Consider the following 106842-nt stretch of genomic DNA (forward strand, 5'->3'; position numbering starts at 1 on the left):
TGCAGATATATATGATATGATATATCCTTAATCCGTGTACCTCAAGTACATGCCTTCTCATCTTTCTTCTTGTCCCAAGAAATGGAAAAATGAAACAAAATAAAAAACCATAAATATTTTCTATTGTATATACATGTACATAACACCTGATTGGATAAGGTGAAAGTGACTATTCTACTACAATATGAGAAAGTATTTGTACTTTCATCATGAGAGACACTACATTTAACATCTAATGACCTCTCGAATAAGACTGACTCTAATACGGAAGAGATTTGAAGTTAACCATAAAAAAAATATATATACATATATACTAAAAAGATATGTAAATTAAATGAATAATAAAAAAGAAATTAATATCTTTGATGATTGATCAAGAAACTGCAACACGGTTCATGACAAAAAATCGAGTAGGTTTTGGTTGAAAAGTCTTCCGCCTATGAAGATCATGGCTAGAGGGATGCTTAATTATTTTGAGGAGAATTGCCTTCAATGAATTATTAGCATTTGCAGCCATGACCATCGATGAGCGATCAAAATAATGATTCAAGTTAGAGGAGGAGGAAGATGAGGGTCGAGCTACCACAATGCGTGGTGGTTTCTTGTGCTTGCTGCACCGGAATGAGCCTGGATGGTTGGTCGGTGAGCACATGCACGTACGATGTGGTTGATTTGTGTGGGAATGAGGGTTTGTCATGGAAGAAGCATTTCTTGAGGCCATATAGATCGATCGGGGGAATATGTATGTAAATTGTAAAGAACGAGTTAATAAACCTATCTATATGAGAGTTTATATTTTGAGGCCATGAAAAAGCGGCTTAATAGAGTAGACTCATTATGGTATGGTATATTATTAGGTAAAAACATTATTGACCTTTTGTTTCAGTACGAATTTTTAGTATATTTGATGGTTGCTCAAGCAATTTTATAGGAATTTATTCGCTCTCAAGCTCTAACCTTCTTTTATCTATCTTAATCACACCACGGGACATTTTCTATTCTTTTCATTATTTACTAGACTTTCCACCCGTGCTGCCGCACGAGTCATATACATTGTAGATGTAGACAAAAATAAATCTCAATGCATATCAAAGAGAATGAAATATGTGGTCCCAAATATATGCAGATGTTGGAATTCGAACCTCAAACACCACACGTATTCACCTTAAAAATATTAATTTTTACCAATCGTGTGTTACTTCATTCTTTTGTTAAAATTATATGTCAATGTTATATTATTGGTATGTTACTTCATCTTTTTTTTTTTTTTTTTTGACAAAATGTTACTTCATTCTTTTGTAAAAATTATATGTTAATGTTATATTATGTACCTAAAAATAGCTCATTCTTAACCTCAACATGTAAAATGTTTTATTTAAATAATTTTCCTTTTATCGAATATTTGGCATTTACCGTAAATGATACTCTTTAAATGTTTGTTGAAATGTTTCTTCCACCTATTTATATAGATTACAAAATTCTGGTGCATTTTGTGGTAGATATTTAACAAAGAGCGTTCAGTTCTAATTTGGATGAAAAGTGTAATATTAACAAAAAAAATGGTGCTATAATCTTTCAAAACCCTTTTATTCCAATAGAGCGATTTGTTTTGTTGAATAAATAGGGCGATTTGTTTTGAAGAAATAAGGGAAATAAAGCGATGCCGATTTGCTTTGTTCATGAAAATAGGAGAATAGGTGTGAGCATTAGGGTTGTTCATGAAAATAGGAGATTAGGTGTGAGCATTAGGGTTAAAACAGTAAAATTATGCAATAGGGTTTAGGTTAAAATTAGGGCTTACGAGTTAACTTTAATATATAAAAAGATTAGGTGTGAGCATTAGGGTTGTTCTTAAAAATGGGAGATTAAGTGTGAGCATTAGGGTTAAAACAGTAAAATTATGCAATAGGGTTTAAATTAAAATTAGGACTTATAGGTTAATTTTAATATATAAGAAGATTTATATACATTAGTATTTTAATACCTATTATTTATAACAATACATGCATTATACTCTTTCTATTGAAGTAGCGATCTTCTTGAAACATCTCCCAACCTTGTTTCAAATTGAATTGATCCTGACTGGCTCGGGGGGAATATGAAGATTGCGCTACATGCACTAAGAAATTGCTCACATACATCATTATTGTTTGTTGAACGACAATTGACTATCGTTTTCTTTAAAATAATAGTTAATTATCGTTCAACACTTTTAAATTGGTTATATCATATTTTAAATCGGTGTAATCGATTTAAACTATCCCCCAATCGATGGTTAATTGTCGTTAGATGTATTTTTGGTAATTTGAGTTACATATGAACAAATGATAGGTGCCTAAAGAGCAATTTTTGGAAAATATTTTAGTTCCAACTTCCTAGTCGAAGCCCAATTCGTAATTTCTTAGAATAGGCCCAATGTCTCTATTTAACAATTACTCTAAATTTTTAGACTATTATTTTTTCCACCCTATGACATTCTCACACGCCCTTTTTTTTTTTTTACTTTCCAAAAATACAATTGGTTTGGATTATATAATCTAAACTAGGTTTGAATTATAAAATCCAAAACATTCAGAAACTGTTGGAACCTAAAGCACCTTGATCCTGAAGTACATTCGAACAGTTCAGATTATAAAATCCGAACACTTTTAGTCAGTTAGTTTTGGAATATAAAATCCGAAGAGTGTCAAACACCTCATAAAATGTCAAACTTTGGAGTAAAAAAGACACATTTGAATTATATAACCCGGAATGTATCATCACAAAGACAGAAGTGCTTTGTTTTGGTTGAGACATGCATTTGACACTTATATAACCAAAAAATAAATAAAGCTAATGCAATTATTTTGGGATTTTAAAATTTGAAAGTCCATCAAAAAACATAAAAATACCACAAAAAATTGTAAAAATCAAATAAAGCAAGTGAATTTTTTTCTCGTTTTTTTTAGAATTTGAAGAAATAAAAAAAATGAAAAACGAGTTCAAATGATGGAATTTTGAGTAGCGAAGTCTTTTTAAGAAGTCTCGTCTAGGGGACTCCTGTTCTTTGATATTTTTTCTCATGATCTTGTGACTAAATTTCAGAGTAGTCCAATCAAGTAGCTTGAAAATCAGATTTTTCGATCAGAACACGGTTGGAACAACTAACATTGACCTGAACTACAAGACATACTATTGCAGTGGATTATAATGGTTAGAAATGTTAGTATGATTCTTAAATGGACTGTCTCTATTTCAAAATATGTTCAATCTTTATGTTGATACAATTCATATTATATAATTCAAACATGTTTTTCTATTGATATTTTGGCAAAAGAAGGTGTATGTATTCAAAGTTTATAATAAACAAACAAACACTTTAGATTTTATAATCAGAACGCGCCCTTTACATGCTTGAAGTAGGGTCTATAGGGGGTGCCCTATAAACAACAAAAAGTTGTACCAAAAAACAAACCACAAAAAGCTCTTTAATGATCTTAAACATGTAAGCCAACATTTTTTTTAACATCAAAGGATTTTTATTCAACAGAAGTGAACTATATTTCATTTAATGTTATCCTTCCTAAATTACACTTCAATCAGTTTATATTTTATCTTCCAATAAAGTATATTACAAGTGTGCTATGTATTTCTCAAATGTGCATGAGCACCATATAAATTTTATTCAATTTCAATATATATATTTATAGTCCACCAAGTTAAGACTGTTTGATGTAATTACGATGATGGAGTTGTCTTTCATAGACAATCCAAAATACCAAGGACAACACTGCAGCTACAGATACCACATTTGATCCCCAATAAATATATTTAGTACATCTCTCTAGGCCAGGACAATAGTTGTTGTTAATATCTACGAACATTTTTCGAACAAAAGTACAATCCATTAAATCAACCAAAAATGGTCCATAGTGATACAAACCATATGCCACTTCCACAGCAGTAGCAAGTTGTGTGTACAAGTATGGAGCCATGCAACCAGTCGTACCATAATTATCCAATGGAGAAACTTGGCATGTATAATTCTTCCACGCCTGCTTGGATATTGAGATCAAATAAAGGTTAGACTTAAGGGTTAGTATTCATCATATTTTAGAGTTTAGGGTTAGAATTCATATTTTGTAGCTCTTACCTCAGTGGCATTTTCAAATGCAACTTCCCCAGCAGCACAATCTCGAACTGTAAAGTCACTATTGAATGGATTACAAAGAAGAGGCATAGAGGGGGCTGATTGATTATGAGACATAGAATTTCCATTCAAGATAATGGAAATGAAGCCATTAATTGAGTTAGCAAGACTATATATTACAGACTTGCTTTGCAAAAAGGTTTCATGGGTTGATTCAATTTCAATGCATGGAAGAATTTCATCCAAGGATGTGTGAGCTGTTGGGTTCAGAACCCACTCGTCCATGGCAACACAAGTATCACCAATTGCACTGTAGTCAAAATATATATGCAAGGAAATATTAGCATTATAAGCATGAACGTAAAAGATAAGAGTAGAGTAAAACTTTCCTGTTATAATTTTCTTCTATCTTTTTTTTTTAAAACTATTTATGCCATAAAGGATATTTAATTTCTAATCAACTAGTAAATCTCAAAACCCCAAAGTTCATAATTGCATGAACGCAACACAACCATTACCACATTTTAAACCGTGAGTTCTATAATCTTCTTAAGATTATTTCCTCCAAATTTCTACTATTACAATGAAGCATATAATAGATTCATAATTGCATAACTAATTTTATTCAAGTATCTTTTATAAGTTGAGAAACCAATTCAATATTTTAGTTTTTTTTTTTTTTTTTTTTTTTTTTTATGTTTGCGGCAAAGGTTTTTTTTTTATTAATTCACAATTTTAGTGATGATGATAGAAATTTCTACCCGTTATTTATGCTATTGAATTTTCTCATGCTAGATGTTGAAATAATTTATGGCTTCAATATGACTCACTCCTCACGGTTCAAGATTTTATTAATGTAAATTTGATTCCTTAGAAGCTTAAAGTTAACTGAAAAGGAATTTTCGCTTGAGAGTTTCTCCTATTTATAGAGAATGAAATACTTGTGCAGATAGAATAGTCAATGCTGGCTTCTTTGTTGATGGTTTAGTCCGAAGCGATCATTTACCTAATTTTAGATAAGCTTATGTGATATTATGTTACACAATTGTAATTTTTGTTTCAGAGAAGATAATTTATTTAGAGAAAAGGGTACATCCAAAATTACACTAAGACAAAAAGTTATAATAAATTGGATCTCAAAATTAACAAGTGAAATAAGAACTTACTTATGAAGAAAAACAAATGCACCACAAAGTATAAATGTTCCTGCAACAAGAATCCATCCAGCAAATACTAAGCTGCAACCATGAAAACACACAATTTCCACAACAATCTTAATGAGATACAAAAAAATCAATAACTTTCATATCTAGAAAGAAAAAAAAAATGAAACTTACGAGTATAAAGTATACTTCAACCCAAGTATTGAAGTAACTGCAAAAAAAAAAAAAAAAAAAAAAAATCACAAAAACCACATAAGGAAATGTGGTTATACTTTGGTAAACCTTCAGAATAGGATAAGAAAAATAAAAAAAAAATAAGTTACTACAATACTCACAAAATCCAAGAACTAAGACAATAAGCATAGAAGTAACAATAATTATAAGAGCCAATCTCCTACATAAGATAAAAAATTATTGTTAGAAAATACAATTTCAATAAGCAAATAAAAATAATAAAATTAAACTCACATTCCATGGATGGCGTTGTGTAACATTTGTGAATTATTGTGAGTCTTGATAGAAATATCAGCAGCTACATCAATAATTTTCTTTTTAACACTATCAATTTCTTCATCAACATCATCAGGTAAACCAAATTCAATAGCCATCATTTTAGCTGAATCCAAATAGTTTGTCACATTCTTTAGGTTTTCAATTGTGAATTCAGCTTGGCTCACGATATACTTCATTGTGTTTGATGTGGTTCCATGAAACTGTTGCTCACTAGTGTACAAAACAACACATCCACCTCTGACGTAAACAAACAAATATGATTAGGAGACAAAACTATTAAGTGAAACAAACACACTATTTAATGTGTTTTGAAGATTAAGGAAGATTGTTACGTACATTGCCACAATTGTACATAGGATAAGGAAGATGAAGGTTGCATAACAAACTAGTTGAGAAAAGCCATGAGGATCTCTAGGGCAACAACAGTAACACACACAAATGATGTGTAAAACAAGCCCAAAAACCACCAACCATGTTGCAGCAACAACGAAGAAAGGAACTGCTGTAGAAAGAACAGACTGCACCAAGACAACAGCAATTTAAAGTTAACAATACAAACTCAAACATGAAATAACCAATTAAAATGCAGGTGTATTTTCCATATATTATTGAGAAGCACACAAAATATTGCAATGGATTCAAAATAATGTTAGGTATATATGATCCAACCGGGTGTAAAATTTAACTACATACATACACGTGAAGGCCTACATTACCCCTTCATGAATTGGAGGAAGATTTTTGGAACACAAAAGTATATGTTGTTAATCACTTTTGAAATCTATAGGTCTATATATATTTATGTATTTTCTGAAACTATGCAAAATACTCTCTACGATCAAATTTATAAGATTTTTTTTTTTTTTTTAGGTTCATTGGATAATTAATAGACTAAATACATAGTTATTTAATGAACCTAAAAAATTATATTTCACTTATAAATGTGTCCAGAGAGAGAGTAAGTGGTTAATGTCTTGCATTTTTGTAATTAATAAAGTAGTCAAATGATTAATGAAATTTATGTTCCAAAAGTGATTAATAATGTACACTTTTTGGTTAATTTAGTAGTGAAGTTGCTTCTAAATGACACAACTCAAATTTTGTGTTGTAAAATCCACCTCTATATTAAAAAATGTTTTTTTGACAAATTAAACACGGTAAACAATAAATGGTGTCGTATTTGTGTCTAATTTTATTTTATGTGTCCAAATAACATAATAATGAATATACGTAGAACTATAACAAGGGAATAGAAGGAGGGTAACCGAAATATATTCAGGATTGCTAATATTCCAGCCACCAGTGTAGCGTTTGAAATGGTTAAAAACATCTTTTCGAAGAGTTCTTTCTTGAGCAAGCACGAAAGTTTTATTCTCCTGAACACCTTCTACAACTAATGATCTCCATGCCATCCATGATAACTCTTCATCAACTTGTTTATCAACAATGAATTTGACACCATCTGAAAATAAGATTCTCATTTGAAGAATATTAAGCAATTAGATTAAATTAATTTAAGAGAGGTAACAAAGAAAGTAAAAGAGATAAAGAATGAACCTGGTTGAAGGGAGGAGTTGAAAGGAAAGGAAATTCCATGAGTTGAGTAAAGAATGAGAAAAAGGGAGAAGAAGAAAATAAGAAAAGAAGGGATTGATATGAAACGTAACATGATGATCATGGTTAATGGTGTGTGCCTTGTGTAATTTTATAGAGCAAAAAAGTATAATTAGATTTTGAACATTATATTACATGTGAGATTTTATGCATTGCATTGTATTAATGTGGTATTTTTGAATAAGGAAAGTTTCGGTTATCCTTATAAATGACAGATGTTTTAAATACAAAAAAGGAAAAGAGTACGAGTATTTAATGGTGAATATGTTCATTGCACCCACTTAAATGAAAAATCAATTTGTATAATAAAAAATGTCGTTCTTTCAAGTAAACATTTGTTATTCATTCATTAAATAATATTAATTGAATGAATCTAATTTTTGTTTATAATAATGACCAGAATCGATATGATCTTGTATTGCACTTTGGCGTATATGTTTCATTTGATAATTTTTATTTTAATTCACCTTTTTGTTTTTCAATTTCAAAGTATTTTATGTTAGCTAAAATTAATTTTAAAATGCAAAATAGAAACTTACTTTTAAAATTCCTCCTTAATTTTTTTTTCTTCATAAAATTACTTTTAAATGGTATATTAGGAATGTTGAAAGAAATTTACTTTTAAAATGCAAAATAGAAACGGAAAGATTGATTTATGATTTGGGTTGAAATTTCATATAAAGAAGTTTGAAATTTTTTAATTTATCTCTTTATTACTTAAAATATTAATTAATTTTTTCTTTCAAAATAAATGATATGTTGTTACTAGGAAAATTTATCTTATTTGTTTTTTGTTACCATGTTACATATAAATATGAAGTTTCTATCTATCATTATTTAACGATGAATAATCTTTTTTTTTTTTTGTTGAACAAGCAAAAATGATATATATTAACACATCGAAAAAATTATGCTCCCTAGCACAAGTAGTGCGTAAAGAAGCAGAACAAAGTTATAACAAGCAATCGTGGTGATACAAAAGAAAGTGAAAAAGCAATCAGCCAAAATGAATCATCTAATCTCCAAACAAACAAGAAGTTGCTGCCACCACAAATGGTAGTCAAAGGGAAATCACACATTTTTAGCTTTCAACCATCGAAGGGATGTAATTTTAACCATTTTCAGGGCATAATGGATTTAACATTATTAGAGAAGAGCATATGCTTCCGTTCATTCCAAAGAACCCAAATACAACATAGCCAAATCAAATGTAAAAAGGAACGCCAGGGAGTGTATCCTTTTGAAGAATAAACAAATTGAAAAAAGTGATCCATAACATGTTAAGGATCCACAGAATACACATCGAGCCAAGTCTTAACGATGATTAATCTTAATTGGGGAACTTGTGAGTCGCACATGGTGAGTTCTCTCATCCCAATAGAATTTTCTTATACACAAGGTGAAGAGATCAAATCAATAAGATGAAGAGATAAATTAATCTCTTAAAAATTTCCCTATTTATATACTTCTTATATATTTTATTTCATTATTATTATTATTATTATTATTATTATTATTTAAAGAAGGTTTATTTAGCTAATTACATCACATGTGTCATCCTCTGAGTTATTTGACAATTAATGTCAATAAATTTTATTTAATAATTTCTATATCAATTAATTTAAATTAATTAATCACATTTAAGGAGTGATTTTTTTTATATTAAAGTGACACTAATAATTGTTTTGCAACCAGTTTCAAGGGGTGTTTAAACTTAACACTTTGAAGTTACAATGTTAAGCTCTTACCATTAATCATATTCCATATTTTATTCTCTTAATTATTCAATTTTTTTTTGTTACTTTAGATTTTAAAAAATAAAATAAATTCATTTAAGATTAATTAACTATAGCTAACTGATTGGTATTGGAAATATAAAAAGTATAAAAAAAATTCATAATTATATTTACTACACCCACAATAAAACTCACGTTTTAGTCCCTCACTCTTTTCTCTGTTTGCCAAATAAATCTTTGGCTGTTAAATTTAACTTCAAATGTCTATGGTAGATCAAAACATTATAGATAGTCCACCATAGACCTTATTAATTTTTCCAATTTTAACCCTTTGACATTTTTTTTTAAAAAAGAGGGTTACTTTAGTAATTTTCATTAAAACATATTTGTTAACTTGCATCAATTTGCTAACTTAGAGCTACTTTTATTTTATAACAAATAGTTTGAGGGATGTTTACTAAACTTTACTATAAATTGGTTTACACGAGTGGATATTGGTTTTTTTTTTGTCCAAATGAAAAGGTGCACTTTTGCTAACTTGGACCTTCATGTTTTTTGTTGGTCTAAGTTAGTGTGTGCGTGTGTGTGTGTCTATATATATATATGAGTCAAGATCCGTTGACACCAGGTGTCAATGAATTTGTTGATATCAAATTTTAACTGTTGATTTCTTTTGATCTAAATGCTTATATTTATTCATTAAGAATATAATGTGAACCACATAAGAGTATATGTAGAATATCTTTTTGCGATTTTCATTTCCTAATTTATTTCGTTGATTTTCTCTTTCTATATTTGTGATTTACATTCCATTAATAACTTTGTTCTATGTGTGTAGCAAACATAAGTAAAGTTTTTCTATAAAAAAAAAAAGGGTAAATTTCTCAGAAAAAATAGTTACTTATTCTTCATTTTGTTCCAATGCCAAGATTCAACCTTTTCTATTTGCATATGATAACTCGTTTTCTATAAGCTCCATTATTTCTTCTTCTTAATCTTATGCCAACTTTTTCTTTAAGCCATGTTTCTTCTTCTTCTTCTTAATCTTATGCTATTTTTTATTGTTACAATCTTATATTACTAAAATGGCCTTCATGTTTTTCTACTAATTAAAATTTTAAAGGAAAAAAATTGAACGAAAGCAATTTAAAAAATAATTTGGCACAAATCATGGCAAGTCAACCGTATTGAGGACATGTAATTCATAACAACAATGTATTTCCACCGATGAATTGAAGTGTTGTTCTACTTGTTCAACAAGTTCAATGCATAATTTTTTTTTTTTACATAATAATGCTTGTTAATTAAATCTTGATTAATATTTTGAATTCAAAATGATTGAGGCTGCTGTATCGTGCAAGCCCCATTTTTCTACCCATTGTTTCTTGCTAATTTCTGGTAGAATGCAATTATACAGGTTACAATCTCACTATGAAAAGAGAGAGAATTTGGTGCAACAAATTAGGAAATGAAAATCACAATAAATATGGTATATGATATTTTTAAGTGGTTAAATATTAGCCTTTGGATCAAATGAAATCAACGATTAAAATTTGTTGTCAACGAATCCGTTGACACCTGTATCAACGGATCCTGACTATATATATATATATATATATATATATATATATATAGAAACACACACACACAACCACATCGTCGGTTTTGGTCGATGAAAGTCCTACAAAGAAGTTTCGATTGGGCAATGGCCTTAGGCATGAGACCAACTTTCATATTTTTTTATTCATGATAGTTCCGGGAGGGTTGAACGTCGGTGGTTCATCTATATTTTTATATTTATCATCTTTAGTTTGCTTATGATACTTTGATCATGGGAGAAAATAGTTGGAGAAATATCAGAAGTTTGAAGACTAATCTAATCCTTTTTGAAATCATTTCGGACTTGAAAGTGAACTTTGATAAAAGTTTTACTTGTTTGTATCAATGTGGTAGATTCTCGATTGGTGGAAGCGGATATTCTATTGTAGGAGATCATCGTCGCTTATCTTTCTGATAGTCGTTGTATGATAACGTTCGTAAAAAATTAGGGTTGAAAAAGTAAATATTTATCAACGTATTGTTGGTTTGTTCATATAAAATTTGTTATGTCGTCAATTCTAGTTTATTTCCTTTCTTCAAGTCTCCCATAAGTTTTCTCAATTGATATATGAATCAAGTTTGTATCCTTGAAGGTGTCATTATTTGCGTGGAAACTTGTGAACAAAAGGATCCCTACTAAGAATCATCGCTTGCGCCATGGAGTGGTAGCTTTTATTTCTTTCCTTTATCTAGGAGAGCGTGGGAAGGAAGAAACAGTTAACCATCTTTTCTACGATGTGTTTTCTTCGATTGTATATGAGGACCAATATGTATTACAAATTTGATTATTAATTATTTTTTTAATTTTGTTTAAAAAAATAGGAGGGTGACGCCGAAATTCTAGCTGACATGATAGGGATCTTACTATCTAATATCTATCTATCTATCTATCTATATATATATTGTATGAACATCAAATTAAAATTCGAAATTTCTAAAAAACTTGTTTGTCTATTTATACGAACGAAAAGGTAGCCTTTTAAGTCTTTTCTTCTTCAAGTATACATATGCTTTTTGATTACAGAATCTAATAATAGTGATATATTATAAAGTTGACTGCAAATTATGCCATCAAATAAAACAGAACATAATTAGAATGAAGATTGGGCCGTGCTCACTGGATAACGATCCTTTGGATGATTTGGTGTAGAGGAAATCAGAAATGTTGGAACAATGTATTACAAGTAGTGTTTGAAGTTAGTAGAAGAGCAAGAGAGGCTTTGGAAGATTGGCCATGCTCATGAGTAAGGTTTAAATATGAAGCAGGTAGCAAATCCAAACGACAGCATATCCAACATAATTGGGCAAAACCACACAATGAGTGCAACGTAGACTACATTGAAGAGAAGTGATCAAAGTTGGTATTGACACATCTTACTAACCCAATAAATAGTAAATTCATGATTTTATTTTCTTATGGCATTTTAATCTTTAAATTTTTGGTCTTCATCTTTAAATTAACGAGGAGTGTTATAACACTCTTTCTAAGACTCTTGCTAACACATTCACTTGTTTATTGGATGAAATTCATGTGAGTATCACACTTTAAAAATGGATCTCATGTAAAATGGTGACACTTACATATGTTTTACCCAATAGAAGAGTGGGTCAAGAGAGTGGCTCCTAACATTTCTCTAAAATAATACTAATAATATAAAATAAGATATTGGCATGGGCGGTTTAACCGCCCGGCGACCTCGGTCGACCGGGCTCGATCGATAATTTTTGCATATTAGACCCAACCCAAAAGCTCATTAACACACTTACAAAAAGAAAAATTTGGGTGAAAACTCTCACACGCAAATAGGCTCGGAAAAAACATTTACCTCCTAATTTTATTTAGCACACTATTGACGGGTTCATCTCTCTTATTTTAACGGGTTAATTGTTCAAATTGACCATATAATATACATTATGTCTGAAAAATGACCCTGTAAAATACAAAACATATATTCTAACATTGTAACATGGATTTCTTCTTATTTTTGACCACCCTATAATATACGCGTAGTCTTAAAATGTGACCTACAAGTTGAATTTTTTTTCACTATTTTTTCATACATGTTTAATACGTTAAAATATAGCTTTACACAAAAAATTAAATTTCTTCGACAGGGATAAAATAATTATGAATTTTTATTCCTTCATAATTATGAATTTCTTAAACAATTTATAATTAATTTGTATGTCGTTTAAAAACTACAATATTTTATTGTGAAGGTTCTTATCATGTTCTAGTATTGCCTACAAAATTAGGGAACTAATTTTGACTTGTGAGTATACGCTTACGCGGAACAAAATTTCAATTTTGCACGTTTTGGTTGAAAAATCAAAATAATTTAAACGACTTTGAAATGTTATGAAACTTTACAGATCCTTTTTATGTATTTTTATAGATGTCTTTGCAAATAATGAGCTTAAAATTCAATTTATAGGTCGAGATTTCCGTTGTTTTGTTTTTTTAGTTTTTGACATTTTAAAAATTCATAATCAATTTGTCGTTTGTCGAAAATTTATAATTTTTTCTATGTAAAGCCATATTTTAACGTTCTTAACTCGCCTCTAAGAAATCATGAAAAAATTTCAATCTCTTGGTTTCTTTTTTGGACTTCGCGTATATTACAGGGTTATAAATAATAAAATTTGTGAATTACATGTTCAGAATACATGTTATTTAATTACATGGTCAATTTTTCAGACTTCGCGTATATTACATGGTCAATTTTTCAGACTTAACGTATATTACATGGTCAATTTCAATTAATAACCCTATTTAAAATGTACTTTTGTTGACAAAAGGAGGAACCTTTTTTATTTCGATTTATGAATGTTTATATATTATGTCACATGTTAATTTGCGATAATTTTTTTGCCCAGACTCCATAAATTTCCTGGCTCCGCCACTAGATATTGGGATGCTCTGCACAACTATATAGAAAAGTGAGTGTCAGATAGAGTGCTTATAACGAGGGCTTTAGTGGTCTTACCCTCGGGCTGACCCTGCAACTTGCCTGAAAAAAGCCTACGTAAGGGAAAAAAATGACAAATTTCACCTCTGTAATTTTGAATTCTTTATAGTTTACCTTCACATGGTTAAAAAATATTTGGACGAAGTTTGAAAATGAAATGACCCCTCTAAAAGGTAAAAATGTTTGAAAAATAGTAAAAAAAAAAACAATTAATTTATGAATAATATAAAATTACAGTTAAAATATGTGTTTTTGTTTAACAGAGCTTAGCCTATTTTTCGACATCTATAATTTACGTAGGTTATTTTATGTCCTAATTTACATGGTTTTCACTTTTCATATTATTTTCCCCTCTACTCGGTTCCATACCAACGCTTTATCGAGTTCCCCTACAAAAAACACTTTATCGAGTTATATTTTGTACCGTATCCAATGGGTTAAGTATTTTTTTTTGGTCAAAATAATAATAACTTTAAATCCAAGAACGGACCCAATATATTCTCACAACCTGTATATATTGGTATGGCTAATCCCTCAAAATGGTAGAATACCAATTTAGGGTTAACTCCTTTCTCAACGGGATAGAACTCTATTTTTATCACTAGATCGAAATCTTAGATTACACCTTGTTGGTAAAAAAATAAATATATTTAGAGGTTCTTAACCTTAAGTATGTGATATTTTAAGTATAAAATGACCGTTTTAAAATGCACACGTACATTAGTATTTTATTAGTACCAATATTTTTGTTAATTTTCAAGATTTATTCTGGCTAGTCAAAAGCAGGATTCTTGACTAGGATAGTAGTACTAACACAATTATTATAATCACCATACTAATATGAAATTACTTAAATAAATGTACATACCATAACTTGGAATTGGGAATCACGTGATACCATTAAGACAAAACCCCCGACCAAGTGATTAATTAAACAAAAAAAAAACTTCAATTTCGAGAGAGAAAGAACTTTGAACAATTCACTTCAGTCAAAACATCATGTCATAGAAGTAATTAAAAAAAATTAAATATTGAAGTAGTAGTAAAATGTTTTTTTAGCTCTTTGTGCTACTGCTTAGCTTAGCTTAATTTTATTGATTAAGGTAGCTAACACTAATTAACAAAGAGGAGATCTATGAGGAACTCCTTTTCTTCTACTAATCATACTAGTAGCCATATCTTCATCAGAAACTTTATTGCTATTAGAATTGGCCATGAATTTTGCACACATACTTGTCCATCCACTCCTTCTCTTCCTAACAATTTCTGTGCATGGCATTGGCATACTCATATTCTCTGACCCTGATGATGATACTGAATATGAACTCATTGGATCATCACAATCCACAATTGTTGACCTTGTCATCTCTAATTCATCTCCCATCTCTTGTGGAATTAGATAGTCAGGACTTAATTGTAGGGTGTTGCATATCCTTAAGTAGGGTGAAAGGTCTTTGTAGTGTTTCAGCACAAAATCCACCTACAAATTTATACTCCATATGATCAAATTAAGCATATTTAACTAATTAACTAATTTTCTCTTATAGTCCTTTTTGATATAATTAAATTCAAGTACATATTTTTTTTATTAGAAGGAAACTGAACTCGGTATCCCATGATTTATAACACTGCGCATCAATTACAATTTCTATATAATTCAAGTATATCCGATCAATATGGGTTCAATTTCGATTTTATTTTAGTCAATGAGCATAAGATAATTCAAGTATATCCAATCATTTGTTCAATTCGAGTCAATTTCAATTTACTTGTAATCAATGAGCAAAAATGAATTTAATTCAATGAAGTTTTGATTGATACTACTACTAGTATATAGTATATGTTCCATTAAAGAACAATCAGTTTCATTAATCCATAATTTTACGTATAAACCATTTTTTAGCACATAAATAAAAGAGTCAATTAAAAACAATCAGTTTCATTAATACTCCATAATTCTATGTATAATTAATATATGTACCTTGCATCCAAGAGAGCAATGGATAAAAGGTTCTTGGAGGATTCTATCACATGAAGTGCAGTAGTTTCCTGATCCTTTGAATTGGCGGTTTTGAGGTCTCTTCTTGATGAACACAACTTTGGCACTATTGATAGTATAGGCCTAGTAAACAACATAATTCAAACCTTTTTCAATCAGAAATTAAAAAACTACATCCATGTTGAATTACATAAGATTAAATTGGAATTCAATTAAGTTTTCTTGTATGCAACATATAACTAGTGAACATGTATATGTACCTGGACATTGGTGCAGTCTATAAGTTTCTCAAGTTCTTCCAATCTAAGAACATCATGATAAACATAACGACGAACTTGAAGAAGGCGGTGGTAGCGATGAGATGGAAAGCAATGAGGACAAATACTAGTGCAACAATCTAAGCAACAAACATTCTTCTCATTCTTTTTTGCATTCTCATGGTAAGAGCAACCAGCAAAGAATTTTTCTGTATAAAGAGCTTCCAACCATGAAGGCTTTTGGCATCCCTAATCATTTTAACCAAAATTGAAGTCATCAATATACAAGAATTTTGATAGAAAAATAATCAAGAAAACAAAGAGAATTCAACAAACCATGATCATATATATGAAGACTTGTTGAGCTTTATTGTAATCAAGGTATAGTAGCTAAAAAAGAGAACACAAGAGAGTATTTATGGAGGTTCACAAGAAGGGTAGGGACATAAGATATAGATATAAATATTTATTTCTTGGATATGTAATAAAGAAAATATATATATTTTTTGTATATATATGTTATGAGAGGAATAAATATGATATGAGAGGATGAAAAAGACAGAGAAAGAGAGAATCATAAAGAAACTAAGTTAAGATATGAGGGGAACGTGGGCGCTGTTTCCGTGTCTCCCATTCTCTTAATCTAAACTATTCTGCTCTTCTTCTTGGCTTAAGAGCTCTATTGAAAAAATAAACCTATCTCTTCTTGAACTAGCTGCATTTTATTTACATTTTTTTTTTTTAAATTTGCCACCTCTCTTCTTATTCAAAACATCTTGGAAACAACCAGTTGCTAATAGCAACTTTGATTTTGAACTTTCAAATTTAGGGGTTAAATTCAATAGTTTTGTGCAACTAATGTATAGGTTATAATTTCTTTTTTAGAAATATTTGCAATGACATCACAATTACAGTCAAACTTACTTGCATTTTACAAAAAAAAAAAAAAAAATTAAAGGTTGGTATAGCATAACTACGCTCACAACAATTTAAAATCATGGTATATAGTGTTGTAAGTCATTGCTAGTTTAATATTTTAAAAGATATTCGGCCATTTTCATGCATGGTTTTTTTCTTTTTTTTTTTTTAGGAAATTTTCATGCATGGTTTTATTTAAGGGACTTCTAATTTTTTAGAGTATATATATTTTGATTCACAACCCTCAAATTTATCAAGATGAAAGGGTTTCAATTTTTATTTTTTTTAGAATCTTGTAAGCGTAACTCAAATAATAGATATTCACTATGTTTGAATACGATGCAAGTTCAAATTCAAAATACCTCCCCCCTCTTGTTTAGCGTGCAAGTAATATATACAAATAAATATGCAAGAAATTGAAATGTCAAAATAGAGGTATACATGACATGTAAAATATGTCTCCAAAATATTATTTGAAAACTAATTTCATTAAAAAATGTAAATGAAATTAGTTCCGACTAGTTAGTTTTCTTATTAATTATAGTACTTTAGAAAGTCGGCAAAGTAGCACATCATAAATTATGAACCGAATGAAAAGGGAAAGAAAAAGGACAGACATATTAGTTGAGAAAGCAGAACCGAACTTGGAATCACCTTTTAACTCCAAACGCTATTTTCTTTAATGTCCTTCGTGCTACATATGTTGGACTTCTGCAAATATCTGCTCACCTCAGTTTGTACAATTATTAATATACGAATTACTGTATGACTTCAAAGCTAAGCAATTAGAGCATAGAGACACCAATCACCTACCTACTTAGCAAGACATAGCATAAAACATAGCACCGGAAATTAAGAGCATACTTGTTTGATAAGTGGTAATTTAGAGTAATCATTAACATCACATATATCATGGTGAAGAAAAAAAAATTGTATCTATACATCTTTCTACGATTAAAAATGAGAACTAAAGGTGTACCTAGAAAACTACATGACATAAGGCCAATGTAAGTTGGGGATGATAGACAAAATGAGAGCTAAAGGTGTACATAGAAAACTACATGACATAACGGCAACGTAAGCTGGGGATGATAGACAAAATGAGAGCTATATGTGTACGTAGAAAACTACATGACATAACGCCAATGTAAGCTGGGGACGATAGAATCTTGCATAGGCCCAAATCTAGAGGATCAATGCTTCCGACAAGTTTTGTTCACTCCCAACCAAATTTTCGAAAATACTTCTAGCATGAGTTAAGTCACGCTGCGTGAGATAAGTCACGCTGAAAGCCAACGTGAATTAACTCACGTTGCATGTCCTTTTAAAGGTCAGACAACAGCCCAATTACTCATGCTCCCATGTCAATTGAAACTTGTCAATTAGCAGTAGAATAAGATTAAGTTCAAAAGAATGTATTGGAATAGGGAAAAGGGAAGGGGAAGGAGAAATAGATGGTGGGGGAGAAGGGGACTGGGGTAAGGTATGTTTCTTGTCTAATGCGAAAGAGACCTTGATGGCCAACCTTGCACCCAAACAAATTAACCAACATTACACTCAGACAAACCACACTTCTTTGTAGTGCGTTGCCATCTCCATTGACCAATCATACAATTCTTGGAATTTTTAAAGAGACCTCTTTCTATGAAAGGTCAACGAGGGAAAAACAATGTTGTTGTAGAAGGATGAGGAGGAGAGAGTGAGAAGGTGAGAGTGTGAGAAATGATGAAGGTTTGAAACATATTTAATTTATTGGGGGAATGATTTACATATGTTATAACCACATTAAATGCAGTCAAAAAACGTGTAAAACCAAGTTTGAATAACTGACCACCATCCCAAGAAACATGTTTTATGTGTTCAGACCACTGGCCAAAGCAGCGTGAGTTAAGTCACGTTGGTTTATAACATTCGTGAGTTAACTCACGTTGAAAGTACCCAACGTGACTTAACTCACGCAAGGGTACTTTCATCCATTTAGTTGACTGGGAGTATTTTTTGTTGGGAGAAGAGCCTTTTTCATGTAAGTTGGGGATGACAGAATCTTGCATAGGCCCAAAATCTAGAGGATCAATGCTCCAATAAATTTACCTTGTCTCTAACACGATTTCAGACGTACACATTTAAAAATGAGTGTTTGTTGGATGTTTTGGGAGGGAATAGATTTGAACATGTGTCTTTTTGCAAATTTTAGTTGTTTTGGTATGCATAGTAATATGTTCATTGCACAAACATCGCATCTCGTGGATTTTTTTTAATAAGTTAAATTAGCCCACCTAAACTGACTTTAAATTAATCGAACCTGACACCTTGAGAGGTAACACTCTCCCAGGTCTTAAGTCAATACCAATCGACCAACCCAAGTGGGTTGCATCTCGTGGATGTTGAGTGTTAATAACGACGCAAGTATTTATGGATAAACACATCATGATCCATCCTTAGGCTGGTTTTTTCTCGGTGTCTCCAAGGTGGTGGGAAATGTCATGTTTACTTCCTTTTGGGAAGATCCGTGGCTTGAGGGGCGTTATCTCAGTGTTTTGGCGTTTGGTTGTAGAGGTTGTTCGATGTTTCTAGATAGCGTGAGTTAAAGGTGGAGAAGATGGGTTATTTGGTGGGGGACTAGGATATTTGGGCTCTCACGTGGAGGCGGGTTCTTTATGTTTGGGAATTACAGAGATGCAAGACCTCTAGAATAGGGTTTATATTACTTTAGTGGATGATACTTGGGGTTGGGATTTTGACCAGAGTAGGGTCTACTCAAATTTGAAACGATTGGGACCCATCTAAGGTTATCATATTTCCCTGGAATTTGCTCCTCAATGGGGTCCCAATCCATCATAATATTTTTGTAAGAGAGTCTATTAAACTAATAACCCAGGTGGGATCAAATGATCCTTCCAGTTGTCATAATAACCCAACAGGTCTAAAGGATCAACTGACTCTTTTATGAATGATTTGTGAATACATATTGTATCCTTATATAAGGATTTCTCTCTACTTTTTTTTTTCTCTTGTATATGAGTTTTGAGTATCCTTGTATAAATTTTTAATATATGACCTCTTTTTATTGTTCAAAAAAAAATATCTGAATTTTTTTGTTAGCATTGCATTTTTGTTAACACTCGATTTTTTTGTGGTGAAACTCGTGTGGGTGTCACAATTTAAAAATGGATCCATATAAAGTGATAAGAAGCACATGAGTTTTATCCAATTAAAAATAAATGTTAGAGAAAAAAAAAGCGTTCCTAACATTTTTCTTATAACATTTAAAAGTTTATTTGAAATGCATCTCATGACATACACGCTTATATTGATCTTTTTTACACTTCTGCAACAAAAAAAAAAAAAAACTTACGACTTGAACATATAATTTGTATTTTTAACTTACTCTAATAATCTTTTTAGAATAAATTGATAATAATCGCCAGCTCTATTAAACTATTGATGATGCTAGGTTATTGAAACAAATTAGGGTTGTCTAGCTCAACTATTTAAGGGTTGAAGATATGGCCAAATTTGAAAGTATAATTTAATAAATAAAAATAATTGTCTTACAAAAAAAGAAAAAAAATAGTTTTTCAAATGAACAACATAAACAAGAAATTATAAGATATATCTAAAATTTATATTATCAAACAAATATAAAATGAACTAACATTTACCTCTGAAGTTGTGCTTGTCATCGTTTCATAGAGTTAAAATCATCAATTATATATAATATGAGGTAAATCTTTTAGTAATTTTACCTTAAATATAAACAATTATGTAATTTATGATAAAATCATCTTCCATCTTATTGTTATTGTAGCATTGTTTTCATAATTTTCATTCTTGAAAATGTACATTATATGGTTTTTGTTGACAAAAAAGAGTCAACACAAGTCGTAACACTCTAATTTGATTTACCCGTCTCAACTAATTTTTTATATAATTCACAAATAGCAGACAACATCTAAAAATTGACATCCGTAAGTACATCAAATTTAAAGTCTTACAATTTATATTTCAATCGAGTCTTTTTTTTAGTAGAAAATTTTGAAGTGTAAATTTTTTCAGCAAGGTGCGTACCTTTTTTATATTTTATTAAATGATTTTTAATAGTGAAAACTTAAGTATTAAGGCTGAATATATTGAGTAAAAAAAAGAGCCTATTATACAATATCATATGAAGTTTACAATAAGATATAAAGACAAAAAAAAATAACAAACCAATGTAAATAGAAAATAAAATTAATTTGGGATGACCATGACCTATGCTGGTCATTCTTCTAACTTCGCCTATAGCCAAAGGAGTTGGAGAACTTTTATTGATAAAAAAGATAATATTAGTAACAACTAATTATTAACATTGTTTTATTCTTACCTTGGTTTTCCTCCATATTTTCAAAATTCTGGTATTGCAACTTAATGCAACTTAAAAAAGAAAACTAGCACTCCCTATCAAAGCTTTTTTAAATTTCTTCACAAAAGGAATTGATACACATGCATAAACAGTCTAGCAGTTTCAAAGAGTCAAAAATAATTGAGCACAGTGAAATTCAATTATCACTTTAAATTGAAGAAAACTGATTAATTTGGCATTAATCTGTTTCGAGCAAGCTCTTAGCTAGGTAACTGTCCTTGATCATGACATATAATATAAAAAAAAAAACACATGGTTAATGAACATTTACAAACAATTCGGAATGTTGCTGCTGGTTGCAACAATTAAATCAAAGGTTTTTCATTTCAATGACAGGGAAATCTATGGGACTAATGTATAATTTTGATAGTTTCGTTTTTGTGAGTATGAAACTATGAAGCACGGATACAGACATAGATACAGATACTATTGACACGTCGACACTGTTAATAATTTGAGATAATCTCATAATTTAATGTAATTATATGTGTTGATGTCAGACACGACACATGTTCGACACCAAAATACGTTTAATCTAAGAAGTGTCCTTGCTTTATAGATATTGGAATCATAGCAAGTGGGGTTAGTAGGAATTGGTGTTTTGTCTTAGCTAGGCCGTTTTCTTATGCGGCTCTCCCAATGCCTAATTTTACTGGTCGTGACTTAGAAAATGTGGCAACTAGCTACAAAAATCACTACTAATTTGTTTCTATGTTTTCAATAATAAGACAAAATCAAAACCATAAAATATTAGTAGCTGTCCAAACGTTCCCATCTTCCAATTTTTGAATGACTATATTGTAAAACAATAGGAATTGGGGATGCCTAGCCTAGTAATCTCCTGTTTTTCTCATATCTTCCTTTTAACTGAAATTCAAAGTTTGATTTACTACATTGCAAAAGACTGGTTCCTTTTGTTAGATTCAATTTTTTGTGCATTTTTCAGTTTTTTTAGTAGATAGACGAGATGACAAAGTCATTGTAAATTCACACACTCATAAGTGAAGGTGTTAGAGTTCGAAGTTCGAACTCTAATCATCACGTTCGGCCTAATAATTTTAACATTTTTACTGGTTGAGTTAAAAGACAAATATTTGGTCAAATTCTACTTAGATTCAATCTTTGTTGGCATCTTCAATTTTTTCTTGTTGGTAGATAGACGATATGTCAAAATCATTATAAATTCACACACTCATTAGTGAAGGTGTTAGAGTTCGAAGTTCAAACCCTGATCATCGCGTTCGGTCTAATAATTTTGACATTTTTACCGGTTAAGCTAAAAGGAAAATGTTTTAGTCAAATTTCACTTAAAGACAAATCATTTAAGAGAAACCAAATTTAAATCATAACTGAAACAATCTTTAGTCAAGTTCCAGTTACTTATGGGTTAAACTTCATATGATCGGAGCACCATTTTCTTAGAAACCTGAGGGTAAAAACCAATCAACATTAATGACAAGAAAATTTTAAGAGTCTTATCATAAGAATATGATGAGATGTACATAAACAAATGGAGTGCTGCTGCTTTAGAAATGAAATTATGCAGCCACTATAAGAGCACAAATGTTGTTAGTGCTACATGTAGTGCTTATATGGCAGCATTGCCTAAACATAGTCAGCTAAATTCCGAAACAAATATTTGCGATAAAATCCCATGTTTTTTGGGGAATCAAACATGGGTAACATTAACCAATCATCAACTACTCCACTATACCAATCAATGTGTACTTTAATAATTATGTGTATTTCTAACAAACATTTCACAGACAGACAGGCACAACTCATTAAGCACTAACAAGCAAAATTAATGACGAATTAGGAGCTTAATTTAGTGCTAATTTTTAGGAACTTGCTTATTGTACCGTTATGTTCTAACCAAGAGTTATTCTTGGGGTTTGAAATAATGCCAATGGAAGAGATTATTAATTTTTGTTTGTTTTTCCTTTTACCCTTACCTTCGGTATATGGTTTTGGCAAAACCCTATTCACGTGATCTTTAGCCTTGGCATAGAATATGACAGTGTGTGTATGGCTGTCACTTTTGGCAAAATAATTTCACCAAGAAAAAATGAGTAAAAGAAGTTCATATCATTGTTGAGATAATTTAGTGTATAATTAGATTGACATTGAATTTGACGTAATTTCAACATGTGATAGGATCGTAATTTTGTGAAATTCGCCGTGATTCTAAGACACACGGTAAATTGATCTTGAAAACTAAGCTCTAAATAGGTGAGGCTTAGGGGTGAGTAAAAAAAAAACTGAACTGAACTGCTGTATTAAACCAAAAAAAAAAAAATATATATCGAACCATTACTAACAATTCTGAAACTGAACTGAAACAATTCGGTAATTAAAATTCAATTTCGTTTGTTTTTTTTGTTTTATTTTTAATTTTTTTTCAACGATATCCATAATAACATTTTGGTTCTGTTCAGAACAATTCAGTTCGGTTTGAAACAATATAGTTTAGATCAAAATGCAAACAATTCAGTTCAGTTATTTTAAATTTAGCAAACAGTTCACCTTACTTCGGTTCTTCATCTCGAACCGAACCATGCCCACCCTATTGAGGCTAATATTTAGATATTATTATTCAAATACAATTTGCCAATTTGGAACCGCATAGCTTAGCTTAGCAATGTATTAGGTATGATAAGAATCATAATGACCAGCAAAAATCTAAAATACTTTGGTGCTAGACTGCGATCTATTATTATAATGATTTGATATTTTTGTTCATAATCAATTGTACAAATTTTTTATGGAAGAAATAACACAGTTCTCTCTTTGTCAAGCATATGTGTATTTACCTTTTAATTTTCAAATTTTTACAACTTAAACTGTAAAACCATTCAATTAATTAGTATGTTGAATTTTCTTATCACTAAATTTGACATTTCTTTTGGCACACGGAGAAAAAATATTAAGTATTTTACCCCAAAAGGTAAATCTATAGCCATCATTTGTGTTGTACCCATTGACATAATTCAAAAGTTTGGACCATCAATTGTTTATCTATTCAAGTCATCTCCATAGGAATGATCTTATGACAAGAACATAATGCTAATTTGTCATGACATTGGAAAGAAAGACACACACTTTTATAGTCTCCGACCAAAAGTCCATGTGGGTATTGTTTGGGATTTAAACTCTCCCCATTACATGTAAAATTTGTCCCTCCATGGTCACAATTCACTTCCACCACGAATCTATTTCCAAACATTAGTCATGCTATGAATACACTCTTTATCCCACATATTTTTATGGAATGTTTTTCAACATACCATCTTTTATTAATAGAAACGAAATTCATGAGATCGACAAATTTTAGCGTGACATTTTTGAATTTCAACCAATGTATTGTGAATTAGGATAAATAAATCACACCAATAAAACTTAGATGTGTGGAGCAAAGGAAAGTAATAACCAATATTAAAGTAACATCAAACAACAGCAACAATAACAACAACAATAATCTAGGAATCAAGTGAAAAACATTAAACCACAATCAAAAGATAAAGAGAGAAGAGAAACAAACACACCAAAAAATGTTTACCTAGCTCTCTCCAAATTGACCTACTGTAGGGAGAGATTGATCTTTCAAATCTACTATATCAATGAGTTCTTTACAAAGAGATATACAAGGGTTACAAGAAACTAGCTTCAACAAGCTCACAAAGAACAAACCCTAATTTCTATCATGTTCCCAATCTCATCAATGGGCAAGACACTCAATGATTTTCACTCACCCGAAGTGTTTAAAAATGTTTCCCAACTCAAGAGAACCCTAATCAAAGACCATCAACCCTAAAGTTACCTCCTTTTGTTGTGTATGTCTTCAAATTGCAAAGTTGGGAAGCAGAGAAATCGTGACACGATTTGGAAAGCGTGTCACGATTTTGGTAATGTCGAGAGCTGTTTTCAGGGCGTCCAATCGTGACACAATTTTTGGCTTGTTGGGCAAGATTTTCAGGATAAGGTTGGTCGTACGCATCAATCGTGACACGATTTGGGAAAAACGTGACACGATTTCGACGCTGAAGTCTGCTATATAAGTGTTCTTTGCAGTTTTTGAAGAGAGAGCTAGAAGAGAGAGAAACTTGGGAAATCAAAGGAGGTAACTTTAGGGTTGAGGGTCTTTGATTAGAGTTCTCTTGGGTTGGGAAACATTGTAAACACCTTGGGTGAGTGAAAATCATTGAGTGTCTTGTTCATTGGTGAGATTGGGAAAAAAAGGTAGAAATTAGGGTTGTTCTTTGTGAACTTGTTGAAGCTAATTTCTTGTAACCCTTTTGTATCTCTTCATAAGAACTCATTGATAGTGGATTGGAGAGATCAATCTCTCCTCCAGAGTAGGTCAAGTTTGGACCAAACTGGGTGAACAATCTTTGGTGTGTTTGTTTCTCTCTTCTCTCCTTTTATCTTTTGCTTGTGATTTTGTGCTTTTTTTTCACTTTGATTCCTAGATTAGATCTAGGTGTTGTTATTGTTGATTATTGCTTGTGTTCACTTTGATATTGGTTACTACTTTCCTTTGCTCCACACATCATAGTTTGTATTGGTGTGATTTTGAGTCCGGAATTCACAACACCTTTGATTTCCCAAGTTTCTCACTCTTGAAGTCTCCTTTGATTTCCCAATATTCTCTCTCTTAAGCCTCATTCAAAACATGAAGAATGAAGCCTTTTACAGAGTTCATATCCCGAGAAATCGTGCCCCAATTTCAACTCGTACACTATACTATTCGAACCTTATCTGTCAAAGTCGGACCCTAATTTCGCCAAATTGTGTCGCGATTTTTGATGGACTAAAATTTCCAAAACTGACCCAAAATCGTGCCCCCGTGACTCCAAATCGTACCAGAATTTTTGCCCAACCTTCATTCATCAATTTTGAGACAATTCTCAACACAATGAAATAGAAAATAAAAAATAAATGTGTGTAAGAAAGTGTGTTGGTAACATTTTCCAACTAAACATTATTCGTTGAAGGTTCATATAGTATTGTGCTTATTACATCGTTATACCCAAAATGCATTTTAATTAGTGCCCTCCCCATATCCCCAATTCATTGTCTAAAAAAAACATCATATCGTTTTTCTTTCACATTGTTTCCCTTCGTTTTAAAAAATTATAAAAACCAATGTTTACACTTATTACATGCTGTTACTGAGGATAAATAGTAACTCACTAATAAAGCAAAAGAAGCACAAAAAGGCTAACATAGTACACCAAACTTGTGATAGAGAACATAAACCTCGTAACAAGAAATCCACAACTGGAACAACAATATTTTAATCCATAATGGCCTCAATGAAATCAGCACCGACCAACTGAAGTAGGACACTGCATGCATATGTATAATTAAGCCTAATAGTAATTACTACTGCATAATAACATAGAAGAGAAGAAATGCCAAAATAAAAAAACGAATGAAAGAAAAGAAATGTCTCACTCTCACGTGCCATGAAAAGAATAGTAGTTGTATGATATTAGCAAAAGGACCTCACGTGGAAGGGGATCCAAGAACCTAAATCATAAATTTAACTCTCACCAATGACCATTTTCCTCATATATATATATATATACATACATACACACACGTAGCATATAAAGTTAATTTAGTGTGATTGGTGTGTGACGGTCAAAGGTCAAAAGAAAGATTAATATGATGAGATTAAAAGGACAAAGTGTGAGTCAGCGGGTGAGCCGCACGAGGGGATCTATCTGCAGAAGCCTCTGCAATTCTACTACAACCTCACTTTGCCTCCTCCTAATTTAATCTTTTTCCCACTTTCACATCTTATTTTATTTGTCTACTCATTACTGTTTTTAAATGTTGTGTCACATGCACAACCGTTTCCAAATACCAGAGTATTTATACACTATATTTGATATCTAAATATACATTATTTTAAAATGTATTTGTATATCTAAATAGTCTCATCAAATAGTTGTAAACATGTAACCTTTCTTATTAAAAAGGATCAATAGCTGGCTTAAAGATCAAGCGGGTCAGGTTAGGACTTTATACCTCAAAATTTTAGATACGAAAACTTCATTTCCTCGTAAGTATATTATATATATATATATATATATATATATATATATATATATATATATAAATATATGATATGATCAATTAACATTAGATTTTTTTGTTCAAGAAATCAAAATCCATTCCTTCAACAATGCTAGCAAAAATTACTTATAAATATAATCATTTACCAAATTGACTATCAATGCTAGTTGAGAAAGAAACAATCTGATTTGGTGATGAGAAACGGAGAACAAGTCGTGGTTGAACCATCCAGCAGACTAGTTGATACTCAGTTCAACCGATTGGTCTAACTCTAACAACACTACTAGTATCAACAATTTTGTTCCGTTAAATGTAATTTTTATAAGAAATTTCAGACAGAGTTATATTATATGCGACTGAAAGAGTGGCAGCTCATCTTTATTAATGAAACCAAGAGACTTACAAAGCATATTATAAGAAAAATATAGAGCAACCACTCTAGAACATGTTCCAAATTTTGCAATTTTTGGGGAAATTAAAACCACTATCAGTTGATATTACAACCACGTTTAGCAGATGTGAAGTAATATTGAGCCATGTTGAACTGCATTACAAAGAACCGGATTTCAAAAATGTGGGATTCCAGGCAAAGGTTTAGACCGAAAGGAAAAAAAAACATTTTCAAATGACTAAGCAATGCATAATTACATAAGATTACATCTCCGTGTTGCATGTGTTAAAAAACAAATATAACTCAAAAAAAATGTTCCATAAAATAAAGAAATACATGGAAAAAGGGATCTAAAAGGATCTTGTGAAAAAATTGAGTTGTGAATTACGTGATAAATCTATGCACAAAATATACATCTGACATGAATATATTTATGCTTATGATCTGATCTGGTTGTATACATGGCAATAATTTCATCACCAACATGTTATGTTAGACACCAAGGCCCCTAAAATCCAAAGCTCGATTCTTCTTGGTACCAAATTCCAGATTACTATACTATAACAGAATAAGCCTCAAAATGGTAAATCAGGAATCAACTGTGACCATACTATCAATAGTTAATACACCAATTTCTCATGTCTAGTACGTTAGAATCAAGAAACAGAGTAGAATTAAAAAAATTCATCAATTCCCATTATAAAACAAAAAGCTACTGATCATATAAACATTTGTTCGATATTATGATCATCCATCAGTGATAGGAACCATAAATACAAATCAACTTCTAAGAAGAAATATCAATTATAATCACAATCTTGAACACTTGAGGCCATCAAAACAGGATGACCAATGCTATCATGCTTTGCAATAAGAGAGACATTCAATAGGAAAAACAGGTGGAGTTGACAAGTCTCATCTGAGCATGAATGATGAGCACATGAATAATTCCAGTTCCAGCACTTTTGAAAAGGTTCTGAAATTAGACATAGCAGGTGATTGAAAATTGAATAGAGCAAATTTTTCTTCTTGAATTGAATCATCGGCCTTGGACCAAAAAATGTGGATGTTAGTAAACTCTCTCAAATGAGCAGGTTAAAGATACGTAGCATGAAGGATGCTAAAACAAACAATTAAAGGAACAAGGGGTAGCATGAATAACTTAAATCAGCACATTAAAGATAGATACAAGGAAGGAAGGATATTAAGACAAACAAGATTGATGGAAGGCTTCAACAAGCAACTAAATTTTTGAAAAGCTGGTGGGAGGTTAACTGCCACTGAATACTGGTTACAGTCAAATGAGTTTGGCATTTGGAATTATAGGTAGGGGAAGCAGTTCATTAGGCAATGTTCAGCCTCGGTTGTGATAACAATCCCCTTGTGTATGGAGTAGTAATTTGGAGGAGTAGCATGTGGGGAGTTACTATAATGAACCCCAATCTCTCATCAAACTACTATTTTGCCTTGGACTCATTATGCAACTCACAATTTACAAAGCTTTAACAAAAAAATTATTCTTGTTTTAAAAAGAATTCTCCCTCTTACTATTTTTTCTTACTGAAATACAACTCAACAAACCAAAGTAGAATAAAGGACATGCAGGTATGATCAACATGTAGAAACTCATAAAATAAATTACAATATAGAACAATTTCAGGCAGTGACCACAACATACATTAGAACTCAATCCAGTTACACATGCATAAATAACACTGAATCACGCAAACAAAGTTGTCAACATTTCCAAGAAACATACTACAAATAGTTCATAATAGAAGATAAATAGTGAAGGATAATCTTTAAATACCTCATTCTTGTTTGTGTCATCTTCTTAGGGTAGCACATTGTCACTAGGGAGTGAAAGCAGAGACTCAGTATACATGGTCACCAGGGATCCAATTGGACACGGACCGTCCCAGAATGAGTTATGCTCTAGAAGCTGTCCTTTGTCGTTATACTTCAACAATTCAGTTTCACCATTTGTTCCAATAATGTCACCACTTTTTGTGGAGCATATAGGGGAAAAGTAGGGAATGCCATCAATAGACAAATTAAGAGTCTTAGTCCAAGACGAATGCACTTTGTATTCTTTCATCACCCATATTTCAACTCTGCTATTGTCATGATCCATACCCGTTAGACTGAGAAATTGTCCAAATACCCACAAATGACTATATTCAGATTCAAGGCCAAAACCATCTGGAAAAGGCATCTCTAAAAGTCTCCTTTCCATTAAATCAAATGCAATAATAACATCCCTTGCTAAATCATTGTGAAAAGCCAACCAATGAATAGCCCCACTAAAAAGTGACCCTACTCTATGCTCATCAGGGTAAAGCATATAAGGGAACGGAGTACCCTCAAGTTCTTTCCACATACTATCTCTCAACGAGAAAAACTCCAATCGCGAATTAACGTGATCATCATCAAAGTTTAGTACATAGGAGAATGAAACCACCAAGTAATCATCTGTTAACTGGTCATACCCAAAACCATAGTAATATGCTGCATCTAAATTGGAACCAAAAGGAGACAAAGGTATTTTCTTGTTAGCTCCGGTGGATGGATTCCACAGGTATATGATGTTTGGATAATCGTAAAAAAATATAAATCCTCTACACGAACTTGTATTTTTAATACGATAAACAGATTGGGGTTTGTGATGCTTCAAAATCTAAAGATAGTGTTTTCGGTATATAGTTTGTGATGAAAATAAGTCTATGAGTGTGTTTTGAAGCGGTGAGTTCAAAATGTGAATTTGCGAAGTGAGGATCATGAGAGATAAGAGAAAACCAAGACTTACAGACACATTTGAAACGAATAAGAGACTTCACTGGTAACCTTGAAAGGATTTGAACTATCAATTCATCAGGCAGACACGGCAGTGCCATCGTCTCCATTCTGCGACTATTTCTTCTTCAAAGCCGCACCAATAGTGTGTGTATCAGGTCTCTAAAAGGATATGGTTTGATTGTGCCCCGTTAATGTGAGATGTCTCTTTTCCCAAGATGCATTTTATTATTGGACAAATAGTCATTTTTGTATCAACTTAAAATCATGACAAATGATGTATGCACAACCATTTTTTTTGAAAATTTTTAAACAATTTTATCTCTCATACTCACATTATATTTTTACTCACTCTCTTTTTCTTTTTCTCTCTCCATTATTTTTTATCAATGAAAAGAGAGAAAAATGAGGTTATCATAAAAGTTGTTAGCAAATGGTTGTTCAAATACCATTGCTCTAAAATCATATATTTGGTTTGGTAAGAGATAAATAATGCATAAACTTACTTTTAGTCTTGGAGAGTTTACAGATTGGATTTCGACATCTATTTAATATCATTCATTCAATTTACTACCTCCGTCCTTAATTATAGTGCCCTTTTGAAAAAATAATATAAATTAATATAGTGGATATTTGTATTAAATATGTTTGTAATTACTATTATTTTTAGGGTTAATTAAGTAAATTGTCCCTATAAATATTCATAATTTTGTTTTTAGTCCCTACAAAATAAAATCACAGTTTTTAGTCCCTATAAAATTTTCCATCAACAGTTTTAGTCCCTATAAAAAATTTCCATCAACATTTTTTGTCCCTAAAATGCTTAAGAAAAATGTCACAAGGACTAAAAAGTATGATTTTATTTTGTAGGGACTAAAAACAAAACTGTAAATATTTATAGGACTAAAAACTTAATTAACCCTTGTTTTTATAATTTTATCCTCTAAAATAGAGAGTTGATTTATGCTCTCAACATGTTATTTATTGCTGATTGAAGAAAAAGATGTATAATATATAGAGGCATGTATGTAAAGAAATAATTAATGTAGTTGAAAATAGCAAAAGGGTCTTATAAAAAGAGACAAAAAAATTTCTCAAAAGAGTCTTATAATTAGGGATAGAGGTAATACTTACTTTTATATAAATATTTAGTTACTATCATATCACTCTCTCAAAAAGAGTTATTGTTCACATTAAGAAACTATTTTAACGTTAAATATTATGTCAAATACATCTAAAGGTCCTTTAAGTTTTTCATTTTTTCTAAAGTAGTCATTTAAGTTTCAAAAGTCCCAAACAAGTCCTTTAAGTTTCAAAAGTCCCAAACAAGTTCTTTTAATTTTTGAATCGTTTCAAACAAGTCTTTTTAGAGGATGATGACGATGATTCAAATGAAAGCAACAAAGTGCATTATCCACCATTTGTCATGCCTAAAAAGATGAGTAATTTTAAGTGGGTGTCAGGAGTCAGATTTGGTACCAAAGATGAGTTCAAGGAAGCAATTACCAACTATGTTATCTACATTAGGACTTGTTTGAAACGATTCAAAAACTAAAAGGACTTGTTTGGGACTTTTGAAACTTAAAGAACCACTTTGGAAAAAACGAAAAACTTAAAGGACCTTTAGATGCATTTCACCTAAATATTATTTTGACTAACAAAGTTAACAATAAAAAACTATTTTGAAATTAAAAATATAAGTTATTTGACTACTTGTTAAATGTTTAGGAAAAAAAATGACTATTTGTGCTTTTATTATTCAATAAAACCTAACAAAAAAAATAGCTTATCAAAATAAATTATGTAATTTTTTAAGAAGAATAAATTAAGTTATCTAATTATTTTGAGAGGGATAAAAGTAAATGTTACTAAAAACAAGTTTTTTTTTTTTGTCGTATTAACTTATAAGTTATAAACTCCAAATCTGAAAATGTCTAGCAGAGCCTAAATGTTCAAATAACGACTATTACATCTTTTTTGTTCATATCAAGTAGTATAGTGGTTAGATAAGTAGAGTGATTGATGTTCAAACTTCAAACTTTACATATATATAATGTCTCTACAATTGAGTTATGCTCACGGGAACGGTTATTGCATCTCTTTTATTTCATCATCAAAAAAATTTATTTTTTTATTTAATTTTTTGGTATAACATTGCTAATTATTTTCTGCTACCATAAATGTTAGTTTTAATGAAAATTTTGCCAATATACAAATCAAAACGTATAAAAATCAAGGATTTTTTTTTAAAAGCAAAATCAAGATTACTTATTTTAGTTGTAGCAATAAGTTATTTGTATTCTATAGAAGAAAAAAATTATTTGTATTCCTCTCTCTGAACTAAAGGTTGAGAGAGTTGGAGTCAAAGTGAATTTTAATCAATAAAATAGAGCGTTCGGTGGTGGAAAATATTGACCAAAACATTATAAAATGATATCGAATAATACTCATAACTAAAAGAAATGATTTGTGAACATCTCATTTGTACAACCGACAACTTATTTGCTATTTTTAAATATTTTTTTGATTGGTTTTAATTTCTGTGTTCGTCACAAACAATATTATATAGTGTTGCATTAGTTATTCAATTTTAATCGTACAAATAGCACAACTTCATAACGAAGTCTTGAGTATCTTAACTAATGGGGTGATATTATAACCTAGGTAATCTTATTTCACTACCTTAACTCTGTTTACTCATTTGAGTACCTTAACTAATGAGGGGATTCCTTAACCCAAAGTAGCTAACATTGTCTACTCATTTTAGTAGCTTAACTACCATACTTACTTAAGATCAATACAACAAGACCCCACCTAGGTTGGTCTCATAGTGTTGGCTTGGATCTGAAAGTGTTCTCATATGCAAAGTCTCGGGTTCAATTCTCTCCGATGTCAATTTAGATGGGTTAATTTATCTTTTTTTTTTTTTAAAAAAAAAAACAATACAACAAGTACAAATATGGTCTTAAAGTATACAAAGGTGTAACACATAAGTTAGATTGTAAATTTTACTCCAGGGTAGCCCTGAAAGTAGGGCTTGCAATGATTCGAACCAACTCGACAATAGTTCGAAACTCGATTCGACAATTATCTTGTTGAACTTGGTTCACAAACCAAATGAGCTGAACTTGAGCTGAAAATTAAGTTCGTTAAATAAATAAGTCGAACTTGAGTTGTATATAGTTTAATTCGGTTGGTTCATGAACCGACTCGATAATATATATATATATATATATATTACTAATTTAATTAACAATAATTATAATAAAAGAGAGAGAAAAAAAAAAGAAGCTAATAACATACTTGTACAAAGAAGAAGCCCTGATTGACAACGTATACTAAAATTAATCCCACATCGGGGAGTTTGAAAACATCTAACAGGAGAAGGAGATATAAAATGAGAAGTGTGCTGCGCAATATATGCAGTACGCTGCTACATGGACTGTGCTACACCACCGTTGATATAGTTTTCATATAATTTATAAAGTTCAACTTTATTTTCTATGACCAGCATGGTCTGTTGTAGTTTTATTTTATTTAGTTCAATTTTTGTTTTTTTTTTTAAATTAATTAAAAGGTCAAGCTATACATTTTGACAACAAAAAAAATTTGTTTTGAACCTAACAAGCTGAACCGAGTAGTTCGTGAACTTTAAACGAGTCGAACTCGAGTTAGGAAAAAGGTTCGTATTGAATTCGAGTCAAATTTTGAGCCGAGCCAATTCTTATCGAGTCGAGCTCAGATGAATTCGGTTTGACTCGACTCATTTTCAACCTTACCTGAAAGTGAGTTTTCTCCGGGATCTCCATTCACCGTGTGGAATCAAACCATATTCGATGTAATTTTCATCGGGTGGCTGATTGATATCAATTTCACTTGAACATTATGTAACACATGACAAAGCAGTACCCTATCATTAGATAGTTTCCTTTATCATCATTATTTATTTTCAATCAAAATATAACTCATAGTGATCTATTAACAACAACACAAGTTACTAATCAAGATATCATTATAAGTTAACATGTTCTCTCGTCTTACTCCAAGTTCTCGAACTTCATCTAATCTTTACCTTCCCATTAAGAAACATACATTCTACTTGAAAAAATATATATAAATATAGAAGAATCTTGATAAACTAAAATAGGAAAATCAATGTTGCAAATGGATGAAAACTAGTTCTAAGCATTCTGCGCAGGACTGTTGAAGTTCATTTCAGTAAATATGTAACACCACAAGATGTCTGAAGGTCTTCAATCTCGTTCTCTGAAGTTGCTTTATGGCTGTGCAATTCACTGCAACTTAAAAGACTATTATTAAGGTGTGAAAAAAAATGCAACTCAAAGAATTAAGCTAACAATAGAATATATGTAAAAGTAAATCCATAAAACAAAAAAACCAAGTGCCAAAAATAAAGAAGGAACATTTTGAACTGAACTGTCAATGTGAAATAGACACAACCAACCAAATCTGCATAACTAGCAAGTAAACCTTATGCAGATAATCAACTAAACTAGAAAGAGAAAAAAATGGGTAAACATCAACATACGTATGACTTCAGAAAATGGCTAAACAACAACATCTATGTAGAGCTGTCAAAACGGGCCGGCCCGGATGGGCCGACCCGTTTAGCCCGAATAAATATAGGGCTTGGGCCTAAAATATTGAGCCCGAATTTTAATAGGGTTTTTTAGCCCGGTACCCGTTAGGGCTAGCCCGAATGGGCCGCGGGTAGCCCGTTAGCCCGCATAACAAAAAAAAATTCTATAAATTATATATATTTTTCAAATAATTATTTACTTAGTTGATTATCAAAGTAAAAAAAACAAAAGTGAAAATTCAATGAATTAACACAAATATAAATGTAATATAAAATTATATTTATTCATTTCGTTATTTATAGTTTTAAAGATCGAATATATAAATATCTATAACCATAACATATCTAATTTATTTAAAATCATTTTTTTCGTCGTTTTAGTTTACGACGTTTGTACGAAAATGTTTACAATTTACTTTTGTGCTAGACATTATTTAAACATATTAAAATATTATTTATAAAAAAATTATAGTAGTGTTTTATAGTATTTTTTTAAAATAAAAAATATATATAATTTTTAATACGGGCCGCCCCGTTTAGCCCGCGGCCCGTGTAGGGCCGGGCTCGGGTAGTATATTTCAAGCCCGTTTTGTCAACCGGGCTTTTTGGTCCAGCCCGCTAGGGCCGGCCCGTTTAGGGTCGGACCGCCCGTTTTGACAGCTCTACATCTATGACTTCAAAATAAATATCAACACAGCAAATATGAAGACCAAACACTTCAGCAAAAGAAATAAAACATATCAACTTCTGTGCTTCAAACAAATTAATGGATTGATGCATCAATCTTAGAAATTATAACTGTGGACCCTCCTTCATTGCTGCAAATCAACTCAAAGAGTGCACTTAACATCTCGCGCATATCAAATAAACCATCATTGAAGACAATATTGTTTCTTTTCAACCACAAAAATCAATTTATTGATGCTAAAATATATGTATCCTTGAGTATAAGGATATACACATATATCATGCATGTTTTCACACACATGTATAAACTAATTAATTAGAGTGGAAATATGTTTAATTTTGTGCAACTGCCAGTACTACGAGACGATTATTACATTCAAAAATTCTTTGGAAACTCTTCACATATCTGTGGAATGGAAGTCAAATGTTGCTTGTCTAGATGCAGTATTACAGTGAAAGGAAAATCAAAACAGATCATACCTAGCTTGCTTCACAATAATGATGCTTTTTATATAAGTAAGGCTAAGAACACTTCAAAAATGATCAATCTCGAGGCAAGTGTGTTGATTTTTAAAAGAATAGACCTGTCATAATTAGTGTGTTGAAAGAGTATATTCAAAAGAGTGTATTTCTAGCATTTCTCTTTTTGACATTATTTCATGGAATTCTATCTTTTCAGGCTCCTTACAAATCTATTATTTTTCCTCATACTAATAAAATGGAAATGGTCCTCTATTTCTCACCCTCTACATTACCATAGTTTTTGGAGTATGAATATAATAATGTGACTTTGGTGGATTCAAATACTCTCTAGACAGACTCTAAAACTATGGTAATGGAGAGAAGAAACGGAGAGGGGAAATGGAAAGGATCCTAACCATAATAAAACAATATTAATGTATTGATTATTGCTATATGAAGCTCCCCATTTCTTTTTAGAAATGGAGAGGATTCTAACCCCTGTGAAAGATGTTGGAAAGCATATATAGGAATCTTGTAACAGCAGTAATTGCAGTAGATATGATCAGTATATTTATTGTTCTTGGTTTACATAATTCAGTTCCACTGAGTAGTTTAGAGTTTAGATACATGGAATGCATCAAGTCTCTAGTTTTCTCTTCATTTAACAGAATAAAAAAGAAGAAAGTCTCAAGAAAGCTAAAGTGTTTTTTCATAATTGATATTGTTGAAATCTCAGGTGGAGATAATGGGAATATAATAAGCTTTGGCTATTTTCACATATCTTCCATTGCCAATGAAACAACTACAAACAGTTGAACATATTTTTCGCCATGATATCACACATTGAGACAGTAAACGCTCTGATTAGCAATAATACTAATAGTAATCAATATAGTTTGAAAAAACTGCCTTGTTAACACCAAAGTCTTAGTAATAGAAATTATACCGAAGCTTGCATTACTAAATGTGGGCAGGAAAATATATATTACATATCTCCACAACAACAACAACGACCAAACATTATCCTACAAAGCGGAGTCGGCTACATACATCAAACAATGCCATAATGTTCTGTCATATATCATGTTTCTATCCAACTCATTAATCTCTAGATTTTCTATATAGTAATGTAAACTACACATTGTACTTATGTCAGGTGAAAAGAGACATGGTTCGCGACATGAATATCTGCCACATATTAACAGGGAAAACAAATGAATTTCTGATATTTTTCTGCATTAACTTCAGAATCAAGCAGAGAAAAAGGAAAATTTTATGTGGTTGAAAACATGGAATCTCATCTTTATGAAACCATTTACGGAGCATATTTTCAAAAACAATCTAGCGCAATGACTCTAGAACAGGTACCAGATTTGGCAATTTGTAGGGGAAATTAAAACAGCTAGCAAAGTTAACATTAACAATATACATGATTGAGGACATCAATATCTCCACATATCAACAAAAAAAAATGAATTTCTTATCTTTTGCTGCATTAATTTCAAAATCAAGCAGAGGAAGAGGAAAGTTTTATGTGGGTGTAAGCGTGTAATCTCATCTTTATGAAATCATAACACTTACGAAGGATATTTTCAGAAAAATCTAGAGCAATGACTCTAGAACAGGTCTAGATTTGACAATTTGTTGGGGTAATTAAAACAACTAGCACAGTTAACATTAATAAGACAACCACCTTTAGCAGATTTGGTAATCCTGACCAACATGCATAAACTCAAAATAAATTAAAAAATAAAACAATTTCAAGCAATGACCACAACATACATTAGAACTCAATCCAGTGACACATGTATAAATATCAGTGAATCACACAAACAAAGCTGTCAACATGCCCAACAAACATACTACAAATAGTTGACCAATAAACATAAAACAACACTATACTCATTGCAGCTGGCCAATAGTTCGTAATACAAGGTAAATATCAAGAAAATTGTGAAGGATAGTATTTTAATACCTCATTCTTCTTGTTTGTGATGTCTTCTTAGGCTTGCACATTGTCACCAGGGAGTGAAAGCAAAGACTCTGTATACACGGTCACTTGGGATCCAAATGGAAGTGGACCGTCCCAGAATGATCCATGCTCTAGAAGCTGTCCTCTGTCATTATACTTTAGTAATTTGATATCACCGTCTGTTCCAACAATGTCACCATTTTTTGTAGAGCATATTGGGTAAAAGGAAAGAGTATAAATGCCATCAATAGGAAGGACAAGAGTTTTAGTCCAAGAAGAATGCACTTTGTATTCGTTCATCACCCATATTTCAACTCTTTCATTAGCCCAATCAACAGCCCATAAACTGAGAAATTCTCCAAATACCCACAAATTACAATTATCAGTTGTATGGTGAAAACCATCAGGAAAAGGCATCTCTAAAAGTTTCCGATCCATTAAATCAAATGCAATTATAACTTGCCTCTTTATATCACCACGAACAACCAGCCAATGAATAGCTCCATTAAAGAGTGACCCTACTATGTTATCAGAAGCATAAAGAACATACGGGGAGTGAGCAGCCTCAAGTTCTTTCCAAGTATTATCTCTCAATGAAAAAAACCTCAAACACGGATAGTCCATTAATTCTTGGCATGTTACAGAAACTACCAAGTAATCATCTCTTAATTGATCATACCCAAATCCATATAGACAATGGAAACTATTTGAATCATTAGGAGACAAAGGTATTTGTTTGTAAACTCTAGTTGATGGATTCCATATGAATAGGTCTGGATCATTGTGCAGAAATATAAATCCTCTACACGAACTTGAATTCGTATCAAGTGAATCACATGGGGGTTCCACAAAATTAGGGATCGGGTTGGGAATTTCAGAAACAGCATTATCACAATGCAATGCTTCAAAATCTAAAGATAGTGTAGTCGGAACATGATTTAACATGAACAAAACTCTACGAGAGTGTTTTGCGGTAATTTGAAAATGAGAATTTGCAAAATGAGTATCGGAGATAAGAGAAAACCAAGACTTACAAACGCACTTGAAACGTAGAAGAGACTTCACCGGTAACCATAAAAGGATTTGAATTATCAATTCAAGTGGCAGATATGGCGCTGTCTTCTCCTCCTTCTTCTTCACTGTGCGTCTTTTTTCTCTGCAACTGTTTCTCATCGTGAGAGTTTGGGGCTATGCGTGGAGCGTGCTTGTTCTTTGAGTTTGACAACAAAATAAAGAATACGGTAACCGTTAAAGTTTTAAAATATTCTTTCATTGGTCCTAATTTTCCTTGTCTTAAATTATTAGGCTAAACTGCAGTTTTGACCCCCTAACTTTCATAAAGGTATGATTTTGACCCCCTAATAAAAAAAATTACAATTTAAAACCCTATGTTTTAGCCCCTTTGCAAAAGAGACCTTTTGATCAATTTTGATCGGATCAACGCGCAGATGTTATGCCACATGTGTATTATCCCATTTATTTTTATTGAAAAAGCCAATTGTGTAATACTTGAATTAAAAAAAAGCCAATTGTGTAATAGCACACTTTGTGCTGTTATAACACTTTCTGATAGCTAGCTAAGGTTCTGATATATAACACACTTTGTGATATTGTAGGATAATCCAACTCTTCAACACCCTGAAGCTTCAAATGCACAAACTTCAAATGCACCAGCTTCAAATGCACAACCTTTCCATTTTATTTTTTTTTAATTCAAGTATTACACAATTGGCTTTTTCAATAAAAATAAATGGGAAAATACACATGTGGCATGACACCTGTGCGTTGACCCGGTCAAAATTGACCAAAAGGTCTTTTTTGCAAAGGGGCTAAAACATAGGGGTTTAAATTGTAATTTTTTTATTAGGGGGCCAAAATCGCACCTTTATGAAAGTTAGGGGGTCAAAACTGCAGTTTAGCCAAATTATTATCAATTTTACGATATCCATAATTTTTGCATTTCAATACTTCACTAACTAATATTAATAATCAGAGTATTTTAATAAATGACAAATATCTTAACATTTAAATCAACACTATTAATATTTTTTTTAATATCCCGTGTAAAATTTAAATGGAACACCTAATATAAGACTGAGGAAGTACTTAATCAAAGTAATCTCTCATGTTAAAATGTTCTTTAACGTTGACTTTAACTATTTTTATATAAATACCGATATGACAATATATAAGTATATTAAGGGACTAATATGACAACATTTTTTTTCAAGAAGTTAAATCAACCCCCGAAATGATTGGCACCGGATAGAATCAAACTTTAGACATTGAGAGGAGCACATTAGAAGTCAACATTATCAATCTAACTCAAGAGGGTTTTAATACGACAATTTTGACTAACATAGGGTACAATTAGGACTATTTTAAAATTTTGATATATTGTGAAACTATTGTGATTACTTGTCATATATTCAAGGACAAAAATGATCATTACCCCCAATAAAGATTTGTTAGGGTGAGGAATTAAACAAGGGTGGTTAACCGATAGAGTTGCAAATGATTTTGGTGGAATATTCGTTAAATCACCTCGCTAAATATAAATATTGGTTCAACTTAAAACTTAATTCAAGCTCCGTAGAACATTTTTTTTAAAAAAGTTCCTTAGAACATTTTTGTTAACCCTAATTTGACTCATTTAAAGTAAATGAATAGCTACCGTTCTATTCGTTTGCTTGAATCACATTATTGTATAAAAATGTCAAATTTTCTAAACGTTTGACCTTTTTTTTAAGAGACGAAGCAAGGATTGATTTTAAAATTAAAATTATTAGAATTATAATGTTTTTAAGTAATAAATATAAATACAAAGTTCAGACTTGCATAAATATAGAAAGTTAAAAGGGACCCATGTTTAGGGAAATATGATCTTTTGACCCTCTAACATAAGGGAAATATGCTCTTATGGGATACATGATGTCTTCTCAGCAATTTTGAGACAAAATGGGTCAGAATTGCTATTTTTTTTGTTAGGGGGCCAAAATCGTAACTTTTTAAAAGTTAATGTGTCTAAAATGCACTTAAAGATAAAATTTATCTAAGAGGTGTCAATTCAATGATAAGAACTTGATTTTTTTTTTTGAAGGAAAATGCTTGATCATTAGCTAAAAAAAAAGCGATTCGAGTACAAATATTCTCTATTTTACTTATGAGTATCACACATACTTATAAACAGAAATTCTGCAGCTTTCCATTTTGAATACTCTTCACAAAAAAATGTCTCTTTTTTTATAGAACAAACCTTATGATATTTCATTCAAAACATACGACGTAATAAAAATCAATCACTCAGAAACATACCAAAAAAAAAAAAAAAACACGATCCTTAAAAACCGCTGGAATAACATTAAACTGAAATAGGAAAATCAATGTAACAATGTTTTTTCTTTTTTTTTTACATAGAACAAACCTTATGACATTTCATTCAAAACAAACGAAATAATAAAAATCAATCACTAAGAAACATACCAAAAAAATAAAAAACCCGATCCCTAAAAACCGCTGGAATAACATTAACGGAAATAGAAAAATCAATGTAACAAATTGATGAAAACTAGTTCTAAGGCTTCTGAGCAGAAATTTGCTTTAGTAATTGGTAAGAACACAAGATATTTGAAGGTGTTCAATCTCGTCCTCTGTCAAATTTCTTTAGGACTGTGCAATTCTCTGCAACTTAAAAGACTTTAATTACGGTCTGACATAAGTATGTGTGAAAGAAAAAAAATGTGATTCAAATAATTAAGGTGAAAAACAACCATGCTAACAATAGAATATATTTTTTCAAAAAAAAAAAATGAATATATGTGAAAAAAAAAGCACTACTCTATAACTTTAGAATAAATATCAACATGTCCTCGTAAGTTTATATGGACAATGCATAATATATGTAAGGTTCGAAGTTCAAATCCCGACCACCGAAAAAAAATAAAAAAAAATAAATATCAACATGGAAAATATATATGTAGACCAAATAAAAACACTTCAGCAGAAGAAATGAAAACAGATTAACTTCTGTGCTTCAAACGTATTAATGGATTGCAAGCTGCACCAAACTGATAAGTTATAATTGTTGTGACCCTCCTTCATTGCCACAAACCAACTCTAAGATCACACTTTAATGCGGAAGTAAAAACAAAACCAATCTATAGATTCAGTACTTTAGTGGAAGTAAAAACAAAACCAATCTTACACATCTTGATTTTGAAAAAATAAACCTATCATGAATAATGTGTCAAAACAGTATATTTCATGAAATTCTATCTAATATATTTTTTCTTTTTCCTCATACTAATAAAACAGAATAGAACCTCTCTATTTCTCACACACTCTAATACCTTATTAGTTTTAGGAATATAGAAAAGAAGCAGAGAGGGGAAATTGAAAGGATCCTAATAGGAAACAAATGGATTTCTTTTTCTTTTACTGCATTAATTTCAAATCAAAAAAGAGGAAGAGGAAAATTTTGTGGGAGAAGGGTGTCATCTCATCTTTATGAAGCCATAACACTTGTGAAGCATATTTTAAGAAAAATCTAGTGCAATGAATCTAGAACAGGTTGCAGATTTTGCAATTTTTAGGGGAAATTAAAAACTGTAACAGTAAAGCATAATTGAAATTAATAAGACAAACACCTTTAGCAGATTTGGTAATCTTGATCAACATGCATAAACTCATCAAATTAATTACAATATAAAACAATTTTATGTTGGAATATTTTATTATTTATTATATTCCAATATCATTATGTGGGCAAATATCGTAACAATAATTATATTAGCTATTTATCAATTGTGGGCCTTAGTTGATTAGTGATCAAATTAAGTAATAAGGCTATTAGATTTCTAATTGGATAATTAATTAAATATTTAATTAGTTGATATGGACTCAATGAGTGGATGTTCGGATGGCCCATTAACGGAATAATGGGAAACCCTAATGGCCATCAAATATAAAAGAGGCTATGGTCCCCAATATACCGTACACGGCAATACTCTCTCTTCTCCCCATCTGAAGAGAACTTGAGGCATAAAGGTACTGGTTGAGGAAGAACCAAATTAGTCGCCGCTAACTCTATTGTGTGTTTCAGATCATCTCCTCTCTTTGGTTATCGTTGTTGATGAGAGGGCTGTTACAAAAGCTTTATTCAGGTATTCCTAATACCCTAATTCTTAATATCTTGATAAATCAAACATGTCGTAGATCCGATCATAATTATGTTCAATGTTTTGTTTGCTTCCGCTATTGATTCATAGTTGAACATATTTTATGAAATCTATTTTTATTAAGACCTAAATTTCTAACAAGTGGTATCAGAGCCACCTTCATGTTTGATTTATTGAGATTTTGTGTTAATTATATTGTTCGATTTTATTTTGATATGGCTTATATATGTTATCGATGATTATTGCTTTATTTTCTTTATCGATGACTTCATGTAGCCTATTTGTAAATCGGTGGTAAATCTATGCCTGTTAGTCATTACCTTGTTATTGAATGTTTAGCTTCAATTTTTGTTTGTTGAGGCGTGACACATATCTGCCATTGATGGCTTTTCACCTTTTCCTATTTGTAAATCAGTGTCAATTTTATTTTGGCTGTAATGCCTTCGTCGATGCCTATTTGGTTTTATTTTTTTTATTGAATGATGCTTTATATTATATACATGAATTTGTGCATCGATAGGCATATTGAATTTTTTGCTAATTTTCATTGTGCATACATATATTTGTTCACTTGTATATCAGTGTTGCTTGTCCGTCAATTTCAAAATAGTGCTCCCTTCTTGTTCCTTTAAAATTGTTTGGGCATGATAGTTTGTTTGGTTTACAAGATCCATCATATTGATTTTCAATTTGGTGAGATATAATCACTTTTGGTTTACTGCGTATAATTGCATATGAATATAACAATCTCTTGGATTATTGTGTCATGAATAAATTTTTCCGGTCTTGATACATATTGATTTTAATTTATTTTTATAATTTTTTTTGTTATGTCAATATTTGGGTTTAATTCAGTTCCGGTATTAGCTTTATTCAATTTTAATTGGGTAAGCATGTTATACGCTTGTGGCTCCTTCAGCATCAGCCATCTTTGTATTGAGAAAATTGATATGCAGTGATTGCTTAGTTTGACCAAATTGAATTGTTATGAAGATTTAATTCATATATAAATCTTAATTTTTTGGTGGTTTGAATTTTAATTGAAAAAGGGCTCATAAGCATATTTTGTTTGGTTTGGTTTGACCTTTGTACATTGAGTATTTGGTTTACATAAAGTTTTCAAAAGCAGGATATTGGTTGGTGTTTGGAAATTTCATATAGGTGAGAATTCTTTCTATAATTTACCCATGTTCTGCTGTTTAGAGCCTTCCATTTGATTTCTATTTGAAATTGGTTTTGATTCACATTCATTTTGTTGTTGAAAGTTTTTTATTTTTGAGAAATAAGGAAAATTAAGTCATGTTGTATATATTTGGTTATAATATACATTGTGAATATTTGCTGCCTTTATCGATGAATCTCAAAATATTATGAAGAAATTTTAGTATAAAAGTAAGGATTTGATTCTTTAAAGTTTTAAAAACAATAATAATTCTAGTTTTGTTTGTTTATTTATAAACATAAAATATATTTCCTTATTTAAATAATTGAGTTTAGAGTTATTCATTGTTTTATTTAAAGAATCAATTGGTATATGTGAATCAATTGTGGCATGAATATTTTGGTGCACATAAGGTTCAATTTTCTTTTGGTTTCTAATTGAATATTTTTCTTAATTATAGCATGATTATGATGTTAGACTTTATTGTTATTAAGTTTTCTACAATAATATTTTGTCTTATCATGCATTTTGAATATATTTCATGCTATGTTTGTTGTTGCATTTATGCGATATATGTAAATGTATTGTCATACACACATTGGTGTGATTTGTGACTTACATCTTCTTTCAAATTCGTGATTTTGTCTTCACACTTAGGTATTGTCATACACACATTGGTGTGATTTGTGACTTTCATCTTCTTTCAAATTCGTGAATTTGTCTTCACACTTAAGGGTTGTCGAGTGACCTTATGGTTACTTAGCAACATAATGGACTAATTCAGCCTACATTATGTCAGTAGTGCTTTGTAAATTTAAGATCATTCCCATTTAATTTGCTGTGAAATGTCTAGTAATTGCGGTTGTTTTGGTTGAAGCAACATGTTGCCAAAGTAACCTCTGTTGCGTAGATTTGATTCAACTGAACTTGCAAAAGACGTAGTATGAAATTATCCATGTGAGTTGTCGTCGGCCCCAAGGAAGGCACAACTTGACCGGATAATTACATACATATGATAGTAAATGTATGGTGATTATAAAGTAATTATGCATGTGAATAATAGGATACCTGAATGTGACTATTATTTGACAGGACTTATCACCTCATTTAATATATATTAAGATTATCTAGTAACTGCAGTTGAGTCGGTTGAAACAATAATGTTGCCCAAGTAACCTCTGTTGCGTATATTCGATTCAACTGAAGTTACAAAAGATGTAGTGTGTAATTATTTATGCGAGTTGTCGTCGGCCCCAAGGAAGGCACAACTTGGCCGGATAGTTACATACCTGTGATGGTAAATATGTGGTGATTATAACGTAATTATCCATGTGGATAATAGGATGCCCAAAGGTGACTATTATTTGACAGGACTTATCACCAATGTTTGATTATTACATTGAGAGTACCGCTTGCAGTTAATTCTTAGCAATCCAAAGATTGTGTTTTAATGGTGCGCTTGGTATCTTGTTAAGGTCTTTTATTTACAAATAAAGAAGCATGTTTCTTTAATATTTTACTGACATGTATGTTGATGTTGTGTTAGTGTAAACTTATTTAATTATTTAAGAGTTTACATTCACATATATTACGATAAACATATGACAATTATAAGAATTTATTCTTTGTCAAAATTGTCATTGTTTGATCATTGTTGTAAACTACCACTAGCAATTGATATTAATGTTTGAAGACTTGATATTGATGGTGCACTAGGTATTTTGGTGAGTACTTTTGCTTCTCTTATTCTCTTTAAACTAATATAGTTTATGTATATGTTAATTTGAGTTAATTTTTTAACTCTTAAAAGTTCTTTTAGGAATTAAAGAATAATATTAATATTGTTCTTGGATCTAGACCTTAGATAAGGGTGATGAAACTCACATTCTCTCACTAATTCAGCACATAATGTGAGAATCAAGTATGACAAGTGAATATACACCAAATCTCTTAGGTCACGTAAGATCATAAAGCCAAAATATCATACGTATTAGAGGTGTTATTTAAAATGACAAAAATTTTGTCATATTTTCTTTGCTTAAACTAAGGTGTTTTTTAAAAGCAATATAGAGAAAGACAAGCTCTCATTGGAGAGTGGGTATTTCGTTAAGGTTATTAGGCAAACAAAACGTTAGGAGCACATTATGTGAACATTTAATCTTGCTAAGACGCTAAAAATTCGACTATCATATGACTTGTTCGAAAATTCAGTAATTTCGACTATCATATGACTTGTTCAAGAATTCAGTATTTTGTATTATCTTTGCACAATTTAGTTTATAACTGTTACAGTTAGAAATGATCGTTTAAATGATCAATTCATAAAGTGTGCAAATAAGGAAAGGCCGAAGCAAGAGAAAATAAAATAGTGCTTTCTTCGGAAAATACCTCAAAAGATAAGGGCAAATAAAGAAAGGTAGTCTTGACTGACTTATGTCCAATGATGTTGAAAGATATATCAATTTAGAATGGACAAAGTCGATAAAGATTGATTTATTCATTTTTTAAACCAATTTTAGATTGTCGTTACTAGTTTTTTTGTATTTAAAAGACAATTTGGTGAATCATCGTTTGAATTTTATTTATTTATTTATTTTTCTTTGAATAAGTCAAGATATTTTGAGTTCTATTTTCAATTGATGATTCAATGTGTCTTTTAAGTTCAATTATTAGAGTCAATTCAGTTATGACTTGTGACATTCTATATTGTTTAAGGTTTTGAATACTATAAGTTTTTCGTCCCACAAATTAAGAAATTTTTTTTGAGACATAAATTGTTAAGTTTTCTTGAGGATATTGACTTTGGGGGAGAGATATGGTAATAGAACAAAATTGAATGAGGAAGAATTAGTTCTAAACTAATTCATATAGTTACTATTATTATAGTATATTTCGATCATCATGAGGACATTATTGTTCTACCTCTCAATCAAGTTAAGAAACTATTTCATCTAGATCAAACTCAACACCCTCAAGAATTAGGGATTCTAGTGTCATTAAGAATTGACTGAAAAGAGAAATTCTATTTAGTTTAATTGAAAGACTTCATTAGGATAGTCATGATACTAGTTTGCTTATTATAATTTTGGAGCTGCATAAGATGGATTTCAATATGGTTTTCTTAATGGTGACATTAATGATACAATATGGTGCAACTAAATAAAGCTTTTGTGTTAATTGATACAAAGTAGATAGTTTGCAAAGTCATGAAATCCACTTGTAAGTTAAAAAATTTGTCTCTTTAGTGTTACAACAAATTCTCATAAAGTAATTGTCTCGTTTGGTTTTGAGATAATATTAAGTAGAGTTGTGGATTTAGTAAGCTTAGTGGGAGTAATTTTATATTCCTAGTTTAATATGTCAATTTTATTTTATTTAGTCAACGATGATATATGTTTGTTATGTGAAACAAGGAAATCTCTAACAAAAGTTAATGATGAAAGATCCTGGAGACACCTCTTTTATATTAGGCATTTCAATACTTAGAGATTCTTCTCAAGGTATTATTCGGATATCACAAAAGAGTTATATCAATAAAGTTGAAAATAAAATGACATAATTTTTTGGATGACCTCAATCATCGAGAGAGACTTTTCAGTCTCAAATATTGCCCATTAAGAAATTTATGAATTCAGAAATTTAAGTATTTTCCTACACTTTGCCTATAGGATTTTTTTTATGTATGATTTTATTATACACATTTGAAAATAATGTATATAATAAGATTGTTTGACAGATACTTGAGCAATTCAAAGTTTGAATTCTTGAAAAGGCAACCATAAGGATTATTAAAGAGAACAAGAGAATTATTACTCACATTAGAAATCTGACAATTTGGAGATCGTTAGTGTCTCAAACTCTTGCTTTTGGATGTTTGTATATAATACACATCTAACTCAGGAAATTACTCTAAGTATTTATGTCACTTGGTTGTATATTGTTAAAGGTATTGAAAGACCACTAAAGTTATATAGTGACATAATTCAGTTGTATATTTATTTGATAACAAAGTTTACAACGTTCATTACCTTTTGTTGTTAAATGATAGAACACATAGAGACAAACTTTATGCTAGCTATACCACTAATCAAAGACATGACACGTAAGGTCTTTCATGTGGTTGTTGTCATTAAGGATGTCTTGGATTAGTGGGAGTCTCTTATTTTATGTTCTATATTTTTGTTTTGATATTGATACAGACTTTATGTTATGATTTTCATGCCACTCATCCATATCAATCTATGTCATCAAGTGCATTGATATGGTGGTCGTCGGGGTTCCGTCACGTTATACGTCAGTGACGACAGCCGCGGTGGTCCCATTATTAATGTATGAGGTGGACCAGATTGTAAAGTTGAAATCTAAAGATAAATAGCATTCAGTTGCGCGCCTAAAGAATTCTGATATAATTATTAAGATATGTAGCCCAAGTGGGAGATTGTTGGAATATTTTATTATTTATTATATTCCAATATCATTATGTGGGCAAATATCGTAACAATAATTATATTAGCTATTTATCAATTGTGGGCCTTAGTTGATTAGTGATCAAATTAAGTAATAAGGCTATTAGATTTCTAATTGGATAATTAATTAAATATTTAATTAGTTGATATGGACTCAATGAGTGGATGTTCGGATGGCCCATTAACGGAATAATGGGAAACCCTAATGGCCATCCAATATAAAAGAGGCTATGGTCCCCAATATACCGTACACGGCAATACTCTCTCTTCTCCCCATCTGAAGAGAACTTGAGGCATAAAGGTACTGGTTGAGGAAGAACCAAATTAGTCGCCGCTAACTCTATTGTGTGTTTCAGATCATCTCCTCTCTTTGGTTATCGTTGTTGATGAGAGGGCTGTTACAAAAGCTTTATTCAGGTATTCCTAATACCCTAATTCTTAATATCTTGATAAATCAAACATGTCGTAGATCCGATCATAATTATGTTCAATGTTTTGTTTGCTTCCGCTATTGATTCATAGTTGAACATATTTTATGAAATCTATTTTTATTAAGACCTAAATTTCTAACATTTTAAGCAAGCAGTGACCACATCATATACATTAGAACTCAATCCAGTTGCACTTACACATTCGTAAATTACAGTGAATCACACAGACATTTAAAGTTGTCAATATTTCCAACAAACATATTACCCGACAATGGTATGTTTTTGGGAGCTTCCATAGGAAGATGTTTTTACGACACAGCAAAAATATAAATCTTCTGCACAAACTTGTATTTTCGATACGGTTCTTAAAATTTGGGTTTGGTATTTCAGCAACAGTATCTTATTTGCGCTAAGTATGCATGACTATAGAATTACATTCCGACTATTAAGTCAACTTGTGTTAAAAAAACATAGGAAAGGGGAAAATTTTATCAATTAAACTTGTGTTAGCGAATATAATAGTATAAACCGGATGTATGTAAATGTAAATCTCCTTGTAAATGTTGTTTGATATCTATGTTGTAGTATTTGCACAATGTATATCATATTCTTTATAAGAATTGTTTAAATTTTGATTGATAATTTTTTAAGGATAATTGCATTGACTTCCCTTAAGGTTTGTTATAATATCATTCACACCCCATCTATATTTTTTAACAAACAAACTCACTACTCAATTTTCATTGTGATAAACATCTAACGTCTAGGTTAACATTATTTGTACTTTTCACAAATAAATCTTCATTTTTGAACTGATTCTTCCATTTTCTTTCTTCCAACCAATAAGTTCCCTTCCATTTCCATTTATTTCCTTCTTTTTTTTTTATTTGTATTTCAAATTAATACATATTCAATCTAAAATTGATATTTTAATCCAAATTACTGACAGAAGGCATACTATGATGACAAAACTATCAACACCTATATCAATGGAATCTCTTGGTTCAAAATTACCGTCAACTCTCTTCCTAGTTACGCGAACTAATAGTAAAAGATTCATCTACGGAATGACCAAGGAGAGTTGTTGAAAGGTTTAGTTTATGTCGTTTTAGAGGCACAACAATTCAAAGAAATTAAAGGCACGTAATAGAAACCCGTTCAAAGAATTTATAGGGAAGATGCAAGCAAAAGCTACAACACTTTCCTCAGAACTTCAAATGCAATTTGAAGAAGTGTGTTTTTCTCACTAACAGTGTTAACTTGAGGGTAAGGGTGTGCTTTTTTCAAAATTTGAAGGGGTGTACGTGTTGTTTAGTGAAACCTCAAGGGAGGTGAATACAATTTTCCCATCTGTTAAAGAATGAAACTTATGACATTTCTTAAAAAAACAAATAAAGGAATACAATTTGAGATCAAATGAAAATTGTGAGGACTAGCAATGCAGTGCGACACCTTTGCTAAAGAGTGAGCGACATGATTTGTCTATACAAAATTGAATCCTTTGAATACAAAATAAGGTCTTTTCACTTTTGTAAAACGATGCCGATTTGGTATGATTGCAGTGAAAACCATCTACACATGTGAATCCCTACCAAATTGCCAATACTAAAACAGTCATGATCCCTAAAAATTGCTGGATGGACATTAAACTGAAATAGGAAAATCAATGTCACAAATGGATGAACACTAGTTCTAAGGATTTTGAGTAGAAAACACAACAAAAGACTGCTGAAATTTGCTTTAGTAATGTGATAAGACTACAATGACAAGATGTCTGAAGGTCTTCAATATCGTACACTATCAAGTTGCTATAGGACTCTGTGATTCTCTGCAATCGAAAAGGCTTTAATTAAGGTGTGACAGAAGTCTGCGAGAAAAAATGCAACTTAAATAATCAAGGTGAAAAACAACCATGCCAATAATAGAGTATTTGTAAAACCCATAAAACAAAGAAATGGTAAAGCATACTGAAATCATTTTTCATAAACAAGTAAAATATATAAAACAAAAACCAGCCAAAGCACAAGAAGTGCAACCATTGAAAACACATTAACTTCCCTGTTTGATGGTGAGGGTGAGCAGGAAAATATCAAATGTAAACTACACATTGTGCTTTGGTTAAAAGAGATATGATCAGGACATCAATATCTCCACATGTTAAAATAAATAAATTTTTATCGTTAACTGTATTCATTTCAGAATAAAGCAGAGGAAGAGGAATATTTATGTTGGTGAAAGCATGTAACGTCATATTTATGGTGCAGTTATTTGGGGAAATTAATACAGCTAAAACCATAAACATTATTGATGACATCAATATCTCCACAAATTAACGAGAAAATAAATGAACTTTTTATCTTTTGCTGCGTTAATTTTAGAACCACAGGAAGAGGAAAACATGTGGGTGAATGCGTGTGATCTCATCTTTATGAAACCATAACACTTATGAAGCATATTTTTAGAAAAATCTAGAGCAATGACTCTAGAACAAATTCCAGACTTGGCACTTATTTGGGGAAATTAAAACAACTAGCACAGTTAACATTAAAAACACAAGCACCTCCAACAAATTTGGCAATTTTATCAACATGCATAAACTCATAAAATAAATTATATATTTAAGCAAAAAATAATGTGCACAACCATCAAATGGTAGAAAAGGCATCTGAGCTAGGTTGGTACCCCCAAACCACCACCACCTATCACGTGCAACACCTAAATATATTAATATAAATACAATGAAAAAAGAGCTTGGGGGAACTATGCAAAACAAAAACAAATACAATGAAAATAACAATATACAATAGGAACTATGCAAAACCCAAGGAAACAAAGTAGCTGACCCTTAATATAAATACAATGAAAAAAGAGCTTGGGGACTATGAGCCAAAACCCAAGGAAACAAAGTAGTGGACCTTTAGCAACTGCATCGTTAAAAGCTTACCATAAAACAAATTACAATATAATACAATTTCTAGCAGTGACCACAACATACATTAGCACTCAATCCAGTTACACATGCATAAATAACAGTGAATCACACAAACAAAGCTATCAACCTTTCAAACAAACATACTACAAATAGTTGACCAATAAACATAAAACAAGACCTTATTCATTGTTGCAGCTCAATAGTCATAATACAAGATAAATATCAAGAAAATGCAAGAATAGCATTCTTCACTAAATCATGATGATAAGCTAACCAATGAATAACCCCGTTAAAAAGTGACCCTACTCTGGGATCATCATAGTCATTCATATAAGGGAAGCGAGTACCCTCTAGTACTTTCCAGGTATTATCTCTTAATGAGAAAAATTCCAAACGCGAATAACAATGAACTAAGGTTGGATCACAGGACACTGAAACCACTAAGTAATCATCTCTTAACTGATCATACCCAAAACCATATAGATAAAAGCAATCATATGCATCTACAACATCTGCATTTAATTCAATAGGAGACAAAGGTATTTGTTTATGAACTCGGGTGGATGGATTCCATAGGTAGAAACTTGAATTATGATGCAAAAATATAAAGCCTCTACAGGAACTTACAATTTTAACAAGACCATCGGATAAGGGAGTTATAAAATTAGGGTTGGGTCTTTCAATAACAGTATTATTCCGAATAGATACTTCAAAATCGAAAGATAGTGTGTCACTGAGTGAACTTGTTATGAACATAATTTTACGAGTGTGTGTTTAGGCGGTAATTTGAAAATGCGAATTTGCAAAGTGAGGATCATGAGAGATAAGAGCAAACCAAGACTTACAAACACATTTGAAACGTAGAAGAGACTTCACCGATAACCTCAGCAGAATTTGAACTATCAATTCAAGAGCCAGATAAGGTGGTGGATTTGTCTTCTTCTTCATGCGTCTTTTTTCAATTTTACGAGTGTGTGTCGTCTCCTCCATGTGTCTTTTTCCTCTTCCTCTACTACTATTCATCTTCGTTTTGGTACTGTTAAAAAATTTAAGGAGCAAAGAAATGGAGGGAGGAATCACAATGCGACGAGAAAACAAGATTTTGTCACATGTATTGGGCTATTGGCAAATAAAATTGTAACAAACAAGTCAATTCAATGTATTTAAGTGTCATAATTGCATTAAAGTGTAATTATTTTACTAAACATCTTTATCTTTTTGTTGGATTTATCTTTATTAACCGGTTCAAAGAATTTCTTTTAATTATAATGATTTTTTTGTTATCTATTTTAAATAGTTGAATTATTTATTTTAATTTATCTTGTTGTTTAATTTGTTTTGAAAACTTATCTTTTTTCATTTAATATTTTTGAAAAAGAATTGTTGACTTTGAAAATTTAAGGTTTTTTCTAAATTTATTATTTTCTTGTTTGACTTTGTTCTTTTTTATTTGCATTTGAAAAAGGTATTTTTGAAATATTATCTTTTTGAAAATAAAAATATATTTGTTAAAGAATTGTTTATATATATATATATATATATATATATATATATATATATAAGAAAATAGGGGATTTTGGGAATTTTGTGTTGCCTTTGTTATTCGAATTATGTCATCAAACAAATTTTTCTATAATAATGTTATATTATTGGTGTAATTAAAAAATATAAGAATTTTTGTTATATTTGTTATATTATTATTGTTGTTGTCCTTATGAGCTTAACTCAGTTGGTAGAGACAATGTATAATATATGCAAGGTTCTAGGTTCAAACCCCGACCACCACAAAAAAAAAAAATTATTGTTGTTAATGAAAAAGAATTTTAATCTATATCAAAAAATTTATATGAAATGTTGTTTGTAATTTACACATTTTCTTTATAAAATAACGTTGATAATCTACACGCGTTAGGGTAATAAAATGAGCAGAAAGACGGGCACGTCTTTACGCTAGTAATTATAAAGTTTTTAATAAAATACCATTTTTTTTTTTATCTTATTAAGAAATAAACTTTTTAAAAGATTACCTTTTTTAGTTACATCCATTTTTTAAATTGAATATTATCTTTTGCAAATAGGAAAATATTTGTTAAAGAAAATTATCTTTTTAATTTATAAAGTTTTTAATGAAATAGGTTTTTTTATTATATCAAATTTTTATCTTATGAAGAATTATCTTTTTAAAAGTTTTTAAAGGATAAAAAAGATGTTTAAATATTTTTTTATTTGTCTTTTCAAACAAATTAACAACTAATTTTTTTTTTTGAAAGAAAATTAACAACTAGTTATTAGGCTTAATTACATGTTTGTATCGTTTTTCATAGAGTCACTCCACTAGAGTAATATTATTCGAGATATTTTGAAGACAATATTTGAACCTTGTTTCGACACGTTGTGGATGTCTAATCTAATCACTTCCACTATATCCAATTTTTTATGGTGACTTAATTACACTTTTAATCTCTATGGTTTAAGCTAGGCGAGATTTTGGTCACTCAATATTCCTATGAATGATGTTAGTCCATCTTTTAAAAAAATTAATGAAATGCAACCCTATAATAAATGAAATTGTTTTATATGCACCGATGGTGTAAAATTTACACAACTTAATTTAAGATAACACATTTGCTATTTTTTTGGATTTAATCTTTTATATTAGAAAAATGATAACATCATTATCCTTTTTTATCAAAACAAAAATAAAAAACTCATAAGAAAAATCATCAAAAACTCATAAACAAACTCAAATTTTTGAATCTAAACCGATATTTAAATTAAGAGACGAATTGTATAATTTTGTCTTGATTTTATTTTACGGAAGTCCTTTAGAAAAAAAAATTAGTTGAACCTACTACAATTTTATTTTTGGTATTCGGAGTTCAAACCTAAACTTTGCATACATTATGAATTGTCTCTGCCAATTGAAGCTACGGGCACCGAACCATCACCAAACAAATATTACCCAGAAAAAATGATAACGGAAGCAGGGGCATTCGTAGATAGATAGATAACATAAGGCGTGAGACATTCGTAGATAGATAAAGCAATGAAACTGTATTAACCGCTTCTGGCAGCTGAAAAGTGTAGAAACAAATTAATGGCTACTAGCACTACCATTAGATTCAGACCATTGCTTCCACTTTCATCTCCTTTGCCAAAACAAACCACTTCCCCTCTAACTTCATTCCTTTCTCTTCCTATTTCTCATCATCAACGTGGAAATGTTGCTGTCTCTGTTGCCTTCAACCCACAAGGAAACTTCGATGTCTCTTTATTTGATGAAGATGGTAATATCACTTACCATCATATGCTTATGTTTGCCTTATTCATCTGTTGTTACTATAATAATAGACATTGTCATGCTATATAACTATAATGAATTGATGAGTAATACTATAGTGTTAGATATGTTGGTCTTGCTGTATTTTGAATAATATTGGTTTGGTTAAGATAAAGTTGGATGTTATGAGTCCTATACTCAGTAGATAAAAATGTTTAGTGCGATACTTACGTCATGTGTTTAATTCGTAACAATTGGTGTTTCAAACTCTTTTGATCTTTGTGAATTTGTAAGTGTCTTCCATCCTTATGGCTTAAGTATTAATCTGAACACTTTTATCTAAATCTAAATGTGGGAATCTGGCATGGACTTGGTGGCAGCCCTTTTCTTTTTGCGGCTTCACTGACCTATCAATATTTGGTGGAGTACTTTAGTTCTGCCTATAGGTAGTCATTTTTGTGGCACAACTATCAATGAAATCAGTAATTGTTAGGACTTAAGCCTATGAGGAGAGTCCAACCCAAAAAATAGTTCATTAGGTGGGAGAGCATCATAACTTTAGTACTACATTGATCACTTTTATCTTCTCAACGTGAGACTTCTAACTCTAACCTTTGTTGTAAAAGTTAGTACAAGTTTTTCAACAACAACAACAACCAAGCCTTATCCCACTAAGTGGGGTCTGCTACATGGATCAAATGACGCCATAATGTTTTATCATACACCAAATTTGGATCCAACTCATTGACCTCTAAATCCTTTCTAATGGTTTCTCTAATAGTTTTCTTAGGTCTTCCTCTACCTCTTTTAACTTGACTCTCCTCCATTTGATCTACTCTTCTTACCACGGCATCTACGGGTCTTCTCTCTACATGCCCAAATCATCTAAGCCTATTTTCTACCAACTTTTCTACTATAGGTGTTACCCCCACTCTCTCTCTAATGGTGTCATTCCTAATCATATCATGTCTAGTCTTACCACTCATCCAACGCAACATCCTCATCTTTGCTATACTTACTTGATTTTCATGTTGACTCTTAACCGTCCAACACTCCGTACCATACAACAACGCCGGTCTGACTGCTGTCCGATAGAACTTTCCTTTCAACTTAAGTGGTACTTTCTTATTGCACAAAACACCTGAGGCTCTTCTCCATTTCAACCACCTAGCTTGAATACGATGGCTTACATCTGCTTCTATTTCTCCGTCACTTTGTACGAAGGACCCAAGATATTTAAACCGTGTAACTTGGGGTATGATATGATCTCCAACTTTCACCTCCAAGGTAGACCTACTTCTCCTTCCGCTGAAGTTACATTCCATATACTCCGTCTTGCTTCTACTCAAGCGGAATTCATACGCTTCTAAGGCTTGCCTCCAGGTCTCTAGCCTCCCGTTCACTTCCTCTCTCGACTCACCCACCAAGACTACATTTAATCAAAATCAACTTTTTTCACTTCGAGTCAAACCTAAGTTATCTTAATAGTAAAACATGTCTAGTTTCTAAAATCACATTCAATAGAGAGACAAAATCAATTTGACATTGGTGATTCTCTCTGCATTTAAATGGAACTTATTATACTAAACAATGATTTTGCAGACGAGTCTAAAGTTTCACCTCCTATGCCTCCAACTGAAGGCCGATTCGAAGTTGTAATTGATAATGATGCTATTAGTCGCCTTGACTTAACCCCTTTTCAAGCTGCAACTGGCATGAAAAATCCTTTATCTGGTATGCAAATCATTGAAACTTAAAAATTGTCTTAATTGCTTTAATTTTGGATATTAACTTTCACAATTAATGAACTTGATGCTTCCTGGTGTTATCATTACTACAGTTAGACCACAAGAATTTCTTGAGCGCTCAATTGGCTTTACCATCAACTATACACGACCAGATCCTCGCGATCCTCGAGAGTTATCAGAGTATCCTGATATTAGGCTATGGTTTGTGAGACTTGATGCTGCTTATCCATGGTTGCCAGTTTTGTTAGATTGGAGAGCTGGAGAGCTAGCTCGGTATGCTGCTATGTTAGTTCCACATCAGGTAATACAATAAATGCATGTTTGTGTGTGAGTGATACTGTGGTTTTAAATTGCAGATGTGGTTATGGTGCAAACTTTGATATTGCAGCCAAATGCACCTGATGCAGCCACAATTGTGATTGCGATACCGTAGCAAAGACCTCTAAAATCTTTGTCTTGGGGCCGCGATTGTGATTGCGGACCACAATTCAGAACTCAGTAGTACTTTATATAGGAAAATAAGGGAGAGCGCATCTGATGCTAACTAACTTGATACTTGTATGTATGTTCTGTTGCAGATGAATATGAAAATGGGAGTTGTTTTTAATCCAGAAGCATTGGAACTGTTTGTTATGAATAAAGTTTTTATTGTATATTCATGGTTGAAGCATCACAACATTCCCAAACCTGAATTAAAGGCAAATAATATGGCAAGAATGCTTGGTTTTGGAATTGGAAGTGAACTATACGACTTAGTCGAGAATCATCCACTTGATCTAGAGTAAATACCTAAATTGATTCTTGAAATTGTAGGACTATCAAATTAGTACCCTAATGATCCAATGTACGACGAAGTGTATCAGTATATTAAGAGCAACTAGACTTGTAAAGAAGCAATGAGATTAGCAGAACACAAGGGGGTCATTAAAAACGGAGGCTAATAATTGAGTTTTTGAAACTTGATGGAAGTCATGTCATGCTAAGGATTTGTTTATTTATTGGTCATAGTTCCCTGCTATATGCAATGTTCATGTACATTTATCAGTATTGTTATTTATTTAGTACAAATATTTTCACTCACGAATATAAATTTGGAATTCAAAACAAATAGAGAGAATTTTGAAATACTCAGTAACCCCTTTGGAAGTATATGCATTGTGTATGCAATGAATTGAAATCATTCTGATACGGTGAAGCCTTCCTTTGTTGCAGACACTTACTAGATTTCAGTTATTTTATGCATATTTTCCTATATAAAACTCTTGAAGATTAGTTTTAATCCCATTATATTTAAATCTTGATATTAGTTAGTATTGAATAACTTTTTAACTAGTTTTAGTCTTTTTTATAATTTTCAATATCTTTTTCCTCTACTTCCACTTTCGCCTCACCAACATCATCACAGAACATCGTTGGAACCACTATTACTGATTATAGAATGGAAGTAGAAGTAGAACTGTTGAGTATGTTAGATATTCCTCATAGGTACCGGCAAGTGGGCAGGGACGAACAAGCGGAGGTGAGACCCACCCTTGCGCATGGCCTTGACAATCGGTAACGTTGGCACAATTAGCCAAATTAATTTCGTTAACAAAGATCGTAAGTTCATTGGTTGCGCTTATTATTTCGTAAATCTTTTGTAGAGTTGTTCTAACAAGAACTATGTATTGAAAATATAGTGGGTTAGTTAGGTTACCACCAAATACAAAGAGATTTCTAGTTTTATCTTAATTTTATCTATGGATGTCATGTCATGTTTCATAACACTATATAACCTCGATTTTACTAATATAGAAGCCAAATAAGTTTAAATGATATGTTTCTCTCAATCTTCTTAGATACTAGCAATTTCCTCAACAACAAAAAAAAATCATTTAGCAATGTTTATGGTAGTAAAAACATTACAGTTATTATTGACTAAAAACATTGAATAATACCAGTCAAAATACAATGTTTGGCGGGATGACAAAAATCATAATTCCTAGCGTAATCAAAACAAAAACATGTCATGTGTGCTCGTGACTGATTGATGAAAGGTTCCTTCGTGGCAAATAACATTGTTTTCTTCATATTCATCTTAAGTTATGTTGCATTTGGACCATGGGTTTTTTTAAGAACTTCCTTTAAAAAAACACACGCACATGACAGTTTAGTATTAGGTGGCTTATAAAATGTTAAGTCACATCAAAAGAAAAAAAAATGTAAATTCTTAAGTAGTATTTAGTTTGTTTGGATACATATACTCATAGGCAAAAATCATTTAAAATTTATCCTCATAAGTTTAGTTCAGTTGGTTCGTGAGCTTAGCTCAGTTAGTATGGACATGCATAATATATGCAAGGTCCGACCACCATAAAAAAAAAATAAAAAAAAACTCATTTAAAATTTTATTATAATCAACCAAACATCGTGAAAATCAGAACCATTTCACCAAAAAAAATGTTGAGTCTGAGATGTCACATCATTTATTGCTTAATCTTTTGATCCAAAATTCCAAATTAAAAAGCCCTAGAACTAGAAAAATTAACATAGAAAGGAAATTTGAGAGTGACAATCTTCCCATTATTTCTCCTAAAAGCAATTTTTGGTTCTTATTGAAGCGCAATCATCGCATTAAACACATATGTTTTCCAGGCAACATTAATCTTTACTCTTGTACATAGGGTTTGGGACAGTGATGGCCATGTGCCCATACGACATGGACAAGTTCATGTGACCCTATTAGAGGGACTGTGAGGGTGAGAAATATAGATCCTGATCAAGTATGGGGGCCAATACATAGTTCATAATTATATATTTATAGCTCCTTTTGGGCCTCAGCTAAAATTAACCTAAAAAAGCTAGAATTGGACAATCATAGTGTATTTGAAGGGACAATCATATAAAGATGGTATTCCTTCCCTGACTTTACTTGCATATGTAGTCGTTGATATCTTGATTTGTTGTCCTGTTTACTAAATCACTGACCCTATTCTTGGTTGACTATAGCTTTTGAACTTTATACATGGATGTACATTGTAGGGTCTTTAAGCTCTTGCTGCCTCCTCTTTTTTTCTCTTTTCTCCCATATGGCTGCCTCTTTTATTGAATGTGGAAAATTTTAGACATATTTGAATGAGTACATTTATTGAACACGATAATTACAAATTTAAAATATATTGAAATCAATGTGGAAAATATATTTGAATCAGTACTTCTATTCCCCTATTTTGTGTTGGTTTTACTTGCTAATAATGAGATTATTGCAATTTTAAGAAATAATAATGTTGAAATCTTCTGATCATACTCTTTCAAAAAAATAAAATAATGTTGAAATCTTCTTTATAGTAGTTCATTTCAAGACTTTCAAATCTTCTTATTAGTTATGATCTTTAGAAAATAAAATATAAAATATTTTCTCAAAGTAAATTAGAATGATTTTTTCTGCTATTTTATTAGAAAATCATTTTATTTTTTTAAAAAAAATCCAGAAACTTTTTTTTATTCCGCGATTTCGTCTTATAGAAAAAAGTGAAATGCTAACAAATGTTTAAGAAGTTTAAAATAAAAATTTTATCTTAAAAATTGTGCATTCAACACATTGAAACAAAAAGTAAAATTCTGTTTTTTCTACTGTTTTGGGGCCTTAATGTAGGTCATTTTATCATGTATTGCTTGGTTTTTTAGTTGGTACTTATTTCTTTTTCCCTTTTTTGGAAGGATTAACCTTTTTTTGCAGTGGCCTGTGATTTTTACCTTTAATCCGGGTATTCCTTGTGCTTGGGCTAAAGATTATACTATTCAATAACTTTCCTTGATTTTTTTGTAGTGACATCATTTAAAAACTTAGCTTTCATTTTCTTTTGCAGTCTATTTATTAAAAGCCTTACCCTCCCATGAATCGAAAGGTATGGATTTTTTTTGACACAAAATCGTATCCATTTATAATGCGAAAATCATATAGTGGCATGGAACTTTAAATAGAAAATGCCACTGGCTAATGATGTTTGATGATATTATTAATTTGACTTCTTAAATTCTAAAATCATATCATCCATTTATTTAATACTGATTGGGTGGGTAAGGTCAATATATTCACTCTTATAGAAACATTTTTCAAAGCCAGACTCGTATATATATAGTTTATCCAAGAGACATGTAGATCGAATAATTAATTAACATGAGGATATCTGGAAAGTTATAAAATATAAATATTTCCCACTCAATCGATAACTGAATTAGTAGTTAATTAATTAGAAAACACACGACAGTAGAATTTGGTTAGGTTTTTGTGGTTGGAAATCCAAAGGATCAAAACATCACGAGAGCTGGATTGTTTGATTATAACAGGCATGCAATCAGAAATCGTGTATGAATATGAGTCTTTACATAATAACATAAAACAAATGACAGACAAAGATAGTTGGGTTACATCTTTCAATTGTTGAAAGCAATTCAAATTTTTGGTCTCAAAAGTGACACACCAATGTCGGACTTATGTTTTCTAAAAGCATGCTCAAACATATATATAAAACAAATAGTATATATACTATCCCTTGATTTAATTTGAAGCTACTTCGTTTATCTTACGTGAAATTCAACTCACTCACCGATTACACCAAAAGTTACAAAAGAAAATGATTGTGATGTCCATGCATTAAAAATAGAGTGAATAACTATATATAATATGTAGACCGTATATAGATTAAATCGTCACTTGAGGTAACAAAGAGCCTTTAACTCATAGTTATAGTTATTAAATATATGAGCAAAATCTATAGTTCAATCGTGATTTTATGAAGTGTGTGCTCAATCAATGTTAAGTTTCACTTCCAATTAATACTTGATTCGGTGCGGTACAGTGCTAAAACGCACGTAACAACAGTGATCATGGAGACACATAGTCTGGAATCCAACAAAATTAAACTAAAGCATACCCGCTAAAGAATCTCCTTCGTATTATTTTAAATTATTACGTTCATTATTTTAATCCGTATTATATTATGTTCATCAACTTCATTGTTATGCTCGAGAGTGAGTCCATGTTCAGTTATATGGACATATGACTACAGCAGGTTATAAACTTTTTTTTGTTTTGTGTTAGCAGTTGATATCAAAATGTTGTCAATAATTCAAAAAAAGTTTGTATACAGACACATGTATAACCATTATTCTTATTAGAGCTTAATCTACATATACTAACAAGAAGTTTTGAGTTCGAATCTTAGTTCTAAAAATACAACGGTGTTAAATCTTTTGAGGTAGCTTTGACTTTCATTACGGTACTATCCGACTCAAATGATTAATCTCTACTGTTATGCGAAAAATGATATATAATTCATACCATCAAAAAGCCGACATATACTCTTTCAGAGGTGACAACCATGAATATTTTAGAGTGTGTGATCGCACATATAGCCTCATAATTTCAAATCAATCTCATTTTTTTTTAACCCTAGAGCTTAGTCACCCTTATTTTATTTTTATTTCTAATAATTTTCTCACTTTCCTCTACCGCTCTAATTTATTATTTCTTTCTATTTTTAATTTTTGACGAGGTCAATTGTTAGCATGACTTTTTCTGAAAATATTAAGCATATATGTCTCGCTTTTTTAATATCATATTTAATTATTTTTAATATTAATAACTCTGGTAAAAGATGTTATTCTAATTTGAAATTGTTTTTTTTTACTGTATTAATTTGAAATTGTTAAAATATTATTTGTGATTTATTTAAAAAAAATATCATTATAATGACTTTTAAAGAACTAGGAATATCCCTAGAAGAAATAAAAAATAACTAGGAACATATATTTCTTAGGAATCAAACTCCTATACCTTGGGATTTACGAGTGTGACACTCACACATATTGTATATCAACCATTTGTACTAGACCCCATGTTTTCTTATATGGACGAGGTCTAATGGTGAATTCTCTTAATTTTAATAAAATATAATAAACTATTATTTTAATTGTCCAATTTTTATTATTATACAATTTACTTTTTTACTAAAAAGGTAAAAATGGGCCTTTGGATCATTTGTCAAAGTTTCATAGGCACCCTGATCAATATACCACAAAAAAATGTTGGTATAATTACGTAGTTAGTCCCTCTATTTGTCACATGTACGTTTTTATAACAGTTCTTGTAAGGTTGGTTTAAAAAAAAAAAATACAGGAACAAGAACGAAAAATTTGCCAACTTACAGAGACTAACTACGTATTTAAGCAAAAAAAAACAATTGATTATAGAACATGGCAACAAAAATCTCTAGAACATTTACACTTACAAAGAAAATATTAAATTACAATTCATAGAGAATCCTTACTTTTCATCTTCAAATCGTAATCTTATACACATGATGTTTGAAATATATCCAATCCATCCAATATCCATTAAATTTCTAAGTTATATGAACCATTAAAGTTGTTTCATATTTCATATCCACATAAAACAATGTAAAATATTTAATAAAAAATGAAATTTAAAAATGAATTTGAAAACGAAAATGTTCTGTGCACCATGCACCTTATTGGATGCATAAAACTTGAGGTAAAGAGAAAAGGAGAATAATAATGTAATAGATGTGATAAGAAGATATAAATATAAGGAAAAAAAAATATGGTTGAAGATATAGAAAAATAAAGGGTTAATATGTCTTTACCCCCCTGTAATTTGGGCGAGTTCCGGTTTTCCCCCCTATAAAAAAAAAAGTTTAGATTCCAACCCTGTAAAATAAGATTCTTTGATTTTAGCCCCTGACCCATGTGACTGTGCATAATTGCTGATGTGGCGAGCTGAGTGGCATGCTGACTGTGCATATCTGATTATGTGGCGTGCTGACTGTATAATTAATTTTTTTATTTATTTAAAAAAATATATAAAAATTAAAAAAAATCAGGATTTTTTTTTATTACGAAAAATATTTTTCAAAATTCCAAAATTTATAATTTACGAAAAATATATATTTCAAAATTTTTTAAAATTATTTTCGAAAATGTTGAAATATATATTTCAAAATTATTTTTGAAAATTTGGAATATAAATTTTTTGAAGTTTAAAACATATTTTTTTTCGAAAAATAAGTTTTTTAAATTTTCTCAACAAAAAAACAAATCTGGATACAAATTTATTTAAAAATTTAGGAAAATTTAGATTTTTATTACGATGTGTTACAGATTTGAGAATATTTTTTAATATTTAAAAATTGAGGATAAAAAAAATCTGGAAATTTTTTTAATATTTAAATTTATTCTTATCTATTTGTTACATGTGTTATTTGTATTGAAAATTGTGGGCATTTTTGAAAAGAAACAGCCAACCCAAAAGCTAAAACGGGTTGTTTTCTTTATATATATTTCCAAAAATATTATATAAAAAAAAAATTCATACACTTACTATATTTTGAAACTTTCGAAAAATTAAAAAAAAAAAAATCCGAATTAAATTAAAATTTTAAAAATATTCGAAAAAAAATAATATAAGCTAATTTTTGAATGTTTTGATAAAAAAATTAATATTTTTATTTTTTGAAAAAAAAATCCAGTTTTTTTTTTCGTTTTTAAAATTTTTTTTTTCTTGATTTTAAATTTTTGAAAATTAATTTTCAGTTTTTTTTTATCTTTTTAAAAATAATTTATTAAACAATTACACACATGTCAAATTTAAAAAAATTAAAATTAAAATAATTACACAGTGGCGTGCCACATCAGCGTCTGAATGGGGTCAGGGGTGTTTTGTGGAGAATCTTCATATTACAGGGATGTTTTGTGGAGAATCTTTATATTATGAGTAATGATACATAGACACCCTTTATTCTCATACACCCTTGTACACCCCATGCATTAAGAAGAGAGAAGAGGAGAGAAAAGAGAAAGTGTGCTTGTGCGGGGTCCACGTGACTACGTGTCAGATTTTTGTGTGGGTGTCAAAGGGTGTATTGCCACGTAAGGGTGTCTATGTATCATTACTCTTATATTATAGGGTTGGAATCTAAACTTTTTTTTTTACAGGGGGGAAAACCGGAACTCGCCCAAATTACAGGGGGTAAAGACATATTAACCCTTAATAAATGATGTCTAAACTCTAAACATTGAGTTGAAAGAGAGAGAGAGATAAGAGTAGTAGTCGAACAATACCGATTCTGACATGTAGCGACCGATGTGGTTTTTGTGCATCCTAGAAATGTAACACAGTGCGTGAAGTGGCGGTGGACCACATGGTGATTGGCATGCGACTTTACACATAGATATCGACATTCACGTGGATTTGCTCCATTTCTTCCCTTCCTACTATGATGTGTCCTTTTCATCCCCACAAACCGTGACTTTCAAACCTTTGTCTTTCATATTCACTCTTAAATCAATGAATTCCTGTTTCCATATTGTACCTACGTGGTTCATTATATCTTCTTGCATGACCCAGTAGTAGTACTGCTTTGCAGTTTGTGGGACCAAACTTAATACACATACTCCCTCCCTCCATCCTTAATAAATAGTTTTAAGATCCGTTATAAACTAGATCGTAGTATTTAAATACTAGTAATAAACTTAACACACATGTATCTTATAGTCGCTATGTTGTCGAAGATGTAAGCACAATTAAGCGTCTTTATCTTGTTATCTATTTTGTAGGTGGAGTTTGAATATTTAGAGATGAGAAGTTGAAGAGGATCCTTTTCAAGTTGCAAATTATTGAATGGAATAAAGATCGTTCTCATTTTTGCAAAAAGAATCGGGGTCAAAATAAGAAATTGAGAATTCTATTACTATATATGTAATATTAGTGTAAAATATGGGTCGACTATAAGCCTATGCGATAATACGACACGAGGCTTCTAATTTTGTCACATACAACCGTGATTAAATTGGACCTCTATACATTTATCATGGTTCAGCCGTGTCTAAATTGAGCCCGTAGAAACATGGCATTTGAAGTGTGTGTTTAATGAACTATTTTTGAGTCATTGAAATTTTTGAGTGTTAATTAGAAGTCTTGTATTGAATTAAGTAGATGTTGAGCAACAAGAAAGTGAGAAGACTCATATACCGAATACCTTGAGTTTTAGGTACATATGCGGAGCTCAAACTCACTTGTGTTGTTGCTTTTTAATCCAATGTGGTGATTTACTCATGTGATTTAACCTTCCCTAGAATTCCCAACATAAGCCACCACCCAACCACATGTCTTCATAGATATAACATATTAAATTTTTGGGATTTACCTAGCTTTCTATTTCTCTCAAAAAAATGAAAGGATGGACATCCACCGAATTTCTTCTTGCATAGTGACTGATACTGGAACTCAAAGGATAAGCTGCCTTAATTGTAGTCCATCTTTTACCTAGCTAGCTAGAAGGAGCAAGTAAAAAATAAACTTGGGGGTGATTAGAGACAGAAGCTCAAATTGATCAAGTTGTCTTTTAGAAGAGACAGTGTCTAAATGGGAAAAAATACTGAAAAAAAGGTTGGCATTGCAATTTGCAAAAATTGAATAGTACTATACTATATATACATGCATGAAGAACAGATCAGGAAAATGATATATAGAGTACTATCAATCACACATAGGGTTCCTAATCAATACATCTTTCATAGCATTGCTAAAAGTGATAAATGTACCTTTTCAGCTATTACTTTGCATGTCTTTCTTTGGATTTCCCCTTTATTTCTTCAGGTAATTGGCATGTCAGCATGTGCAAACATTGATACAAAGTGCACTGCCACTCATGCAGATCAAAAAATGAATAGGCAAGTTTATAAACATTACATGCTATGATCTTCCTGTAGTTTTCCCCTAAGTAAATGTACATTTTCTATTTAAGGTATCAATTTTGACTAACCTTGCATGTTTTCTTTGGACTCATTTTACTTCTTCTGTTTTTACTTTTTTATTGTTTAATAATGCAAATAATAATCTATACTACAGTGTTTTTTTTTTTTACTCTTCTATAGTGACAATAGCTCCTTTTGCTTCAAGATCTTTTAATTAAAGACTTAAGCCTGCGCTTAAATGATTGGGAGTTCATTAGATTATTAGCAATTGAATTTCCTCTGACATAGGGGGCACTTTGAGTATTGTCAGAAGACAAAAAACTAAAAAGAAGGAAAATAAGTCACTAGTATTAATATATGTAATGTGGACCCCCACACCACTCTATTCTATATATTATATAAGCTGCTACCTATCTATCTTCCATTCCATCAACCACTCTCACAAATTTCCAATTTTATACTCAATTAAGCTCTTCCTTTGCAAGAACAAAACACACATTTTATTTGGAGATTCAAATTTCTAACTTCTTCCACAGATTTTCCTTAAAAAATGAAGCCTTCTTGTGTAGTAGTTTCTCTTCTCATTTTGTCACTTCTCCTTACAAAAACTCAAGGTAAATATATAAATATAATTTAACAGCATGCAGTTCAAACAATAATTAACTAGTCCTTGTTACATTTCTAATCTTCCTTTTCTGTTTGTGTGCAGGAATACGTTTGGGAAAAGGGTCTTTAGCATTTGAGCAACAAAAACAACATGTAGGATATTATCTACTTTGAAGTTTTATGTATTTAAACCTTTCATATTTATGCATGCTCACGTTTCAATGGATGTTGATATAGAAGTTCACTTTTCTGACTGCAGGATGAGGAAAGAAGTACTATGTTGAAAAGAAGCAACACTGATTCTGAGGAAGCTACTCTTTGCAATGACCAACAAAAATGCACAGGTAGCTTGAAGAAAACAGCTTCTAAAGTATCCAGAAAATCACACAACCAGTTACCACAGATTCATGAAGATTACTATGGACCTAGACGACATAGATCTAGTCACCATTAGTTTTTTAAGTCCACAAGTTTTTCTTCCTTTTTTCTTTATAAAAAAATTAGGGTAGTGGAAAATTATTATCTAAAGTGGCGCGAATGACCATTTTACAATTGTAGATTTGAACTTCGTCCTTTGAAATTACAAGGACATATTTTTACCACTAAGCTGACAAATTTTGTCCCAAAACCTTATGACTATGCAAAAATGCAAGGCTTTATTCTCTTCTCTTGGTATATCTGGTTTAAAACATAGTATAAAATATATTTATACAATAAAGCATCTTTCATATATAAATCATAGTATTAATTAAGCATTACAAATGTTTTTATTTTGCTGCAGGAAATATAAAGAATAGGAAACTTGTTACCACTTCAATTTCTACAACTAAATCCTTGTCAAAGGTTGGTTATAAGAGATCAAATAAATTATATCATAAACCTTGGAATCTATTTTTTTTTTACATCTTTATTTATAATAATTGTATATATGCTTCATGAACAGAATGTGAAGAACAGTGAGGATGTGGCTCACACCTCAGTAAATGGCAATACTAGAAATGTGAATCTGAATGGGGAAGCAAAGGAAATAAAAGTAAAATCATTGAGTACTTCTAATTATCTCCCTGAGGACCTTGTAGACATAACTGAGATGGATTATTCACCAGCTAGGAAAAAGTCTCCCATACACAATTAATTGGGTCTAGGTAGAAGGAAAAAAAAACAGACAAAAGTTCCTTATATTTGGATAAATATAATATTATTATAGACAGAAAAGTCGAGCATTGCAGAAATGCTGCAATTTTTTAAGGCTTAGGGATGATTTGTACATTATATATGTTGTTCTGTCACTTTTATTGATTACAAGCTATTTTAAGAATATATCTTTTTAATGCTTAATCTTAATATCTTGGCTTGGCTCTTAATTTTTAGAAGAATAAGATAAAAAGAACACAGGAAAGTGACAATCAGTATTGTTTATGTTCTTTTCAAGTTATGAAAGCAAAAACAAAGCAGGACCAATGATTGCAAATTGCAGTTTTGCAAAAGTACCATTTGCTAGTTTTGTTATTTTGTAGCGCAGAAAACATATATATATATAGTTAAGAGTCCCACGCTAAATTGGATGAAATATGGAATATACAATGATAACCAAACCCAATATTATAGGCTTTAATCTCTTGTTATCGACAAATTACTGAGAGAAAATTCGCAAGAAATATTGTGCAACTGTCATCTGGCTACGTACACTTTACCTTCATATAGGTAAGTTAAATCTCCACATCAATTGTACAAACATGTGGTTTGATAAATTGTGTAGGGGACCTAGCATGAGAAAGGGAGTGTCATGAACTGTTTAAAAATTCAGCAATAATACTATTAAGAACCAAATATTAGACTTTTTTTTTTCTGTATCCAACATTTGAAATATAAAATAATAAAGGATGCATTTGTTTTAACTTTAAAAAAAGTGCGCGTCCTTCATGCCCGTTCCGAACTTAGTCCGTTAATATCTTGCTTGTGTTTATGGTAAAATTGTATTTGTACGACTGACTATTTGGTTTACCTATGTTCTCCATATTTCTATTTTTGTGGGAGGGAATGTTTTACCATGTTTTGTCATTCAAAATGATATTAGAGTAGTTTATTTTATTTTCTCTCGCTCTAACCACTTCCTATCATGCCATATATGTAAGAAAATGATTAGATGACCTTTTGATTGACTCAAATCAAAGTTACAACCTCTTGGATTCTCGTTAGACATGATCACGACCCTAATAAGACCCAATAACATCCTCCAAGTCCATTTAGATTTGGTAGCTATGTTATGTTTGTCAGTCAACCTACAATTGATTCAACTATCAATCTATCCTACATCAATTGATTTCAACTGTCAGGTGATTGTGATGCAACAAGTAGTCGAATACTTTCAATAAAGTCTACGACAACTTCTACGTCTATTTAGATTTGGTAGTCACATTCAACTGTCAACCGATTCCGCAACTGATAAGCGAATACTCTTACTCTATCCAACGACTAATACGTAATTCAACTACTTAAGTTTTGTTATATCAAAGAGCTAAATAAGTTTCTGAACCCTATAAATATACCATTTTTTGTTTTTAGTCTTTCCAAAAAAAAACTCAAATAATGATACTCAGTCATTTTCTGTCAACAACTTTGATCTATGTAGTTGATCAATTCAACGTTGACGTGGACACCATGTGTGTAATGCTTTAATTAAAAAATTACACACGTGGCATCCTCGTCAGCGATAAATTGGTCAAAATTGGTTAGGGGGCCAAAAATGCAAAATGGCAGTACTTAAGGGGCTGAATTGTATTTTATTTTGTTAGGGGGCCAACTGCTATTAAGCCTTTCGTAATATCCTCACAGCCCCCAACCCAAAAATAAAATAAAAATCCAAAAAATAGATTCATGAGAAGAAATGATACATGTGGAAGCTTTGAAGAAAGAAAGAAAATAAACCGGATTAGAAGACAATATAGATTTAAGGAGAATCAGCTCAGCCCCCAAAGAAATTTTTTACCCTTCCGTTCAGTCAGTCTACTTCGAATACGATCGACCAAAGGGTACAAAAACTAAAGTTTTCTCGGATCTCCACCAATAGGCAACCCAAAATACAAAAAAGGAAGACGATTATGCTTACAATTCATTACCATGTCCGCCTAATGTAACCAATATTCAGCCATATTAATCCCAAAGAGCATTCTTTTATGAAAGTTTACTTTTAACCCAGACATCTTTTCAAACAAAAGTAAAACAGTCTTCAAAGCAGGGACGTTTGCCCAACTTTTTCCACCCACCAACAAAGTGTCATCAGCAACAATGACTAAATTTTTTGACGAAAAACATTTAAAGATTTCTTGTTTAAATATTTATTTTAGCAAGAATAAAAATAAAAAATGATACTAATGTATGTATTAATCAAAAGACTTTTTTTAGGTAGGTAGACGAAATGATGATAACCATAAAAAAAAAAAAAACCACATACGCAAGTGAAGAAACGAAGTTTGAATCTTGGTCACAACGTTTAGTTTAACAATTTTGACGTTAAATTGAGGTATATTCTCATTTTGGGTAAAAGAAAAAACAAAGAGTCGTGTGTTAACATTTGTCTTAAGAACAAATGTTAAAGATTTTACAAATAAATTAACACAACTTTCGGTATATAATATCTTTTTCTTAAAAAAAAAAAGTATATAATATTTTATTTTGGTCAAGATAGCTTTTTTTTTCTTTTTTTCCGGTCAAGACATCTTTTTTTTTCTTTACTAAAATTATATTTATTTTTTTCTTAAAAGAAAATTCTATTTTGATATATTAAAGCATTTTTCAAAAACAAATTAGGGAAAAATAAAAAGGCGGCGGCGAAGACCGACTCATTGAGCCATACTATGGAGATGATAATCCACTACTCTACATATAACTCAGAACTCCATGCACTCTACCCTGTTTCTTCAATAGTGAAAAAACCCGTGCGCTTTTACAAGACTCAGCGGTGAAAGCTATAACGCTGCTTCAACACCCACTCTCCACTATTCAATCTCTAACCCTTCTTCCCCCAATTCGCTTCTACTTCAAGGTAAATTCCTCATTCACCTTTTTCGCTTTTCGATAATCGCTTTTTCCATTTCAATTACAATCATTATCGCACTTTTTTCGGTTTTTTTGAATTTTATTCGGTGAATAATCGAATTGTTGATGTTTATTCATCATCAGTGTTCTATGTAGCTAGGTTTTGAATTTTGATTATAAACTAATTCGTCTCTAAGCAATTTTTGCATGAGGGAAATTAGGTTCGCAAATTTGTTTCCCTTTTGTTAGGTTTGTAATTTATTTACTTAATCGTGCATCATGCATGTTTGAATGTTTGAGTGATTATCATGTAGTTTAGGTCATTGTGATTTTTTATCACTTTGTGTATAAGGGGGAAATTTTTGAACTGTATTCATATGATTTTTTTTTTTGAATTTGGTGGCATATGTTAAGAGAAACTGCAAAGTATATTTTTTTCGATTAAAATACAAGTAAAAATGCAAATGCTATACAATTGTATTTGAATGTTTTTTTTATTTATTATTTGGATTGGAATGTGCTTGATATTTTTGATTTGGCATGTGAGAAAGTGTAGCTGATAGTTTAGTCTTGTGTGTTTTGATTTGTTCCTGGTTAAAAGCTTCTAAATTCTATCTAATGTGGATTTTTTTACTTCTCAGTTTCATGCATTGTTTCTGAAATCAATACCTTTTGAATATGCACTTTTTTGGGGTCATGAGCCCAACAGGTTTTGCTATGTATTGAAATCTTAATCACAAATGGGCTGTTTATGTTGTTGCTTTGTTGTTTGAGCAGTCACTGCCTTACGTTTTTTTGTGTCAGCTAAAATACTTGGAGTTGGCTGTTTAAACATATATGAATGCATTTGACGAGCTTTGTCACATTTTGCATTGCTGATGATACTACGAGCTTTATCACATTTAAACATATATAAATGCATTTGACGAGCTTTATCACATATTGCATTGCTGATGATACTATGATATATATGATATCAATACAAATATAAACAGTTATTTATGCATGTGAAGGGTTTCTTTGTGCTCATGCACAAAAAAGGAGGGTTATAAAAAAAGACGAGTTCCTATTGAAGGAACTGGATACAGAGTGATTGGCTTCAAGTGATTAATGAGCATTACCTAAGGCCGAATCGTTCGGGAGAACCCGAGTTTGATTCCTAGGTGGAACAATTCCTGGCCAGACTTTACCTTACTTAGCTCTTGGCCTAACTCTGGATTACTATGGTCCATTACCCTAGAAACTAGAAGGTTAACTCAAAAAAAAATGGATAGGCCAAATTCGTTGGGTATTGTTAGCTAGAGTGAATATGATCCTATTTTACTCTTGTTCTCAAGTTTCAAGGTGTGCTTTAACTTCATTTTATTGGGATTGATTGGGAATTTCAAATTGTCATGATATCATCTACTGTGGTGATAAGTTGGTGCAGGAGCTGTAAGGTTATTCCTTTATAGAATGGACTTGGTACACATCACATTAGCACTGATTCCTCCATCTTATAAGCATGCTTTTTGGAGTGCTTACACTCTACACATGAAATGGTACCTCTGCCTTGTCTGTCTATCCACACGTGCGGATGTACTTGCCTTTCCAACCTGTCAGGGTTGACGGAGGAGTTTGAGTCTCATACTGAATGGGTGCGCAACACAACTCCCATCTATGGTGCTCTTACCAGGTTGCTTGCATGAGTGTGCATATGTTCATTGAATAGGAGTTCCATCCTGGAAGAAAGGACTTTGCCTACATGTTGGACAGTTGAAGTTGTCTTTTAATTCTTAGTAAATTTTTCTGCATGGGTCAGATGATCGTGGAAATCATGTGAACTTCCAAAATTTCAGATTTTGTTTACAGGGTCCATTTTGCGTGAATTGATCTTCACATGTAAAGAGGCTTTTATACAAGTTGGGATTTAACAAATAAGCTGTAATGGTGTTCATGTGAATTTTTTCAAATATTCTTTATTTTTGAATTGTTTAATTAGTTTCACATGATTTGTTCGGTAATATTATTATTATTTTTTTAATGGCATGATTTGTTCCATAATAATCTCGTGTCCTGGAGGAAAAAGTAATAGCTACGAACTACTAGTAGTTTCTGATGCTTTTTCATTTTTGTAGTGTATTGTGTGGTCTGGAGAATGGGAAGTAACAGCGTTGAAAAGATCCCTAGCAATAACAGCACTGGAAGTTCAGAAACCACTATTGAGATAAAGCTCAAAACACTTGATTCACAAACTTATACTCTCAGAGTGGATAAACAGGTAATTCTTTGACTACTCATAAACGTTCTTCACTTTTTTTTTTTTTTTTTTAATTTCTCCAGTATAATTCTTCTATTTATGTTCATGTTATTTCGTTTCTTGCACGCATTATACCTCATTCAAGTAGATACATGTATGTAGTTGGAATATAAGGAAAATATTTCAGAATACTTGGGTTGTGCTTTAGAGTAATTTAGATTATCTTGGATTATTTTTTAGAATTGGTAGTCGACCCCATATAGTGAGATAAGACTTGGTTCTTATTGTTGTATATCGACTCTCAGGATTTGTTTCCATATTTCTTTGTATTTCATGATTTGTTTCTTTGTTTAATTGGAATTATGAGTTTTTAATAATTACGATCACTTCTATATTTATAGTTTGGATTTAGAGTCTAGATTAATGTAAGTATAAGTGTTGGTCTTGTAATCTCTATTATTTCTCTTCCCACCTTTCTTATCTAAAATCTCACAAGTTCGGCATTGTATTGCCATATTAAAGCAGAGGAATGCTATTGTCTTCATGATTCTTTTATTCTTGCTGACCATGCACACTTTTTTGGCAATACTTTCTCTCCTGTTCTCTCCTTGTTGATGGGTTTCTTCTACTTACTGTATCCACAACCTGTCTCAAAAGCCTTGAATCATTCCATCTTGTGATTTTGTCATTTTGCTGGTAAGCACCAGCCAAGGTTTGTGTAACACCCAAAATTTAAGTAAACTCGCCTTCATAGACTCTACTTGTAGACTCATAAGAGTGTACCTACTATTGAAATTATCTATATATAATATATGACAGATATAGATAATATAACGTTTGATAGATGAAATTTATTAGAGTTTAAGACTAAAAGTATGGTTTGTTTATAAAAAAATAAATAAAAAAGAAGTATACTTGGATGAGTAACTTTTAAATAAATTTACATTTTGAAGACAGAAGTAAATATGAAATAAAAAATGAAGTTGGAGAAATAAAGTCGTATCCAGGCATAACATTTGTCTCTCACGACAACGCTAAAAACTTGAATGTTACAACTGTTAACATGCAATTTAGCTTGTTTTTATGACCTAGAATCTTAAACTCGCAAGATTTGTCAAAAAAATAAGAAATCTTAAATCGCAAGAGTTTAAGACTTAACTTTAGAGTTCGATAACCACGTATTTGGTACCATTTGTTTTTCGTCCATCTTGAAAGAAGTTGCTTGATACCTCCGCTTGTGGCAATGTCCTTATCAATGTTAGAAAGCTGCAAAGTGCTCTGCAGCCAGCTTCTTCTTCTTGAAATCCATCGAGCTTTCCATGGCTGATATGGATTTCTCCAATACTCTACACACAATTCCTTCATTATATTATTGCTGGTGGTTTCTCAGGATCCAGCAGGTCGGGCCTCTCCTTCCTTATCTATAACTTTAGAACATGTTTTGAGTTTCGACCTATCAAAAACTTTTAAGAGTTTGTTTGTCTGTTTCTTTTCAAAGAAAAATGTGGTTTATGAGTTAAAAAAAATTGAATATCTTCATAATGATTTAAAAAAAATTACGTGAAAATAAAGTATCGAAGTAGTTGTTTCATTATTGTTGTTTTTTCCTTGGAAACTAGATACAATCCTCCAAACAACTATGCCGTAACTCGATTAGTTTAAAGCTTATCCAAATGCACCATATTTATTTGATGCTGATAACTGCTCAAAGCTGCTGTGTTAAGTATCTTGATCATTTAGCCAGCATCATTCAATTACTTATCTGAACTGTTGATCCTCCCTTCAATTACTCCCTTGTTCTGCAGATGCCAGTCCCTGCTTTGAAAGAACAGATTGCTACTGTAACTGGAGTGTTATCAGAACAGCAGCGCTTAATTTGCCAAGGGAAAGTTCTAAAGGATGATCAACTACTGTCTGCATACCGTATCCTTTATCTTTTTATTGTGTTTAACTTCACAGAGAAGGCCTATGTGGCTTTCTCTTTGCAGACTGACAAAAATGCCAGATTTCTCATTCCATATCGTCAGTAGCGGAGCCAGAATATTTAGATCGTGGGGGCATATAAGATATGGATTTGTCTCAATGAGTATTTTCAAAATATTATCTTTTTCTATAATTTTTGCTAATAGATGATTATAAGTATTAAAGATAAAAATTGTGTATTGACATATGTGAAACATGCAACTAAGTCATTTTAGGACGGAGGAAGTAATAAAGTTTGCATTAAAAATTGAAAGGCTGGATTACACAAGAGGTCTTTAAGTTATTTAATTACAACAAGTTGGTTTTTGTTACCAAAAAAAAATTACAAGTTGGTTTTAAGTTTTTTCGTACCACTTACGCTCTTTAAGTTACTTAACTGTAACAAGTTGGTCCTTAAATTAAGTATTTTCCATACAACTTAGATCCTTTAAGTTATTTAATTGTAAATTTTAAGCGTTGAAAAACTTAAATTTCTAAGATCTGAAATCTCTCAAATTGTTACGGTTAAATAACTTAAAAGACTAAGTGATACGGAAAAAAAACTTAACAGACCAACTTGTTACAGTTAAATAACTTAAAGGACCTAAGAGGTACGAAAAAAACGTAAATGATCAACTTATTACAATTAAATAACTTAAAGAATTTATGATATAATTTAGCCAAATTGAAATTATCATTCAATTTGAAAAAATAAATTATTACAAATAATCACAAAATATATACTATGATCAATTGATCAATTTATCAATAAATAATAAATGAGATATTAAGTAATTGGAATAGCCTTTTAAAAAAAATAGTAATTGGAATAGATTCCTCTAAAAAAAAGTATTTGGACTAGTTTTAATTTGATACAGTGAGTTTTTTTTTCCTTTAACATTCAAATAATGAGGGCAGTTACTAAAAAAAACTATAAAAAGGAGGGCAGTTAGTTGCACAACACAATAGCACTATATACTTAAATGAAAATTTTGTGCAGGCACATGCCCACAGAGTGCTTGCTGTGGCTCCGCCCCATGATATCGTTAAAGAAAATATTTATTATTTTCAGATGGTGTCTTGACCATTGTGCAAATACAACCTGAAGGTGTTCCCTTCATACATTGTTGGTTTTTTCTTTTTTTGGTTCCCTTTGTTTGTCTAGCAGGTTGCTCAATCATTAACTATTGCTGTATTTTATGTGCGTATCTAAAATTATATCTGCTCCTTACTGTAACATCTGGTCTATTTTTGTTTGCCACAAAACATTAAGAGTTTGAGGTTTTGAGGCAGAAAGGTACACCAAAGGATGAAAATGGTAGCAATAATAGTAGAACTTCAATAGGGAAATAACTGTGTTATTGCAAAAGTTTTTGCATCTTTACAAGAAGTATCTAGAAGTTAAATTATTTGCACTTCCTATTTTGTCTCTTCTGTAGCAACTATCAAGTACATTAATATTCAATCTCAGTATTTCATAAATATGTTATTCAATCTCAATATTTCACTCATGTTTGCGAATGATAGACCTTCTAGACACTCAAGTTTAAAATTCAATCAATTCAAAAGCCATTATTTATGTCTAGATGTTCTGTCACTATTCTTCTTTTAAATTTTGTTATTCGTATAATGTATTTTCTTCAATATGAGTTCTACCCTAACACAAGTAGATGTTGAAGATGGTCACACATTGCATCTGGTTGTGAGGCAACCTGATCTGCCACCTCCAGGAAGTCTGCCCAATCATGCAGGTTTGATGCAATTTTGAATATAATCTTTGCTTTTGTAATGATTATGAATCCTGATCTTATTTACTTGGATTTACAATGTGGTTTCATTTTTTGTTTTAGTGTTAGTTTGATAATTTCTTTTTATGTAAAAAGTTGGTAAAATATGAAAATTGCTGAAGTCTTCATTATCGAGGGATACCGTAACTAGTAGCCTAACCTTTCTGGTCTTCTAAAAGGGTTATATTTAGCTTGAATCTCTTAATGTGTCTATATCTCCATATAAAACATCCCGGTGGGAAGAAATGTGAATTGCACAGTAGTACTAGAATAGAACATACTCCCTCTGGTCCTATTTATAAGAAAAAACTAACTTTTTAAATTCATTGAGTAATTGACGTATCTTGTCTAGAATATAGACCAAATACATCATTTATGCAATGAACCAAAAAAGTCAAATGTTTCTTATAAATAGGACCGGAGGAAGTATTATATTAATGGCAAAATCATACATAAATTCATAAAGTCAAACAAGAGCTAATTTGTCCAAACACTTTATTTTTAGTCTTTATTTCATAGCTGAATAAAACAAAAATAATGCGAAAAACATAAAGTTAACCTCATGAAACCAATATATATTGCATTGCACAAGTATTTTGTAGCTGAATAAAACAAAAAATGCTAAAAACATAAAGTTAACTTTATGAAACCAATATATATTGCATCGCACAAGTAATTCAACCCAAGTAGGCTTGTAAACTTGCTAGTACAAATTAGAGTTCACCAGTTTTATAGAAGTTCACTTGAACTTGAAGCTTCCCCAATTTGGCCTAGGTTTTGTGAAGGAAAAAAAACCTCCTTTTTTAATGCTGAGGGTTTGGGTCTGGTTTAGAAAAAACCCAGTTTTACAATAAAAAAATGTTTGTTTTCTTGATCTTCCTCGCACGATGATACACCCTGTTTAGGGCAAAACACTTATGTTCTTCCTCGTCTGCGCCCGCCACTGAGCATGTTTCTCTCTTTTAATAAGACACCACTCTGTTGTAAATAGTGGTCGTGCCGCCCGCTATCGCGGTGCATAGCGGAAATTTGAAGCCCAGCGCACCTGGCCGCTCTTCAATGTTGTGGTGCGGAGGTGATGCGGCCAAAGCGTCCGCTTCATCCTTTTTCTGGTAAAAAAGAAGAATAAGAATAAAAAATGAAAGGAGGAAAAGTCTGAAAGAAGATTGATTCTACAAATCTGGTTGTTTGTGCTTGCGGCGGCGCTCCTTCAAATCTTTGACCTAATATTTCATGGAGCGGATTAAGATATTGCTGAATAAGAATTATATGGGCCGGCCCAATCTCAATAAATACTAAACGATAGACTTAAAATAAAATACTATGGTAGTTTCTTTTTACAAAAAAACAATAGTAACATAATTAGATAAAAATGTAGTCTAAATATAAATTAGTTAATGAGTATGTAATTTGTTTTAGTTAATGAGTATACTCTAAATATAATATATATATATATATATAAAATCTAAATATAATATAAATTATAACATACGTAATATAAACTACATGAATATAAATTATTCAGAAAAATATACTACACTTTTTATTAAGTATAGTATATTTTATATTATTAGTAAAAATGAATTAATTATCTTTATATTTTTATTTATATTAATACTGGATATATTTTCTCATACTTCCTTAGATCTTAATTAATAACATACATCGAAATAGCGCCCTCTACGCCCCCCGCTCCCGCACCGCGTCAATTTTTGGGTTGGCCGCGCCGCATTTCCGCATTGACAACAGAGACACCATTGTTACTTTGCGAGTTCCTCTGTTTCCTGCGACTGCCACTGAACGTGTTCCTCTATTTCTCTGTTTTTTGTGCTGTGCGAGTTCCGTGTTTCTGTTATTTTTTCGTGCTACTTGCTTCAAACTTTGCCCCTGTACTCATGAATTTATGGTTATAAACTTGTGAATTTATTTAATGTTGTGGTTTAGAGGTTATTTTCTTCATCTTCTATTATAATTTTTATGCAGGTGTGTGTGTTTTCTTTCATCATAAGTCTATTTTGGGGGTGGGGCCCAGAGCAGATGCATTGTTGGTCTTGTTTTGTTTTATGCTATACCTCCATGCACAGCAATTGAAAATTTTCCTTTAATACAACAAGATATGGTATTTAATGCTAAACATCCATTTCGCAGCGACTGAGCCAAATTCAAGCACAAGCCATAGTCACAGTACTCAAGTCGCTCCAGGAGTCTTCATTGAAACATTCAATGTTCCTATTCAGGGCGATGGAGTTCCACCTGAAATAAATAGGGTATATTTTAAATTGGAAGAGAAAGTCGTACACTTGTGGGTTTGCATATTTTTGTTTATTTTTTTATGGTGCTCTGCAGATTGTGTCTGCTGTTTTAGGCTCGATCACTGGACTTCCAAATTTTGCAAGTGGTGGAGAAGGGATTGTTGTCAGGGTAAGGTCAACCTTTCATATATTTTTTTTTATTGTAAATTGTAATGTTGCATTCTGACAAACGGAGCCCCTCACCCCCCACAGAAACAGTGATAGGAAATGTGTGAATGAAGAATATATATAATATTCTCGGTGTGTATGTTCCTTAAGTTTTAAAATAAAGAGAAAAGGAGAGACAGTGTGACTGTGAGGACTTGGAAATGAAGATAGAAACTGGGATATTATTAGAACAAAGTTAGGGCAGGGCCCTCTTGTTTATGGAATGAACTGTTGACCTCTAATGGTCTAAAACCTCCCAAAATGTCAAGCTTCCCTCTCAATCTCATCTCTTATTTACAAAAAAACATGCCTTATTTCTCTAATTACCCACTAGTTGACTCTAGCAAACTTGGTATAATATGGTTTTTGTTTTTACTGATCTACTGGCTGTTGTTTTCCCATCGTGAAAATCTTGTGCTTGTGAGTTTAAGCAATTCAATAATAAATTCATTATTTGCAAAAATCGAAACATACAATCCCATCAACTAACATGCATATCAATCTACTGATAGGAACTTGAATTTTACTAGAGCAAAAAAGGGGGAGGGTTCCCTTGTTTATAGAATGAATCTCAGAACTGTGGGAGTTTGTTGGTAATTAACTCTAACAAACTAACTCCAGTCCCATCAACTAACATAAGCCTATCAATCGATTGGTAGGAACTGGAATTATATTAGAGCAAATGTAGGAGAGGATTCCCTTGTTTACCGAATGAATTGCAGAAACTTGAGGCTCTACAACCTCCCAAAAATTCCCTCAAATATAGGTGGCGTGCCTTATTTCTCTAATAACTCATGAGAGATGAAGTAAAACAGAGAAATAAGGATTTTATCCTTTTATAAAACATAACAGTGTTTTGTTGTTGTTTTCAAATCATTAGGATACATTGTTCTACACATCTCTTGATGTATCTATTTATTTAGTCATCTTGGAAATCTTTAATATTACATCTTGGCTGTAATTGGTCTGATGAAGGAGCATGATTCCCAAGGCCTTGGAAGAACTTTGGATTCTAGTGGAACATCAGATCCGTTCCGTCCCCTACTTGATCAAACTGGTTCACAGAGTGTATCAGATAGATTACGGAATACTTTTGGACTTCCGGCGTCAGTTTCTCTAGGGTCTTTGCAGCCTCCTGTAAGATGCACAAAGTTCCTTCTCTACTTAATTTTGATACATGTTTTTAAAGATTTGATATTTGAGATCCCTCTTAGTGGGAATTTTGAACAATTAATTCATTTATATATGGTTTTGTAGGTTATTCCTGGTTCTTTGACAACTTTGTCCCAGTACCTAAGTCATATGAGTCGTGAATTTGATACAATTGGTAAGCAAACCATGTTGAATTTTATAGTTATCATCGTTACATTGCTCGTTCTGCAAGCTTGTTATTTGAGAATGATGGAACACATTTTACTTGCAGTCAGAGAAGGGGGGAATGGCCAAGCAGCAGAGGCTCATAGTAATGAAGCAGTGGGATCTGGTTCTTCACCTTTGGGTTCAACAGCAGAAAATCTTCCATCACCCGCATCCTTGGCAGAAGTCTTGCTTTCTACGAGACAAATGATCATCGAACAAGCTGGGGAGTGCATACTTGTGTGTTCTATCTCTTTATATTTCCATCTGTATATGAGCTTGCCCCCTAACAATTCAATAAAAGACCCCCCCCAGCCCCCCTCTTTTTATTTTCTGCTTTCTTTTCTCAAGTAATTGGGCATGAGTAATCTCTTTACTAAGTTAAACTGAGAAATTTATTGAGTCCATGGCATACTTCTACAGCAACTGGCAAGACAACTACAGAATCAAGCAGATATAACTGATGCCCCCTCGCGATCAACCACTCAATCTAGGGCATTGAGGACTGGACTATTGTTTTATAACCTTGGTGCATTTTTACTTGAGCTTGGTCGTACAACCATGACATTGCGTTTAGGTCAAACACCGGTAGGCTTGGTTACCCTTCTTGGTATCTTATCTTGTAATACCTGTGTTTGTATTACTAACTAATGTTGTGACTCCTATGCAGTCTGAAGCTGTAGTTAATGGTGGACCTGCAGTTTTTATATCACCTACTGGTCCTAATCATATCATGGTTCAGGTTTTGCACTTGTCCTATGCCTTGCTTGTCATGAAAACTATCATACTGTTGCTTATTGAAATGCATGGTTCCAGCCTCTTCCTTTTCAAGCTGGAGCAAGCTTTGGTGCTGTCCCTGTAGGAGGTGCACAGACTGACTCAAGTTTAGGTAGTGGACTTGGCTCAAGTCTTTTCCCAAGGCGTATCGATATACAGATAAGACGAGGTATATTATTTATTGGTTTTATGCGTCCTGTATTTTCACATCTTGCTAATATTGTTTTTAATATTAGGCACTTCAACAACCACACCCAATGCCAGCCAAGAAGAGCGTGGGGATACACAGTCTGCTTCAGTGCAAAGAAATCCAGTTGAAAGTTCTGCTAGTCAAGCAACCTCTAGGCGTCCAGATGCATCTATTGCTGGAGAATCAGGAATAAGGATAGTGCCGATTAGAACCATGGTTGCAGCAGTACCTGGTCCCTTGGGTCGTGCTTCTTCAGAACCATCTGGTAATTCTACTGGGCTTTACCATCCCGTTCTTGGGAGATTTCAACGCGTAGGGCAGGCAAATAGTGAACAGGGATCTCAATCAGCAAGTCAGCATCGTGCTGCACCACATTCAACTCCTGAATCCACATTGCAAAGGCAAAGAACGGAAGACTCTGCAAGGAATGGTAACAAAATGACCATTTAACATTTCACACCGTTGATTGTTTCCTATAACTAGGAGTTTTTTTTTTTTTTTTGTTGAAGTATTCCTGTAGCTAGGAATTTCTCAGTCTGATATTTCTTTTCTTTTTCGCATCGCTGATGTGCATAGTATGTGATCCAAAAATATCTTCATAATTTTACTAAACTGCGGGTTTTTATTGAAGATGTGGTTTCTACTCAATTCGGCATTGCGACCTTTCTACTTTTGGATCATGTTTGACTTATTAGAATATGTAGAATATTTACAACTTCGTATTTTTCTGCTCAATTTTCTTTCTTTCTTTCTTTGCAACTCCTTCCATTTTAGTGTTTCACTTTGTGTGCATTGAGTAACTGCTCACTATATATTATAGTTACGAAATCTGATGACCTACGCAATTATGTGATATATAGATAAAATAAATGTCTGACAGGCTTTAATAAGTTTGTGACTGGACTTCTGTAGGTGCCTCACAAACTCCATACACAAGACAAGAGCCATCTAATTCCCGTGTTGTAAATATCAATATTCTGGCAGCTGGTGGGCCCCAAAACAGCCAAGAATCTGATAGACAGATACCAAGCAGTGTGTATCAGTTTTTAAGAACACTCTTTCCCACTGGAGAAATACACGTGGAGGATTCAAGCTTACAAGGAGCAAATGCAAGTTCCACCTCAATGCATGCTGCAACATCAAGGGGTGCTCCCCAAGCCCCTGAAGCTGAACCTGCTGTTAGTGCTGAAGGAGTATTTTTGTCTAATGTACTCCGTGAGATCATGCCGGTCATATCTCAACAAGTAGGGTCTGAGAGAAATCCTTCTGATGATCAAGCGGCTCAAGATTCGTCAACCCAGGTTGGCATGCTTCATTATTTTATTTTAGTTTTATTGTGCGATTAGATTTTTTCATGTCAACTTTGACTGCCGAAGCCCTTCTCTTCAACCACCCGTAGAACTTCAGAATTCTGATGCATACTAGGAACATCCCACTAGTTGAAGTTGGGAACTCTTAAGTTTGATATCCTTGGTTCAAACACCACTAGGTCTTCTTTGCCCCAGGTTGCTGAACATGTATATAATGTCAGCAAAAACAAATAGGCGAAAATGTGCAGGAGGACTTTTGTTCTTTTCTTTAGCTTTTTCCTGCCATGGTAGTTGTGAAAAGGGGAAAAAAACTGACAAACAGGTATATATATGTAGGTTGGAACTAATGCTGGGACATCGCGCAGACACAGTGGTTCTGAATCAGGTGCTCCAGATCCAAAACGCCAAAAGGTCACCATTTTACCTTCCGAGTTTGTAAAATGTTTTTTGTTGGATTATTTCTGTGTAGCGTCGTAATTGTTAATATTAATTACTACAACAATAACAACTAGAGTCCTTTATCATGGGTTAAATACATGAAACAAAATAGTAGGGATCCTTTCCTGGTGTATCTCTAGTCCAATTATTGATCTATCCTCCTGTGATAAACTCTTTTCAGTAAGTTGTTAGTGATTTTTGTTGCACGTGTCCAAATCATCCATTACATTAATATGATTGTACTACTTTTTCCTTACCGAACCCCGCGTATGCGGGAGCTTTAGTGCATTGTGCTGCCCTTTTTTTGTCATTCAGAATGCTAACCAGTGCCCCAGGGGCATTGGTTAAGCAAACAAAACAGGTAAGTTTTTATAAGAAGGTAGTGTAATTATTACTTCATCAAAAGCAAAAACTTTTTTTTTTCAAGGCAAAATTTCTATTTAAGGATTTCTTAACCAGTGCCCCAGGGAAAATAGTGAAATTGTGGCAGGTGAAAATAAACAAGTTTTGAAGTGTGATGTTCTAAATTATTGTGAATTTCTTCTATCTTCGAGTCTGGAATTTGAGTTAGATTTAGTATAACAACTCAGACATATGATTTGTCAACAGCTTTTATTTCATCTACAATGATTAAATCATTGTATATAATTTTATTGCTTACAATTGCAAGTAACATGGATTTCGAATACGATGTTAAATTAGTTTTTCTTGCATGGGTCAGAAATGGGTGTTGGAGAACTTCTCTATGATTGTTGTTGATTTTGTTGATATTTCATGATGACGCTTTCTTTTCCCCTTTTTAATAACTGTGCCTTACCATGTTTGAATTGTTCTTAATTTTAGTTACAACTTTTGAAAAATGTTGTTGCTTCTTGATGCAGATGGAATGATTATGTATAAATTGTGGCCTTTGAAGATTGTGGTCATAAGAATCAGACTTCAGGGTGGTTCTTTTGATGTCAAATTGGTATTTTGCGCGTTTTTAGATATCTATGTCAAGCATGATTTCACTTTCTCCAAGTGTATACATATTGCTGTACAATATTGGAATTGGAGTTGAGCTTTTCTTATGCGAGTTTCGATTATGCTTGGAATTGGTTATATAATTATTTAATTATTATTAGAGGTTACAATTGAGATGGCATTATATAAATTTCATTGGTTTCTTTTAAAACTATAAACTGATTTTTTTGTTACAAACTTGGTACACAAATTCCATGGATATATCGATGCAAGGTTGATAAAATGGTGTACAAAACAGGGATGTACGTGCAAGCATCAGCCAACGTGCCCTGTAATGGTGGGAATGCATGCTCTTATTCTTTTCCACACTTGTTATCGTGGGAACACATGCTCTTATTCTTCTCCGCAATCAAGTCCAACACTCTAGTTAATCGCCTCAATCAGTGGTGCAATTAGAACACTGAAAATCTTCAAAAGCCACTTATGGAAATCAGAGTTCCCAAAACTCTATACTTTCTCTCACGCTTAACATACTACACCATATTGAATACACATCATCAATTTGTATACCTTGAGCACTATCCATATTAGTAAAACAGCATTCATTCAAAATGTATATCGTATTACCTCTTGAGTACTAACCATGTTTAACAACTCCGGTCATTCAAAATATATCTTTTTTGAAATTATCCGGGAGAGACATTTTCTCAACAATACAAGGGAAATAAGCGATGATAGCTAATTGTTTACTTCCGGTTGAAAGTGTAAGTCATGCTTTTCGTGTCCCCTATTAAAGCTCTCTTTCCCTTTTAATTTAAATGGAGGTTACAACCCACCAGGGATTACCAGTCACCACATGAAGCATTCGAAGTTGATTGTTTATACACTAACCAAGTGCTCTCACCCCAACATGGACGCCGTCTTTGATACATACATGAACTCATTTCATTCAAAATCACACCAAATTACAAGCACTTAGAGCTCGACAGCGCACTCACACTTGCGGTCCATGCTCTGTATTTTAAATAAACACTCATGTTAAAATAATAAACTTAAGTGTTGATGCATAATTAAGTAAAAATTTGGTTAAATAGTCTAATGACCGGATATTCACTTAAAAGGTGAATAAGCGGAAAATCTGAGGTTTGAACTCTCGTCTCTATGTACCTCAATATCCCTATCAATCGTGTTATGCTTATGGGGACGGACCTGCATCTACCGTTTATTACAACTGGTGAAGCAGTTGCATGTAGCCTTTGTTCAAGAGAAAAGAAATTAATCTATGTTGATCTATGTGTTGCTTTTATGAATTTATATATATGACAACAAATAGATATTATCGTTAACACCAAAAAAGTGGATAGCTCAAATTGGTTTGAATGCACAAATATAAGACAACTATTGTGTTTGAGAAAAGAAAGATGCAAGCACACATGATCAAGAAAATGTCGTGATTGTACAAAGGTTACAAATGAGCTTATATAGGAAGCTCTACAATGAATATTTCGGAGAAAAGAAAACTGAATCCCTAACTAATTTCAGTCAGACTCCCTAACTAATTTCAGTTAGGCTAACTAACCAAAAACTGATTTTCGAATAAATCTTAAACAGAATAATAGCAATATATTTATCTATTAAAGATACCTGAAAGTAAGAGTGATCCTGAATTGGTAAATTTAATTAACTTCAAACTACAAAAGAAAAAAAAGAAAAATCTTAGTAAGGTGAAACTCCTTGAACTTGTGCTGATAAACAAAGACTTAACTAAGAAGATTCCTCGGCTGCATTTGCTCTTTGAGTTTTTGTTTCCAAATTCCTATACAAACTTTCTTTAACTAGTTCATCATTCTCCTCCTTTCTTTCTTTCTATTTGGTTTACAGATGAACTCATGGTAGTTCTTGTAGTTTGTGTCTCTGATTGTGGAGTCATATTTATTTACCTTTCACACTTAAACCAATGCAATACTTTCATTGTTCTCTTATGAGTTATGAGCTAAGTTCTCTTTGTGATAAACTTTGATCATAAGCCAGAATCATCGAAATATAAGGTGACCACTCTTGGCATATAGGTTCATCTTCCCTGGACAAGATCTCAATGGAGCAATCCGGCAACTTTGAGCTATTCTCTTCTGCTTATACCATGCTAATGTTATGTATGCTATTGAACTGCAATGTTGTACAAAGAGATTCACATAGCCAAATGAACAAAAAACATAAGAAATCTGAAACATAATTACATGTAACTTCCATTAGCTAGCTGGATCAAAGCTTTCAGTCCTACTTTCCGCGGGCTAGCCATCGACACCAAAGCGGGCATCACCCCATACCTTGACATCTTCTTTAGCCAACATTTCAGTATCCTTTGCTCGCTGCTGCTTGTTTCTCTTCCCAGCTCCCAAAGTGAAGCTTCTTCACACTTCTTTGCAATAGAATCATTGGCTTCTCCTTATCACTAACATGCTTCTCCATCAACTTGGAGTAATTCAAATATTCAACCTTCAAAGTAGCAGAATAAGAGATTTGTATCTGGAAATTAATAAACATACAGGAGATCATATTCTTTGGAGGATTTTGACGTGCTTGGAATCAGTTGTTAGTCTCAGGTTCAGACTAATATTACAAATACTTCGATTGCTAATTGAGTATTGTATGTCCCACATCGCTCAGAAGTATGAAAAGCACGCAAAGCCTTGTTATAAATTTAGAATTTCTTCACAGTTTAGAGCATACCTTTCTCGGCCTTTTAGCTAAGATTAAGTGTAGTATCTGTTCTTATTAATTTAATATCTTATATGTGGACCATTGGTTTACATGATATTAAATTACTTTTTTGAGGGAAAGTGTACACTAAAGTAGCTTGCTGCTTGGACTCTCGAGTGTTGCCCATACATTGCACTATAGCATGAGTGTTGCATCCCACCAATTTAGTTCAAAGTTTTTGAATTTGTTAGTGGATTTCTTGGTCTTTAACGTCATTTTCTTTATTTTTTAATTATCATGGTATGCTTCAATTTTCGGGTTCTCCACGTAAGAGTTTTTTTTTTTTTAGGCTTAATACATGTTTTGATCTTTTAATTTATTTTTGGTTTTTATTTTGGTTCCTTAATTATAAAGTGTTTCAATTTGATCCTATAACTTTTCTACCGTTTACTATTTTGGTCATTTACGTTAGTTTTTTTCAAAAACCGTAACCCATTATCCACATGTCACTTAAGATGGATGATCAAGAGTTAGATTTAGAAAGCGCACATATATACAATGAATTCACAACATATGATTATTTCTATTAAATTACCTAAAAATAAAAATTAAAATAGAAATAAAAAAATATAAAAAAAATTCTCTTCTCTCCTATCTGTTCCTTTCGTCCTCTTCATTCTTTTTTCTTTCAAAATAGCAACATATTTGTGTGTTCTTTATCCATAGTTCCTGCAACTCAAAATTCAACACATACCCATTTTAATTCATCCACAAATTCATACCCATTTTAAATTCAGATCTACAATTGATTAAGAAGAAAAAAAACCCATATCATCAATCCGATCCGAGTTCGAAGATGAAGGAGATCGCTTTTCAATTTTAGAAAGAAAAAAAATCCACCGCTGCAATTCCTTACATGAGCTTGAGAGTCTTTGATTTGTATGTATGTTTGATGAAAGGGTTGTTGAGTAGAATGTGGATGATCTATTTTGTTATGAATGATTTTAGAAAATGATTTATTTTGGGTTTAACAAAGATGAATGAGAAAGATGAGAAGGAGAAGAAATTTCGGTTGCTGGGAATCATCCTTGCATGCCTGTTTGTTTTTTCTTTCCTTTTTATTTTTAAATTCAAGAAATTCACATATGGCTTTTTTTGTTCTGCAAATTGAATGTTTTGATTTTGTTTTTGCAATCTTTTTTGAAATTTGATGTGTGTTGGGGTTTCTGGAAAATAACTATGGAATTTTGTAATTTTCTGGATTTTTATTTGGCAAATTCTATGGTACACCCAACATTTTGAGTGTACCGGTACACCAAACATTAAATTAATAATTAAATTGATTGTTTTTTGAAGAAAAAATAATTATTTTCTATCATTGACAATTATAATAATTAAATCTTATTTACCAAAAGCGTCGATGAAATAAAATTTACTTTTTTTGAATTTTTATTGCTCATAATGAAGAATATTGATTATTTTTTATGAGAAAATGTTAAAAATTTAATATAATTCATATAAACAATGAAATGATGTTTTTTTTCTCCTGAGATGGTGTTTTCTAAAATATAAATAATGACAAATAACAACTTATCTCATAAAATGATCATTAATTTATAAATTTATGAAGCAGAGTATCGGTACACCTCAATTTGTGAGGTGTACCGTAGAAGCTCCCTTTTTATTTAAGATGAAGATGAATAAAGATGCAGGTGAAGAAGATTGACAGGGGAAGAAGATGAAGAAAATAATTAGGTGGTTGTTGTTCATTATAAGCTACAATAGATCCCTCCGTGATCCAACAATCTTCATTTTTAAAAAAGATCAAACGGTTAAAATTAAAAAATTTAATAAAATCTATGGTAGATCCTTATAAGTTGGTTCACCTTAGACATTTAAGGTTAAAAAATAACAGAGGGGACCACAATTGTAAACGGTAGAAGAGTTATATGACCAAATTGAGACACTTTATAATTAGGAGACCAAAATGAAAACAAAAAATAAGTTAAAGGACCAAAGCATATATTAAGCTTTTTTTAAGAGCTTGTAGAGTTATTCTACATTCCATCATTTGCTATTTTTAACAACTCAACCTTATTTTGAGTTATTCAATATTCTCTACTGCTTAATTTATGCTATACATATTTTGACACACATGTTGAACCTCGTAGAATTTTTCAAAAAATAATTTATAGACACACTCAATTTTTTTATACTCAATTTTGAATTCTTAATTTTAACCACTATATCTTACTCAATGTTTCATCTTACTACTTTAAATTTATTTTTGTTCATGTCAAATTGATCCTTATCAATATAATTTTCAACGTCTCTATTGCATTTTATGATTGTCAACATCCTAATTCTCTAAATTTTCTATTTTTGTCACCACCAACAAACCCAAACGTGTTTATGGTGCCACCAGCCAACTCTATGGTGTAGAGTTTACTCGGTATGAACACAAACCACCAAAGTATATATTATAAAGTCGAGTTCCACAATTTTCAACTCAATTTTATCTTTTAAAAATATTAAATTTCAAAAAGGAGATACATTATGTTAAAAAAAAAAAAAAAAAAAAAACCGGAGAGCTATTCACAATGGATAAGGCTCAGAATGTTGAATAAATAGCATACTTAGCATCATGGGCATCCCTGAGGGGGTGCAAACAGCTCAAACGAGTTGGGCCTCCCTCAAGGATGGGCCTCAAAAAAAAATTATACCCAGTATAATATATATCCTCCAATAAAAAATATATATATTTCATTCCCTCACAAAAAGTTGAAACACATTTCCTCGCTCTCATCACCGATTTTCTTCCATTCCATCACCGATTCACAACCACCATCACTGATCAATCATCAACTGATTCACATCATCAGACTTTCCTTCTTCTTCCTTCTTCACCAAATCATCGCTGATTCTCAACTCTCAAGGTTTCAATCAGTTTTCCCCTTTCCAAAACAACACTGTTTGGTAAGTAAATAAACTCTCTTTCATTAATTTGAATGTTGAAATTGCTAAAATAGAGATTGATAGAGATTTGTTGAATGTTGAAAACAACACTATTTCAAATTTCAATCGGTTTTCCCCTTTCCAAAACAACACTGTTTGTTGAAGGCTCGTTTTGGTGTGAATGAAGACTCGTTTTGAAGGTATTCGCCTAAACTCGTTTTATATTATTTGTTTCTTATGTTTACGGACTTCATTTTTAATTTAAACAGGGCTGCGATTTTTTTGCTGTTGCTGTGACTGCTTGGCTTCTGTACTTCCAGCTTTGTGGGTTTTTTGTAGTTGTTGTGACCACTTGGTTGTTGTGCTGCCAGCTTTGTGCGCGCATGGCTTTTGGTGGTTTTGTGCAGGTTTCATTTTCTGTCCTCTTGTTTTAGCCTTATAGGATTATTAGAATTAGTTCTTCTTGATTTTGGTGTTAGGTGGGGGTTTCTCATGTATACGGTAGTCATATTCACATCTGGGTGTACCGCATATATACGGCACCTTGTATTTATCTTTTAAAAAATATAAATAGAACATTGCTCTTTTAAAAAAAAAATACGTTTTGATTTTAATTTATCACTGGTCTCTTTTCACTCCCAGAGCCGAGCCTCCGAATTCTCAGGGACGGCCCTGCTTAGCATGCTATAAGTTACTATCTGAATTATTGGTATAAGCAAATCTAGGGGGTAAGTTCAATCATTCATTTTATGGACACTTACTGGAATTCATGAACCAATAATTCAGATATATATCAATATTATTAAAGAATTAAGGACTCAAATTTAAGTTAAAATCAAAGTTGCACATTAAACTTATAACATGCTAAGTATGCTATTGAGCTGCAATGTTGTACGTAGAGATTCATATAGAAAAAATGAAGAATGAACATAAGAAATCTGAAACTTAATTACGTAACCATTAGCTAGCTAGATCAAAGCTCTTCTTCCTTAACACAGAAGCAAGGTGATACATGAGCAGAAATGTTTCAATGCTTCTTTTCATTCCTCTGATACTTCTCAATAAATTGAAGATAATTCCTCCTATCAATAATAATCCTGTTCATCTTATCACTGAGACAAGTTCCAGAATCGGTTCCTGTTTTAAATATAACAATAAAAGGATATCAATTAGAAACAAAAATAAAGGCTAAATTACATTTTTGGTCCCTTAACTATTTAGGTAGTATCACTTTGGTCCCTTAATTAAAATTTGATTTATTTTGATCCTTTAACTTCTCTCCCTTACACATTTTGGTCCTTTCCGTTAGTTTTAATTCAAAAAGGTTATTTGTATACATGGTTTAAATGTCTAGGAACTGCTAGAGCTGTAGAAGAGAGACTTGATCGTGCTCTTGCAACGGAGCCATGGCAAAGACAGTACCCAGATGCAGTGTTGGAAAATTTACCAGCACCCTCTTCTGATCACTACCCAATTATGTTACTATGTGAACCGGGCTCGAGGCAGAAACGCAACCATTCTCGGTTCAGGTTTGAGAATGCTTGGCTATTTGATCCAAAATTCAAAAATTTTGTTAATAATAAATGGAATTCGTATGGAAGTTACCCTATTGTTGACAAGCTTGAACTATGTGCGGCTGATCTTGCTATGTGGAATCAAAATCACTTTCAGCAACTTAAAAAGGAAATCAATGATTGCCGTAAACAGCTAGAGAACTTGCGAGTACAAGTTGACAGTAGCAATATCTTGTATTTTAATAATCTGAGAAATCGCATGAACAGATTGTTGATCCAAGAAGATGCTTTTTGGAGACAGAGGGCGAAAACACATTGGCTACGTGATGGTGATCTTAACACCAAGTTTTTCCACGCTGCCGCAACTTCAAGAAAAAAGGTGAACAAAATTATTTCCTTGGTGGACAGAAATGATGTTCGTGTAACAGATGAAGAGCAATTATGTACAGTGGCTGAAGATTATTTTGTTAATCTTTTTTTACCGCAAGAGAGTGACACAACAGCTGTCATTGAAGCTATCAGTGCATCCATCACAATGGAGGATAATGTTTTACTTGAAGCACCTTTTGTTATTGAAGAATTTAAAGCTGTAATTTTCTCTATGAAGCCAGACAAGTGTGCAGGACCGGATGGTTTTAATCCGGGTTTCTTCCAAAAGTTTTGGCCACTTTGTGGTGAGGAACTTTTTACTCAATGTTGCAATTGGTTAGAAACAGGTATTTTCCCTTCTTCTTTAAATTCGACAAACATTGCACTTATTCCAAAGGGAGATACTCAGATATCCATGAAAGATTGGAGGCCGATAGCTTTGTGTAATGTGATGTACAAAGTAGTAGCTAAAGTTCTAGCAAACCGGCTGAAAGTTGTGTTAGATAAATGCATCTCAGAATTTCAATCGGCTTTTGTCCCGGGACGCTCTATTTTCGATAATGTTATGGCTGCCATTGAGATCATTCATCATATGAAGATAAAAGTCAAAGGTAATGTGGGAGAAGTGGCTCTTAAGCTTGATATTAGTAAAGCTTATGACAGGATCGAATGGAATTATCTTCGACAGGTTATGGATAAAATGGGCTTTTCTGAACAATGGATAAAGTGGATAATGTCGTGTGTCGAAACTGTTGACTATTTTGTTCTTGTCAATGGTAATGTCACGGGACCTATCATTCCTGGTAGAGGCTTGAGGCAAGGTGATCCATTATCACCGTACTTGTTTATTATCTGTGCAGAAGGGCTATCAGCACTCATTCGGAAAGCAGAAGCAAGAGGGGATATTAATGGTGTGAAAGTCTGTAATAATGCTCCCATAATATCACACCTCCTTTTTGCAGATGATTGCTTCCTGTTTTTTCGTGCTAATTTGAACAAAGCACAAAAAATGAGAAATATTCTGTCAGTTTATGAGAAAGCGTCAGGTCAAGCTGTTAATCTCCAAAAGTCAGAATTTTTTTGTAGCAGGAATGTTTCACCAGCTGATCATAAAAATATAGCTAACATCCTTGGAGTTAAAACTGTCTTGGGTACAGGTAAATACCTAGGATTACCCTCGATGATTGGCCGAAGTAAGAAAGCTACATTTAACTTCATCAAGGATAGAGTTTGGAAGAAAATCAATTCGTGGAGCAGTAAATGCCTCTCTAAGGCTGGAAGAGAAGTATTGATAAAATTTGTTCTTCAATCAATTCCAACGTATTTTATGAGCTTATTTACTCTACCTTTGTCGTTGTGTGATGAGATTGAGAAGATGATGAACTCTTTTTGGTGGGGTCACTCAGGATCAAACAAGAAAGGAATACATTGGATGTCTTGGGACAAATTATCTATGCATAAAAAAGATGGAGGTATGTCCTTTAAAAATCTTGGAACTTTTAATTTAGCAATGCTGGGAAAACAAGGTTGGAGAATTTTGACACAATCGGATACTCTAATTGCTAGAATTTATAAAGCCAGATACTTTCCGCGATGCAATTTCTTTGAGTCCGAACTAGGTCACAACCCAAGTTTTGTCTGGAGAAGTATTTGTAAGTCAAAATTCATTCTCAAAGCAGGTAGCAGATGGAAAATAGGTGATGGCACATCCATATCAGTTTGGAATAATTATTGGATGAGAAATGATGTTACTATTTTCCCTTTGGATGATGTTGCAACTACTTTGGCAAATTTGCGGGTCTCCGATTGTATTATGCCGAATCAAAAGAGTTGGAATATTCCTCTGCTAAATTCTATTTTTACTGAACAAATTGTGGAACATATTGTTTCAACACCCTTATATCCTTCAGTACGCGAAGATAGGCTCATTTGAAGAAAAAAAAGAGTAATGGTGAATATTCAGTTCGCAGTGCCTATCGTATGTGTATGAACGAACTACTGTATACTTCTCATTTCAAAGTAGAAGGAGCATGGGATTTGATTTGGAAGCTAAAGGTACCACCAAGAATCAAAAGTCTTCTTTGGCGTATTTGTCGAAATTGTCTTCCGACACGTACTAGGTTGCGTGATAAGGGAGTCAATTGTGCAGCTGTGTGTGCCTTATGTAACGTGGATGAAGAGGACAGCGTACATCTCATATTCAAATGTCCAGGTAGCAGAAATATATGGAGTATGTGGAGCCCGTCCTATTCTGTTAATCACTTATTCGATCAGCACCAAGATGTCAAGGATATCATATTCAGAATACTTCAGGTACTGTCAAATGATGATGCATCTATGTTTGGTTGTATTATATGGAGTATATGGAAGCAAAGGAATAATAAAATCTGGAAGGAAGTGACTGATGCACAGGGATATGTTTTTGACCGAGCCAAAACTTTGCTTGAGGATTGGAAATCAGCAAAATCGATTCAAAAAGTTTCTGTCAGTAGCGAACAGCAAGCTTGTATTGCTAAGTGGATGAAGCCAAGTTCCGGACGGTTCAAGTGCAATATTGATGCGGCTTTTTCTGAGACGGCTAATTTGGTTGGCATAGGGATGTGCATTAGAGATGAGGACGGTCATTTTGTACTTGCTAAAACGGATTACTTCAGTCCTACTTGTGAAGTCCATATAGGAGAAGCGCTTGGTCTGTTATCTGTTGTGGATTGGGTGCATTTGCTGCAACTGGGAACAGTGGACTTCGAGATGGATGCAAAGAGAGTGGTTGATAGCTTTAATTCTCGTCAGAGTGAAGCCACAGAGTACGGGAACATAATTGATAATTGTAAAACTCTCTCTAGACAATTCTATGAAAACTCTCGTGTCGAGTTTGTACGGAGGCAAGCAAATGAGGTTGCTCATAGTTTAGCTAAAGCGGCCTTATCATCAGCTAGCTCCCAAATTTTGGTAGAAATACCTCATTGTATTGAACACATTCTATTTAATGAAATGCAATAGTTTTCTTCCCTAAAAAAAAAAAAAAAGTAGTTGGTGTAATGGTTAATCGTTCATCAACACTACACTACCAAAAACTTTGCTTTCCTATTTCATCTAAAGTTTCAATTTTTTGCCAAAAGTTTCTCTCAAATCACTATAGAAGGATTGACAAAGGCTTTCTACATTCATTTGGCGTTAAAGAGCAAGTAATGCTTCTTTTAAACTGGTCGCATTTTTTCTTATGTTTATTTTTTTTAACTTGAACTAACACACATCATGGAGTTGCGACCCAATCCAAGATCGAATCATAACTAACAAACCATTGAGCACTGAAACTACCTTCAATCAAACCATGTCCTAGGTTGCACGTCGTGTCCCTTGCCTAACAATTACAACTCTCGTAGATCATAACGATAATGGTAACATGGGTCTTTTTTGTTGATTCTCAAGGATTATTATATTGTCTGAATGATTTTTCGATCATCAAGGGTGAACATGACCAATCTGTATGTATGTTCATTCAACCTGAATCATTGTAATTTCATTATCTCATGTTTTATACTCATATTTCAAAACCTTGTGTGTTTATGCATGTTCGATCTATCTATGTTTACGCTTTATGGGCAAACGCATGTGTTCTCACCATTTAATTCTAAAAAAGGTTTGTAATCTTATACGTTTATGGTGATTTTGTGTTTGAGATCTTTATGTGTGTTAACTATAAAATATGTTTCAGTATGATGTAGGAACTAATCGGCTCCTGATCTTCGATCAGCTCGGTTTGTAACCTTTGATCCTTCACAAATTAAAAAAAAAAAATAGTGAATTGGGTCGTAACTTTCAAAATTCACCGATCTAAAGTTATAATCCAAATGAACATTTTTAAGAATTTTGAGGGTCATGTGAACAATTAAAGGTGCTTGTAGAGCAAACTTAAGCTATGAATTGAACTGGTTATTCCTAATATATATGCTCATACCACAACGATTTTAAGCAATTACCTTCTTTTTTTTAAACAAAGAAATGATTTTAAGCAATTAGCTAACCATTATAGTTAAATACTTTTTTATATTAAATCATTCTTAAACTCAAGTTATGTTTATTGATACAAGATGTAACCATAAGCAGGTTGCATGCAGAAGAAACCATCAAGGAGTGAAACTTATAGGATGCAAGACTACATTATATAGGTGCACTATATATATTTCATCACTCTATATTGGATATGTTGAGTCAACGTTAGCCTTTGGAGTTAGTTAGAGATTGTAAAAGTTTGTTAAAAGACTCTAGAACGATAAATAGTTGATATTGTACATTTCTCATTTTCATCACTCAATATATGAGATTTGATTAAGATTTTTATCTCTGTTATTTTGTTAAGATTTTCTCTCAATTCACCAATGAATTCTACTTTCAAGATGGAGTCAGAGCTCTTCTACAACAACGAGAACACCGACAGCGTGAATCATCTAGTGCCTCATCCACAAGATTTGTCACAAATTCCTAGTAACGTTTATCATGTTCATGCTTCTAATGGACCTTCATTTGTCGCGATTACTCTAGTTCTCACGCATTCAAACCAACATACTTCGGCACGCTCCACGTTTTGTTCTCTTGGCGCCAAGAACAAATTTGATTTTGTTGATGGAATGATTCTCGTTCCTACTCATTTCTATTTTAGCCACAAGGCTCAGACTCGATACAATATGTTGGGAACATTCATGCAATATATGAGGACAATTCCAAAGTACCTTCAATGAAGTAAAGAATTCTAAACGAGGTTGTGAACCGTGTTTAAGACCATATATCTCAATTTGCCATTCAGAGATTCGAATGAATTCACCTCGTGCAAATTGTTTCTTCAAGCCATTCAATACTATGTGCAATAGAAGGTTCAACATAAATCATGATCCATGAATGTTCCAACATATTGCATGGAGTCTAGGCCTTGTAGCTAAGATAGGAATGAGTAGGACCAAAATCGTTCCATCAACAAAATTAAATTTATTCTAGATAGAAACTCACTTTCATACACTTGTTTTGATGTTAGTGAAAAAACAATAATATTATCCTTAAAAAATAAGTTTGCGCATACAACCGATTCAAATATTTAGAATTGTCGCATCAATTAATGTTTTTTATTTATGTGACAACTTATAATATTTTAATTGATTGTATGTGCAAAATTGTTTTTAAATGTCGATCCATCATTATTAAATTCTAATACAATTTAGCTTTTGTAAGCGAAACAATGATATTAACTTTTCACTCATTCCTTAACTCCTCCGCCATAGCCATCAAAGACCAATGAGCATTTGTTGGTGAAACGGTCATGATTTACTTGTGATATTATTATTATTTTATAATTAAAAATACGAAATATATTGTTGCTTATTTATGGGTAAAAAAAAAAAAAAAACAAATGTAATTCCTGCTGACTAAATGGCCTCTTGTAAGTTGTAAAAAGAAAATTATGCATTGTAGTCGTACTCATCTAGCTTTAAAATAACCTTTTTCTATCTTCTAAACCCTAAAAATATAGACATGCTTATTGTTTATTTGAAGGTTGGGTTGGGTAATTTTGGTATACAAAAATATTTTAAAAGAATGGGGGTGTGGATAATATTCCGCAGCCTTCAAAGCCCAGAGAACTGTAATAAAATTGGGTTCATTTTTGTTCCGGTCCAGTAAAATGGCGAAATAAATTAGGGTTTCTCAAATTCCATCAATTTTCAGTGAGAGGGTTTTCGAGTGCGGCGAAACAAACAAACATACATTTCTCCCAAACTTCACCATGGCGGAACAAGTAATTACCTTCATCTTCCTTTTATCTTTTGTTTCGATTGTTCTTAGTTCTGTTTAGATCTTCAATTGATTTTTGTTGTTGTTGAATTTGTGTGTTACAGACTGAGAAGGCTTTTCTGAAGCAACCTAAAGTGTTTCTATGGTATGTTCAATTTAATACTCTCAATGATTTACTGTTTTTTATTGTTATTTTGATTTTTATGCGTTTTTGTTGCATATTTGTTTCAATTTCGCAGCTCGAAGAAGAGTGGCAAGGGAAAGAGACCTGGAAAAGGTGGAAACCGGTTCTTTAAATCCGTTGGTCTTGGATTTAAGACTCCCAGAGAAGCCATTGACGGTACCATTTCGATTTCTTTATGTATTTCATCAGATGTGTGTGTACTCTCCATTGCATTCTGAATCTTCTGTTGTCTAGTTTTACTGGATCTAGGTTTTCTCTATTGTTAGTATTATTATTATTATTATTATTATGAATGAATTATAAACTGCATTTTGAATTTGATTTAGTGGTGGTTTGTTTGTGAAGCATACTAACGTTAGACATATGTCTAATAAGAGAACGATTATTTCGGTCCTTAAATTTGTCAAATGTTGTTGTCTCTGTAAGTCTTAATGTATCAAAATTACAAAACATCCTTGAATATGTTTTACATTGGGAGTCCATCCATGAATGTGTCTTTTGTTTGTTTGTTTGTTTGTTTGGATACACTCACGGAACATAGGGACCGCCTGAAACATTTTAGGATCAAGATGATGTTTACTCAGTTATTTAGTCTGCGAAAGCTGAACCTGCAATGAGGTGTTACTATACTTAAAAATTTAGTGTATATTATTTAGTTGCGATTATATGATACAATGAAGTGTATATTGTTTTATATTAATTGTTTGTTAATGTAAGCCTTTGAAATTCATATCTGTGATTTGTGACACAAGTGTATGAACAATTTTTACCACGTTATCCAATACAACATGAGAGTTTAGGTCTACATATGCAGAAATGTAAAAGCATTGATATTTTTTTCATTCGAGCATTATTGGTACATAGTTGCAAATTGTAACCTAGCAAACAAAATAATAATAATCTGAAATATATTTACTTTTTAGAATCCATCTTTTGAATAGAGAGACCAATAGCTCTCGATATCCCTAGTCAAAACACTTTTCGCCATTGTGCATGTCATGACTCATGACATTATCTTCTTGATGTGCTTTTACCATTCCAAAACCAAATAGCTTGGTTCTTTCTTTCTGCTTCTAATCGAAACACTTTTATGTTTTTTTTTTTTTAAAACAGGAACCTACATTGACAAGAAGTGCCCTTTCACTGGCAATGTTTCCATCCGGGGCCGTATTTTAGCTGGAACTTGTCACAGTGCTAAGATGAATAGGACTATTGTTGTTAGGAGGAATTATCTTCACTTCATCAAGAAATATCAGAGGTATTCTCTTTTCATACCTTGATGCCCTGTCTTTATTTACTCTTGGAGAAACATAATTAATAATTCCATTGTTTTTTTATGTACACTATTTAGATATGAGAAGAGGCACTCAAACATTCCTGCCCATGTATCACCCTGCTTTCGTGTTAAGGAAGGAGATCATGTTATTATTGGCCAATGCAGGTGAGACTCAAAAGGAGGATCCTTTTTCTTTGTATTAAATGATCTTTTGTTGATATAGATGTATGTCTGATTGGTTTTATTTGTGCCTTTTCATCAGGCCTCTCTCCAAGACCGTGAGGTTCAACGTCTTGAAAGTGATCCCAGCTGGTTCATCAAGTGGTGCTGGAAAGAAGGCATTTACTGGAATGTGAGATGTGTTGAAAGTAATTCTGGTTTCTGTATGGTGACTAATATGAAGACCTGTTCAATTTTGTTTTACTTTTGAAGTTAAATTCCGTCATTGGATACAAGTTGAAGGATTTAGATTTTATTCATGGTTATTTAATGGCACTAGCGTTTATATTGAATTTCCCTAAAAAAACATGTCCTACTATATTGAATTTTGGCTTCAAACAAGAATTATCTCACTTCTCGAAAATTAAAAAACACATCTCAATTCCTGATAAAAAAATCAATGTTAGTGTGCAAAATTTTGACCGTCAAAACTTGTGTATGTGTATGCAAAATTAATCATTGATTTTCAAATTTATTATTGGTTTTCAAACTAACAATGTAGTCACTATGTTACCCCACGTTCTAAGAATAAAGATTTCAATTTAGAGGGGTCACTCATTACTTCACGTTTTAAGGGAAAATTTCTATTTTAGAGGGAGATAAATCTACTAGAGCAATGCTAGTGACACAACTTCACACAGTGGCACAACTTCACACGCCAGCGTGCAAACACAGGAGCGCACACACCCTCATTTATTGGTTACCAGTCTTCATAGAGAACCACCATCTTCAGATTCAAATTCCATAAAGTCAATTCCTCTTTTATACGGTGTGTGCAAATGATGTCTACATGTAGCTGTGTTTTTTTAACATAACCCAGTTCTTACTCTTGATTGATTATTCAAAATTGAAGGGAAAAAATGCAATAACAAAACTAATTCAAAGGATGAAAGAGAACGTTTTGAAATAGTCAGTGGCTCAGACCCTTGTTTCTGGCGGCACAGTTAGTGGCCAAAGCCACCAAAAGATTACCTCTCTGTGTCGCCACAGTGATAGTAGCAAAAGAAAGTGTTTGTCGCACCCATCCATGCAAAGCATGCCACTGCCGTCTGAAAACACAGGCAAATACCGTCCCATATCAACCCATGAGCACTGTATCAGGCATCACGTCGTTCGCACCTGGTAACCCTTCTAACGCCATGTTTCTCTTATCCTCATCCAACAAAACGGAGTGGCTGAAACAATAAATATTGCTTTGGTGAATTTGAGTTATGCCTTTCAGAATTAGAACAATTCCATTTCATGGACAACCCTGTGTCTATCCCAAGTGGTCGTCTACCTTGGCTAAGTTTGAGAAGTTGATGGATCTTCTGAGTAATGGATAGTGGAGGTAACCGTGATAAATGGTATAAAAATAAAAATAAAATAAAAAAAAGATGCTAGGAACACTTTCAAAAACTCTCAATTCTCATGAAATGTAGAAAAATAGATAGGTTAACTTGTTTGATCGGTTAACAGGTAATGTATTAAAAAAAGAATAAATGAGAGTGTGTGTGAGGTGAGTCCTTACTCTCTGTCTAAGCCTTTTTCAAGTATATCAATTATTTTGGCACTCCGTACTTCTCACTTTAGTTCACATATCCTTTCGAGTTTCGTGTTATAACATCTTGATGAAGTAAACAATGAGACGATACAATGAGGAGAATGATAGTAATTCGGGTTAAGTATGTTTTGATTCCTATAAAATTGGGAATTTTTAAGTTTAGTCCTCACTTAAATTTAATAGCTTTTTTAGTCCTTACAACAAAAATTTATTTATAATTTTAGTCCCTGCTAAAACAAAGTTTCTTAAATTATACTAAACTCTTAAAATTTTCAACGATCTTTTTTAAGCACGTTTAGAACATTATGAAAGGTTCATTTGTTAAAATTTAGAATTTTTTAACAAGAAATTAATTAAATATGAATGTTTTAAAATGACAAAATTCAATATAAAAGTAACAAAAATTTGGATGTAGAAATTAAATTTTACAATAATTTTTTGCGGAGGAATTTTTAGTAATGTTCTTAACATATCTGCAAAAGAATGTTAAAAAACATAAGAGTTTAAGCATAATTAAACAAATTTGAATTGGATATGGACTGATACTGAGCACAATTTTTTTTTATAAAAACTAAAATATCTATTAAAATTAAGTAAGGACTAAACTTAAAAAGTCCCAATTTTATAAGGACTATAAACATTTAACCCTAGTAATTCATAGGACATGCCAAACGCCGTTGGTGTTGTAAGACTTGGACAATAATAAGTTTGGTTTGTTGTCTTCTAATGAATTTACACCAATGTTTTAGAAACGAAGCCAATAAAACAAAACATTTTATGAGACAAACTGCGACAATATTACAAATATTCCTCGTGATGTTTATTGAACAACTTGTTTATTTCATACAAGCTACTTCAAGCAAAGCATGTGATGCTTTTTCTCACATTTTATGAAATATTTTATTTTATGAAATATTTTATTGAAAAATGCTTTATAAAATGTGAGAAGTAGCGTCACATGTACCCGATCCTAAACTTAGATAAAATAAAATGTTTGTGTTTTCTTAAAAAAAAATGAAATGTTTGTGTTAAACATCCATAGCTAACATGAACTTTGAGAGAGATAAGAGTAATGTCTTATTACTAATTAGTAGCGGTTAAACTAATAGAAATATATTAAGAATGTATCCTCAATATTTTTAATTTTTTTAACATTATCGATCAATAAACATGATGTAACCAAAAAAACATGATGTGATTTGTTGTAAGATTATATGGATTAAAAAGTAAATTAGTTTTAAATCTCTCATCTTTCCTTGTGCACCAAACATATGTATGATTAAAATCTCTCACCTTTCATCTCATTTAGTAAAATCCCTCCCCCCTTTTTCAATCGAACCAAACAAAGCCACTGTTTCTAATATCAGTGGCGGATAAGAGTAGTTTTTCGTAGACTCTATCAACCCACACATCTCACATATTTTTATTTCTACAATATATACTATATATGTTTGTTCTCGTGTTGGTTTTCAATCTCCCAACACACATCTCATCCAACATCGTCAAAAAAATTTAAACTACATGTATCTGATCCCAAATCTGGATAAAATGAAATGTTTGTGTTAAACATTGATAGCTAACCTGGATAAAGATAATATAAATGAAAAACAAAATTGTTTATACATAATTAATAGAAGGAAAATGCTAACGAATGATCCAGGACACTCGATTTAGATCTTAAATGGGATGTAATTTTTTATGATAAATTGTATTTTCTACATTACAAACGGTAGTATTTAACTTTTTTTAAAGAATAATTTTAAAATTTAAAATCCTTAAAGAGTACACCCGTTGGCAAAACCCTTAATGGAATCTATGATATTAAGTTATTTCTCTTCACCAAAATTTGATAGAAATCTACAAGTAACACGTTACTATTGGCTTACATGGTAGGGAAAGATTGAGTTAACTTCCAATGGTTGAATGTTTATGAAATTCGTGAGTGACATTATTGATGTCGCCGGAATTGGACAACTTGTGAGCTCAATTGTGCTGCCTACTATGCCCCACTGACTCCTGACATGAAACCACTATGTCTGTGTATGGTGCTGATATCATGCTTGGGACCGGACACGATCAATAATAGAACCGTGAACTATGCCATCTAGCCTAGCCTAGCCAAGAAAGTAAGAACAATATGATTGGATATTTTCTCTGTCTTCAACAAATTACACCTAGCATTGGTGTTCCTATTTTGCCTCTATTGAATAGAAAGAACCACCATATTCCACAAAAGTTTGGATTAGTAGGACTGTTGACTTTATATCATGCTTTGAAGTACTTACTCTCATTTTCATTATGAGCTGTGCCATTAGATTTTTTTTACCATCTTTCTTATGATTCATGATAGCATTGGCATTGTGCCACCTGATTGATATTGCCTTCGCTATGAATTTGTGGGTAAATTCTTTGGGACATATATCATTTCCCTTTTAGAGAGAAAGTCAAACTTAATATAATTCAACTGGATTAGAGATCTTCGGCCTTAAGAGTTATTGGTGACGGCATGAGGATGCTGGATTTGAGCTCCTAGATCAAGTAAGAATGTGCCACATATGTGAATCTTTTAGGGAAAGAGTGTGATCTGAGTTGAGGCTATGAGTTAACCTTTAGTAGTGGATTAGGGTTTCAGTACCCCAAAATCCTAGTTTGGACATATTTGAGCAGATTGTCGTAGGATTCAAAATGAACTGTCCAAATTCCTTTGGACAACCCTAATTTAGTGTGTTTAGAGCAGAGCAAATTCATCGGATAGTGTATAGGCTATTGTCTTGAGGAGACTCGGTCCATTGGAAAAATGAGCATTGACTCAATCCAGAACAAAATAAAATAATAATATTTTTAAAATAAAATTATTTCATTGTACATTTTTCTCTTCTATCGGAACTATTGAGTAGATGATGAGGATCCAAACCTGATTGTTAGTTTGTTATGTCAATTATTGTAGCCACTCCTCTTGAAAAGTTTTATTTGTTTCGTGGTTCAACATAAAGCCTATACAGGTGCAAAGGTGTTGAAGTTGGATAAATATATATGCAGCTATTCTTTCGGCTTGTTGACACTAATTATTGCACTAGGGAAAAAGAAAAAGTTTCTTTAATTTCTCAAGTGCTATTTTCTACATAGTTCCCATTCTTTGGTGCTTAGTTGACTCTCTTTTTATGACCTTCCTTTTTAGCCCCTTTGATGTCTTTTACCAATGAGGCCAATATGTGACAGACACATAATTTGTGAGCATGATTGTGCCACGTCTGAGTCCAACATCTTTTGTTCTCCAATCAAGACACAAGAAACATTATTGTGCATCTTTATATTGCAAAAGAGCCCAATCGTTATAGAGTATAGCTTGACTTGACCACTAAGACAACTAATGTATGAACATTATGGTCCTTGATGGAATCATATTAGGGAACCACACAAAATTTGTAAAGCTTGATGTCTTGTCTGATTTTAAAATAAATAAATAAGTAAAACCATCAATTTACCATACTATGATTCCTATTTGTGACTTGTGATTAGCTAAACTACGATACTTACTATGAATGATGGAATGTGTCATACGGAATTGTAAGCCTAAAAAGAAAAATCATAGTGGTATCTAAAGGTGGATGATGATGATTTTTTTAAACAAATCCTAGAAGCGAAGCTCACACACAGTATGTAGGGAGAAGAGAGTATTATAGATTCGAACTTACATTCTAACATATCAAAAGATCCGGAACATTTTACAATATGGGGTGCACTTGCGGCCTTGCGGGACAAATGCTGTGATGATTTGTTTGCACAATTAAGTCCTTATTACTTTAACCAATAAGTCCTTATTACTTTAACCAATAAACTTTGAAAGATTTTGCCTTGTAATTTTTCTTTTTTGTGTTATTGGTACTAATTCATAGATTAGAGCAAACTTTATCCTCATGAGTTTATCTCAGTTGGTAAGAACAATGCATAATATATTTAAAATCCGAGGTTCAAACCTCGGTCACCACTAAAAATAAAAATACTTGAGGTTTCGTAATCAAGTGTTTCCAAAAGTTAGAACTAATAACTACATTAAGCAAACCTCAATTTTCAAACTATATCGAGTGTGTGAATGCATCTCAACTATTCATATACGCTTTTTGGTTTTATCTTTTCCTTCATAAGAAGAAAATATCAAACTGTAGAAGGAAGCTCAATGTTGCTTCTCTATGAAGTTATCATTGTGAAATATTTATTGCATGTGGATAATAACAATTAACTAATTATTGAGAGTCTCTTACATGGAATAGTGATATGATGAATAATTTTGTGTGAGGTGCAACTATCATCAGGTTTGCATTAGATGCCTAAAAAAATGTATAAACAAAAAAAACATATAATATGACAGATTTCTATTAGATGTTTGTACATTTATAAGTTAGTTATGAGGATTTTATATCCTCCTTAATTAACCTAGGTTTGAACTTTGATGGAGAGAAAAAAAAATTATAAACCTTGTGTTATAAGGTTTCATAATAAAATTTGTTTTAAACCTCTAAATATGTTCGGGTATTCTTAATTTTTACCTTAATTACTAGTCATTTTGTGGGCGAATTGAGTTATATGACAACTCAAATTCTAAATTTTCATGAGAGATATGTGTCAAGAATCTTATATTAGATAGTAATATAATCTTGATAAGATTTTTTTTTTTTTATCACCAAAATAGTGGATAAAAATATTACAACGAGTCATAACAGCTCCAATACAACATAAAACTCCAACCACCAAACTAATTTTGTGAGGTGTTGTGAGAGCTAGAATTTACAAATTTTGTGAGGTCGTGTTGTGTTAAGAGTCTATAAATAAATAGTGCCGTGGAACATGCAAGGCCTCAGCCGTAAATTGTAATCCTCAAATTCTTTTATATTTTTTACTGCTACAACTATATGGGTATGGGTATAAATATGCATAG

General features: G+C 32.0%; 7 protein-coding genes, 1 non-coding gene and 1 pseudogene across 11 annotated transcripts; 5 read left to right on the forward strand and 4 right to left on the reverse strand.

Moving 5' to 3' along the window:
• Positions 1–3698: 3698 nt before the first annotated feature.
• On the reverse strand, positions 3699–7483 carry LOC11440296 (uncharacterized). Its single transcript, XM_039832820.1, has 9 exons — positions 7363–7483; positions 7071–7267; positions 6142–6323; positions 5761–6042; positions 5624–5686; positions 5467–5503; positions 5296–5402; positions 4133–4439; positions 3699–4034 (listed from the first exon to the last, which is right to left on the reverse strand). The coding sequence occupies exons 1-9, from the start codon at positions 7481–7483 to the stop codon at positions 3699–3701; spliced, it is 1632 nt and encodes a 543-aa protein (XP_039688754.1).
• A 7192-nt stretch (positions 7484–14675) lies between these two features.
• Positions 14676–16450, reverse strand: LOC11439266 (protein RGF1 INDUCIBLE TRANSCRIPTION FACTOR 1). Its single transcript, XM_003609443.3, has 4 exons — positions 16316–16450; positions 15983–16228; positions 15705–15845; positions 14676–15203 (listed from the first exon to the last, which is right to left on the reverse strand). The coding sequence occupies exons 1-4, from the start codon at positions 16322–16324 to the stop codon at positions 14841–14843; spliced, it is 759 nt and encodes a 252-aa protein (XP_003609491.2). The 5' UTR covers positions 16325–16450; the 3' UTR covers positions 14676–14840.
• Positions 16451–28355: 11905 nt separating this feature from the next.
• Positions 28356–30762, reverse strand: LOC11439268 (F-box/kelch-repeat protein At3g23880-like; annotated as a pseudogene).
• Positions 30763–34538: 3776 nt separating this feature from the next.
• Positions 34539–39517, reverse strand: LOC11439269 (F-box/kelch-repeat protein At3g06240). 2 transcript variants are annotated; one of them, XM_003609446.4, is made up of 2 exons: positions 38292–39517; positions 34539–34862 (listed from the first exon to the last, which is right to left on the reverse strand). In XM_003609446.4, exon 1 carries the CDS (start codon positions 39459–39461, stop codon positions 38319–38321), a length of 1143 nt encoding a protein of 380 aa, XP_003609494.2. In that variant the 5' UTR covers positions 39462–39517; the 3' UTR covers positions 34539–34862; positions 38292–38318. The 2 variants fall into 2 exon arrangements, with proteins under 2 accessions (XP_003609494.2, XP_024636296.1); XM_024780528.2 differs by having other exon boundaries at positions 34539–34868.
• Positions 39518–55430: 15913 nt separating this feature from the next.
• On the forward strand, positions 55431–58574 carry LOC11438187 (protein CHLORORESPIRATORY REDUCTION 6, chloroplastic). Its single transcript, XM_003609448.4, has 4 exons — positions 55431–55743; positions 57339–57470; positions 57577–57785; positions 58063–58574. Exons 1-4 carry the CDS (start codon positions 55554–55556, stop codon positions 58267–58269), a joined length of 738 nt encoding a protein of 245 aa, XP_003609496.1. The 5' UTR covers positions 55431–55553; the 3' UTR covers positions 58270–58574.
• A 9073-nt stretch (positions 58575–67647) lies between these two features.
• On the forward strand, positions 67648–69177 carry LOC11440298 (uncharacterized). The gene is made up of 5 exons (XM_003609450.4): positions 67648–67854; positions 67950–67999; positions 68106–68190; positions 68628–68689; positions 68790–69177. The coding sequence occupies exons 1-5, from the start codon at positions 67791–67793 to the stop codon at positions 68979–68981; spliced, it is 453 nt and encodes a 150-aa protein (XP_003609498.2). The 5' UTR covers positions 67648–67790; the 3' UTR covers positions 68982–69177.
• Positions 69178–71732: 2555 nt separating this feature from the next.
• LOC11438188 (ubiquitin-like domain-containing protein CIP73) lies at positions 71733–85567 on the forward strand. 3 transcript variants are annotated; one of them, XM_039833988.1, is made up of 17 exons: positions 71741–71891; positions 73314–73521; positions 74002–74144; positions 75929–76046; positions 77756–77836; positions 80021–80139; positions 80219–80293; positions 81307–81468; positions 81589–81658; positions 81755–81927; positions 82111–82275; positions 82358–82429; positions 82504–82633; positions 82701–83084; positions 83567–83955; positions 84301–84375; positions 85284–85567. In XM_039833988.1, exons 2-17 carry the CDS (start codon positions 73518–73520, stop codon positions 85290–85292), a joined length of 2169 nt encoding a protein of 722 aa, XP_039689922.1. In that variant the 5' UTR covers positions 71741–71891; positions 73314–73517; the 3' UTR covers positions 85293–85567. The 3 variants fall into 3 exon arrangements, with proteins under 3 accessions (XP_024637485.1, XP_039689922.1, XP_039689923.1); XM_024781717.2 differs by lacking the exon at positions 73314–73521 and having other exon boundaries at positions 71733–71891; XM_039833989.1 differs by lacking the exon at positions 81307–81468.
• Positions 85568–88091: 2524 nt separating this feature from the next.
• LOC112421436 (U2 spliceosomal RNA) lies at positions 88092–88287 on the forward strand. The gene has a single exon (XR_003011768.1). It is a non-coding gene; the product is annotated as a U2 spliceosomal RNA (small nuclear RNA).
• A 10247-nt stretch (positions 88288–98534) lies between these two features.
• On the forward strand, positions 98535–100689 carry LOC11446689 (40S ribosomal protein S11). The gene is made up of 6 exons (XM_003609457.4): positions 98535–98688; positions 98789–98829; positions 98924–99024; positions 99982–100126; positions 100220–100309; positions 100407–100689. The coding sequence occupies exons 1-6, from the start codon at positions 98677–98679 to the stop codon at positions 100498–100500; spliced, it is 483 nt and encodes a 160-aa protein (XP_003609505.1). The 5' UTR covers positions 98535–98676; the 3' UTR covers positions 100501–100689.
• Positions 100690–106842: the final 6153 nt, after the last annotated feature.

Source organism: Medicago truncatula, chromosome 4 (assembly GCF_003473485.1).
Source record: "Medicago truncatula cultivar Jemalong A17 chromosome 4, MtrunA17r5.0-ANR, whole genome shotgun sequence".
Classification (NCBI taxonomy): domain Eukaryota; kingdom Viridiplantae; phylum Streptophyta; class Magnoliopsida; order Fabales; family Fabaceae; genus Medicago; species Medicago truncatula.

Bases quoted from the DNA above. Each gene is read 5' to 3' on its own strand.
- LOC11438188 (XM_039833988.1), top strand. The intron at 76,047-77,755 runs GTATCCTTTATC...TAACACAAGTAG, and splicing joins TCAACTACTGTCTGCATACC to ATGTTGAAGATGGTCACACA. The intron at 80,294-81,306 runs GTAAGGTCAACC...GGTCTGATGAAG, and splicing joins GAGAAGGGATTGTTGTCAGG to GAGCATGATTCCCAAGGCCT.
- LOC11438187 (XM_003609448.4), top strand. From the start codon at position 55,554: ATGGCTACTAGCACTACCATTAGATTCAGACCATTGCTTCCACTTTCA. The intron at 55,744-57,338 runs GTAATATCACTT...ATGATTTTGCAG, and splicing joins CTCTTTATTTGATGAAGATG to ACGAGTCTAAAGTTTCACCT. The intron at 57,786-58,062 runs GTAATACAATAA...GTTCTGTTGCAG, and splicing joins CTATGTTAGTTCCACATCAG to ATGAATATGAAAATGGGAGT.
- LOC11439266 (XM_003609443.3), bottom strand. The intron at 15,846-15,982 runs GTACATATACAT...GTTGTTTACTAG, and splicing joins TAGACTGCACCAATGTCCAG to GCCTATACTATCAATAGTGC. The intron at 15,204-15,704 runs GTACATATATTA...ATAAATTTGTAG, and splicing joins ATTGCTCTCTTGGATGCAAG to GTGGATTTTGTGCTGAAACA.
- LOC11440298 (XM_003609450.4), top strand. From the start codon at position 67,791: ATGAAGCCTTCTTGTGTAGTAGTTTCTCTTCTCATTTTGTCACTTCTC. The intron at 68,000-68,105 runs GTAGGATATTAT...TTCTGACTGCAG, and splicing joins TTGAGCAACAAAAACAACAT to GATGAGGAAAGAAGTACTAT. The intron at 68,191-68,627 runs GTAGCTTGAAGA...ATTTTGCTGCAG, and splicing joins TGACCAACAAAAATGCACAG to GAAATATAAAGAATAGGAAA.
- LOC11446689 (XM_003609457.4), top strand. The intron at 98,830-98,923 runs GTATGTTCAATT...TCAATTTCGCAG, and splicing joins CAACCTAAAGTGTTTCTATG to CTCGAAGAAGAGTGGCAAGG. The intron at 99,025-99,981 runs GTACCATTTCGA...TTTTTAAAACAG, and splicing joins TCCCAGAGAAGCCATTGACG to GAACCTACATTGACAAGAAG.
- LOC11440296 (XM_039832820.1), bottom strand. From the start codon at position 7,483: ATGATCATCATGTTACGTTTCATATCAATCCCTTCTTTTCTTATTTTC. The intron at 6,043-6,141 runs GTACGTAACAAT...TGTTTACGTCAG, and splicing joins CTATGTACAATTGTGGCAAT to AGGTGGATGTGTTGTTTTGT. The intron at 5,687-5,760 runs GTGAGTTTAATT...TATCTTATGTAG, and splicing joins CACAACGCCATCCATGGAAT to GAGATTGGCTCTTATAATTA.
- LOC11439269 (XM_003609446.4), bottom strand. From the start codon at position 39,461: ATGAGAAACAGTTGCAGAGAAAAAAGACGCACAGTGAAGAAGAAGGAG.